Source organism: Canis aureus, chromosome X (assembly GCF_053574225.1).
Source record: "Canis aureus isolate CA01 chromosome X, VMU_Caureus_v.1.0, whole genome shotgun sequence".
NCBI lineage: Eukaryota > Metazoa > Chordata > Mammalia > Carnivora > Canidae > Canis > Canis aureus.
In genome coordinates this window covers 89554435-89686623 of record NC_135649.1, presented here as the reverse complement: position 1 = coordinate 89686623, position 132189 = coordinate 89554435, and the positions used below count along the sequence as shown (strand labels likewise).

The window sequence follows — 132189 nt, the reverse complement described above, 5'->3', positions numbered from 1 at the left end:
AGGGAAAAAATATAGTGCTGTTCAGCCTGCATGTAGAGCCAGCCAAAGGGTTCCCAAGACATATTTGGGGACAGTTAGCCTTTCAGGTATTTTAAAGTAAAAAAGAAAAAAAAAGAAAAAGAAAAAGAAAGAAAAAAAAAAGAAAAAGCCTATTTTGTAAAAACTTCAGATGTAGCTTACAATAGGAATATTTGAAGCAAGATTGCTTTCCCAAAACTCTTGAGTCATAAAACATCTGTCTCAAAATTGGAAGACTGGGGATGCCTGGAGGCGCATCTGGCCCATCCGCCGCTGCCTTCTGCCTGGATTGTCCACAAAGAGACTAGGCCAGCATGTGACCCTCTGAGCAGCTCGACCGACCCACCGTGTGTGTGCACGCGTGTGTGCCTCCTCCCCCCCCCGCCCCGCCCCCCCCCACCCCAACGGACCTCGACCGGGCTCTCCACACTGCACTTGATCCTTCCCCTTCTCTCATTGCCAGAAGCCTCAGGATGGCTAGGGGCGTAGCAGAACAAACTTAGAGACCTATTGGTTCTAGGGCCCGAGACTTGATACCACTAAATCCTGATTTCTTGCTGGAAAGACCAGTGCAGGCTTCGTCTTTGTGAGTTTAGTGTCTGCTCATGGGCTGGAGTCGGGGCTGTGGCTGGACACATCCCAGCCCCCAACTGTAAAGTGGGTCGGAATTTTTGCTTGGTCACAAAGTCTGGTATGCAGAGACTAATGCTCTTTATTTTCTTGAAATTAAAATGACCTTGGCCCTTGAGCTCACATTTCCACTGGTGGTGGAGAATGTCAGCGTGCCAATTCAAACCAGCTCAAGTCCTTCTAAGTTTAAAGGTGGTCCCCTTGCAGGGTGAACCCGGTTCTTCCTCATATCCACCTCCTCCCTCGCTTCTCCCCAGGGGTAATCCTGGGCTGAGTCCTGGTCCTGGCCCCAGGAAGGCTACTGGTACCCACTGACTTCTGCCCTTCGGGTTATCTATCTCCAGCTGCATACCAAACCACCGTAAAACTCAAAACAAACACAGCATTTATTTTCCCCATAAAATCTGTGACTTGAGCAGGGCTCGGCAGGGACAGCTATCTCTGCTCCACTTGGTATCAGCTGCGGTGGTTGAAGGCTGGGGGTTGGGATCACCCCTTGCAAGGCCTCGGGGGAGTTGATGCTGAGTACTGTCTGGGACCTCATCTGGGGCTGTCAGTTGGAAGAGCTGCACCTGGCCTCTGCCTGTGGCCTGGGCTTCCTCGCAGCATGCCAGCTGGATTATGACGGTGAGTGCAGGGGGTCAGGGAGAGACTGAGGTGGGGAGAGAGAGAAAGAGAGAGAAGCCAACCTGCCATTTGTGATCCAATCCTAAGAAATCATACAGCATCACTTTTGTCACATTCTGTTTGTCAAGATGGCCCCAAAGACCTGCCCAACTTCAAGAGGAGAGAGATATAGACTCATTGCTCTTTTTTTTTCATTGCTCTGTTTTTAAACAAAGATTTATTTATTTGAGGGAGGGGAGGGGCAGAGGGAGAGGGAGAGAGAACCTGAAGCAGACTCTGGGCTGAGCATGGGAGACTGACAAGGGGCTCCATCCCACGACCCTGAGATCATGACCTGAGCCAAAACCAAGAGTTGGATGCACCACCCAGGTGCCCCTAAAGTCATCTTTTGATGGGGGATGGCAAGGTGGTTCTGGAAGAGTATGCTAAATCATAAATATCATTGAGGACATTTTCGAAACACAATCTTCTATACCCTCTCTTCTCAATGCATTTACTGGTGACCTTTTTCAAGCTGCTATGGTTGCTGGTTCATTAAATCCACTCTGGCTCCCTCATGCTACCCAGAGGTCTCTTGGTGTTGTAGCCCCCGGCTGCATCTGCCCATCTACCCAGAGGTCTCTTGGTGTTGTAGCCCCCGGCTGCATCTGCCCATCTACACCCAACATGGGGCTCGAACTCACAACCCCAAGAGCAAGACTCGCATGCTCGAACTTACAACCCCGAGATCAAGACTGAGCCGGCCAGGCACCTCTAGCAGGCACTATTGATGCCCATCTCTATATGCCCTCAGCCCGCCCCTGCATTCACTTGCAGCTGCTGTGAGCTGTTTCTGGAATGCCTATAGTGCCCTCCTCTCTTTTCTTCTTGATCTATGGGCTTTCTTTGGCATCAGAGATCTTTCTGTAAGCATGCAACCTGAAAATCCCACGGAGATAGCACCATGGGGGAAATCCTCGACCTGGCTGCCCCTGGCTGGGTGTTTGGAGTTGCAGAGTGTGCTCTGAAGCATATCTCACATGGCCTTTCATGGTGTTTCCAGGGGGATCAAGCCTCAGCTGCTCCCAATGGCAAACTTGCTGGTCAACATCCCTGTGATTTGGCTTCCATCTCTGTCTCACTTCTCCCCTCCCTCACTGTACTTGGAGTCACCTTTTTTTTTTTTTTAAGATTTTATTTATTTGTCAGAGAGAGAGAGAGCAAGTGAGCACAAACAGGGGGAGGGACAGAGGCAGAGGGAGAAGCAGACTCCCCACTGAGCAGGGAGCCCAATGTGGGGCTCAATCCCAGGACTCTGGGATCATGACCTGAGCCAAAGGCAGATGCTTAACCCACTGAGCCACCTAGGTGCCCCCTGTGATCACCTTCTGACTGAGCTACTTGCATTGAAGCCCTCTTCTCAGGCTCTGCTTTTGGGGAAACCCCAACCAACCCCCATTCCCAGCCCCCTCCCCTGATATATAAAGTAGAGAGGCTGAATGCTTACTTGTCTGGATCCCTTCACAGTTATAGGTGGCTCATAAGCTGAAGTCTGCCGGAAGATTCCTTGGAAAGCTTTCACTTCTTTATAAAAGGAATAGATATTTTTGGTGCTGCCTCACCTCCTCCCACTTTCCTGCCTTGACCATGAACATGTTCTTGGAGCTTCAGCGGCCATTTTGAGGCCAGGAGGAAAGACCAAGAGAATCACAGAAATGCTGTCCCTGATGTTTTACGAGGTTGAACTTGTGCCTGTAGACATGAAATTCTAGACTTCTTATGAGAGCAAAATAACCCTTAGGTTTGTTTAGAATGCTGATCATGAAGTTTTTGGTTACTTGCACCCTAATGCAGGCCTAACTGATGCAGTTGCTCAGGGCACTGAAGTCCGTGGAGGCTGCTTCCCAGATATCCCGGTCATGAAGCCAGCCAGTCAGGCTTCTCTGGAGCGGCACAGCATCCCCTTCCCTGCCAACGCCCAAGCAGGAGGGCCAGGTGCCCCTGGGATTCCCACCTCCTGCTTCTCAGACTTATAGCACGAGGAGTGCAGGTGGCTTCAGAGACCACTGGCAAGTCCCTGGCTTCCTTAACTCATTTTCCTTCCTAAACACAATTTCCTCCTTTTTAACTTCAGCTTTGCAGAGAGAGCAAGCTCTGAAGGAAAATGAAAAGAGACTACCCGCGTGTTTGGGACAATTCCCTGATTTCCCTGTGATTTACATCTCTTCATCACTCTGTGGCTTGTTTTGTCTGAGAGTGCAAGCTGGTGAAAAGCAGGCTATGGCTTCTCCGGGCTGAATGGTGTGCAATTGTTAACTGAGGCTTACTGAGCACCTAGGTCGCTCTGGGCTGGGGAAGATAACGGGGAAACAGAAGCCCTGCCCTGTCCTAAAACAAGATGCAGGGCAGCCCAGCTGGCTCAGCAGTTTAGCGCCGCCTTTAGCCCAGGGCCTGATCCTGGAGACCTGGGATCGAGTCCCACGTCGGGCTCCTTGCAGGGAGCCTGCTTCTCCCTCTCCCTGTGTCTCTGCCTCTCTGTCTCTCTGTGTCTCTTGTGAATAAATAAATAAAATATTTAAAAACAAAACAAAACAAGATGCAGTCTGGATGGGAAGGCTCCTGGAGCCACCCGAGACAGCCTGTAGTTAGAGGGACACTGTAGCACAGGGATCGCCAGCAGGTGCTCTACAACGAATGGCCCGTATTGAGCAAAGTACTTAACCTCTCTGTGCCTCAGCCTCTTCCTCTGTGAAATGGACAGAATAATGGTACCTAATCCTTGGGGTCACCCGTGCCTGCACATCCTAAGCTGTGGGAACGGTTCCTTCCTTGCGCACCTATCCCTGAGTACCCAGGGCACACCCGGCACCGTGCTGGGGGTTAGAGGCTGGTAGACAGATGAGGTACCTGCGTTTAGGAGGGACACGGACACGAAAGGGGTTACACGTGTGACAGCTAAGGCTTCCAGGCAGAGGTTCCCGGCCAAGGTTGGGGCCTTGCAAGCGAAAAGGGGCGGGTTCTGGAGCCCAGAGGGGCGGATATAAGCAGAGGCTGGAGCAGGTCCAGATCCTGTGGGCCTGGAGGCACAGGTGTAGACGGATGCTCCATGCCAAATAACAGTGGTTTGGACCAAACTGCCGGGGAAGTCTGTCGCGTAGACACAGGGCAGGGCGGACGAGAGTCGCACCCCACGCCCCCTTTCGACCTCCGCCTCTCCCCTTCCCGGGGGCAGTGTGGAGGGATCGTGGGGGCCCCCCGTGGGAGCCCGGCCGCCGGCTCCGGCTGGCAACCGCTCTGATCCAGCCGCGGAGGAAGATTAGCAATGGAAGATTAATTTCTCCTTGTCATTTCCCCGGGGGCCTTAAGCAATCTCGGGAGCAATTTTCCTCGCCTGGAACACCGCCCTCGGGAAGCTGGCGGTGATCTGCCGCCGCGCGGCGCCCGGCGTGGGACAGCGCCCCGGCCGCTCCGCAGCTGGGTGGCAGCCAGGGACAACTGTGCCTGCCGCACAGTCATCGCCGGCCTGTGATGGATGCCGAACAAAAGACAAGAAAGCAGAAGCATCGTTTTGCTGTGTGAGCTTTGCTTTTGGCTAAAGAGCGTGAAGGACACCTGAAGGGGGTGGGGGTCCCTGCTTTTCCGAGCAGGCGGCCACTCGGGGCCGGGCAGCCTTTGTCCAGAGCGACATTGGTTTTCATAGTCTCCGCTCTGCTTGGAGGGAGGGGTGCTGAGTCCCAGGCACTGTTCATTCCCCCTGTTCAAGACAAGGAAGAGGGCAGGGCTGTCCTGTGCTGGAGTTGGGGGACCCCAAGCTCACCCCGACAGGGGAGTCTGAGGTGAGCCCTTAGGAAGGACGTCCCAGCCGTCGGATTCTCTTCAATCTCGATTTTGATTAGAGGCTTTTCTTTTCTTTTCTTTTCTTTTCTTTTCTTTTCTTTCTTTCTTTCTTTCTTTCTTTCTTTCTTTCTTTCTTTCTTTCCTCTTTTTTTTTTAAGATTTTATTTATTTATTTGAGAGAGAGAGAGCGAGAGGGAGAGCAAGCGCACAAGCAGGGGGAAGGGCAGAGAGGGAGAAGCAGACTCCCCACGGAGTAGGGAGCCCAATGCAGGACTCGATCCCACCACCCGGGGATCATGACCTGAGCGGAAGGCAGACGCTTCACTGACTGAGCCACCCAGGCGCCCCTGATTGGTGGCTTTTCAGTGAAACAGAGAAAGCTGTTGTTTGGGATGAATTTGAAGATGCTTAAGCTGGAGACTCAAGGATGATCCGAAGATTGGGACAGGGTATGTCCCACACAAGGTTGGGTTTCCTGGGCCCCCCAAGATAGGCAGTGACTTTTAGACCCTCAGCAGCACCCCTGCTTGGTCATTCATTCATCCTTTTGTAGCTTTATTGGGCACTGATTGTGTTTGAGAGAGGGCTCCACCTGTGTGACCTTGGACGTGGTATTTTTAAAAAAATTTTTTTTACTTTTTATTTATTTATGATAGTCACACAGAGAGAGAGAGAGAGAGAGGCAGAGACATAGGCAGAGGGAGAAGCAGGCTCCATGCACTGGGAGCCCGACGTGGGATTCGATCCCGGGTCTCCAGGATCACGCCCTGGGCCAAAGGCAGGTGCTAAACCACTGCGCCACCCAGGGATCCCCCCTTGGATGTGGTATTAACCTCTCAGACTCCATTGCTTCATCCCAAAAATGGGCTTAAAATGTCTTGCTCACAGGCAGATGGATGATGGATGATCTAACATTGCGAAAGCAGCCCTTATATATGGCCATTAGATGGGGTACATTCCACTGCGAGGGACCAAAGACCCCACGAAAAGTAGCTCAACAAAAAGGTGAGGTGCCTGAGTGGCTCAGTGGTTAAATGCTTTTGGCTCAGGGCGTGATTCCGGGATCCTAGGATCAAGTCCCTCATCAGGCTCTCCACAGGGGGCCTGCTCCTCCCTCTGCCTATGTCTCTGCCTCTCTCTGGGTTTCTCATGAATAAATAAATAAAATCTTAAAAGGGGGGGTCACATATCTCACAAGACAAGAACTCCTGAGGCAGACTGGTTTCTAGGTGGGTCTAGCAACTGGGGTGTGTTCCATCTCTACACCTTCCTTTCCTTGATTGTCGGAGATGACTCTCCTCATGGCCTCAAGATGACTAACGCAATTCCAGGCATCACATGTTCAGCGTAAAGAAACTGACACTTCCGTCTTTGTGAGTATTTTGGTAATGGATTTTACTTCCAGCCTCACTGTCTAGGACTGGGTCACATGGCCATGCTCAAGCCATCTTTGGAAAAGGGATATGAAACCTCCATGATTGGCTCAGACCAAGCATGATTCACTGCCCCAGGACTGGGGAGGGGTCACCTTCCCTGACCTCACAGAATGGGGAATACTCGAACAAATTTTAGGCTTGGCCATCAAGGAAGATGGAAGGAGGTAGGGGGCATGGAACGGGAGAAGTACCCCTTGGATAAGCAGTGCAGTTTTGGCCACAGTTACCTGCCTTCCTACCTTTTTATTTTTGACTGTATGTCATATCTTCATTAAGAGAGAGTATGGGGGTGCCTGGTTGGTTGGGTCAGTGCAACAGGAGACTCTTGATCTTGAGATCATGAGTTGAAGCCCTACACTGGGTGTGGAGCCTACTTAAAATAAAAAATGTTTCTGGTGGGGGGATCCCTGGGTGGCTCAGTGGTTTAGCGCCTGCCTTCAGCCCAAGGCATGATCCTGGAGTCCCGGGATCAAGTCCCACATTGAGCTCCCTGCATGGAGCCTGCTTCTCCCTTTGCCTGTGTCTCTGCCTCTCTCTCTCTCTCTCTGTGTCTCTCATGAATAAATAAATAAAATCTTTTAAAAAATGTTTCTGGTGGGAGATAAGGTGTATTTTTTTTTTTTTTAACAGAGTACGGCGCCCGGGTGGCTCAGTTGGTTGAGCGTCTGACTCTTGATTTCTGCTCAGGTCATGATCTCAGGGTTGTGGGTTCAAGCCTTGCCTGGGTCTCCATGCTCAGCAAGGAGTCTACTGGACATTCTCACTCTCCCTCTCCCTCTGCCCTTCCCCCTCTCTTTCTCTCTTAAGTAAATAAATACATCTTTAAAAAAGAGTTGGGGAGAGCACCTTAGTGGCTCAGTTGGTTAAGTGTCTGTCTTTGGCTCAGGTCATGATCCTGGAGTCCAGGGATGGAGCCCAGTGTTGGGGGGTCCCTGCTCAGTGGGGAGTCTGCTTCTCCCTCTCCCTCTGCCCCTCCCCCTGCTCCTTCTCTCTCTCTCTCTCTCTCTTTCTCTCTAATAAATAAATAAATACAATCTTAAAAAGAAGAGAGAGCATAAAAACTTGCTGGTAGGAACTTTTGTTGATTCTTCTATTCCCCAACCCTGGTCACATAGTAGGCACTTCATAAACATTTGTAATTGATGATAGCATACATAAATAATTATAAAATCATGGTGCAGGAGAGTTGACTTTCTTTCTTTCTTTCTTTCTTTCTTTCTTTCTTTCTTTCTTTCTTTCTGTAAGAAACTTGAGGAAACATAATTTTTGAAGCAGTTCTTAAAGTGTTACTCTGAAATTCATTATGAGAGAGTGATCAAGGAAGAGATACTACAGATAAAAGTATGTCGTCTGGCGACAGGAAGTCAGGAGGAAAGAAATAACCAACATATATCTAAGGGGATATATATATGCACACGCAGACTTTTTTTTTTTTTTTTTTGGCCCATTTTCCTTTCCTGCTTTACCAAAGTAATCTGCATTGAGAATTTCCCCCCTATGGTAAAGCATTTTTACAGTTTGGTTAGCCGAACAAATCAATAGTGGCACCCAGTGGCTAGAGGGGTTAATCAGGGAACAGCAATTTCTTTTTCTTTTCTGTGGCTCAGTTCTGCCAAGCGAGGCCACCCCTAAAAATTCAGCCATTGAGTAACGCATTTGAAGAAAATGTCTCTTTGGGCAGCATCTTGTTTCCCACGCCTCCATTACCTCTTAGCAGCAGGGACCTCCGAGGCCCATCTTCCACCTTGGAGCACAGAACGGGGGAGCGAGAAAACCTCCTTCGTCTGGCATGGCAATGGGGTTTGTTAAAAGCTTATTTATTCTATGCTCACGCTGGAACTAAGCGAGTGCAATTATGTGCATTGCTGGAGTTCCAGGTCTTTCCCCTCCAGAGGACATTTCCCCCCAAATTTGCTGATGTCTGGTCCTTACTGAATTTCAAGAGACAAGCGATCCAGAGGAAACAAACCTCTGCCAGTTAACAGGATAACCAATTAACTAAACCGGCAAGAGGGAGCATGAAAATGTTCATGTCTAGCTTTGGATTTCATGGTCATTCTTCCAGCAGTTCGCAGGGAGAGCACGTGACTTAGGCTAGGCTGGTAATTACTTAGTCACTAGTTTTTGCAAGGTTTTAAGTCCTATTTATGAAGCTGCATGGACTGTGTTTTTGACTCAGAAGGAAAGATAGGCCCAGGTTACATGCCGACAGAGGGAATGAATTATCTCCTGTTCCAAATAAGCTGGAAGATCTCCATGGCACAGGCCATTAGTTGGCCCTAAGTAGCTCTTTCCTCACTATTTATAAGTAATCGAGTGTTAGCTGGGGCACATAGCCTCCTGGAGGAAAAAAACTCCTCTATTTCCCAGTTTATTTGCAGCTAGGTGTGGCCATGTGACTAAGTTCTGGTCAACGGCATGTAAAGAGAAGTCTTGCATGCAACTTCTGGGAAGTGGGGAGTGTCCTTAAAAGGAGTCATCTTACCCTATTCCTTCTAACATTTGCTTGGAATCTAGTCCTGATGGCTGGAGCTTAGGCAGCCTCATTAGGCTATGAGGTGGCATAGAATGGTCAAGTGTCAAGATAAAAAAAAATCTGGTTCCTAAGTGCCATTTCAGTTCTGGGCACATTATAAACAGGCTTTTGTCCCTAACATTTTATTTTTTCAAAGATTTTATTTATTTATTCATGAGAGACACACACAGAGAGAGGCAGAGACACAGGCAGAGGGAGAAGCAGGCTCCATGCAAGGAGCCCGATGTGGGACTCGATCCTAGGTCTCCAGGATCACGCCCTGGGCTGAAGGTGGCGCTAAACCGCTGAGCCACCCAGGCTGCCCTCCCTAACATTTTGTTACTCAAAATGTGGTCTTGAACCAGCACAATCAGAATCACCTGAGAACTTGTTAGAAATGCAAATTTTCAGGACCTATCCCACACCTACTGAACCAGAACCTCTACGAGTGGGACCAAGCCATCTGCATTTTAATAAGCACATGGGTGATTCTTTTTTTTTTTAATATTTTATTTATTTATTCATGAGAGAATGAAAGAGAGAGAGAGAGAGAGAGAGGCAGAGACACAGGCAGAGGGAGAAGCAGGCTCCACACCGGGAGCCCGACACGGGACTCCATCCCGGGACCCCAGGATCATGCCCTGGGCTGAAGGCAGGTGCCAATCTGCTGAGCCACCCAGAGATCCCCTACATGGGTGATTCTGATGTACTTTATAGTTTAAGAACCATTGCTCTAGACTATTAAACTATTTTCTCATTTTTTCCTATTAAAGTATTTTTCATCGATCTTTCTCCCGAAATCTATTAAGAAAAGTATTTAGAACTAGGACACCCTAATACTCCTTTTGTCTTTTCTTCTACTTATTTCCTTCCACCTAATTAAAGAGGAGATATTATCAACATCAATAAGAAGACGAAAGTACACAAATGATGCGTGGGTGAGGGCAAGACTCCTTAAAGCATAACATTTAGGCCAAGCAAGAGCAAATCTGGTACTACAAGCTAAGAATGTCCAAAGATAAACAAGCTGAGTTCATGAAGGACACTGTGATGGTTAGTTGTAGGTGTCGGTCTGACTGGATCACATGCACCCAGATATTTGGTCAAACATGATTCTGGGTGTGTCTGTGAGAGGATGTGTGGATGAGACTAACATTTGGATTGGTAGACTGAGGAAAGTGGATTGCCTGCCCTAAAGTGGGTGGGCCTTACCCGATAGTCAAAGGCAAAAGGTAGAACAAAAAAGGTGGACCCTCCTGGGAGTAAGAGGGAACTCCCTCTGCTTGACTGCCTTGAGCTAGAATATGGGGGATTTCCTGCCTTGAAACTTGGACTGAAACATTGACTTTTCCTGGATTTTGAGTCTGAAGGTATCCAGACTGGAACTACCACGGGCTCTCCTGCGTCTCAGGCCTTTGGACTCAGGATGGAACTACACTATTGGCTCTCCCACGTGCAGCTTGCTGGCTGCAGCTCTTGGGACTTGTTAGCCTCCATGAACATATGAGCCAATTCCTTATAATGAAACCTCTGTACACACATCCACCCATCACCACTCCTCCACCCTCTGTTGTTCCTGTTTCTCCGGAGAATCTTACTGATACAGACAGGGAGTCAGTGTGACATTGATCAAAGACCCAGAGGCCCCCATATTTGAATTGTGGTTCCATCACCAGCTAGCTATGAAGTTGTTTAAACGTCTCTATTTTTTTAAAGATTTATTTTGTTTATTTGTTTTAGAGACAGAGAGAGTGGGGGGGGGTTGCAGAGGGAGAGAGAGAATCTCAAGCAGACTCCCCGCTGAGTGAGGAGCCTGCAGGGCTTGATCCCACAACCCTGAGATCATGACCTGAGACAAAATCAAAAGCCAAATGCTTAAACAAATGAGCCACCCAGGTGCCCCTTGTTTAACCTTTTGAATCATGCTTTCTACATTTGTAAAATGGGGCTAATCATACATCCTTTTTTAAAGATTTTGACAAGATTAAAGGAGATAATGTTTGTAGAACACCTAACACACAGTGCCTGGCCCATAATTAGATAACTAATAACAGTGACGAAGATGATGATTGTTATGGTTGGAGCACCTGAGTGGCTCAGTTGGTTAAGCATCTGCCTTCAGCTCAGGTCATGATCCTGGGTCCTGGGATGGAGCCCCACATCAGGCTCCCTGCTCAGCGGGTAGTCTGCTTCATCTTCTCCCTCTGTGCCTCCCCCTGCTCATTCTCTCTGTCTCACTCGTTCTCTCTCTCTCAAATGAAGCCTGATGCAGGGCTCAATCTCACAACCCTGAGGTCATGACCTGAGCTGAAATCAAGAGTCAGACACTGAACTGACTGAACCATGTGGGTGCCCCGTAGCTTTCTTGTTTCAAAATCCATTTTTATTGAGATATGAGTAACATATAGCGTTGTGTAAGTTTAAGGCATATGACAGAATAACTTGATACATTTAAATCTTGCACTATGATTGCTAACACTTCTATCATGTCCCAGAATTATTTCTTTTTTGTGATGGTAACAATTAAGATCTAGTCTCTTAGCAACTTTGAAGTTTACATTATGGTTTTGTTGTCTATGATTGCTATGCTGGGCATTGCAGCTTTCAGCTTACTCTCTTGTGTTTCTTGCTCTGGAGGAAGCCAGCTGCCATGTTGCAAGGACATTCAATCAGCCCTATGAAGAGCTCCACATAGAGAGAAACCAAACTGCCAGCAACACCTTGTCGACTATGTGAGTAACCTACCATGGAAGTGTATTTCCCAGGCTCCCAACTTCAAGTCTTCCAGAGCAAGCCCCAGACATCATGGAGACAAGCTGTCCCCACTGTGTCTTTTTTTTTTCTTTTTCCCACTGTGTCTTATCTAAATTCCTGACCCACAGAAATCAAATCATTGTTATTGGCTCTAAACCACTACATTTTGGGGTGACTTGGATAACTAATATGGGAGGTGGTGGTGAGTTCCCTCAGAGCTCAGCCACAGCCAACTGTGCTCATGGAGGTTAATGACGAGCCTACAGGGGATGTGCCTCACAGCCTACAGTCAGACAGGAGGAGGTCACAAAAGGACTGTCTATTCCCCTCAAATAAGTTCCTATTACCATAATGTTTAGTTGTATCTTCTAAAAAAATTAATTACATGAGGTTTTAAGATATTGTTTAAGAAAGAAAACTTGAAGGTACTGGACAACTAATTCATAATTAAATTGTAGCCTCAGTTAGGACAAAGCCCTGCATTGCAGTTTACATCAGTTAAAATTAGGTTTGAATACAAGGGACTGAAAATGTTAAATAATGATGGCTTAAGAAAGAGAGAAGTTTCCTTCTCTCACATATAAAAGAAGTCCAGAGTAGGCAATCCAGAACTGGTACAGTAACCTCAAAAAGTTTTCAGAGACCCAAGATCCCTCAGTCATCTGGCTCTGACATTCTCAGCATGGGTTGTAGCTAATGGCCCAAGATGGCTGCAGAAGCTCCGGTCATTATGTTTGCATTCTGTCCACAGGAAGGAGGAAGGGTTGAAAGGGAGCACACAATTTCTATTTCAGGACATTTTCTGGAAATTGCATCCATAAATTTCTGCTTATAGCCCATTGGCCATGACGTAGTCTCACGGTCACATTCAGCTGCAAGAGAGGCAGGGGTGTATAGACTTTGCTTCAATAGCTATATTTCCAGAATGATTATCGGGGGATTCAGAGTTCATACTCCCATATTGTATCAGTAAGAATTAGTCTCAACTGAGAGTGACTGAAAACCCTAAAAAAACAAAACAAACAAACAAAAAAACCCAACCCAACAGTGGCTTAAGCAAGATAGAAGTCTAGTCACGCCAAAATTTGGAGAAAGGCATCCCAAACCAGTATGGTAGCTCTTCTCTCTGAAATGCTCCTGGATCCAGACTCTTTGCCACCTTCCTCTTATCTGTGGTGTGTATCCTCCATTCTTAAAATCCTCTCATGGTTCAAGCTGGCTTCTCAAGCTCCAGTCAGGATTGCTGCATCATTTGTAGGGCTTGGCGCAAAATGAAAATACAGGGCCCCTTGTTCGAAAGATTATTCAGAGTTTCCATACAGCCTGAAAGAATCATCAAACCCTCCATGGGGCCCCTCTGGGTGCAGGGGTCCCATGTGGCTGCACAGGCCACAAACCCGTGGAGCCAGCCCTGCCTTTACAGCCAGAAAGGAGGCAGGAACCATGATGGCTGTAGCAGCAGGATGTGCTTGCAGGGCCCATGTTGCTGATCTCCTTCTGTAGAAAGAAAGGATGTGGGGCGCCTGGGTGGCTCAGCAATTGAGCATCTGCCTTTGGCTCAGGGTGTGATCCCAGGGTCCTGGGATCAGGTCCCACATCGGGCTTCCCACAGGGAGTCTGCTTCTCCCTCTGCCTGTGTCTCTGCCTCTCTCTGTGTGTCTCATGAATAAATAAATAAAATCTTTAAAAAAGGAAAAAGAAGCAAAGGAAGCTCGGGTTCAGTACTATTGTTTTTGCCTGGCCAGCATCCATTCTCCCTCCCTTTGGTAACAGTATCTCTTCCATTACCTATCACTGTATCACGAACTACCCTAAAACGTAGTGGCATAAACTCACCAGAATGCCAGCGCATAGATCCTGCCAGTCAGGAATCTGGCAAGGGCATGGAGGGGACAGCTTGGCCCTGCTCCTTGATGTCGGGGACCTCGGCTGGGAGGACTCAGACAGCTGGGGCTGCAGGATCCACTTCCAAGATGGCGTCTTCCCTCGCATGGCGGCCACAGGGCCTGGAGAGCTGAAGGTCAGGTTCTGCTGTGACTGCTGATAGACTACCAGGATGGCAGTCTCAGGCTGGAAAGATGTATTAGTTTCCTGGAGCTGTCATAACAGAGTGCCACAAACTTGGTGGCTTAAAACAACAGAAATGTACTGTCTCACGGTTCTGGAGGCCAGAAGGCCAAGATCAAGGTGTGGGCTGGGCCATGCTCCCTCTGAGACCTCTAGTGGGTGAATCCTTTCTTGTCTCTTCCAGCTTCCAGAGATCCCAGGCCTTCCTTGGCTTCTAGGGGCATCATTCCAACCTTTTCTTTTGTCTTTGCGTGGCATTCTCTTTGTGTCTTCACATGTGTTTTCCTTTTTTCCTGCAGGTCTATGTCCAAAATCTTCCTCTTTTAAGGACACCAGTCAGATTCAATTAGGGCCCACCCTGCACCATGATAGCCTCATCTTAACTTTGCTAGCCTTAGTTTCAAGGACCCTATTTCCAAATAAGTTCACTTTCTGAGGTCATGGGGATGACGACTTCAACATATATTTGGGGGGGGGGGCGCACAGTTTAACCCATAGCACAAGACTTCTTACATGATGACTCTTACTCTAAGAGCAAGAGTTGCCATTTACCCTCTAACGCCTAAGCAAGACAAGATCTGCATGGCTTTGTCTTATGTAGCTTTGGAAGTTAAAGAGTGTCACTTCTGCTGTCATTTGAAATAGAAGCCCATCCATCGAGGGCAGGTGTCCAAGTCGGCTCGGGCTGCTGTAACAAAACACCACAGATCAGGTGGCTGAAACAACAGAAATTTATTTTCTCACAGTTCTGGAGGCTGCAAGTCCAAGATCAAGCTGCTGGCAAATTCCATTCCTGGTGAGGCCTCTCTTTCCGATTTATGGATGGCCGCTTTCTTGCTGTGTCTCCACAAAGTCTTTCCCCTGTGTGAGCAGAGAAAGAGCTCTCTGATGTCTCTTCCTCTGCTCGCAAGGACACCAGTCCTATAGGATTAGGGCCCCACCCTTATGATCTCATTTGACCTTAATTATCTCTGAAAAGGCCCTATCTCCAAGCACAGTCACATTGGGGGTTAGAGTTTCAACCTATGAATTTGTGGGGGGTGGAGGGGGGCACAATTCAGTTCATAACAAAGTGCTTCAGTATAGATTATGTGTGTCTTTGCTGTTATTTTATTTTATTTTTTAAAGATTTAATTATTTGAGAAAGAGAGAGAGAACATAAGCAGGGGGAGGGGCAAAGAAAGAGGGAGAGGGAGAGGGACAAGCAGACTCCCCACAGAGTTTGGAGCCTGCCATGGGTCTCAATGTGGCCCTCCACGTGGGCTCGATCCCAGTACCCTGAGATCGTGACCTGAGCTGAAGTCAATGCTTAATGGACTGAGCCACCCAGGAGGTCTACTGTCTTTAATCTCTATGGTAGAAGAGGTAGGTCTACATTTGAAATACACCAATGAAGAGTAGAGTGCACACCTCAGGGATGGTCAGTTAGCATTTGAAAAATTGAATCAGAAATCCACACTGCAAAGGGGTGCCTGGGTGACTCAGGTCCCACTCGATTTCGGCTCAGGTCATGATCTCGGGGTTGTGGGATCAAGTCAAGCCTGGAATCAGGCTCTGTGCTCAGCTTGGAGTCTGCTTGTCCCTCTCCCTCTGCTCCTCCCCTTCCCTGCCGCCCAACTCCCCCAAATACATAAATAAATACAATCTTTATTTTTTTAAGATTGTATTTATTTATTCATGAGAGACACACACAGAGAGAGGCAGAGACACAGGCAGAGGGAGAAGGAGGCTCCATGCAGGGACCCCAACGTGGGACTCGATCCCGGGTCTCCAGGATCACACCCCAGGCTGCAGGCAGTGCTAAACCGCTGCACCACCGGGGCTGCCCTAAATACAATCTTAAAAAAAAAATCCACGCTGCAAAGACAGCTCCCACGAGCACATCAACTATCTAATAAATCTGTATCAGAGGGTTCACCAATCAGCATTTAAAGATGTTGGAAATAAGTTTTCAGTGATAAAACAAGCGATACTCAAGACATGGTCTGGAAATATTACTAGTACCTCTGCTATTGCCCCATGGGGTGAGGGTCTATGAGTCTGACAGACCCAGAGACCAAACACCCTTGGGTACAGCAACACAGGCCACAGACTTTGTTTACTCCTGTGGCCTGCCACCCAACACAGTAGGACATAGTGACTGTTCTAACCAGAGGGTTAGTTGAATCCTGCCACTTACATATTGTCACTTTTTAAAAAAAGGATTTTATTTATTCATGAGAGACAGAAAGAGAGAGAGAGAGAGAGAGACAGGCAGAGACACAGGCAGAGGGAGAAGCAGGCTCCTCGCAAGAAGCCCGATGTGGGATTTGATCCTGGACCCCGGGATCATGCCCTGAGCCGAAGGCAGACGCTCAACCGCTGAGCCACCCAAATATTGTCACTTTTATATTCGGTGTGCCTTTCAGCCAAGGTACTTTTGCTGTGCTCAAGGGCAGAGACTTGGCAGTGCCCTTCATTGGGTTATAAGAGCAGGTTGAGAAACTGTTTTTGTGCCTGTTTGTAATAAACGCTTTTATATGCAATTTCTGATTCAGTCGGAGACTGGCCATGATTTTTTTTTTTTTTTAATGATATTTAACAGAACACCTGGTAGTGAGGCTGTGAGAGACGGGACCTTTACTTTGTTCTGGGCCAGGGCTCTTAACCTGAGGTTCAAGGATAAAATGCACAGGGTCTGTGAATTTGATGTAGGAAGACATGAATCTTCATTTTCACTTGCTTCTAACTGAAATTTCGCATTTCCTCCGAACATAAGCAACAAACTTCAGTAGTATTCGCAGTACCTGAGACTGTCACCAATTAAAATCACGTTCTCGTTGCAGAGATCTCGAAATATTATTTATGTTCATCAGTGCTATGAAATGATGATAGTTATTAGATCTGCCACAGGAACTTGTTACTTAATGATTCACTAAAGAAGCACATAAATATCTATATCACAAATTTGTTTTAATAATTTGATAATGTTGTAAATGCTGTTGGTTTCCTTTGCAATCTGCTGTATTTATTTATGTTTAAGGACCTCTGTTCTGGAGGCTTCTGCTGTTCATCAGATAGTCCCAATATACGATGTACACTCAAGGCCAGGCTTGTCATTAAAACGGCAGTGATTGGAAACTCGTGTTTCAAATTGTCTCTTGATATTTTCAATTTGAGGGCCAACTTCATCTCAGATCTGATTAGATTATAGTTGTTTTGGCCTCATGATGTGGCTGACAAAGAGCTCGTACTAGAAGAAACATCTGCTCTGCCTCCATCTTGTTCGGGCGTGCTTGCATTATTAGTATTATTTTTAACACATGGTTTCTTTGCAGGAATCTTTTTAAGCCCTATGGCTCATTTGGGAGTTAAGTTAAAACTAGGTCATATGATCAGTAAATCCACATCGCTAGGCACCTGTAAGCTGCCATGCGTCACAATATGCTGACAGTGGAGGAGGAAGCCGGCCTCCTGCTCTTCTCCTGGTCACGCAGATGCCACGGGTGACCAACATTTACTGTGGCACTGGCCAGGAAGGACATTTGCAAGTGGCAATCTGCACAGGAAACAAAGACCAGTCACACTGGTTTGAAGCTACAAGTAAAAAAGAAAGTAATCTCCATTAATATTGACATTAGGACTTTACATGTATTTTTTATCCTAAAAAAAATAAGACAGAAACTAAAGTTGTCAGCGCACTGCAACGGAGTGTTGAAGACCACAACTCAACAGCATAAGCCTTTGGTATTAGCATTTTTTGGCAGTCACATGACACAGTAAATTCATGTGGCATTTACTAAAGCCTCTAAGTCGTATTTATCCACGCATTTATTTTGTTCATTCACTCATTTATTCATTCATTCAACGAGTATTTATTAAGTACTGCTTCATGCAGATTCTTCTAGGTGCTCAGATTCAAAGATGAATTATCTACATTCTCCACCCTCCCTTGGCACAATCCAAGGGGGGACGGGCAGTGAACAGTCCTGGGATACTGAAGGAAGATGGCCTGTGTAAGGTGGATAGAGGGTAGGGGGCTCAGTCTGGAAGCGACCCCCGGTCTGGTTGGAGGAGATGTGTTGGAGATGGGGTAGGGATTGGAGAGAGTCTGCCGGACTCCCAAAAGAGCTCACAGCGGGGGTTGGGGCAATTCGTTTATCAGAGCTGGCAGGTGTGTGAATGAGTGACAGGCAGCAGGGTGAGGCCAAAGCCTGGGCCTCAGGGACTTGTCCTCCTTTGAAAGACTCTTAATTAAATCACGGGGTCATGGAATGGATTTTGTTAGTTTTTTTTTTTTTTTCTGATGGGGTGCCTAGACAAGGCTTGTTATTTATTTCAACCTGTTGAGAGACTTCCCCATCCTAATTAGTCCTACATTTTATACCATGAAAATTGTAGAACAGGGTGTGCCTGGATGCCTCAGTCAATTAAGCATCTGCTTTCGGCTCAGGGTCCTGGGATCAAGCCCCATGTCTGGCTCCCTGCTCATTGGGGAACTTGCTTTTCCCTCTCCCCTGCCTCTCCCCTCTGCCCATTCTCTTCTCTCTCAAATAAATAAATAAATATCTTTTAAAATCCTGTAGAATGGGACCATGGTACCTCATCAAATCACTAAAGGTAGCCAATTGCACTGAGGGGAAATGTGTAAGATGAAAGACGCTTACCTTCACTGCAGCTCTGGGTGGGACTGGGGAGAGAACAGGTAAACCATTTGTTCTCCATGTTGGTGTCATTTTGACTTTAAATCAACCACTGAAAGAGATACCATCCGAGTGAAAAATCCCTGGCTGTAAAACATATCATGCTATACTCCGATGTAACGGAGAGATACTTCCCTATAAAAAAAAAAAAAAAAGGAATTTGTGTCATCTAATTATACCCTCGCAAGTTCTTGTTCAATAAAACAATGACCATTGCCAATCACCAGTTTCTCGTCTACCCATAACAGCACGTGAACCCAGACATTTGGAATTTCACACTGGGGAGACTGAGATCATTTGATGATGGGGAGTTTGAACTTTGATGATTCTTTTCCCTTTTTAGTATGATAAAATTGGCCTAGATATTTTTGCCTTTCCAAATGTGCATGGGGATGTGGCTGCTGGTGGAGGAAGGCAGAGGCGGGAGCCAGGCCTTTTCATCTTTGCATGGAAAATCAAAATTCAGGCCAGGCTGTAGTCACTGAGCTGTCTTACCATCTTCTGGCTGCCTTGGTTTATGGAGGTCCCTGCAGCCCAAACTCTCCCCATTTACTAGGTGTCTCACTGTGTCCAAGCACCTCAATGCCCTCTTGTTGGTCCTGGCTTAGTGAGAGGCTTCTGAGCAGTACCTGTCTAGGGTGGTCACTCCTTGTGATTAGGGCTCTCCTCTTCTCTCTTTGGAGAATCTGTCTGCCTCTCTCCCCAGCTCCCTGGATTCCACATTTCCTCTTTCATAATTTTCCCCAAAATTTTGGTGGCTCATCTCCTCCAGCAGCTTTCTGGGAAAGGATGCATGGGCAGCAATGTTTTGAGACCTTGCACGTCAGAGAAGTATTTTCTATGCTCACACTTAACTGATAGTTTGGCTGGATATAGAATTCTAAGTTGGATCATTTCCCCTGAGAATTTTGAGAAGTGTTTTTCTCTTTTCTCCCTAGTTGCAGGGTTGCTATGGAGAAGTCCAGGGCCATTCTGACTCTCAATATTTGTGTATAATACATATTTTCTCTTTAGAAGCCTTTTAAAAATATTTTATTTATTTATTCATGAGAGACACAGAGAGAGAGGCAGAGACACAGGCAGAGAGAGAAGCAGACTCCATGCAGGGACCCCAACATGGGACTCGATCCCAGGACCCCAGGATCATACCCCAGGTCGAAGGCAGATGCCCAACCGTTGAGCCACCCAGGAGTCCCTAGAAGCCTTTAGGGTCTTTGTCTCCAGTGCCTGAAACTTCATCACAGTGTGTATTTATGTGGGTCTCTTGCCATCCACTATAATAGGTATTCCAATGGTCCTTTCTTTTTTTAAAAAAAGATTTTATTTATTTATTCATGAGATACACAGAGAGAGGGAGAGAGAGTCACAGACACAGGCAGAGGGAGAAGCAAGCTCCATGCAGGGAGCCTGACATGGGACTCGATCCCGGGACTCCAGGATCACACCCTGGGCCGAAGGCAGGCACCAAACTGCTGAGCCACCCAGGGATCCCCTCAATGGTCCTTTCAATCTATAAACTCATGTCCTTTAGGTAGGGGGACATTTTCTTAAATTATTTCTTTGATGTTGTCATGCCCGCCCCCCATTCTCTTTCTAAATCTCCTTCTATTTGAAATTTCAGACTAATCATTTAGAAATTTGTTTTCTATTTCTCATCCCTTTTTTCTTTTTTTAAAAAATATTTTATTCATTTATTTGAGTGAGAGAGTGGGGGGGGGGAGGGAGAAGCAGACTCCCTGCTGAGTGAGGAGCCTGATGTAGGGCTTGAGCCCAGGGACTCTGGGATCATGACCTGAGCCAAAGGCAGATGCTTCACAGACTGAGCCACCCAGATGCCCTCTCATCTCTTTCTTTCATCAAATTTGTTTTTTTTTTTAAAGATTTTATTTATTTATTCATGAGAGACACAGAGACACAGGCAAAGGAAGAAGCAGGTTTCATGCAGGGAGCCTGATGTGGTACTCAATCTTGGGTCTCCAGGATCATGCCCTGGGTTGAAGGCAATGCTAAACCACTGAGCCACCCGGGCTGCCCATTCTTTCATCAAATTTGATTCTCTAGAAGTTTCTTTCTATTCCCTGAATGCTAATTTTTAATGCTATTAAAATATGTCTCTTCTGGATCATTATCTGTAGGTAAACATGTGTGTATGCATACATACGTGTGGTGTGATTATGTGTGTGGGGGTGGGTTTACATTTCACAGCATAGTCTGTTTTCTTCAGGTTGTTTCCTCTGTTCCTTTTTTTCCCCCTTAACATGTATTTATTTATTTTTAGAGAGAGAGAGAGAGAGAGCAGGGGCAGAGGCAGAGGCAGAGGGAGAGGGAGAGGGAGAGAGAGAATCTTCAGCATACTCCCCACTGAGTGCAGAGCCTGACACTGGGCTTGGCTCGGGGATCAATCCCACAACCCTGAAATCATGACCTGAGCCAAAACTAAGAGTCAGACACTCAACCGACTGAGCCACCCAGGTGCCCCTCATCTGTTCCTTTTGGTCTTGGTCATTCACGTTAGAGGTTTTCCTTAGATGTCTGATGATCACCAGTTATGTGTCCACATTTACAGCAGGACACTAAAAAGCTGCTAGGGCCCTCTGTGTGTGTGCACATGGCCTGCCAATTGCAGACTTCACTCCGGAGCAGCAGTTCTCAAAGTATGGTCCCCAGGCCAACAGTGACAGCATCACCTAGGAACTTCTAAGTAACACACATTCTTAGACCTTGATCTAGATTTACTGGATTCAAAACCCGGGCTGTCTGAGTTTTAATAAACCCTCTAGGGCATTCTGTTGCCAACTAAAGTTTGAGCACCACTGTGGTGTGATGATCTGGCTAGGCTTTTTAAGTGGGAAATCTCTAGTGACAGTATTCAATCTTCTTCCTAGAGCCTGAATGTCAAGTTTCCAGGAGTTGAGTGGGCAGGAGAGCTTGGCTGGGAGCACGATAATCATAAGAAAACTTACACCTAATCTCTCCATTTTTGTTTGACCATCCTACTTTCAGCTGTGCCAGTATCTCTGTCCAAAGACCCTTTCACTGAGCCCTGTCCAGATAATAAAAGTATAGTCTTCCACCTGCAGGGGTCGGTGGTGAAGGGGGACAGTCACATAGGTGTACAGAGCCAGGGAAGGCAACTGCAGACCTCACTGCTTCTAGAAAAGACTTTCAATTGATCGGTTTCACCTCCACTTCCAGAAGCACCTGGCATAGCCCCTTCTGGGTCTTTGGAGGGGAAAGAAATTCTGATAGCTTCTCAGCTTCTCTTCCGGCCAGCTGACAGTTCGGCTCTCTCGGTCTTGCTATATAAGTCAGTCACTAAACAACCCTCCGCTTTCCAGCTTCCAAGCTCTTGGCTATTTTCTCCTTTTCTGTTCCCTTTATGCTTGCAGGCAAATGCCTTTTCAAAAAATCCCTCTACTATCATCTTCATGAAGTATTGGAAGGAGGCAAAGGAATGAATGCATGTGTTCAATCCTCCATCTTTACCCATGATTTTCAAGTGTGTTCCCTTTGGGGATGGGAAACTATCCACCCTCAATGAGACACTAGGTTTTCCAAGACTGCTCCCTGCTATTGCTACTGTGATCTGCGGCAGGGCTGGGGCTCTGGCTGTGGTTTGGCCTCTCTGGGTCCCCTGGGTAAAAGGGAAAGGGGATCCAGGGCCTACCGTTATTTTGGCAGAGAAACTTTCAGAAAATATGGTTTCCATCCCTCGCTCTGGAGCCAGCCATGGCTCCTCACTGCCTACTGCCTGTAGTGTTTATGCTTCCAGGGAGGCAGTCAGAGCTTGCCTTGACGGTGCTTCATTTAGCTTGTCTGGCTCACCCTTCTGCTCTCCCCCTCCCTTCTCCTGGCCAAAGACATCGGCACTCCTGTCCTGTCTGTCCTCTCACACCTAAGTGGACTCCATTCTCCCCTTTGCCTTCGAAAATCCCCCCCCTCCCAGGGTGCTGGGTGGCTCAGCAGTTGAGCAGCTGCCTTCAGCTCAGGTCATGATCCTGGGGTCCTGGGATCGAGTCCCGCATTGGGCTCCCCGCAGGGGGCCTGCTACTCCTTCTGCCTATGTCTATGCCTCTCTCTGTGTCTCTCATGAATAAATAAATAAATTATATCTTAAAAAAAAAAGAAAATCCCCCCTCCAACTCCAGCTGAGATGCCCTCCCTCCCTCTAGACACTCCCTCTATGTGCTTCACTTTCTCTCCCCTTCTCTGACCTCACACTCTTGATGTCAGCATCATGCAACTTAGCTTGACAGCATCAAGGTTTATCTCCAATTCACCTTCTGGGCCCAACATCAGGTTGGAAACACTGGGTTTTAAATATCATGTCTGATTGATTGGTGAGGACCTACTGTACTCATTTCTTATATTCCTTATTACTAATACATAATATATATTGATGCATATTTAAAAGTGACAAGTGATATCTTAGCTGGGTCCCTAATTTGTTTTTCCTTCTGGTGTTTCTTTCTGTATAATCTTGCCCCTTAAGTCTTTTTTTTTAATTAAGATTTTATTTAGTTATTTATTCATGAGAGATGCAGAGAGAGGCAAAGACATAGGCAGAGGGAAAAGCAGGCTTCAGGCAGGGAGCCCGATGTGGGACTCGATCCCGGGACTCCAGGATCATGCCCTAAGCCGAAGGCAGGGGCTCAACTGCTGAGCCACCCAGGCGTCCCCCACCCCTTAAGTCTTAAGAAACATTTTGCTATAGTTGATCAACAGTCTGTTTTTTAATAATAGAATTTCTGCCTGACAGATTTCTCTTAAACACATAAAAAATACATTGCACAAACTGTTTTAACAACTTTTTTTCAGAAATCAAAATGCATCCACCCATAGTCCTATGATCGTAATGCATTAAACAGTTCTCATTTTTCCATGTTCTCTTTCAAGCTCCTCCTAATGCATTCTTTAAAAACTTGAGGAGAAATTCATATGACATGCAATTAACCATTTTATTTATTTATTTTTAATAAAATATCATCAGATCTTTTTTTAAATTTTAAGTAGACTTCACACCCAATATGGGACTTGAACCCACAACTCTGAGATTGAGTCTCATGTTCTATGACTGAGCCAGCTAGGTGCCTCTAAAAATTAACCTTTTTTTTTAAGGGGGAGGGGCAGACGGAGAGGGAGAGAGAGAGAGAGAGAGAGAATCTTAAGTAGGTTTTACGCCCAGTGCGGAGCCTGACTCTGGGCTCCATCTCAAGATCTTGAGATCATGACCTGAGCTAAAATCAAGAGTCTGATGCTTAAATGACGGAGCCACCCAGCCACCTCACAGTTAACCATTTTTAAATGAACAATTCAGTTGCATCTAGCACATTCACAATCTTGTACAACCATTACCTCTATTGATTCCAACACATTTTTATCATCCCCAAATAAAATTCTGTATACCTGCCAGTTGGTCTCTATTCCCTCCTCTTCCTCCTCCCAGCCCTTGACAATCACCAATCTGCCTAATCCAACTTTTCAGAAAATGAACTCATTTTTTCGTTGTAAAATATACATAATGTAATATTTATCATTTTAACCATTTTGAGGTGTACAGTGCAGTGGTATCAAGCCCATTCACACTGTCACGCAACCATCACCATCACCCATCTCCAGAACTTTCACATCTTCCCAGACAGAAATTCTGTGTCCATTAAACACTAACCCCCCCATTCCCCCTCCCGCCAGCAACCACCTTTCTTTCTGCGTCCACTAATCTGAGTACTCTGGGAACTTCATGGAAATGGAATTATACAGTGTTTGTCCTTTTGCGACTGGCTTGTTTTGTATTATTTGCATCATATCCTCAAGGCTCAGGCATGTAGCATATAACAGAATTTCATTCCTTTTCAAGGTCAAAGAGAGCGTATCCAGTTTGTTTATCCGTTCCTCGGTCTGTGGACACTTGGGTTGTTTGCACCTTTTGGCGATTGTGAATAGCGCTGTAATGAACACGGGTGTACTGGTATCTGTTTGAGCCGCCGCCCCCAATTCACTTTTAACATAGTTGCAACGGCCCCGGGCGCAGTTTGGGGGTCCGATCCTTCGTTGAACGAGATATCACGCCTGCCTTTTTCCATGTTGGCACATGGTCTTTATAATCCTCCTTCTCAAGAGCTGCGTATGGCCCATCTAAGTAACTCCATTTTCGCAGAGAAACGCAGCGCCAGCTTAGGCAAGTTTTTACAGGCCTCCCTCAGCCGTGTCTTTGGAAGGTTTGGAGCCGGACACGTTTGCAAAATGCTCCCTGGGAGATCAGCCTCAGCCCGGAGCACCGACACCCTTCGCCCCCCACCCCCTCCCCCGCCCCGCCCCCCATCAAAGCTTCAGGAAACAAAAGGAGACATCCAGTTCCTGAAAACAGAAAACAACAAGCTGAAAGGCACGGAGAGGAGTCTCTGATGTTCTATACTGAAGATGGCCCCCCCCCCCCCCCCCCCGAAAGAGGGGAGAGGCAAAGCCGACCAGCATTCCGGCACGTTTGCTTTCAGCGTCAGTGCGCAGCTGCGAGCCCAGCCAGTGCCCGCGGCGCGCCGGGCCCGCCACCTCCGCCTTCACCTGCATCCTTCAGCTTCGCGCGCATCCTTTGGTGACCCTCACGATGTACCCAGACGCCGCCTCCCCTACCTGCCTTGGCCCCTGTCAAATGCCATAAGCAGCACTCCTGCTCCGGAGCGGGGGATCCGCAGAGAAGAAAACAGCTTTTGATGACCCGGGGACCCGCCGCCGGCAGCCCTGGGTGCCTGGCAGGGAAAGAAAGTGTTTTGTTTGGCTTTGTTTTGCTCACAGAGCCTCCTCTCCCAGCCCGGTTCACCTTTGCAGCATCACTTGAAGCAACAAAGCCGCTTAATTACGCTGCCTTTTAAAACTTTGAACTAGACAGGCTGGATTCCTTGTGTTAAAAATCCTTTCCCTCCTGTAAGGGCTGAAAGGAGCTTCCCTCCTCAGCCTGGTTTTAAAACCCTCACACCAAGCATGGAAAATTCTATAAATACCAAATGCGTACCTCGAGTTTAACCTTTAATTATTCTAGCCTCCAGCTCAACCTCCCGATTCCACCATTTTCTTTCTGTACATATGTCCTCTTTAAACTCTGTCTGGAGCTTGATCAACATTAATAAAACAAAAAAATCTCCTTGGGAAGACTTTCAGAGCCATTTGAAAATGAATAGGAATCATAAAAGTGGGTGTGATCTTTTTTTTTTTTATTATTATAGTCACAGAGAGAGAGAGAGAGAGGCAGAGACACAGGCAGAGGGAGAAGCAGGCTCCATGCACTGGGAGCCTGACGTGGGACTCGATCCCGGGTCTCCAGGATCGCGCCCTGGGCCAAAGGCAGGCGCCAAACCGCTGCGCCACCCAGGGATCCCCAATATTCTTTTTTTAAAAGATTTTATTTATTTATTTATGAGAGGCACACACAGAGAGAGAGGCAGAGACACAGGCAGAGGGAGAAGCAGGCTCCATGCACCGGGAGCCCAACGTGGGATTCTATCCCGGGTCTCCAGGATCGCGCCCTGGGCCAAAGGCAGGCGCTAAACCGCTGCGCCACCCAGGGATCCCCAAGTGGGTGTGATCTTTGGAGAAACACTCATCTGGCAGCCTGTGTTGTTGCATTGGTGCCAGAGGTTTGTATCAGTTTGATTGTCTGAAATCACGGCCATACTCCCCCCGCGCCCCCCCCCCCCCGAAAAGGCAGGTAAAGCCTATGTATATACTGACTTGGCTTCATTTTCTCCCAGGTTGGTGTCCTCGATGCATTTGTTCAGCAGACTTCTGCTCTGGTAGTCTGCTTAATAAGCCACCTCCAAATTAGTGGCTCAAAACAACAATCAGTTATTCATTTTGCTTACAAATCTGCAGCCTGGGCAAGGCCAGTGGGGGACAGCTTGTCTCTGCTCTGCACAGTGTCCCTGGGGTGGCTTGACTGCTGGGGACTAGTCATCGGAAGGCTCTTGCTCACAGATCTAGTGCTGGTGCTGGCTGTCTGCTGGGACCTCAGCCGGGGTTGTCCATGTGGCCTCAGCATGTGGCTTCCTGGTTTCCTTGGAGCATGGTGGCTAGGTTCGGAGGGCGAGTGTCCCCAGGAAACAAGGTAGCCGCGCATAGCAATTTTAAGACCTAGCCTCAGATGTCCCAATAGCTTCGCTTCTACTATCTTGTACTAGATGAGGCGGTCACAACTGCTTGATCTGGTTCAAGGGAAGGGGCATAGGCTCCATCACGGGAAGCGACATCATCATTGGAATGTCATTATCACCTTGAAGAAGACCCTGTGAGCTGGGAGATACCGCAGTGGCTGTATTCATCTGCTGGGGCTGCCAGAACAGAATCTCGCAGGCCGGAGATGTGGGGCTTAAACAATAGAAATTTACTGTTCTCGAAGTTCTGGAGGCTAAAAGTCTCAGAGCAAGGTGTCGGCAGGTTTGGTTTCTCCTGAGGCCTGTCTCCTTGGCTTGACGGCTCCCAGTATCCTCACATGACCTCTCCTCTGTGGGCGGATCCTTGGAGTGGCTTTCTCTTTTTATATGGATACTAGTCTGAATGGATTAGGGCCCCAACCCTGTGATTTAATTTAACCTTAATTACCTCCTTATAGGCTCTATCTCCAAATACAGCCCCACTGTGGATTAGGGCTTCACCCCATGACTTTCAGGGTGGGGGGACACTGCTCAGTCCTTAGCAGTGGCCATCTTTGGAAAATACAATCTGCCACAGGCCCTTAGCTATTCCTCTCTCTGAGTCTCTCAGCCTGAAATCATCCTTCTCAAGTCATGAGTGGCTTAAAAGGATGGCATTGGGCTTGGAAGACACTACCCGGTGAAGGCTTTCCCTTTCATGAACCGAGTCCACCAGACAATCTTGTGGTCCAAAATGTTTGCAGCATAATCTTCACTTCGAAACTAGCTGGGCCAAAGAGTGACCACAGAGCTTCTGGCAATCTGTTCAAATCTGGACCCCTTGGTGATTTCGTATTGTGGTCACCTTGGCCAGGCAGGAGCAATGTTCCCACCCCTCCCCCCCGCCCCACTTCTTTTCCTTTTACCGTTCCTGATGAGAGCGGAGTCAGAAGAGAAATGTGTACAACATTTGGAAGGTGGAGGAGAAGCTGCTACTGCTCCTGTCTGGTCATCGTGGTTTGCTGCAGTGAACGACAGAAGGTGCTAGAAGGTGCCAGCTTGCCCTTATTCCCCCTTGCCCTGCACGCAATTGTTTCTTTTTTTTTTTTAATTTTTATTTATTACTTATGATAGTCAGAGAGAGAGAGAGAGAGAGAGGCAGAGACATAGGCAGAGGGAGAAGCAGGCTCCATGCACCGGGAGCCCGACGTGGGATTCGATCCTGGGTCTCCAGGATCGCGCCCTGGCCCAAAGGCAGGCACCAAACCGCTGCGCCACCCAGGGATCCCCGCAATTCTGTATCTTGACTGCTGGTCCTGCTGAGCCACAGCTGTGCCATGCCAGGCCCGCCGCCAGATGTAGAGACGCATCTTCCATGGGCTTCTTCCCAAGCTCTCTTTCATGCCTCACCCTGGCACCCTAGAGACTCTCCCTTAAGCTTCCCACCTTCCCCTTTGGACCCTTTCTTTCCCAGACTCCCCCATGGTCAGGAGGTCTCGCTCCATTACAAAGCCTTCACCCCAGCAGCCCAGGGACTACGCTCAGGGCAAGGTTTACATGATGGAGCGCGAGGGACCTAATGGGTTCAGAGCAGTTTCCAGTTCAGAGCAGAGTTTCCGGCTGTCCAAGTTATGGGACCTTGTCTCCACATCTTAAATGGTGCTGTTGGAGTTGGGTCAGGCCAACAGAGGGGTTCCTTTTGGGACTTCGCAAAGCTAGGAGGAGCCTCTGGGCTGGGAGCAGGGCCTTTGATCTGTGAAGGCCCCAGGCACCCTGGCTACCACAGACACTTCGGCTTCTAGTTCTGGATGGTGCTCCTCAGGCCTGGCACGGAGGTGTGTCATCACTTTTTCCATGACATCATCATCTCTGCCCCAGGCTTCAGAGACAGAGTGAACACACTGCAACACTGGAGAGAGCCCATGGCTCCGCACTCTGTTCTTTGAGGGGACAGGCCTTTCCTGTGCTCAATGATAGCACCATCATAATTCCACAACATTAAACACAATGAACTCACCCAACAAGTTAATAAATCAGTTCGATAGGGTAAGCTGACTTCCTTTTCTCTTCTTAAAAGATTTTATTTTTAAGTGATCTCTACATCCAACATGGGCCTCAAACTCATAACCCTGAGATCAAGAGTTGGCCACTTTACTGACTAAGCCAGCGAAGCATCTCTTTTCTTTCTCCTCTCCTCTCCTCTCCTCTTCTCCTCTCCTCTCCTCTCCTCTCCTCTCCTCTCCTCTCCTCTCCTCTCCTCTCCTCTCCTCTCCTCTTCCTTTCCCTTCCCTTCCCTTCCCTTCCCTTCCCTTCCCTTCCCTTCCCTTCCCTTCCCTTCCCTTCCCTTCCCTTCTTTCTCTTCCTCTCCTCCTCTCCCCTCCACTTCCCTCCTCTCTCCTCTTCTGTCTTTTCCTTTCCTTTCATTTTGGTGAACTGACTTTCAAGTGACTTTCCAGTGGTCTCAACCCCAACAGTGAAACACTTTTAGCAACCCCCCCCTCCACTCTATGTATATTTATTCACTCATAACTTACACTCATGTGCTAATGCTTTTTGCTAAGATCCTGAGGCCATATGCCTGTGTGTGTGGTCCATTATTAACAATAGGAGTCAAAAAGCCATATTTCAAATTGTCTTCTAAAGTGTGAACACTTTAAAATGAACTAGCTCTCAAAGTAGGAGAACTGTGAGCTCTGCCGGGTTCTTAGCCTAAGCTTTCTTCTATGGGACTATCTTCAAGCCACGGTTTCGTTTAGAGGAACCGTTTCAAGCCCCTTGCCCATTTTGTGATGATTAGTTTGGTTAGAGGAACATAATATAATCCGTAAATTCACACAATGTGGCACTCATAATAGGCCATTTGCTGAAAGTGAAAAATCATTTGAGGCAGATGATGTCCAAGTTATGAAACTGCCACTCTTGCCTTAGCACTCCTCAGCTGTCACACTGGATGCTGAGTGGTGACATACAGCCCAAACGAGGCCCCAGGGTCAATCTGCATGTTGCACATTGGTCATTGTAATAGTCAGCTCTTGCTACAATAATGCTGCAGAACAAACACTCTGAAACTCAGTGGCTTACAATAATGGGCATTTATTTTTCTTGTTCATCCTGCAAGGTTTTGGGGGTTTGATTAATCCTGCCTGGGCTTGGCTATTTCAGACTGTGGGTTGGCCAGGCATGGTTCCAGGTCACGAATTTTTTGTTTTTGTTTGTTTGTTTGAGGTGGTTGACATCTTTATTGCTTTGGAGGTGGGGGAGAGTAAGTGCTCAGGAGCTCTTGGTGGGGTGGGCCGGCTTCCTCTTCACCATTTCTGGCTTCTGGCCGCACAGGATGGCACCAGCTCTGCAAATGTCAGCCACGCACAGATCTGGGCAGTAGTTGTTCTTTTGGATCATGGGCCTGGTGCTGCTGAGAGTGGCGGGCATTCTGGTTCATGGTGGTCCACAAGTAGGAGGTGATGGGTTTTCACTGGCAGGAACTCTGCTTCATGAGCACCACTACACCTCTGTTGTCGGGCCCTGGCTATATGCCCACAGTCTAGTGGTGAGTCAGCACATTGTAGTGAAAGGAGTTGCTTTCCTTCAGATTATGGAGATCGGTGCTGTATGTCTTCTTCATCAGGAAGCTGGAGCAGTCCTGCCTGACCATCCACTGCAGGTGGGCAGACGTGGTGGCAGCTGCTCTCACTATGGCAGTTGGAGATGGAGGGAGCTCCAGGTCATAGATTCTGCACAGGTCTGGAGCCCTGGCCCATGTGACTATAGCCTCCTAGGACCTGTTCTTCTCCTAACGATGGCAGAAGCTCAAAAGGGCAAACCGTACCATGCAACACATTTAAAATGCCTGCTCATGGGCCACGTCTGGTAGCAGTCTTGCTCAAGCCCAACTTCCCTGAGGTGGGAGTAGTATATTCCACCCACAAAGGGAGGCACCGCAAAGTCACATGTAAGTGGTGTTGTTTCTATTCCAGGTGAGCAATGAATCAGGATCAGTAAGCCAAACTCCTGGGGCACCTGAGTGGCTCAGTCAGTTAAGCATCTAACTCTTGATTTCCCCTCAGGTCATGATAATCAGGGTCTTGGGATCGAGTCCTACATCAGGCTCCATGCTCAGTGGGGAGCCTGCTTCTCTCTTTCTGCCCCTCATGAGCTCACTCTCCTTCTCTCTCTCAAATAAATAAAAACCTTAAAAAAAATAAGCCAAACTACCATCGTGATATAAATGAAAGTTCTAAAGGTCTGGTATTTTCTTCCTACCTATGTTAGTTTGCTAGGGATATCAGAACAAAGAAGCACACGTTCTTTGCATGGCTTAACAATAGAAATGTGCTGTCTCACCGTTCTGGAGGCCAGACGTCCAGGATGAAGGTGTTGGCAGGGCTGATTCCTTTTGAGGGCTGTAAGAAGGGCATTGGTTCCAGGCCTCTCTCCCTGGCTTGTCTTTTTCCTGTGTCTCTTCACATTGTCTTCCCTCTATGTCTGTGTTTAAATATTCCCTTTTTATAAGGACATTAGTCATATTTTTTAGGTCCACCCCAATGACCTCATTTTAACTTCATTACCTCTATAAATATCTTATCTTCAAATAAGGTCATATTCAGAGGTACTGGGGCTTCAACATACGAATTTTGGTGGGACACAATTCAACCCATTACCACTACCCCTCAAAGGTAATGGTAACACTTAGGGTGTGTGTTATCCCACTTTGGAGACTTTCTGGCATGGGGACCAGTGGAGAAAGTCTTCTTGCACTTGGCCTTAACTGACGCCTCTTGGCCCAGTGGCAAGCACAGGACAAAGGGTTCAGACTTTAAGACCCCACCCTCAGCCCCATAACGGTCAGAAATAAGCGGACCTGTTCAACCACGCCATAGCCAAGCCACTGCATCTCAGTTTGCTGGAGGGAGGTGGGGCGGGGCATGGGAGGCGGTAAAAAAAATCCATGCCATTGGCCATAAGGTGTCACGGGGGGCAAAATCTTCATATCAGTCTTAGCACCTGTGAAATGAGTCCTCACCTTCCTCTAATGGGATGTTGCCATGTTTAATGTTTGCCAGAAGAGCCCCAGAGGAAAGGGCAGAGTCAATCCTACCGATGATTCTCTAGAACAGCCCTGCCTTTTTTATTAAGGCTCAGGAAGGAGTCTGGGACAAGTGATGGAACTCACACAAGTGTGTGTTCCAACGAACACGGCCGAATGGGCCGTCCATGTGCGCACGCCGTAAATAACCTTAACACTTTATAGGAGCACGCGAGGAGGCAATTCTCTCAGCCGGCTGCCCTGTGAGGCCGGTCTGATTCATTCCTGAGTGATGGGGCCCACACGTCCTCCTGCAACCGCAGGAACAAGTGTCCTTTCTGCCAGGTCAGCATTTTCCGTTCTGGCGTAAATTACGAACACTCCAGTCATTTCATTAAGAAATTACGTCTCCGATGTGACGCGTCGAGTTTCCAGAGCCGGACAGAAAAGCCTGCATGTGGCCCAGGACGGCCGTTCCCCCTACACCACCACCTCCCCAAACACAACGATACTCCTGTGACACCTGGACCTTAGGTTGAGGAGGAGGAGGGATGAGCAGCCACACTAGACATGTCACCGCAGACGACGGCGAGGCTCTGACAATGATCAGCAGCTTCCTTTCTTCCTCCCCAGCCCCATGCCTGGTGTTGGAATATTCCAGACATCTGGAATTATGACTGGTTAAATGCAGGCGAACACAGATTTCTTTTTGTGGAAATATTCTGATCTAAGACCCAGGAGGGCAGGGATATTGGGTAATTGCCATCCTTGCAATAAACATATTATGGAAGTTTATAAACTCGGCCTATCTCTTGGCTGCTTTAGGCTTCTGGTGCGCCTGGGATGGCTTTGATTTTGAAATCACTTAGACGATAGGCAGACTTTTCCTCTCCGAGCATTCGCAGAGCAATCTGATAAACACATCTGTGGCAAGTCCTGTTTGGGCTAGTTGGGGGCCGACCAGAGGATAGAGCACTTTCCCTGAAATAAATACACACATACAAAGCGTGTATGTGACCCAACTGGAATCGGGAAGAATGGAAACTATCACAAGATATTCTGTGCACACGATATCTAATCTCCCTTCTAGACAGAAGAAATTCAAATGAGCCTCTGCCATTAAAACTTTGATTATCAGAAACTTCATTTTAATCAGAGCTTGCCATAAACTCTGTGTGCTCAGCCGACTTGTGTATTTAACATTCTCGATATTATATGCTGTTCCAATTATCCAAATTTTTCTTAAATTCAATTTCCCAGGGCCTTGTGGTGTTCAGCTAATCAAGCTTTACGTTTTTTTTTTTTTAATTTTTTTTTAAGTGTTTATCTCTCGTCTCTGTATACACGCTGTGGCTATACACACAAGGGGACCAGATCTGGGAAGCCGTCGGGGTGCCACGGTGCGGGCACTTGGCTGATGAGGGGGCCCCTCTGGCGCTGTCTGGAATGTAAATGCCCCCGGCTTTGTGCCGGATCCTTCAGTGCCCGGGGCGAACGTTGCCACGCTGCCGCCCCTGGCTCCCCCGCCGGCCCGGGCCGGGCTGCCCTCGGAGGCCGAGACGTGCTCTGCGCCCGGCTCCGTCGCCGGCCGCCTGTTTCCCGCTGCCCCCAGCGCGGGCGCTCACAGAGATTAGCCTCCAGGAATGCGGTCAGCACACACTGCGCTCATAACTCAGCCCCGTATATCACGGCACACAATCGCAGGAAATACCACATGTCATTACAACGTGCGCGCTCACGCGTCGATCCCCACACGGGCCGCACGTAGCAGCACGCACATGCACGCACATGCACGCCGCCGTGCGCCGTCCCTCCTGCACCCACCGCTCGCTGCGTGGGCCCTGCATGCCCTTGGGCCCCAGCGGTGAAGGGAAAGGATCCACTTTTTTTTTTTTTTTTTTTAATCGCTGCGGCTACTTGGCTTCCCATTCTAGGCTCAGCCCACAAGGGTCAAGAATCGTAAAGAAAGTCCCTCCTGGCCCCCTTCCGGGTACCGGAAGGGCTGGGACCAGAGATTGTGCTGTTGCAGTTGAGGGAGGGGAGGCCAGCTCGGCTGCGTCGGATCGGGCAGGGTTGTCTCCTGCAGACCCTGGGGAGCCGGGCAAATGTCCCCTCGGCGCCACCTGCGCATGCCTACCGAGTCCTTTGCCCTTTGCACCAAGCTCTTTTCTGCCATTGGAATGTTCTTTCCCCCTTTCTCTGCCTATTGAAATCTTGCCTCTTCCTCAATGCCTCACACGAGCCCCACCTCCCCTGAAGAGGCCAGCTGGAAATGATCTCTCTCTCATTTCAACTTCTTAAAGGCTTTATTTTCTATAGCACTCATTGGACCCAAAGTAAACACTGCCATTGGGCGTTTGGGGGTTTTTGTGCATGTAAGAGCAGGGACTTTGTTTTGTACTTCCCTGCCTCCCTATGGAGCCTGAATATGATGGCTTGCACATAATAGACACTCAACAAATGTTTGTGGATGAGGACAATAATGGCAACAGCTACCATTAATTGAGCACCTACTGTGTGCCCGGTGCCTTATCTAGATGATTCTATTTGGCCTGTTTGGTTTTGATGAAATACAAACACATTTTCTATCTGAAGTACTTTATATTTTTAAGGATTTTATTCATTTGAGACAGAGAGAGAGAGAGCACGAGCTTGCTAGCATGAACAGGGTAGTGGGGCAGAGAGCAGGAGAAACAGGCTCCCTGCTGAGCAGGGAGCTGGACTGCAGGTTAGATCTCAGGACCCTGAGATCATGACCTGAGCCAAAGGCAGATGTTTAACCAAATAACCCACCCAGGCGCTGCTATATGCAGTACTTTAATATCTTCTCTTTGTGAAAACTTAACATTTGGGGCACCTGGGTGGTTCAGTGGGTTAAGTGTCTGACTCTTGATTTCTGCTCATGTCAGGATCTCAGGGTCTTGAGATGGAGCCCAGTGTAGGGCTCCATGCTAGGCATGGATTGCCTTCAGATTGTCTCTCTCTTTGTCTCTCCCTCTTCAGATTGTCTCTCTCTCTGTCTCTCCCTCTCCCTCCTGCTCATAGTCTCTTTCCCTCCAAAAATAAAATAAAATATAAAATAAAAATCTAATACATAGAGTAACAAGTGAACACTTCTTTCAGTCCATTCTCTACCCACTTTACTCCACCTTCTTACTTCCCTCCCTACGGAAAACCACCCTTAATAATTCAGCCTACCTGATCTTTGTCTAATATATATGTCTTATGTAATATGCAATATATATGTAAGATATACATATAGTTTGAAAATACACATAATTATGCTCTATGTGCAGTAACTCACAGTTGAAACCTCATAAAACCTTAAGAGGAACATTATTATTATTTTTATTTTAGATTTGAGAAAATTTGAGGCTGAGAGGTTAATTAACTTTTCCAAGGTCACACAGGTAGAAAGTGCAAGAACTAGGACTTGAGCCTGGCCTTTGCTTTTCATCTGAATAATTGTGAGGTTTCAGAGTTGCCTCCAGACTGCCAGCATCAGAATACCCGGGGAACTTCTTAAATGTATGGATTGTCACCTGCCTCTCAGCCCTGGGTCCTGATTCAGGATGAGGCCCTAGATGCTGTCATGTAGCAGTCAACCATGGCTGACTCTGATGTATGCCAAGATTTATAAAACATGCTCATCTGATGGCATCTAGGTTGGTCTTCTGGTTTCTAGCACTCATCTACCCAAGCTAGAGGGACAGCCAAGGCCAACAGAGTGGTGGTGTAGCCCTCATAAGTCAGGATACCTGGGTTCAAATCCTGTCTCCCCCACTTCCTACTGCTCACTTGGGCAAATTAATTAACCTCTCTTGGCCACAGTCTCCTTATCTGTAAAATGGGAATGGTAAATAATAATGTCTTATTCACAGGGTTGTGCTGAGGTTTAAATTAAGTTAACAGACATAAAGTGCTTGCAACAGCACCTGGCAGGGGCATCTGGGTGGCTCAGGCAGTTAAGCGTCTGCCTTCAGATCCTGTCAGATCCTGGGGTCATGGGATCGAGCCCTGCATTGAGCTCCCTGCACGGGGCGGGGGGGGAGGGGAGCTGCTTCTCCCTTTCCCTCTGCCCCTTCCCCCCTTGCTCATGTTCTCTCATTCTCGCTCTCTCAAATAAATAAATAAAGATCCAGTTGGGTTAAGGCCATTCTCTGTCCATTGGCTCTAGTGATTAGCGGCTACAAGGAGCTCCGGAGCATCCAGTTTCCCCAAGAGGCTTTTCTTGGTGTCTATCCTACTCTTTCATTGTGGTATTAGTGGGCCATTGTTTGTGGATGCTGTGGTGTCCAGCCAGGTCAGCCCTGCACTGACCACGGGGCTCATCCCCAGTTGAAAGGCTCACTATTTCAGTGCTCTCTCGAGAACTGGCCTTGGCCTACAGGACAGCCTTGCCCAGAGCTGATGACTCGAGGTTTATGCACCCCTGTGCCCCCAGTGGGGTGACTTGTAGCCAGTGACTAACTGACGCAGGGGATATAAAGGCCTGGCCCCCTGTGTCATGTATGTTGCTGAATGACTCCATGATCCCCAGCCCCTTCTGCCAGGGAGTCAGGCTGAGGCTAAATCTCCATCTTCATTTTGCTTTTTCCCCTGCCCTACACTGCTTCCCTCCTGTCTCTCCCTTTTTCTTCCAAGAGCCTTCCCTCAATAATTCACTTGCACAGGAATCTGTGTCTATCTGGGGCTCTGCTTCCAGGGAGCCTGACCTGAGACCCTTCTGGTCACCATGGCCCGCGGTAATAACACTCACAATGCAGAGACTGTTACCAAGCCATCCTGTGTCCTCTCTGTCCCCCACTTAAGTAATGAGCTCCCTCCCAGGGCCTGTTTTCTACCTTCTCATCAGAAGCTGGCATGAGAGTGAAAGAATGATAAATGAGAGAGGGAGCTGTGGTGCGATGTGAAGCTGAGAAACGCAGTCACCTGGGAGCTAGGAACCGTGGGAAGGTCCCACTCAAAACCGAGTATCACGACCACCAGCTAGAGGTGCTAATTTGCCTCTCCTTCCCACACCTTTGTACCCTGAGGTCAGGAGCCCCAAATGCCTACAAAATAATGTTAGTTAATGCCCCTTGCTACAGGTGCAGTGAGCTCAATATAGTGAGAGCTGGACACTTGGACATACAGAAGAATTTTCAACCTGTTTATGTGTTGCATTTCAGGTTTGGATGGGTAGGGAAGACAGTGGAAGTTCACACGGGCTACTGATGTAGACCTGCTCTGGTCTATTATAGACAGAAATGGCCACCAGGAACGGTCATCCTGCCCACCGCCTGTTGGCTGAGCACTTTCTTGACAAATTTCTATTGACATCAGAGCCTTTGTATTTCTCTCTGCAGTGCAGTGCCCTGAATACTGTCTTTCTAGAAACTGTATGGTAGGCAAGTATAACTGCTGTAATGTTGGACATTTATTAATTTTGTTTTTGTTTTTGTTTTTTAAGCAAGTTCCATGCCCAGTGTGGGGCTTGAACTCACAGCCCTGAGATCAGGAGTGACATACTCTACTGACTGAGCTAGCCAGGTGCCCTGGACATTTGGTTTTTAACTCCTTTTCTTAGTTCTATGAATGAAGTCGTATGTGGCCTGTTCCTTTCCTTTAGCAGTCAGGGCTGGAGAAGGCTTCGAAAGGGGATTTCAGATATAATTAAGGACGCTTTGGTTCTCTGTAAATTACTTGTGATTTCAAAACAAAGTATAATATACTGATTAGGACGAAAGGTAATGAAACACAACTTCCTGCATAAATTGTAGTTCACAAATAAATGCTTACTCTTCTTCCAATTTTTCTTCTTTGACTTCAAAGAGAAACTTTAATTTACTCCCAACTATGTTTCACTGCATTTTGGAAAACGTCAGGTCTGTACCCAAAGCAATCTATAGATGCAATGCGATCCCTATCAAAATTCTAGTGGCATTTTTTTTTTTACAGAAATAGAACAATCCATCTTAAAATTTGTATGGAACAACAAAAAACTCTGAATAGCCAAAGGATTTTGAGAAAGAAGAACAAAGCTGGAGGCATGATGTGTCCTGATTTCAAACTACACTACAAAGCCATAGTAATCAAAACAGTAGGATACTGTCATAAAAACAGACACTTAGATCAATGGAACAGAATGGAGAGCCCAGAAATAAACCCACATACACATGGTTAATTAATTTACAACAAGAGAAGCAAGAATATGCAATGGGGAAAGGATGCTGTCTTCAACAAATAGTGTTGGGAAAACTAGACAGCCACATACAAAAGAATGAGACTGGACCACTATATGACACCGGACCACTATATGACACTATACACAAAAATCAACTAAAAAAAATGGACTAGGAAACTGAATATAAGACCGGAAACCATAAAATCCCTAAAAAAACATATGCAGTAAGCTCCTTGACATTAGTCTCAGAGATATTTTTTGGATCTTACTCCCAACTGCAAGGGCAACCCAGGCGAAAATAAACAAGTGAGACTACATGGAACTAAAAAACTTCTGCACAGTGAAGGAAACCATTGACAAAACACAAAGGCAAGCTACAGAATGGGAGAAAATATTTGTAAATCATACATCCAATAAGGTACTAATATCCAAAATATACAAAGAACTCATACAACTCAAGAGCAAAAACCGGTTCAATTAAAAAAAGGGCAGAGGATCTGAATAGATGATATTTTTCCAAAGAAGACATGCAAATGGCCAACACTCATATGAAAAAGTGCTCAACATCACTCATCATTGGGGAAATGCAAATCAAAACCACAATGAGATATCATTTCACACCTGTCAGAATGTCTAGTATCAAAAAGACAAGAAATAACAAGTATTGGCAAGGACGTGCAGAAAAGGGAACTTTCACTCACTCTTGGTGGGGATGTAAATTGGTGCAGCCACTGTGGGAAATAGTGTGGGGTTCCTTAAAAAAAAAAAAAAAACTAAAAATAGAACAAGCTAGTAACTCACTGCTAGTTATTTATCCAAAGAAAATGAAAACACTAATTTGAAAAGATATATGCACCCATATGTTCATTATTTACAATAGCCAAGATATGGAGGCAACCAATTCATTGATGGATGAATGGATAAAAAAGATATGGTATATATATGTACAATGAAATACAGCTTGGTCATAAAAAAGAATGAGATCTTGCCATTTGCAACAACATGGACCCAGAGGGTATGACGCCAAGTGAAATAAGTCAAACGGAGAAAGACAAATACCATATGATTTCACTTATATGTGGAATCTAAAAAACAAAACAAACGAGCAAACAAAACTCACAGATGCAGAGAACAGATTGGTGGTTGCTGGAGGGGAGTGAGGTTGGGGTGGGTGAAATGGGAGAAGGGGTTAAGAGGTACAAACTTCCAGCCATAAAATAAACATGTCATGGAGCTGTAACACACAGCATGGCGACTCTGGTCAACAACATCGGATCGCATCTTATGTAACTTTATATGGCGACAGGGCGGTTGGGGGGGAAGGTAAGCTAGACTTATTGCGGTGAGCATTTCACGGAGTATACAGATATCGAATCCGTATGTTGCGCACCTGTAACTAATATAATGTTATATGTCAATTATACCTCAATTAAAAAAAAATGTCAGGCCTGGATAAACCTTTCCAGCTCCCTCATAAGTGAGGGAGGATGTGGATGTGGTTTATGGGAAAATTGGGCAGACGGTATTGAGCTCCCATATACCCGTTTCCCCCATTAGAAGACTGGTTCAATATTGGTATGTTATTATTAACCAATCTCCACAGTTTCCAGTAGGGTTCACACTTTGTGTTTACATTCTATGGGTTTTGATACATGCATAATGTCATGTATCCACCATTATAGTGTCACACAGAGTAGTTTCACTGCCCTAAATGTCCTCTGTGTTCCATCTATTTGTTCCTCCCTCCCTGCTCCACGCCCCACCCACCCCCAAACCTCTGGCACCCCCCAATCTTTTTACTGTCTCCATAGTTTTGATTTTCCAGAATGTCATGTAGTTGGACCCATGCAGTATGTAGCTTTCCAGACTGGCTTCTTTCACTTAATAACATGCATTTAAGGTTCCTCCTTGTCTTTTCATGGCTTGATAGCTCATTTCTTTTGAGTGTGTAATGGTATTCCATTGTCTGGATGTACCTGCCCCTTTCTATACACTAGACATTGATGCAAGTGCTAAAGAGATCCGAAAGGGGCAAAGAAATCAAAGTCTATCTTCGAGGAACTTCTAGTCTAGTTGGGGAGAGAAGACACACACAGCCATACAAAGTCAGCTAATAATTCAGCAGTAAGTCAGACGAGCCGAAAGACACATGTGGAACGAGTAATTGCTGCTGCAGCTATGGTGCAGGAGGAGCTCTTGAAGGTTCTACGACGAAGTGCAGTGGGACCAGGGCAGGGAGAGACAAAGAGGATGGAGAGAGCATTCAGAAAGGCTCCGTATGTCTCAGCCTTTGACCCGTATCCTCTCACCTAGGCTGTGTACAGAGAAGAGAGAAAGAGAGAAAAGGGAAATGATGTGCCCACAGTGTGTCCATTTTTCTGATGGGAGACGGTCCCCCGCGGGGAATTTGGCAATTAGCTCACAGGTGGATGAGCTCATTCCCTCTCTTAATATGTGAGCAACTGGCGCCAGGGAGCTGGTATCTTTATTAAGTTCCATCTCTAGGCAGCAAAGCCTCTCAAATCTTTAGCTAAACTGTGTGTGTGTGTGTGTGTGTGTGTGTGTGTGTGTGTGTAGTATAAAGTTTATTTTAGAAGACATCATTTTTTATACTTTTTTTTGGCGAGATAGGTTGTAGGATACTAGGACATTTTTATTCCAGTCTTCGTATCTTTTATGCATTTAAAAAAAAACACAGAATGCTTCCTGAATTTGCATGTCATTGTTGTACATGGGCCATGCTGATCTCAGTACCAGCCTGATTTTACCGCATGCACAGCCAAAGTGAGCACTATACCACTTTCTACTACTGCAAAGGACACATAACATAAAGTTGGCCATCTTAAGCATTTTTAAAGAGATTTATTTATTTATTTTTGAGGTGGGAGGGGCAGAGGGAGAGAGAGAGTGAGAGAATCTCAAGCAGGCTGCCTGCTGAGTTCAGAGCCTGATGCGAGACTCGATCTCAGGACTCTGAGAACATGACCTGAGCCCAAATCAAGAGTCGGATGCTTAACTGGGGAGCCACTCAGGCTCTTCCGTGTTAAGCATTTTTTTTCCTATGTTAAGCATTTTTAAGTGTATAGTGGAGCGGCATCACCACCATCCATCTCCAGAACTTTTCTGTCTTCCCAAACGGAAACTCTATATCCCTTGGATACTAACTTCACATTCCCCCCAGTCTCCTGGCCCCTGGCAGCCTCCATGCTACTCTCTGTTTCTATGAGCTCCACTACTCCAGGGACCTCATATAAGTGGAATCATGCAGTATTTGTCCTTTTGTGACTGGCTTGGTGTTCTCCAGAATGCCTGACCCATTTTATGTTCCTGCCAGCAGGATGCCAGGATTCCGATTTCTCCATGTCCTTGTCAACACTTTTTATTCTCTGATGTTTATTTGCTTGTAATAATGGTCAGCCTACTGGATGTGAGGTGCTTTTATTGTGGTGTTGATTCTGTAGCCAAACTTATTTGTTGAGGAAACAGTGGAGAGTAATGATTCCTGTGTGGGATGTTCACTGTGAGTGGACTCAGCTTTGGACTTCGGAAGGCCAGCCTTCCCACTCTTGGCAGTTCACTGGCTCTCTGGGGCCTGTTGTATAAAATATATATAAAATGTTCCAATCTCCTCCATGTACTTCATCTTCTTTCCTCAAGGATTATTAGTATGATCAGTTCACATGTGAAAGTTTAAAAGATTCTTCTAAATATTCATTTTTAAAAACATTTTATTTATTTATTCATGAGAAACACAGAGAGAGAGGCAGAGACATAGGCAGAGGGAGAAGCAGGCTCCCTGTGGGGATCCTGATGTGGGACTCAATCCCAAAACCTCCGGATCACGACCTGAGCTGAAGGCAGATGCTCAACCACTGAGCCACCCAGATGCCTCCCCGCCAAATATTTAAATGCTCGCAGATAGGCACATATAATTGTGTTTTCTCTTTTGTTAATTCATTTCTTAAATTTTATTTTAATGTCTTTTTTTAAGATTTTATTTATTTATTCATGAGAGAGAAAGAGAGAAAGAGGCAGAGATACAGGTAGAGGGAGAAGCAGGCTCCATTCAGGGAGCCCGATGTGGGACTTGATCCCAGGACTCCAGGATCATGCCCTGGGCCGAAGGCAGGCACTAAACCACTGAGCCACCCAGGGATCCCCTATTTTAATGTATTTTTTAAGCTTTATTTCTTTTAGGAATCTCTACCCCCAACGTGGGGCTAAAACTCATGACCCCGAGATCAAGTGTCACTTGCTCCTCGGACTGAGCCAGCTGGGTGCTCCTACTTTGTGAACATCAAGGAAGTTCAAATACGGGGGACCTACAGGCTGGGTGCTGGATGCAGGGGAGAAAAAGAGCATGGAATTGGAAGCTGCCCTTCGTGTCCCCTTTCTCCCACCTCTGTAAGCAGGACTGGTGTTTTTGTTTTTACAACGCATTCCAGTGTCTGTTGACAAGCACACACAAAGACTTTCCAGGAAAGCCAAGGCCAAGGCCGGGCTAATTTGGCTGGTAAATATGCAGTGTGCCACTTTTAGACTTGGACACTGTATTACTTACAAAAACAGTGAAAGGAAGATCAGCCGAAAGTGCCGGCTCCCTGGGTCGTCGTCCCATAGCAGAAAGGATGCCACTAAAGTACATGGGCCCAGACGGTCTAATTCCAGGCTGGCAGTACCTAGCTAGGTGGTTTTGTGGTCTGTGGCCCTGTCCTGTGGCAGGTGGTATGAAGAAGCTCTCATACCTCATCAGAACCCAGGAATGTCTTCTGAAAGCGTCCCAGAGGAGATAAGGAGGTGTTAGGCTGTATTATGTACCCCCTGCTGCAATTCGTATGTTGAGGCCCTGGCTGGCACCTTCATCTGGGGTTCTAGCTCTGGACCTGGGAGAAATCAGATTTCTGTTGTTTAAGCCCCTCCCCCCGTCCCCCCATGACCCTCCCCCATCCCGCCAGTCTCTGGTACGGGAGGCAAATGGAAGAGAGCCTCAGAGCCATTCCCCACACTCCTCTGTCTTCTGTTGTGCCAGGACGCAGAGCAGCTGCCGTTCAAGCCCTGCCTGCCTGGACACGTGGCTCGTCACTAGGATGTGGTGGTGAAGGGTTCCTCAGAGAACACCTGCCTGTAACCCGCTTGCTGGATAATGAGATGGCTTTCAATGATTTTAACGCACCTACATAGGTTCACTTGTAAAGTATTGTTTGAACTTTAAAATTTTTATTTTAAGGGGCACCTGGGTGGCTCAGTCAGTTAGCCATCTGACTCTTGGTTTCTGCTCAGGTCATGATCTCAGGGTGGTGAGATCCAGCCCGGTGTCGAGCTCCATGCTGAGGATGGAACCTGCTTGAGATTCTCTCTCCCTCTGTCCCTGCCCCTCCCCCCGCTTTCCTTTTCTCCCTCTAAAAAAAAGTATTTTGAAAATCAGCCTATTTTCTGCCTAACGTTTTGCAAGACACTTTTTTCACTTGATGGGCAATACTATGGGTAGTACCACCATCAGTCTTACAGTGGCCTCCTGGGCCTGTATTGCTGCTACAGCAGCATACTCTTGAGGCCAACACTTCCACGGGCAGTCTCCTGAGCCCCCACCTTCCTGATGGTGACAGAGATGACTTGAGAGGTGAACCAATAAGAGGACCGTTGTGTTTGGGGCACCTGAGTGGCTCAGTTGGTTAAACATCTAATTCGATTTCAGCTCAGGTCATGATCTCAGGGTTGTGGGATCGAGGCCCATGTCAGGCTCCTTGCTCAGCGGGGAGTTTGCTTGAGATTCTCTCTCCCTCTGCCCTACCCTGTGCTTATTCTCTCTCTCTCTCTCTCTCTCTCTCTCAAAAGTAAAATAAATAAATATTTAAAAAAGAAAAAAAAAAGAGGACTGTTGTGTTTTCAACACCAAAAGTCATGGGGCTTAGTATAGGACAGCGGTAATGAAGAAGGAGGAAAGTAGTTACATTTGAGATATATAGAGTGTATGAAAAATCTCATCCTGTTCTATTTTATCTTTTGTTTGCTTAAAAAGTGGAATCACACCAGGGCTCTTGGGTGACTCAGTGATTGAGCATCTGCGTTTGACTCAGGTCATGATCTTGGGATCCTGGGATTGAGTCCTGCATCAGGCTCCCTGTAGGGAGCCTGCTTCTCTCTCTGCCTGTGATTCTGCCCATGTCTCTGTATCTCTCATGAATAAATAAATAAAATCTTAAAAAGAGTGGAATCACACAATATCTACCTATTTTAATATCTATATTTTTGCAGAATGCTTTTTTTTCACTTGACAGTATGTGGGCAGCCTTACATTATCAGAACCAATATATCTCATTCTCCTTTTTTACTGGCTACATACTATTTCAAGTCAGGATTAAGCATTAGGTAATATATATAGTTTAATTAGGCTCCATGCCCCACATGGAGCCCAATGTGGGCTTCAAACTCATGACTCCGAGATCAAGATCTGAGCTGAGATCAAGGGTCACTTAACTGCCTGCCAATCCAGGCACTCCTAGATAATATTTTTTTAACCATGTTGTTATTAGTAAACACTGAGGTTGACTCCACTATTTTTTTTAAAGATTTTATTTGTTTGTTTTAGAAAGAAAGAGAGAGAAAGAGCATGAGCAGAGGGAGGGGCAAAGGGAGAGGGAGAGATTCTCAAGCAGACTCCGGATTGAGTGCAGAGACTCCACAATGAGTGTAGAACCCAACAAGGGGCTCAATCCCATGACCCTGAGATCATGACCTGAGCCAAACCAAGGACCAAATGCTTAATGACTGATCCACCCAAGAACCCTTGACCCCACTATTTTTTAATGTTACAATGAACACTTTTGGAGTGTTCAGGCTTATTCTCTTGGGGGTTTCTATAAGCTAGATTCCAGAGGGAAAATGCTGTCGAGAGGGATATACCCAACAGAAACGTGTTGCTATGTGCACCCAAAGTCACATACAAGAATGTTCATAGCCATACTATTTACAATAGCCCCAAACTGGAAACAACCGAAATGTTCTTCAACAGTACAACAGAACAATCAAGTATGGTCTGGTCCTGCAATGGAATTCTATACAGCAACAAAAATGAATGTTCTGCTTCACAGAGCAATATAGATGAAGCTTAAAAATATAGTATTTGGTGAAAAAAGCCAGACACAAAAGAATATATACTTCATAATCCCATTCATGGAATGTTCAGAAACAGGCAGATCCTGTTAGGGGTGAGGATAGTGGTTACCTAGGGGATTTACTGAGTAAGAGAGAGCACAGGGTCTTCTGGGCACTGATAATGCCCTCTTTCTTGATCTAGGCAATAGTTACATGGACGCGCTGAGTGTCTGAGCCACATAGGATCTCTGTCCTTTTCTATATGTGTGTTCTACTTCAATAAAAAGCTTCTGTACATTTCTTTAAAGGTATATAGATTTTTTAAAAAAGATTTTATTTATTCCTTAGAGAGAGAGAGAGTGGAGAGCACAAGCAGGGGGAGGAGCAAAGGGAGAGGGGGAGGCAGATCCTCAACCCCCAAGCAGGGAGCCTAACATGGGCTCAACCCCAGGACCCTGAGATCATGATCTTAGCTGAAGGCAGACGCTTAACCGACTGGCCCACCCAGGCACTCCAAGGTATATGCATTTAAAATAATAATTGGAACTGCAAATCGCCCTCCAAAAAGGTTGCACCAATTTACATGCACACCAGCAATGCACACAAGTTCTCCTTCCCCCACACACTCTCCAACAGCCATGTTAGGAAGCAGTTTGATTTTTTGCCAATTTGATGGCTTTTGAAAAAAAAGTATCTTTTCATTTTCCTTTGCATTTGCCTAACTACCAGTAGGTTGAGTATCTTTCAGGCTTCTTTTCCACTTGCATTCCTTTTTCTATGAATTAGCTGTTTATACTTTTCCCCATTTTCCACTCAAACTGTTTGTCTGATTCTTATTTCTATATAATGGATATTAACTTTTTGTTGGATGTGTTGCAAACCTGGTCTCCGAGAGCATCTTATGTCTTTATCTTGCATTTATGGCACATCTCAGGGACCTGCTGAGGCTAGGCAAGCTGTGCAAGTAAGCGAGTCTGTGGCGGGCCAGGAAGCACACCCCTCTTTGCTGGGCTCCGACCAAGTATTGCCCGGTGGGAAGGTGGGAACCAGTGTGTCAGATCTTCTGATTCTTCAGAAGATGCTGGAAATATAGATTTTTATGGGGAAACTTCTAATTTTAAAGTGCTGGCAACTTGTTCAAAAAATTTTGAGCACTAAAAGAAACAACACATGGGGATCCCTGGGTGGCGCAGCGGTTTAGCGCCTGCCTTTGGCCCAGGGCGTGATCCTGGAGACCCGGGATCGAATCCCACGTCGGGCTCCCGGTGCATGGAGCCTGCTTCTCCCTCTGCCTGTGTCTCTGCCTCTCTCTCTCTCTCTCTGTGTGACTATCATAAATAAATAAAAATTAAAAAAAAAAAAAAAAAGAAACAACACATGTTTGGGTTGGGAACATGTGGATGTGTGGGACACTGGTTTGCAATCTCAGGGCGATGCTGTAGTCCACTGCAAAGGAGGTTTGTGTTGTCACATCTGTCCATTTTTTCCCTATGACTCCTGAGGTCTGTCTCTTTTTCCCCTTTTAGCCAGTTTAACATTGTTTTTACTCTCTAAATCCTTCTCTTTTAAGAGAAGCCTTTGGTGCTTTTATTTTAGTCTCCTTAATGAAAGAAATAAAGGCAAATATACACATTACTGGACTCAGAGAGTAGGGAGGGTCTGGCCCTTGGGAATGTGAGTGGCTGGGCCCACAATGGTTAAAACATAAAAATTAGAACTCCTTATTTTCTCAGTTAAGGCCAAGGGCCTTCCTATACAGTGAGATTTCAAGGGACGAGAGGCCGTTAGGCACACTGAAATTCACACTAACATGTAAATAAATGACTTCAAAGCCCCTTCCTGGGATCAGGTGTGCAAGTCAGAGCAGGGAGTGAGGAGCTGGGCACTGCAAGCCTGAAAGTGCAGGAGGAGGAACTTATCTTGAGTCCCACTTCCCTATGGGAGAGAACTTTGTCATTCCCAATTGCGTCTGCTTTCCTCAGACCCTCCCTGCCCCACTTGGGTCCCACTCTGGCTGGGGTTACTGGCATTGCTCCAAGCAGAGTTGACGGGGAGCAAAACAAACATTCCCCAATCATCTGGGCTACTTTAATGGACTTTCGTGGTATCGTCTGCACATTTTTCACCCGTGCTAATGAGCGGCTGGCATTGCTGTTGCAATGTTGCATTAACAGAGCACACCTAAAAACTGCTCTGGGGGTAGAAAAAAATTTCTCTGGCTTCATGGACAGAAGGACCCAACAAGGGACAAAACAGGGGATCACTGGCTGAAGGTATGGCATAGCTTATTCCTTTTCTGGTACCAGATGACTGAGATGCTGAGCTCACCCAGAGGGTTGGTGCTGGTGGGCATATATTTATTCCCAATAATCATAACTGCATTTAGTGAGTGCCTAGTGTGTGTTAGGACCTGTGCTGGGCACTGTATGTGCACCACCTCATCTCTCTATAATCCACACTCAGCCTGCAAGATAGGGCTGTTAGTCTAAGTGATGGGGTCCAATGTGAACCAGGTGGCATGCATGAACAGCCTCAGAATTCTACTTCCAGCCCAGGGCTTCCTGTCCTCCCAGCCTCAGGCCAGGCAGAGTGGCCCTCCATTCCAGCAACTTCTCCAGCCCAGCCTTGCACTATGATTGGACTCTGGTCTCTATGGTAAGGATGGGCAGGCTCACTGCCCCCGCCGCCTTCTGCTTTGCCTCAGTGGCCCTGCCCCTTTTGCCATAGGGGTTGGTGAGGCTCTCCCCTTTCTCTTCTCACCCCCAGCCCCCTCCACCCCCACTCCCCTAGTTGAATATTATTATGTCCTGAGACACCAGCTAATAATCCAGGTGTGAACAGATAATGAAGGTGCTGGATGGGAAGAGTTTTAAGGTGTGAGTTTTCTAGGCCACTCACATTCATAAAAAGCAGCACAGACCATAGAGTTTATTTTCTGATGCTAAGAGCAATCATGCCCTTTGTAGAGAAGTCAAAGATGCAAGAAGATATAAAGAAAAAAAAGTCACCTTACCACGTGAGACAATCATTGTCAACATTTTCAGATGGCTCTCACCACTCATTTTCATGTATCTTTCATATATATACACACATATATATATAAATTTTAAATATATGTAATTTTTAAGCAAAGTTGAGATCACCCTGGCAATATACTTTCAGACCAGCTCTTTCCACATATGGTGTCATGGATGAGCACTTTCATTGTTAAAAAATTATTTATTCATTTGAGAAGGAATGTGTGTGTGTGTGTATGTGTATGTGTGTGTGGTCATGCGTGCAAGTTGGGGGGTTGCAGGGATGAGGGGCAGAGGGAGAGGGAGAGAGAATCTCAGGCAGGCTCCACATCCAGTGAGGAGCCCAACTAGGACTCGATCTCACGACCCTGAGACCATGACCTGATCTGAAATCAAGAGTCGGCTGTCTATCCGACTGAGCCATGGGTGAGCCTCTTCTGAAAGGGACGCGGTGAGGGCAAAGGCTTTCTGAGTACCATGGGTGGAATCAAGGAACTGGGGAGGTAGGTTGTGGATTTTATTTTCAGCCAGGGGGGTTCCTTAGCCCACCTACGACACGGTTGCTCCTCGGCCTCAGGAGTGGAGAGGGTTGCTCTCAGCTTCGGTGAGGACAAGGAGAGACTCCTCCACTACCCCCTTCAATGTCACTCACTAGTTCTTGGGAGGGGAGGGAGAGTGTCTGCCTCTGGCCCACTCCCCACCTCACTGTGGGTTGGGTCCCCACAGCCATCCCTTCCCACATGGTTTAGTGTGTGTGTGAGTATCTCTAGGGGACTGGTGGAGGGTGGGGGGGACACATGGGCTGGCTGGCTTATGGCTTCATGAGGCTCTCCAGTGGTGGGGGCAGGTACCCATGGCCCTGGCACTTCCTGTCTCTTGAGAAACAAGCCGCCTTTTGGCTGTGACTGGATCTGCTGACCTCCATTAGCTGCTTCCCTAGAAGTGAAAATGGATTTGCTCTGAGCCCTGACATCCCCTGTGACCCAGGGCTCACAGAAGCCACACCAGGAACACAGGACTGGCACCAAAAGGAATCATGCTAACTTGCCCTCAAGGAGATGTGAGCTTGCTTGATGCCAGCCTTGTGAGCATGCTCCCTGCCTCCCTCCTCCAATTACCTGACAGAGCTCTTGAAATACAGGAAGAGGGGCACCTAGGTGGCTCAGTGGTTGAACGTCTGCCTTCAGCTCAGGTCGTGATCCAGAGGTCTTGGGATCGAGTCCTGCATCAGGCTTCTCATGGGAAGCCTGCTTCTCCCTCTGCCTGTGTCTCTGCCTCTATTCATGTTTCTCATGAATAAATAAATAAATAAAATCTTAAAAAAAAAGAAAAGAATTATGGGAAGGTTTGGCACTTCCCCGGAAGGCTGTCCCTTCATTGGTGACAGTGGAGGAGGCCTGGCTGGGCCATCGTGGTTAGAACCAAAGGGACCTGGGGTAAGGGCCCAGCTCTGCCCTTAGCTGTGCCACCATAGGCAAGTTACTGAACCTCTAAGTTCAGGGTCCTTACCAGTAAGGTGGGCCAAACAGTAGGTACTGCCCAGAGGTGCTCTGCAGATTAGATGCTTTAAATTCCATGTATAAATCATCTACAGCAGTCCCTGAAACACAGCAGATGCTCAGGAAATGATCTTACGGTGTCTTACATTTACTCCTCATAACTTCTGGCAACAAATATCATCACCCCGTTTTCTGGAATCATGCTCGGGGTGGTCATGGCTCAGAAATGTTAAATGTTGTTTCATTTATTACTTAGTGGCTTCAAACAATGCTAAGTCATCATGAATGAATGAAAATTTCTCATGATTCTATGGATTAATTGGGTGGTTCTTGGACTCCAGGTGGCTTTGGCTGGGGTCTCTTGTGTGGATACAGTCAGCTGGCAGCGAGATTGGGCTGAAAGGTCAAACAGGGCTTCTCACGTGCCTGGGGTGTTGGTGCTGGCCGTTGGCTGGGCTGCCTTGGTCCTTTGCCTCCTGACCTTTTTTACCAGGCTAGCTTGGGCTTCCCTAAGCATGGCAACTGGATTCCAGGACAGAAGCGTCCCAAGAGGACAAACCTTAGCGTGTAGGTACACACCAAGCCTCTGTTAATGTCCTATTGGCCAAAGAAAGTCACACAGCCAAACCCAGAGCCAACACGAGAGGGGGCTACATCGTGGCACACATACTGGAAGCACAGCTCATCGGGGGCTGTCCACCTAACAGTCTGCAAAAAAAGGCTTGCCTAAAATCCCACGTCTCTTGAATGGCATAGCTGGGATTTGAACCTAGGGCTGTCTGACTCTAAAATCCATGCTCCTCCTTCCAGGCACGGCTGAGGCTGATGTTTGCGACCCCATCACAGTCTGATGGCAAGCTCATTTCCCATCTTGTCTCCAGCCCACCCCTGCTGTCAGCGCCCCATCATGATCTTGAACCTCTCCTGCTCACCTGACGGAGGGGAGAAAAATACTCCTTCTTTGCTGGTCCCCAGTCTGCCTTTCTGTCTTCCACGTTGCCTACAGAAAGCTACTCCTGCTTCTTCCAGAGTCCTGGCCAGGACAGCGGTGGCCCTATCGATCCTGCCGGCAGCATTCTGGCTCTGCGGGCCTCGGGGCACACCCAGCTCTGTTTTCAGGACTCCTAACTAGGAAAACGATGATCACGAGGACAAAGACAGTATCTCGGAGATAAATCCAAGTTTACAGCATTTTGTGGTAATCCCAGTGGACTTCCAGACTGCTCACGGCTGGGGCCGGCACCTGACACAGGCCCCCTCTCCTGACCCCTGTCGACATTTAGCCAGAGGCTGCTTTGAGCTGGCCCCACGGTGCTGACTGTGGGAAGCCAGCCCCTTCCTGTTCCTGCCTGCCTCTGACTGAGGCTCCCGTCAGTTCCACCGCTGCTCTGACCCCTCCACCCCACACCTTAGGTGGGGAATGCCCTTCTCTCGGTCTTCCTTTGTTCCCGGGGCCGCTGTCAGCAGGCAGCATCACTCACTTTCCTATGGCTGGACTCTCCCTCTGCCCTATCATGAGCAAGTAGTGGAACTGAGGCCTCGAACCTGGGTTCTCACCTCCAGCCAGTACTCTCCCAGGAGCCCCTGTGCCCCAGCCCACATTGTTTGATTCTGAGCGGGGCCCGCAGCTGTTCCGTGGCAGCTCAGAACAAAGGCTAACAAAGAAGCAAAGCCTCTGGAAAAAAAGAGAAAATGTTCTCTGGATGCTGAATTGGTGACCTTGGGGAGGTATGTGCGAGTGGTGTGTGTGGGAGGCCTCCGACTTGTGCCCAAGCAAAGGTCACGGTCAGGGAGAAAGCCTTTTGATGGGGGTCTGAAATTGAGCCCAGGAATGTCATCATGCGGTTGCTGGGGACAGAGATAGGACCCTCCGTCAGACCAGGCCAGTTCTCCTGATGTAAGGTCAACATGCCGAGGTCTTGGGAGAGGGAGCTCCCAGGGAGCCGACTGGGTGGGATACATGAGGTGTCTAGGAATTGGTGGTGTCCTGTGTGGTCTCACTGAGGGAAGCCAGGCAAAATCTGGCAGCTGGGCCCAGGTTCTTGGCTTCGAGTAACAGGAAGTCATTCTGGTTTATTTAAGCAGAAAAGGACTTTATCGAAAGGAACTTGGGGAGTTCACAAAATAATCAGGAGGGCTGGAGAACTGGGTTTGGAAAGCAGGCCAACCAAAGGAGACTGCGTGGTGGTCAGGACCATGGCCAAGGTCAGGTCAATCCAGGGACAGCCCCGCTGCCAAGTCCAGGACGCCCAGCTTACACTGCCACCTGTGGATATGGTTATGGTCCCTGCCATCCCAGAAATGGAATGTCATTGCCGTGGTGACTGCCACCCTCCACCAGAATGGACCTCTGGGCTTCCTGCATCCTTGCATCACCAGCTCCCGCATCCCAGTCTTTCACGGGGGCATCTGATTGGTTGGGTCTAAGTCAGGAGCCCGCGCTAGGCACACCAGTAAGAGGGAAAGTGACTCTCTGGCGTTTTTAGCTTCTCTGGTGAAAGGCAACTAGGAGGATGGAGAATTTCTCAAACGTGATTGTGGGGCTTGGACACGGGTCAGCCATGTACTACCTCACCTGGGAAAATGTAGGGCAGCTGTCCTCAGTGAGTGTTAGAGAATTGCATGCCTCCAGGGACGGCCTGAGTTTATCTCTTATCTTCTCGTCCTCCAGATGGTGATGGAAGTGTGTGTGATTGTGTGTGCTTAAGGATAGGAACATGTTATGCAATGTGTGGCTAGGAACCCTAGGTTCGATTCTGAGTCCCCTCTGCCTGTCAACCTTAGACAAGCTGTTCTCTATCTTGGGGCCTTGATTCCACTTCACTGCATGCTGTCCAGCCCTTGAGCATGCAGACGGTGTGCGATAGCTTCTGCTGTCGTCTGCCCTCTCTGGCTGAGAGATGCCCCGAGACTACCAAAACCCCAAATGGAATGGAACCGTTGGTTCCGTGTAACAGATGAGAGTGCAGAGAGATGGTGGTTAATGGCCATTGACCCTGCACCCGTTCCTTAACCTCTGTGAACCTTAGTTCCTTATCTGCAAAATGAAGAAGAGGTAATAGGCACCCAGCCTCCGTTCCAACCTGGTCCTGTGGTGCCTTCATGTCCTGCAGAGGCTGGAAAGGCTGGAAAGGCTGGAAACCATGGTTTCCAGACACCTCTGCAGCTAGAGCTGTGGATGGGAATTAAGTTTCACTGGGGCGCCTGGGTGGTGCAGTTGGTTGAGCCCCATTCGTGGTTGAGCACCAATTCTTGGTTTCTGCTCAGGTTGTGATCTCAGGGTAGTGAGATCAAGCCCCATGTTGGGCTCTTCACTCAACCAGAGTCCGCTTGAGATTCTCTCTCCCCCTCTCCCTCTGCCCCTCCCCACTCTTTCTCAAATAAGTAAATAAATCTTAAAAAATTTTTCACTGATTAGATTCACTTGGGTAAGGTCAGGAGGGCAGCAGCGAGGCAGAGACTACTTGCTTGCTACTCTGGCTGTTGCTGCTGGAGACACTGTGTTGTGTGTGTGTGTGTGCACTATGGGACAACATTCTTTTTTTTAAAGATTTTATTTATTTATTCATGAGAGACAGAGAGAGAGAGAAAGAGAGAAAGAGAGAGAGAGGGAGAAACAGGCTCCATGCAGGAAGCCCGACATGGGACTTGATCCTGGGTCTCCAGGATCATGCCCTGGGCTGAAGGCGGTGCTAAACCACTGAGCCACCCGGGCTGCCCTATGGGACAACATTCTAATGTTTGTTGGTCACCAGCTTTGGGGGTACTGAGAGATATTGTGGTGGCAGTGGCAGTGGCTTCCTGACCCTGGGATGGCAGCTACCATAGTGTCCTCTTGAAAATGAACATCTCTGTGGGTGGCCCCCACCCTCCCTACCTTCTGGGTGGTGGCAGGAATGGCAGCAATCTTGGTGGCACAGCTCAGTGGTGTTATGGGAGTCTAGAGCCTGCTCTTCTGGCTCTGCCAGTGATTTTGTAAGCACCTAATTTCCTGTATTAAATCTCTTCTTGCTTAAAATAGCTGGAGAGGTTTTCTGTTTCCGGCAACCGAATTCTAACTGCTATAAAGGTGACACCCCATTGCTCACGCAGTTGTTGGAATGAGATGAGTCGGTGGATGCTACTGGCTTTGTAAACTGTAAAGCCCGTTAGGTATATTAGGTGTTTTTTGGGGAAGGGTATCCCTTTTGTCAGGGGAGACTAGATGTGATAGGCAGCCTCGTGACCAGCCACTGGAAGTTTATATGCTCTCAGTGGGTTCTCTTACCTAGAGTTGCTGGGGCTGAAGCCAGCCTGAAAGAATTCAGGTAATTTGGGTGGATTGCCTGCTTTGGGAGGCTGCAAGCATTCTCCTGTGTATTGAGGGGGGTCCTGTCCCCTGTTATAGCAACGACTGGCCCCAAAGCAGCTGGGAAAGGTGGCAGGCTTTCTGGTGTGAGCCTGCAAGGTCAACTCCCCCGAGGTTCTCCCCTACAGGTAGGTGCCTGGGCTTCCCAATGAATTCCACTGGTTTGTGTTAAAGCGCACTTTAATTCCTTACCCTTTCCCAGTTAAACCTTTCGTGTTTATAAAACCATCCCCCGGCCTCCCATCAGGTTTGAAGGATCTTCCTCTCTGTGTTGTGTAACATTCCCATGGCCGTGGCCTTGGCCCCATTAGTGTAAGAGTTTCCAGAGAAAATAACTGACAGAGGGATGCCCGGGTGGCTCAGTGGTTTAGCGCCTGCCTTCAGCCCAGGGCGTGATCCCGAGTCCCGGGATCGAGTCCCACGTCGGGCTCCCTGCATGGAGCCTGCTTCTCCCTCTGCTTCTCCCTCTGCCTATGTCTCTGCCTCTCTCTGTGTGTGTCTTGGGAAGAAGTTCGAAAGGCAGGGGGCCCAGAGGCTGACGTTGAGGACACTGGGCAACCACAGCCCAAGGGTGCTGGGTCCTGAGGGCAGAGAGGAAGACAGAAAGGGCACAAAAGTAAAGGGGGTTCTTGTGGGGCCCCCTACTCTGTTCAATGAACAGATTGCCTTTCCCCCCTCAGAGGTCCAAGCCCCTCACTCTCCCTCATCCTATCTCCTGCCATAAAATGGGGAGCGCCTGTGGGGTCAGGGTGGGGGGCGGTGGGGGCAGGCAGGTGGCCCTGGTGGCTATGGAGCTGGGTGGAGGCTGGGCTGGGTTTGGCCGCCAGAAGAATCCAGGCCCCTCTCCAGCCCATCAGGGGGCTTGAGGCTGAGTGGGTGAGATAAACTCTTTCAGTGGTTTCCAGGAGCCCTAATCAATTGCGAGGCAGGGCGAAGCCCTCTGGGGACCGATAAAGCCCGCCGGGCGCTCCAAGCCCCGTTGCAGCCAACGTCTGTGTGGTTTGAACTTTTGTGTGGTTTGGACGAGTTCGCTGGACTTTGCTGGAGTGGTTTCCTCTGCTTCCTAACTGCAGTACAGAAAGGCAAGTCACCCCCGAGAGGAGAGAGGGGGCCCGTCCTCTTTCCCCATTCGGGTCCTAAGGCTCCGGGGAAGAGAGGCTGGGCATGTGCAGGCGAGCCGGATCCCTGGACTCCCACCAGGGATGCCGCGTGTAGACGGTTTGCAAAGCGCTCCGTCACGTAGGGCGCGCGAGCCCTTTGCGTTGCAGAGTTGGGCTGCGGCCGGTCGCAGTCTCTGCTCCTGCTTACGAACTCGAACTCGAAAGCCCGATGGCCACTTTCGGATTCCAGGTTCAGCGGCAGACACCTCCGGGCCGCGCAGTGACCCCGCGCAGAGGAAGCCCGGGACGCTGGGGACACCGCCTGGAGCTTCCGCGCATAGCACCGGGGCGCCCTTCCTTCCAGCTTGAGGTTCCTGGCTTAACCTCTAACGTGCCGGAAGACCCCGAAGGCTCCCGGGCAGGCCTTGGCCGGCTCCAGGCGGGGCTGGGCCCCCTGATCTGATCGCCGGCGGCTGGTACTCCGCGTGCCCAGGTCTGTTGCACTTGCCTGCGAGAGAGCAAAGGCTGCCCAGCGAGGTGCACCGACTCCGGGCGGGCGGGGACCCATCTGACAGTGTCCTGTCCCCTGGGAAGCCTGTGCCAGCCAGCAGGGGCCACAGGCGAATAGAACGAGGCACATGTGCTGCTTGCGAAGGAAACTTGGGCACCTGGCATATCGCAGCGATGCTCACACCCTCCAGGGACCTTCCTGCCTCCACAGAAGGTGGGGACAAAGAGAGAGGCGCGCATGGAGAGAGAGAAAGGGAAGTGGGAAGAAACTGGTCACGGAGGAGGCTATTTTTATTCTTTGCTACAGCTGCGTGCATTTCTCTGACCAACTAGGCAGCGAAAATTAGACCAGCTCCTGCTGAAAACAGGCCTTAAACCATGGGGGCGGGGGTGGCTGGGCCAGGGAGTGGGTGCATGCAGAAGAGGGGTGGAGAGGGGGAAATCCCTGAGAACTCAGCAAACCAGTCTCCAGAAGCCCTCACTGTGCAGGGCTAGCCCTCTGCTGTCCCTCTGCCCCAGATGCCTCAGCCCCAAGCTCGGTGCTCAGAGGTGGGGCATCCTTTCCCTTCTGTCTGACATCTTGGGCATGACGCAGTCAAGACAGGGGATTCAGTTCATCAGTGTCTTCCGCCGTTAGGCCACAGAGGACAGCTTTATCCCTTCCGGCAGGTGACAAGTCTGCCTGGGTGGTATCAATTACCATGGTCACCCCAGAGCCCGGAGAAACTGGCAGATGTCCTAAACAGGAAACCAAGGTTGAGGGTGAGGGCCGTAGAGTTAGAATCTTTTTAAGCCATGATTGTCTGGGTCAGCAGTTCCCAAAGTAGGTTCCAAGGAGTCATGCAGCTCCCGAGACCCTTTCAGACTGTCTTTTCCAACTGCAAGACTCCACAAGGCTGGATTTCCTTCCTCTACTGCAACCAGAACAACGTATCACAACAGATAAAATGCCGAGGCAGCTATGAGAAAGCAGCTGTCTTCTATTAAGCCAGATATTAAAGAAGTTTGCAAAAATGTAAGATGATGCCACTTTTCTCTGTAAATTTCCTTCTATTTCAGAAGAGAGTTGTTTTTTCATTCAGTGGTCCTATTGATGTTCAAGTGTGTATTAGTTATCTATTGCCATATAACAAATTACTCCAAAACGTAGTGGCTGAAAACATTTATTATCTCTCAGTTTTTGCAGGTTGGGAATCCGGGAGCAGCTAGCTTAGTTGGAGGTTCTGGTTTGGGGTGTTTCGTGAGGCCGCGATAGAGCTGTGGTCCAGGGCTGTGATCAGCTCAAAGCTCACCCAGGGAGGAGAGGAATCCACCTTCAAGCTCACTCGTGTGACTGTTGGCAGACCTCAGTTTCTCGCCACGGGGGGATCTCCAGAGGGCTGCCTCGTGACATGGCAGCTGGCTTCCCCCAGACAGAGAGTGAGTACCCAAGACAGAAGGCACAGTCTTTTTATTAACTGCTTTTGGAAGTGATCACATTCAAGGGGAGGAGATTGCTCCAGGGCATGGATGAGAGAGGGCGGGGATCATTTGGCACCATCCTAGAGGCTGCTCACCACACCCATACAAAGTTCATTATTGCTATTTTTATATAAAGTAATAAATACAGTTTAAACTTCTCAGTTTTCATTTTTAATATGGGAAATGTTGACAGATACGGTCAATATAAACAAAAGCTTTTGGGAGTCCTCAATAATAAATAAAAAAGAGATCCCAAGAACTAGAGGCTTGAGAACTGTTGGTGCAGGTGTTATGATATCTACAGGAGAAGTACCTTGGTAACGTGAAAGTCAGTCCACCCTCCTATCCATCCAACCATACACTCATCCATTCATCCATCCATCCATCCATCCATCCTCCATCCTTCCTCTACCTACCCATTCATCCACCCATCTTTCTTTCCATCCATCCCTCCATCCTTCCATTCATCCACCCTTGCATCCATTTTCTGATCCATCCATCCATCCATCTACCTACCCACCCACCCATCCTTGCATCTATCTACCCACTCATCTATCCACGCATACATCCAATTAAGATATTCCAACCACTGGGCTAGGGCTGGTGCTTTAACAGTGAATAAGACTGCCAGCGACTGCCCTATGGGACTTATAACATTTAAACAGATGACACAATTAACAAATAAATAAGATGAATTTTTAAATAATAGCTTTAGGTTGTGATAATTTGAAACCCTGAAGCCTGGAGCCCAGGGAAGCAAAAACTCTCAAACTGGCACCATTTTGGGAGATGACATCAGAGGTGGCCCAGACGGGGGGTGCGGTGGGCCCAGGCTGTAGGGTCCTGGGAGCAGGGAATGTGTCCCAGCTCTGGTCAGATGCACATGAGGCCCCAGTGTATCTGTTGTGTATCTCAGGTTCTTAGTGCCTAATCAGTGATCAGAGGCCCGCGGGTGAGAGATGTCAAGTGAAAGATGTAACCCATATGGGCAGAGTTTCAATTTCTTGGTTCAATTTCCCTTTTCTTGTTGGAAGGTCTCCTTCTGGAGCTGACCTGATATGGATACTGGAGACTCCTCTGTAGCCCCGGAGCATCCCTGTGCCACAAATTCCACCACTTGTGAGTCCCCATAGAAAATGCTAAGAATCAGGGGTAGTGCCTCAAACTACCAACCCCAAACATGTAAAAACTTGGGTTCCTTATCTTCTTGTCTAGGACACCTTAGGGATTTGAATTGGTGACCTGCAGACTGGAGGAAGTAGGGAAAGTCTGGGGCAGAAAGAGGCAGCAGGCCCAGGCTGGAGACAAAAGGAGACTGGGCTCTGGGACAAGAAAAGCAGGGGTGGGGTGGATGACCGGAATGGAAGGTGATGATCTTTCAGACATCAAAGCCTGACCTTGGCCAGCCCTGCTCTGAGGGTCAGCTAAGGTAGGAGCCCCCAGTCCCTCCCCCAGCCTCTGAAAACCATTGAACATTTTAAGGAGGAAATGTGCCCCCCACCCCGCACTCCCCAGGGGTTTCATGGTGTGGCTTGTGCTCCAGAAGGGGAGGAGGTTCATGTCCTTGGGGAGCATGAGGCTTGCATCAGTTAGTTATACCTGCTTTTGGTGACTGTGCCCCAACCCAGTGGGCTCCAGAAAGACTGGGCCAGGCCTCTTTGGGATGACTTATGGCAAGGATTTTTTTTTTTTTTTTGAGGGGAGGGTTAGAAGTGGCCTATCTGTGGCCTTGCACAGTTCTTCCAGAGAAGTCTTTTCCATGATGGGCCACTGGTGGCTTTAGGCCTCAGGTTTGAATGTGAGCTGTTTTTTAACAAAATGCTAAAACAGTGAGAATATTTGCGTGCAATTCAACTCCTATGTGGCTCTTGAGCCCTTTCAGGAGAGATTGGGGGTGTTGCCTTTGGTTTCAAGCCTAGTCATGGACTACTTTTGTGAATTAATAATTGCCAGCTGGGTTACCTATGATATCTGTGAATCTCAAAGCATGGTCCAGAACCAGTAGCACCAGCATCTTCTGGGAACTTATTAGAAATGTGAATTCTTAGGGCACCTGAGTGGCATATCGGTTGAGTATATGACCCTTGGTTTGGGTTCAGGTCGTGGTCTCAGGGTCATGAGATCGAGCCCTGCATTGGGCTCAGCTCTCAGTGGGGAGTCTGCTTGAGATGCTCGCTCTCTCCCTCTTTGCTTGCCCCTCCCCTGATTCCCTCTCTCAAATAAATTTTATTTATTTTTATTTATTTTTAATTTTTATTTATTTATGATAGTCACAGAGAGAGAGAGAGAGAGAGGCAGAGACATAGGCAGAGGGAGAAGCAGGCTCCATGCACCGGGAGCCCGACGTGGGATTTGATTCCGGGTCTCCAGGATCATGCCCCGGGCAAAAGGCAGGCACTAAACCACTGCGCCACCCAGGGATCCCTCAAATAAATTTTAGAGGAAAGAAAGAAAGGAAGGAAGGAAGGAAAGAAGGAAGGAAGGAAGGAAGAAAGTTAAAGAAGAAAAAAAGAAATGTGAATTCTCAGGGTTCACCCTGGACCTACTAAGTCATAATCTTTGGGGTGGGGGCAGCAGGGAATCTGTGTTTTAGTAAGCCCTCCAGCTGATTCTGATGCCCTTCCAGGTCCAAGTTTGAGAGCCACTGATTTATTAAGTTTATTGTCCCCACTTAACAGACAAAGAAAATGAAGTTCAGAGGGTTTAAGTAACTACCAGGAGCATGTAGCCAGCAAGTGAGGTGTTGGGAACTCTAGCTCAGGTCTTCCGTTAGAGGGACTATGTTTTTTTCTTCTGTGTCTTTCACTCCCTCCCTCTCTGTCCTCACCCCTCTTCAGTCTGGATCTTCTACCCTGGAGGTTTTCAACTTGGCTCCTCATCACCCGGGGAGCTTGAAGAACTAATATTGCTGTTAGGGTTCCACGCTAGGAAATACAATCCCTGGGGTGTGACTCCAGCATGTGTATTTCTCCCCTATTCACTGGAAGCTTTACCCAAATTCCTTTGCTCCTCAAAGTGGTTCTTTTTTCTTTCTTTCTTTCTTTCTTTCTTTCTTTCTTTCTTTCTTTCTTTCTTTTTTGTTGAAGATTTATTTATTTATTTGAGAGAGAAAGAGAGAGAGCAGGGGAGGAAGCAGAGGGAGAGGGAGGAAGAGAATCTACAAGCACACCTCCCATTGAGCGCAGAGCCTGATGCAGGGCCTGATCCCAGGACCCGATCTCAAGACCCTGGGATCATGACCTGAGCAGAAACTGAGAGTTGGATGTTCAACCAACTGAGCCACCCAGGTGCTCTCAAAATGTTTCTGATGGATGCATTTGCACTAAGGTGTTAGTAACTGGATGTATTACCTTTCTCAGGGTATCTGCATTTGAGAAAAAAAGAACCAAGGACATAAAATAATGAATTGCATAAGCGTCCTAGCAAGTGGGAGAGGCCAGCTTTTGATCTCATTTCTCCCACTTACCCCAGATTTATTGCCATCACACACCCTGCTAAGAATCTACCCAGCAGTCTTGGCTGAGATTTCTGAATATACTGTGTCTTTTTGAGGGGATCCTTGGGCTAGAAGAATTTGAGCTAATCCTATTTCAATGCCCTTAAGCCATCAACTTTGTCCACAGAGGGCTGAGTTTCCAAAACTAGTAACAGCCAGTCAGTTCTATTTTAGCTAGCTAGCAAAACCAAAATTAAAAAACAATTTTTTAAGGCATTTGGGAATGAATGTTAAGGCCCTGTCAGGCCTTCCCCTAGGTCCATCCAAACATACTCATCCACAGAAATCGAGGTAGTCCCTAAACCATAAATTAGATTGAGAACTGCTAGTTTCCAAGATCTATAAAGAACTTATTAAACTCAACACCAAAGAAACAAACAATCCAATCATGAAATGGGCAAAAGACATGAACAGAAATCTCACAGAGGAAGACATAGACATGGCCAACATACATATGAGAAAATGCTCTGCATCACTTGCCATCAGGGAAATACAAATCAAAACCACAATGAGATACCACCTCACACCAGTGAGAATGGGGAAAATTAACAAGGCAGGAAACAACAAATGTTGGAGAGGATGCGGAGAAAAGGGAACCCTCTTACACTGTTGGTGGGAATGTGAACTGGTGCAGCCACTCTGGAAAACTGTGTGGAGGTTCCTCAAACAGTTAAAAATATACCTGCCCTACGACCCAGCAATTGCACTGTTGGGGATTTACCCCAAAGATACAAATGCAATGAAACGCCGGGACACCTGCACCCCGATGTTTCTAGCAGCAATGGCCACGATAGCCAAACTGTGGAAGGAGCCTCGGTGTCCAACGAAAGATGAATGGATAAAGAAGATGTGGTTTATGTATACAATGGAATATTACTCAGCTATTAGAAATGACAAATACCCACCATTTGCTTCAACGTGGATGGAACTGGAGGGTATTATGCTGAGTGAAGTAAGTCAGTCGGAGAAGGACAAACATTATATGTTCTCATTCATTTGGGGAATATAAATAATAGTGAAAGGGAAAATAAGGGAAGGTAGAAGAAATGTGTGGGAAATATCAGAAAGGGAGACAGAACATAAAGACTGCTAACTCTGGGAAACGAACTAGGGGTGGTAGAAGGGGAGGAGGGCGGGGGGTGGGAGTGAATGGGTGACGGGCACTGGGTGTTATTCTGTATGTTAGTAAATTGAACACCAATAAAAAAAAAAAAAAAAAAAAGAGAACTGCTTACATGAGACCCCTAGCATGGCTATTTCTAGAACAGGGCAAGATTGAAATGTTGACCTAGGCTACAGCTACCGCCTCTTAGAATGGCCATAAACTTTTGATTTTTAAAAGTGAAGAAAAAGAAAAGCCCACCCTAAAATGATTTTTTTTAATGGCAGCTATGTCTCTACCCTGCTTCCTGCACCTGGTGGGGGACACAGCGCATCTCCACCCTTCAGGAAACAGCCCACTTGTCAGCAGCTGGGCTCCCAGGAACAAAGGCCTGGGTTCATTACCACAGTATCAACCCTGACACGTTCTACCCGGGCCACCTCCCCCAGACTCCTCAATTCACACCCCAAATGAAGTGTAATTGGACCCGGACACCTTTGAAGTCCCCGAGCAGATTGCCAGCAGTTTGAAATGTCCTTGATTTGCATGGTGAGGACCTGGTTGGAGGTGACTTTTTCCCACAGTTTCAAAGACAGAATTATTTTCAGTGACATTCCCCAGCCAGGAAGAGTTACCATGGAAGAAATAAAAATTCTCCGAGCCGAAAAAAGAAAAAGTAAAATAAGTCTGCAGATCTGATTAATCTCTAAATTGCCCTTTTGGCCAGTTTTTGTTGGGTGAGGGCCACATCTGAGGCCATCGTTTCCTCTCAAACTTCTCCTCCGGTCTGCAACCTGGGGGATCGCAAGGTTGCGGGGGACTCAGCCAGGAGGTTCTGAGGGCCTGCAGGCTGCTGTCAGACCTGAAGCAAGAAAACAAGCCCCACCGCAGGCTGGTGAGTTGATGAGGGAGGCCATGTGTTGATTGGAGATCATCTATTTTCCTTCCCAGCTGAGCTGGGGCTGCTCTGCAGAAATCATGCACAGTTCCAGAAATCAGTGTGTGTGTGTGTGTGTGTGTGTGTGTGTGTGTGTACGTACTGTGGGCCTAAGCCTTGATGATATCCTGCAGCCCACAGCAGGGCCAGCCTGGTGGAGTTATGCCTGTGGCCAATGTGGGCATTTGTCGGGCCCATGACAAGCCAGCTTGGCAGTCTGCTTTGCCCTGAGAGGTGACCTGCCCCTGGTTTGCTGCCACCACCTACCCCCCCCCCCCCAACTCATCTGCTTCTGTGAGCTTTCTCAGGGGTACCAATCCTCTGAAGCAAATGATCCACTTTTGGAGCTGTTCTGGCCCTGGAGCTGTCTCGTCCTGGAGAACGTCCTTTGAAGATGGAAATATTCTAGATCTGTGCTGTCTATGTGGCTCTTAAGCACTTGAGATGTGACCAGTGTGATCGAGGAAGTACATTTTATTATATTATATTGTATTTTTTAAAAAAGATTTTATTTATTTATTCATGATTGACAAAGAGAGAGAGGCAGAGACACAGGCAGAGGGAGAAGCAGTTTCCCTGCGGGGGGGCCCAATGTGGGACTTGATCCCAGGACCCTGAGATCATGCCCTGAGCCAAAGGCTCAACCACTGAGCCACCCCAGTGCCCCCAGGAAGTACATTTTAAATTTTGCTTCAGTTTATGTAATTCAAATAGCCACATGCAGTTAGCGGCTACCATATTGGAAGTTCAGGGACAGATGACCCAACAAAACCCAAGAGCGATACCCCAGTTTGGCCGTGTACAGTACTGATTACCAACTCCCTGAAAAGACCATCAGAATAGCTTCTCAATCAGGTGAAGCTAAGTTTATTAGACCGACTTCAGGAAAGGATGGTACCCCTTGACAGAATGTTAGTCATGTCTCCAAGCGGGCGTCTGGGGAAGGATATTTACAGCATTATAGAGACTGGACTGGGCGATTTCTTTCTTTTTCTTTTTTTTTTTTTTGGACTGGGTGATTTTGAAGTTAGATCTTCAAGATGAGAAACGGGGTTCGGGGTTCGGGAGACTTGGTGGCAAAATAGTTTTGGATTGTACGCAAGGTGAGGATCTTGTAGTGAATCTTAAAGAGGCAGCTACTGCTCTCAATAATAAGCTATTTTAAGTTGGTTCAGTCTTATCTTCTAGGAGCAAGGATTTCTTAGGGAAAATAGCTAAGTCATTTTTGCTTGTTCTCAGTATTATTTGAACACAGGGACAGGAAAGTATGCCCGGTCCCAGTATTGTTTAACATAGGGACAGAGAATAAGTTACCCCCAAATGTAGTGACTTTGAACAATAAACATTATTTCACAGTTGCTGAAGGTCAGGGATGTGGGAGCAGCTGAGCTGAATGGTCCCGTCTTGGGGTATCTCCTGAGGTTGCAGCTGAGATGTTGGCTAGGGTTACAGCTGTCATCTGAAAGCTCAGCTGGGGCTTCCACTTCCAAGGTGGCTTGCTCACAGGGCTGGTGAAATGGTGTTGGCTGTTGCTAGAAGTACTCAGTTTGTTTGTCATGTGAGCCCCTCCAAAGGGGCTGCTTGAGAATCCTCATGGCATGGTAGCTGGCTTTCCCCAGAGAGAATAATTCAAAAGAGAACCACGCAGAACCCACGATGTCTTTTATGACCTACCCTGGGAAATCTCACTTCATTATTTCCACCATCCCCTACTGGTTATCCAGGCCAGCCTCATTCTGTGTGGGCAGTGACGATGCAAGGGAGTTCATAACAGGGGGCAGGAATCACAGGAAGAGGGAACGATGTGGTTTCAGTTCTCAGTGGTAAGGGGGGGCAGTGGGTATAAGAGGGGTGCAGAGATTCCTCGGTTTTAGAGCTGAGATGCAACTGTGGCAGTTCTGTTCACGTTGGGGATGGGGGAACCTGCCCACTGACCCAGCCTCTCAGCCACCTTTTATTTATGGCACATTGTTTCAGTTGCCTTCACGATGAGACAAATTGCTCCAAAATTTTGTGACTTCTCACAACCGTCTTATTATGCTCACAGACCTTGATGAGTTGAGAATTGAGACAGGGCGCAGTAGGAGCTGGCCTGTCCATGCTCTGCAATGTCTGGGACCTCAGCCGGAAAGATTCAAAGACTGACAACCGGGGAGCAGGGGCCATCTGCAGGTCTGGTCACTGTAATGTTTGGTGCTGGGCTGGGAGGACTCCAAAGTCTTGGGCTGCGGACTGGAACACCTACAGGTGGCTTCTCCAGATAGCTTGGGCTTACTCACAGCCTGGTGGCCTCAGTGTAATGAGACTTCTTACCTGGTGGCTCAGGGCTTCAAGTGTGATTGTTTTAGCAAACAAGGTGGAAAATGGGCTTTTAACACTCAGCCTTGGGAGACACCCGCCATCGCTGCCTCTGTACTTTATTGACGGGAGCAGTGATAGGCCTGCCTAGATTCGAGGGAAGGGGACACAGACCCAGTCTCTCCGTGGGGAGTGTCAATATCACATTGTAGAAGAGCATGTGGCATGGATGGTACTGGTACAGCCCTTCTTGGAATATACTATCTGCTCTGCACGCCAGTTTCCCAAGGCTTTTGCCTGTGATGGACACAAGCAGTGGGAGCTAGAGGACTTTGGGCCCAGAGCACCCCACAGAGGCATCTCTGTTAGAAGCTGTTTGTTCCCTTCTAAGCATAGCTCGTTGGCCCAAGTCCATGCTGAGCAGGACACACGAGGAGAAAGAGATGAACCCGAGAGAGGGAGTCCTAGAGGGTGGAGCCCAGACACTACCACACTGTGTGGTGGACAAGTAGTTAACATTTGTGCGCCTTGCCTCTACATGGGGAATAGTAAGTCCTGCCTCGGGCTCAGCGTGGGGAGTGGGTTAGGTAGGGTGTGCAGAGTCATAGCAGGGTGCCCTGGCACATAGTGGGTATTCTGCAGATGGTAGCCGCTGTCATCGTGCCGTATTTATTTCTCTACCCCTTACCCAACCGGAGCTCAATCATCTATGGCACAGTATGTTATACATTGCTGGGTAACAAATCACCCCAAAACCTAGTGGCTCAGAATGAGCGATTTCTTTCACTCTCCTGGTTTCTCTGGCTCAGAAATCTGGAGCTTGGCGGGGTGGTGGTGGCTCAGGATCCGAGAGCCTGAGAGTTCACAGGCGTGGGTGGGGCTGGAGAACCCATCTCCAAGGTGGGTCACACACGTGGCTGGCAAGTTGGTGCTGGCTGCTGGAGTAGGGCCTCACACTTCTCTGTGCGAGCCCTCCTCAGGGCTCCCCAAGTGTCCTGGCATCCCCAAGAGCAGGTTTCTCTGGGAGGGCACAATCTGGGTCTGCCTTGGTCACTGCTGTATCTCCAGAGACCAGCCCGATGCTAACGCCTGGCACAGAGCATTCTTTTTCTTTTCTTTTTTTTTTTTTTTTTTTAAGATTTTATTTATTCATGAGAGACACAGAGACAGAGGCAGAGGGAGAAGCAGGCTCCATGCAGAGAGCCCGATGCAGGACTCGATCCCAGGGCCCTGGGATCATGACCTGAGCCAAAGGCAGACACTCAACCACTGAGCCCCCCAGTCACCCCTGGCACAGAGCATTCTGTGACAGGTTGAAAGACTGAGAGCCCTCCTGGCTATGCTGCCCTAGTTCCTTTACATTCTTCTGCAAGGTCTTTCGCCTTCTGCACCTATGTTGACAGTGTGCTCAAGGTTTTAAAGATCCCAAAGGCAGTGGAAAGAGGAGCCTCAGCGAGAGGCAGCTGCTAAGGTCAGGACCCAGCTGTTCCTCCTTACTGGAAACTCTCCTTCCAGACCTTGACCTTGGGCTTCTGAGTTCATACTAAGGGAGTTCACATTCAGAGAAGCCCAAATCAGCATCTCGCAAGGCCAAGAGCCATGCAGGCCTGGAGAAGGAAGATAGCTCGTGGGAGGGAGGAGCTCACATCCGGCTGAGGGGCTGAGGGGTCCAGTGCTCCAGCTGGGCCCGAGAGGACAAGTCAACAGTGCTGTTCTGGCTAAGTAGCTAAGTGCAAAGGCCCTGAGGCGGGAAGGTGTGGCGTGAGTTCTGGGGCCTCCGAGCAGGGGGCTGGGCTGTGATCGCAGGACCGGATGAGGCAGGATGAGGCTGGGACACAGGGTTAAAGCCAAACTGCAGGGCAGGGGGTTTGCTGAGGCAGCAGTGAGGGGAAGAGGGAGCTGGCTAGAGAGAAAGAAGCAGAAGCAGGAAGACTACAGACGATGATGTGAAGCAAGGCCACAGCCCTGGGAAGTGGATGGAAGGGAAGGAGATCGGGCCAGTTTGAGAAAAGATTCAGATAGAAATTTGACCCGATTAGATGACCAGATTAGATTAGCCGGGAGCAGGGGGCGGGGAGCGGGCATGCAGATGAGTGGTTTTCTCTTGGAACGTTCTTTCGCTCTCAGTGTCGGGAGGCAGCAGTGCAGTAAGGAGGCTTAAGGTGTTTGCTCAGTGTCCCGAGGCCAGAGAAAGAACCCAGAAAGCCCAGGGCCTGGCAGAGCTTGGGCCATGATGTCATTCACACAGGGGGTCTGGCTGCAGCCCGTCTGGGGTGAGGGCCCCACTGTGGCTTGTCTCCCAGGCAACCTCCTCTGCTGAGAAACATGCCCTAATGACTGTCTCGATTTGCAGGTTACCCAGCACTCGCACGAATCTCTTTGCTTCATTTAATTGTCCCCGTGGGAACTGTTATTCCCATTCTACAGAGGAAGCAACCGAGGTGTCAAGGCTCAGAGAGGCGGGGTGGCTTTGTTGGGGGCCAGGAGGCAGCAGAGCTGGGCCTGGGACCCCATTGTCCTCACTCCGCTGGCAAGTCTTTTCTCCAGGACGCTTCCTTTCCTGCAGTCTCTATCTCTCAGCTCCCCTAACTGCCACTTACATTGGGTCAAGTTCACAAAACAGCAGCCTTCCCCTAGGTTCTCTGGGGGGTGGGCATGTGTGTGTGTGTGTGTCGGGTTTGGGTGAGGCTGCAAGTGGCTCTGGCTTTTGAAGGTGGGGTATCTTGATAAAAGTGGGTGCCTGGCGGCATGGATGTAGGGGGGCGAGGGACTAAACGATCAGGGCCATCAATCAGGAAGGGGTCCTCGAGGCAAGGTGACATGGCTATTCAGGAAACCTATCAGGATGACAGTGATCTAGGACAAAGGTGCCTGCTCCTAGGCAGGTGTCAAGTTCACAGAGATCTTGATAACAGGGCCTTTTGCTCTCTCTCCCTGTTCTGGTGCCAAATATTCAGAACCTTGACCGCCTTTTCTGGTTCTGCCTCGTTTGCTGTCCCCTCCCTGCCCCCACCTGCTGCCATGCCTCTCTTGGCTGGGTCCCTCTTCCTGGAACTGGTGGCCAGGGTGGTACCAAGACCCAGAAGGAAGCTGCGAATTCCGTCCCCTTAATTCCTTTCCCAGCTCCCCTTGCAGCTGGAACACCTAAACGCTTTCTGAGACAGGCTCTCTAAATAATTGGAACTTTCTCCCAAATCAGCACTTTTTCATGCTACATTAGCATTTATTGGTTTGATATTTACATTTGGCAAAGGAGCACCCAGTCTCTGGGTCCCTGGGAGCACACACTGTCAACTGAAACAGACTATAATTGCCACTTGCAAGCTTCCCCCTCCCCCCATCTGCCACCTGCCTTGTCCTTCCCTGCTCCCAGTCCATTAAAAAAAAAAAAAAAAAAAAGCTCAGAAGGGTTATCTTCACAGACCACAAGGTCTGCTGATAAACATGGGCCCTGCCCAGAGAAGCCAGGAGCTCGGAGCGGGGGGTGGGGGTGGGGGGGGTTGGGGGGGGGAAGCAAGGACAATTTAAATTTGTTTGGCAGTGATGTCTATGCAGGGTCACTCCTCCATTGGATTGTAACCTCCTTGAAGGCAGGGATCTGCTGTAGTTCCTTGAATTTCTCCATATTCCCCTTTGGGGCCAAGAACCCTGCTACACAAACCTCAGGTTCTCAAGGAACATTTGTCCACTCTGGAATTTGGAGAAAATCTTGCTCTGGCTTTCTCTGACAGCTGCAGAGGGAGAGGCTGGAAGGATTATCCAGGGAATGCCAGGGAGATGGAGTGGTGGGTGCGGTGGGGTGGTACATGGTAGGGAGGAAAGTTGTCTCTTTTCCCTTTCAGACACTGCAGCAGAGCTGGCCAAGGAGCCCAGCCCTGCAAGACTGTGGTGGACTGTATGTACTTAGAGCTCATCAGACACAGCTCCAAAAGTCAGTGCTGACTGGTGTGGGCCTCAATTTCCTCTTTGGTAAAATCCAGACTATAGTGGTTCCTTTCCTCCCAGGTTGGTTGTGGGGATTAAGGAAGATTGGGTGTGTGATGCGTTTAGGGGATCATGTAGAGCAGGCCGTGTGCTTAAGAGGTGGTGGGTCCTGGGATTTGCTCAGGCCCGTGGCCCCTTGTCTTGTGGGAATGGAGCCCTGGGTATAAATCATAACTCCTCCAATGCCTCTTGGCATATTTACGCAGGGCCCTGTGGTTTCCAAAGGGCAGGCTCTCACATCAGCTCCAGAGCCTGGCTACTTAAAGTGGGGCCTGCGGACTGGCAACAGCAACATCACCCGAGAGGCTGTTAGGAAGGCAGACCCTCAGCGCCCCCAGATCTGCCCTCTCTGTATTTTTTAAAAAGATTTATGTGTTTATTTGAGGGGGGTAGGAGCAGAAGGAGAGAATGTCTTAGGCAGACTCCGCGCTGAGCTGGAGCCCCGCGTGGGACTGGATCTCCAGACCTGGACCTGAGCTGAAACCCAGAGTCAGACACTTAACCGACTGTGCCACCCAGGTGCCCCTGTCCACTCTGTATTTTAAGAAGGCCCCCAGGTTGACTTGTATGTGCATTAAAATTTAAGAAGTACTCTAGTAACCCGCTGTGAAATATGCAATGCAGAAATGACTTCCCTAGGGGCGTCTGGGTGGCTCAGTCAGTTGGGCGTTGGCTCGGGTCATGATCTTGGGGTCCTGGGATTGAGCCTGCAGTTGAGGTCCCTGCTTCTTCTCCTTCTGACCTCTACCTCCCTCCCCCGCTCATTCTCTCTCTCTCTCTCTAAAATAAATAAACAAAATCTTAAAAAAAAATGACTTCCCTTTTCGTGGATGAGCAAACTTCCTAAAAAAAATTGATGATTTCTTTTTGCCCAAGCTCATGAGCCATCTAGAAGGCTCGTGACTCCTGTTTGTCCTGGATCCTTTTCCCTGCCCGCAGCTGTTCCTTAAAGGATCAGTATACCCCAGTGCAGGGTGGAGTGAGCGGAGCCAGGCGCCAGGGGCTCATCTATAGCCCTGACTCCATAAAGGGGCCCTGGATGGCCACCTGCTGTCGAGGTGCTTTGTGGAGCCCACCCTGAGGAGCATGGGGTATTGGCCCACAGGCTTGAGTTGGGATGACAAGGTGGCCAAAGAAAAATGTCCCGTCCACAGATGCCAGCATTCCTTTGTCAAAACGGAGTTTCAGAATTAGACCACTCGATTGTTCGTGCCAGTAGAAAATGACCCTGTGGCAAATATTTTATTTAACTCCTTCATTAATGAGGGAACTTCTAAGATGTTAAAACCAGTTCTTTTTTTTTTTAATTTTTATTTATTTATGATAGTCACAGAGAGAGAGAGAGAGAGGCAGAGACACAGGCAGAGGGAGAAGCAGGCTCCATGCACCGAGAGCCCGACGTGGGATTCGATCCTGGGTCTCCAGGATCGCGCCCTGGGCCAAAGGCAGGCGCCAAACCGCTGCACCACCCAGGGATCCCTTAAAACCAGTTCTAATGAGAAAGTAAGGAGCTAGGTGTTTAGAGGCAATTAAATGGAAAAAATTTAGGGTGAGGTAGCTAGTTTAGAAATTATTTGCATCTCTACCAGACAGAAATCTGCAAGTTAACCAGCCTCTGCCCCCAACCCCCACGGGATTGGCCAATTGCCTGGTCAATAGGAAATCAATCAGAGGTGCCAGCCCAGCACCAAGCTGAAAGAACACCCAATAATCTCTTTTGCCCATTTCCCATTTTGGATAGTTTTTTCTGACACTACCCTCGGTTAGTCCTTGAGAATCCGGAAATAGCTGTTGCCTGAGAATTACCCTCAGAATGGAATGTGGGTCTTGGAAGGAAAGGAGGAAAAAAAGATGAGCAAGTCCATCTTCTACCAGATGGGGAGTGTGCTTTCCTGTGCACCTTCCCTCCATTGTGTGGGGTGCAATGGCTCCGAGAGGGCGAGAGTTGGCATTGCACAAGGGAAGGTGACTCTTCCTAGGGAGGGGACTGCGAGGCCTGGGCCTGCTCTTTAACCTTGGCCACTGCGCAGAGAGGGATGATGTATCTGCAAACATATGCAGCCTCGTCCAAAATATTTTCCCCTCCTGTATAGTTCTTGCCAATATTGTTAATCTGTGGGTTGACTTCAGACCAAAATAAATCTCCCAGCCCTGGCCACCAGCTAGCTAATTTTACTTTGTAACCAGGGAATAGAAAGTGGGGGCCTTCAGCCGACCGTTCTGTGTTTATTTTGCTTGCTCTCTGCTGCAGTTTAAAAATCACACTTGGAAAAGTGGACCCTCTGTGCATGGGAGCAGCCACCCAGAGAAACAACAACAGAAACAGAGGGATTGGAAAAGTCGAGTTCTGCTATTGCCCACCACGCTTCTCTCTCTTCTCGGGTTCTGATCGTCCCCACTGGCCTCTCCCGTGATGTCTAGTCTTGTCAAATGTGCCAAAAAGCAGAAGGCTACATGGCCATTTGGGGAGGATTTTCCGGTTGCATTCTGTCATTCTTGTCGGTCACTCGCTAAGAGAATTAAACTCTGGGTTCCTCTTGACCAAGCCTAGAAGAAGCAAGCGAGTAGAACCTTCACGTGTCAGCTGGAAGGGACCTCGGAGGCCGTCTAGTCCAGCCCTGCCGGCTAAGAGGCAGGATTACCTAGTGGTGGAGAGCACAGCGTGGCAGCCAGCTGGCCCCAGTTTGAACCTGACTCCACCACTTGCCAGCCGTGTGACCTTGGATGAGTTATTAACCTCTACCTCAGTTTCCTAATCTGTAAAATGTGGATACTAATAGTCATACCTCCCTCGGAGGATTGTAGTGGGGACAAAATGAATTAGCAAAAAGAATGCATCGGGAACAAGAAAGCCTACAGTAAGTGCTTGATAAGATAAGGCAATGAGGCTCAGAGAGGAGAAGCAACCTCTCTAAGGTCACTCAGGGAGTTGCCAAACTGAGTTGGACTCAATGAAAAAAGAGGAGAGGTTATTGCTTCTTGGAAATTCTGAGTAATAACTGTTTTCTTTACTCGTGTTACATCATCCTCGCTCAACACTTGGAGGGAACCCTAACATGGAAGTCAGGGCGGCACATTCTAGTCCAGGAGCACCTCTAACTGACAGTGGCCCTACTGGTGCTTGGTCTGGGGCTGGATGGTCTCTGGAGTTCCTGTTGGTACTAACATCTTATAATTCAAAATTAGGGTCTCTGCCCTCCATTCAAGCCAAATCTGTTTTTCCTGCGACGCTCTTCGCTGTTTTTCTTTTTTTCTTCCTATTTTCCTCTGACATTTTGCCTGACTGTATCCTGTGGACATCAGCAACCAGGATTTTTTACTCTCCTACCTTGTCCCTTCCCCTCATTGCTTCCTCTCCTCCTCCCCCCAGTACAGCAATCAAGGGCTTCAACTGCCCCACGCCTGAGCCCTGTGGATGCCATGTTTAAGTTGATTCGACACTTGACAGTCTTATAGATGTCTTGAAAGTTACCAGGTAGTGACTTGAGTTCTTCCTTATTATGACCCACTTTGAAGGTCTCATAGAGTGCCCTTGGCAGAGTGACTTATCCATTATGGTTTGTTGACTGGTTCCCAACAGAGTTGGGATATTGGATTGGATGAAATCTTTTATTATCAAGGCTCCCGCTGGTATATTCAGTACAGCTGCCATAGATGTCCTTTGTTTGAGAAGAAGCCAGAATTATCCGACTTCGAAGCCTGCTAAAAAGGGTATTTTAGAACAATCAAGATTTCAAGCCTGAAAATTACAGGCTGGGATACAGGAATATGTTAAGATACTTCCTCTGCTGCCTTTCATTCTTCCCACCCTCAGCCTGCAACCCCTCTCCCTGAAATTCAGGCCTGAGTCCAATGTTAGATTGCCACCCGTGGGTGAAAGGTGCCATTGCAGCCTCACTCTACAAGACATTGTAAACGCCCGGAGTGAAGTAAATGGAGATTGAGGTGCTGAGAGATGAGACTGTCAAGTCAGGTGTGTCCCAATATCTTTTGGATTAGGTTGATCCTGAAGGAAAGGTTGAGAGCTAATATCAAAGGTGAGTCCTCGAGTGAGAGAGATACTTCTAAGTGCTCTCAGGGCTGCGAAGGAACAGTAAACAGTTATCTGGGGACACAAACATCCTTAATGCCAAATACTGCTGAGTATATATATATATATATATATATATATATATATATATATATTAAGGCCCCACGTACCAGTGGGCTGATCACCAATGAAATCCTGCTTTGCTCAAACCTTCGTCCTTACTCAAAATTGTTGGAATCCAATTTAAAAGTCTATATTGGAGTGATGCTGGGTGGCTCAGTGGTTGAGCATCTGCTTTTGGCTCAGGTCATGATCCTGGGGTCCTGGGATTGAGTCCTGCATCAGATTCCTGCAGGGAGCCTACTTCTCTCTCTGCCTGTGTCTCTGCCTCTTTCTGTGTGTCTCTCGTGGATAAATAAATAAAATCTTTAAAAAAAAAAGTCTACATTAGAGAGGTGCCTGGGTGGCTCAGTTGGTTAAGCATCTGATTTGGCCTATTAGAACACTCACTTTGGGGATACTCCCTCCTGGAACCCAGCCATCATGCTGTGAGAAGCCCGAACTACATGGAAAGGCCACGTTAAGTTCCCAGCCAGCAGCCGACATTAATTGCCAGCTCTGTGCCTGTGCCATCTTGGATGCCTGGCTCGGTTAAGCCTTCAGAGGACTCCAGCCCTAGCTGACACCTGACTGCAACTGCGTGAGAGATCTGGAGTAAATATGCCCCCAGCTGAGTCCAGTCAACTCACAGATCTGTAAAAAAAAAAAAAAAAAAAACAAATTGTACTATGCCATTGGGTTTGGAGGCACCACGTGGCAATATGTGACCAGGACAACAGCGACTTTCGTTAGACACATGAACCATAGGATGACATATAATTAGGTATAGTTTTTAAATCTTGGATTCACCCTTAGAACAATGAGTCCCTGGGGTGCCCCTGTGGGTCAGTCAGCGTCCATCTTTGGCTTAAGTCATGATCCCAAGATCCTGGGATTGAGCCCTGCATTGGGCTCTCTACTCATCGGGGAACCTGCTTTTCCCTCTCCCTCTGCTGCTCCCCCTGCTTGTGCTCTCTCTCCCTCTCTTGTGCTGTCTCTCTCAAATAAATAAATAAAATCTTAAAAAAAAAGAATGAGTCTCTAGCATCATAGTGCAGTACTATTTCAGTGCACATCTGCTGCTTCTGATCGAAACACTATCTTGTACTTCCTGAGAGACGGAGGGCACTTCCTGACAGGTGTCCCCTTGCATCCTCATCTATGTGGCTGTGGAGCTCACAGTCTCTCACACATGCTAGCACAGCACTTTGTGCCCTATTTGCAGGCCATGAGGGAAGAACCTGTGCTGTTGTCTCTAGAATGTCCCGTGGATGGGATTGTGCTATGTACAGCAAGAATCCACCCATACATTTTCCTTTAGTTAACCTTATTGATGTATAATGTACATATAATAAAATAGGCCCATGGAGTGCCTGGGTGGCTCAGTCGGTTAAGTGCTCCACTGTTGGTTTCAGCTCAGGTCATGATCTCAGGGTCCTGGGACTGAGCCCTGCATCGGGCATCAGGCTCCATGCTCAGTGGGATGTCTTCCTCCCCTTCTGCTCCTCCCCCTCTAAAATAAATAAATAAAATCAAAAGAAGATCGCAAAGCTGTCACACTGTGGACTTTGAAAGCAAATTTGTTGCCTTTGGGAAAAAAATAGACCCATTTTAAGTCTATAAATTGATGAGTTTTGACAAATGTAATCACCACCACAGTCCAAGCATGGAACATTTCCATGACTTCAGAGTTTCCCTCTGACTCCTTTGCAGTCAATCCCCCGCCCCCTGCCCCCAGGCAGAAACTGATTGGCTTGGCCACTACAGATCAGCTGTTGTCTTTTCTGATATTTCATATAAATGGGATTGTATAGGATGCATTCTTATGTGACTGCAGAGTATCTTATCGAACATAATATTTTGAGGTTTATCCATGTTATTGTGTGTATCTATCCTTTTTTTCCCCCTGGGTAGTACACCATCGTACAGATAGTTCACAATTCGTCTATTCCTTCTCCTGTTGATGGACATTTGGGTTGTTCACAGTTTAGTAATAACACTAATAACACTGCTATGAATGCTCACATACAAGATTTTATGATCATATGTTGTTCTTCGTCTGGGGTGAATATCTGAGAGTGCTCTTACAGGGTTATACAATCAGCGTATGGTTAACTTTATAGGAAACTGACTAATGGTTTTGCATGCCTACCAACAAAATATGAGAGTTCTGGGTGCTCCGTATTCTTACCAGCACTTGACATCATCAATCTTTTTTTTGTAGCTTCCCTGGTGAGGGTAATGGCACCTCATTTGCCCACAGGATTCTAAGTGTTTGTCTCCTTGGTGCTGCTCTCAGAGAATAATGTTACTGTGCCCTATTAGTGATCTCTTGCTGCAGAGTGAGTTACACCAAAACTTAGTGGTTTATTTTTTATTTTTTTTTTAAATTTTTATTTATTTGTGATAGTCATACACAGAGAGAGAGAGAGAGAGAGAGGCAGAGACACCGGCAGAGGGAGAAGCAGGCTCCATGCACCGGGAGCCCGACGTGGGATTCGATCCCGGGTCTCCAGGATCGTGCCCTGGGCCAAAGGCAGGCGCCAAACCGCAGCGCCACCCAGGGATCCCAAACTTAGTGGTTTAAAACAACAACAAACCTCTATTACCTCACAGTTTCTGTGGGTCAAGAATTCAGGAGCAGCTTAGCTGAGTAGTTCTGGCTCAGAGTTTTTTCTTAAGATTGTAGTCAAGAGAGACGCCTGGGTGGCTCAGCGGTTGAGCCCCTGTCTTCGGCCCAGGGCATGGTCCTAGAGTCCCAGGATCGAGTCCCACATCGGACTTCTTGAATAGAGCCTGCATCTGTCTCTGCCTCTCTCTCTCTCTCGAACAAACAAATAAAATCTTTTTTTTTTTTTTTTTTTTTTTAAAGATTGTAGTCAAGATGTTGTCTGAGGCCACAGTTGTCTGAAGACTGGAGCCAAAGGATCCACTTCCAGGATGGCCTGATGGCATGACTATTGGCAATAGGCACCAGTTCATCATTGGCTGTTGTCAGAAGGCCTCAATTCTTCACCATATGGATCTCTCCATAGGGCTCTCCATTGAGAGTCCTCCCAGCATAGCAGCTGGCTTCCCCCCAGATCGGCTGAGACAGAGCAGGGCAGAAGCCAGAATGTCTTTGATAATCAAGCCTCAGAAGTCATACTTTGTCATTCTCACAATGTCCTGTTGGTCAGGGAGGGGATATGCAAGGGCACGAATAACAGGAGGTAGATGCCATTGGGGGCCATCTTGGAGGTATGCTACTGCATGCCTTGTCTGGACAACGTTCTTGGCTTGTGGTTCCTGGCCCTCTGGGGGAGGGTCCTGTGGATCCAAAGTACACTCAAGAAAGCAAAGAGCTATCAAAGTCAGACAGCTATTCTACATGTCTGAAAAGGAAACTGGAAATTCTGGCTATGAACCTATGGACCCCAAAGACTCTTTTAATTTTGCTCTTTTGGAATCCGAAAGAAAGACAAACTTTTCAAAGTGAATCCAACTGATGATGAAAACAAGACGTGATCCTAGGGTTCCTTACGCCAACTCCATGACCTTCTATGCTGTCCTGTGAGCTCTCCCTGGTTCCCTGCTAGTTATATTAGTCAAAGTCCAGTTGAGAAAATAGGAAATACTCTAAGGGTTTCGAGCAGAAGGAACTCTATGCACAAAATTGTTGACACATGCAATGAAGAAACTGAGAAGCCAAACAGGAGAAGGTAGAACAATCCAGAGAGAAGCAAGTGCAGGACTAGCTCTAAGGCTGGAGGGATGTAGGGCAGAGCCGGGTCAGGGACCTGGAAGGGGGCTTGGCGGGCTGAAGCTGGAGCTGTGGTGGTCCTTTCCTCTGGGATCTGCAGGCACAGGGGAGCTCCAGCTACTGAGGCAGACAGCAAGAAGGAGAAATTCTCTGATGTCTCCCTTCCTCTTGTCCTCCAGTCTTCTTCCAGTGCCTTCCATGGACACCAGGGAACACACAGATGAAGCAGAGAAGAGGAAGAGGAAGGAGGAGGGATCTGAGGGCACCAGGCCCAGGACTGGCTCACTGGTGGTGGGTGGGCAGCAGATTTTGTTTTCCAAAAAGACAAAAGACCCTGATAATATTTCTGGCCCTACTTGTTCTTCTAGAACCATGATACTCTCCCATCAGATGGAGTCTGAGTCCCCCTCCTTCATCCTGCGTGGGACTTTGTGATTGCCTCCATGAATAGAAATGAGACAGAAATGATGCTAAGTGACTTCTGAGAACCAGCCACAGAAGCCAATACAGCTTCCATCTGGTTTTTGCTCTTGGGATGCTCTCCCTTAGAACTCAGCAACCATACTATGAGCAAGTCCAAACCAGCCCAAACAGAGAGTCCACATGGAGAGGCCCAGGAGGAGAGAAACTGAGATCTCAGATATCATGGAGCAGAGACAAGCTGTCCCTCATGTTCCTTGTCTGCACTTCTGACCTGTGAGCATAATTCTTTTCTTTTCTTGCCACTCCATCTCAGAAAACTTTGTTTCCATGGCTGTTGTAACCAGGAGATGGGGTGAGGGGCAGGAGGATTTCACGTGTCTCTTTGGGACCCAGAGCAATGCCAGCCTCCTCCTGGATCTTCTCTTTTGGGGTGGAATCTCAACCAATAACTGGAATTGGTTTGAAAGCACGTGGAAGTTGGCCTTACTCTTCTGCAAAGTCATAAAACCTTGTTTTTGGACCCGTTCCCTCGAAAAACTCACTAATTCAATTTATGCATATTTATTGAGTGCCTAAACTGTGCTAGTCAGAGTATGCCCTTGAAAATAAAACAGGCATGGTCCCTAACTTCAGACAGAAAACAAATGACCTTATGAGAAAGTATATAATTACAAAGCGAGAGAAATGCTCTGAAGGAAAAATGTTAGATGCCAAGAGAGTATAACAGAGGATCTGGATTTTGTTTGGGGTGTTGGCAAAACTTGTCTCAGGAAGTGATATTTCTTTCTTTTGCTTTCCTAAACTTATTTCTTCAAAGCCATGAAATGTTTTACAATACACTTTTTAAAAGTTAGCAAAACGAGATTATTCCCTGAAAATGATCATCGGACACACATATGCTAAAAAGCATTTACTCAGGGACGCCTGGGTGGCTCAGTCGGTTGAGCATCAGACTCTTGATTTCGGCTCAGGTGGTGATCTCAAGGTCATGGGATTAAGCCCCAAGTCTGGGCTCCTCACTCTGGGGAGTCTACTTGAGATTCTCTCTCTTTCCTTTCCCCCACCCCCACTCATGCTCTCTTTCAAATCAATCAATCTTAAAAAAAAAAAAAAAAGACTGACTCATTCACGAGAAACCAGGAACCATGGAGGGTTTTGCTGGGAGACGTATGAAAATCAGAGACTCCCTCCCCCCAAAGAGTGCCTGAAGTTTTAGGGGAGTGATTCGGTCCCCAGGAGCTAGGGACCCCGGGCTGGCTGGAATGTGTGGCTGGTCTCGGCTATGACTGTTGCCTCTAGGAGCCCAGCACAGAGGAGTTGGCTCTGGAGACAGAGAAGGGAGGTGAGCTGCAGGGAGACGGGTGGTGGTGGTGGGGGGGGCTGCACCTGGAAAGCCTAGACAGCAGGGACTGGGCTGCGGGCTGGGGGCAAGTGCTGTGCCCTGAATCTGCCAGTCACTGCATGGACAGATGGCCTCAAATGGCTCCTTCTGGCAAGGCCTGTAAGGAAAGGGGCAGGAGGGATCCCTGGGTGGCGCAGCGGTTTGGCGCCTGCCTTTGGCCCAGGGCGCGATCCTGGAGACCCGGGATCGAATCCCACGTCGGGCTCCCGGTGCATGGAGCCTGCTTCTCTCTCTGCCTGTGTCTCTGCCTCTCTCTCTCTCTCTCTCTGTGATGACTATCATAAATAAATAAAAATTAAAAAAAAAAAAAAAAAAAAAGGAAAGGGGCAGGAATGAGACCATTCCCACGGTTCCTGATTTCCCTTCCACCAGAGCAGGGATCTTCCTCCGGAGATGGAGCTGGGGTCTTTCCATCTGCTGTCCCCACAGAGCCGCCCTACCTTGTGTGTCCAGTGGCATCTGTCTGGTCTGTTGGCACCAGCCTCACACACAGCCTTTTCTAGCTGTGCTTCCCCAGGAGCTTGAGTGGACATTGATGGGTCACTCTGCCTCCTCCACGGTGAGCGGCACCTCGTCACCGCTGCTTGCCTGCATCCGCATAATCTGCCCGCCCCCCCAAAGATGCTCACCAAATATGCCTTGCAGGGATGGTCGCCAAACACAGTCAAACCTCAGAGCCGCAGCCTTGCTTCAAAATACTGCAGGGAAACTCCAGGGCTCCCACAGCAGATGGGGAGATAGGGCTGACGGGCCTAGGGCCCTGGCTGCCTTGATGCTGCTGCTGTGGTCCACCTCTTGGGCCTCGCAGCCAGCCCTCTCCATCCAGGTGTGCTCCCTGCTCCGATTATTCATCCTCCCCGCAGACAGGGAGACCAGATTCACTAGCAGGTGCTCATCACGGACACACCTGTCCCCAACTTTGCTGGGGTCCAGAACAAGAGCACACACAGAGGCCCACATGCTGTATCTCTAAATATTTCAAAATCAAAATCAAGCTTAGCAGCCCTTACCTGGAGTCTGTTGACAAATGTAACCTCACAGTGGTGTGAGAGGCTAGGAGTGGATTTAGAATTCTGGATTCTTCAGTGTTGCGCCAGCTGGCGCCTGCCCTCATCTGCCCCTCCTCTTCCCACCTGTGGGGCTCAGTCCCGCACCCGGATGGGCATACTGCTCACCCTCCAGCCCCCACGGTCCAACTCCATCCATTCATTGCCTTCCCACCACCACCACACCCCCGCAAGCAGTCACTCCTTGGCTACTTAAGGGGGTTAACAGGTAGTGATATGTGCTTTTGGAAGGACAGACAAGGGAAAGAAGCCTAGGAAGTCTCTTAGGGTTAAGGAGGGGAATTCTGGGGTCCCAGGACTCCAGATCCTGTCCAGAAGGGGAGAACAGGCTCCAGGTGGGTGTTCCTCTGGTCCTGTGTAGTCTTCACCTCAAGAGCAGGGGCGTGGCCAGAGCAGGACCCTTTAGAGCATGGGACCCAGACCAGGCGCCTTTACTGCCCAGTTCTTTTTATTTTATTTTTTTAAGATTTTATTTATTTATTCATGAGAGACACAGAGAGACAAGCAGGGACATAGGCAGAGAGAGAAGCATGGAGAGCCCAATGTGGGACTCGATCCCAGGACCCCGGGATAACGACCTGAGCCAATGGCAGACACTCAACCACTGAGCCACCCAGGCACCCTTCATTGCCCAGTTCTAAGGGTACTTTCTTATCCTCAAAACCAGACCGAGTCTTGTGGAGTAGACATGCTCTGTGTCCTTTGAGCTGTTACTCATGTACAGCCACTAGGAACCTTCATTGAGGCTATTTGCCCACCTGGCACCCCTTCTGCCAAGGGCAATGTTCAAAATATTTTGCCTCCGTGTGGTATAGGTAATCACCAATACTAGCCGGGGTTAGGCCAGTGCTGAGCTGGGGTTCTGGAGGCCGTCTACAGGGCCAAGCATTGACCCTTCTGTTGTTGGATCAGGGGGAGACAGGGGATGGTTCTGGGCCACAAAGAAGAGCACTGGGGGCAAGGCTTGGGGAGGAGGCCATTTGTCACCACTACGGAGATATTTAAATATGTTTTTTAAAGATTGTATTTATTTATTCATGAAAGACACACACAGAAGCAGAGACACAGGCAGAGGGAGAAGCAGGCTCCTCACAGGGAGCCCGATGTGGGACTCGATCCCGGGACTCTGGGATCACGCCTTGGGCCGAAGGCAGCACTAAACCACTGAGCCATCCAGGTATCCCAATATTTCAATATTTTAACAACAGTGCTGCTGTACCCACGAATATCAACTCTATATTCTTCCCTTCTTCCTTGGATTTTAATAGGGCCAGCATTGTGCCCAGCCAAAAGACGACATCCCCAGCTTTGCTAGACGCTTAGAAGAGGCGGATAATATATAAGGACAAATCTTCAGAAAAGCTTCTTCGGCTGGGAGGAGTCCCCTTTGCCCCTGCCCTTCCCCTTCTTCCTAGACCTGTCCTGCCTGGAATGACGGTGGGTGGAGCTCCAGCAGCCTTCTTGTGACCTTGAGGATGGAAGCCCCGCGAAGGAAAGCAAAGCTGAAATATTGAAGGAGCCTGGGGTCCTGATGACTGCAGAGCTGCCTGACCACCCCCAGACTGCCTACTGCTAGACTCTTTTTTTATAAGAGAGAATAAACTTCAAATCTGTGTAAGCTGCTTTAGTTAGGTTTCTGTTATTAGCACTTGAATTTTTTTTTTTTAAGATTTTATTTATTCATCCGTGAGAGACAGAGAGGCAGAGACAGAGGCAGAGGGAGAAGCAGGCTCCCTGTGGGGAGCCCAATGCAGGACCCGATCCCAGGACCCGGGGATCATGCCCTGAGCCAAGGCAGATGCTCAGCCACTGAGCCACCCAGGTGCCTCTTAGCACTTGAATATTATTGCCAATTCATTTCAGCTCCAGTCCTCGCTGCCCACGTCTCCTCAGGGCTGGTCCAGGGGTCAGGGAGGCAGACGGGAGAGGGATCTTCATTCGGCATGTGTCTTCCACGAGTAGGATGTGTCCTGCCAGCTAATCCTTAAGACCATTCTGGCCACTAGTGTGAATTTCCTCACTTTGACCACTGATAAAACTGGTCTCGGAGGTTATTCGGCTTCACTGGTGGCAGAGCTGGGGACAAGGCTTGAGTCTTGCAGGCTCCAGAGCCCACATCTGCTCCACCACACTTCCCAGTCTGTGCAGGCAGGACTGGGAGCCCCTTCTTATTCACTCCCGGGGTGGGGGGCAGGTGCCTGGAACATCCCCAGAGAGGGGGCATCGTTGGCTTGGACTTTGGGCTTTACAGATCCCACTGCACTTCACTGGCAACTGGGCAGGGATCTGCCTCCAGAAAATTGGGGTGTGTGTCAGTCAGAAAGAGTCTTTAAAAATCACCTGTCTCCATTGTTACTCTTGAGAGAAAAACCCAGAACAGTAGGCAGTGGGGCTATGGGTCAGAGGGGGAGAGGGGAGGGGAGCTGTGAAGCAGGCAGCAGGTAGCCTTCTGCCCTCCAAGCTCAGAGAATGAAAATGAAAATCCCTAGGTTGGGGGTGGGGGGTGGGGGGGAGGGCAAGCAGGACCCATCTCTGAGGCGGGGGTCCTCCAAGAGACCTGAAAAGGTGCTCAGTTTCCCCAGGCTTCGAGGCTGCTGCGTCCTCCAGGCAGCGCACTTGTTCTCCCGAAGCCTGAAAGCCCAGCTGACCTCTGAGGGCGGCTGCAGCAGGAGAAACATTTTCTGAGGCAGTTTTATGGTCCCGAAGGTCTCTAGTGGACACCGGTGCAGGCCCGGCACGTAGAGGCTGGCGGTCATCCCTCCTCGGCCCTCCCTGCCAGACTCCCTTCCATTCCTAGTACATCTGGAAGCGAGGGGGGGGGGAGAACTGTCCAGAAGCCCGAAGCCCTCGCCTTCCTGAGGATCTCCCAGAATCCTCCACTCCCTGCTTTGCTCTTCAGGGGCCAGGGCCTCTCATTCCCTCTCCCCTCCATCTGTCCAGGGACTTTGCGGAGGTGAAGAGCAGCCTCTGAGAGCCCCAGGGGGAGCCTGCCCTCGGCCGAATGGCTTCCTGGGCGCCGGAGGGAGAGCGAGGCCGAGCGGAGGCTGCGGGCTCAGGCCACGGCCGCGCCAGGGCCTCCGCGTCCCTCACTCCCCTCGGGCAAGCGTGACCCCCAGGCCCTCCTGAGGAGCACCCCGCGCCTCCCCCTTCGTGGGCTCCCAGGCGGAAGAGATGGAAAGCAGACCCTCCTGAATGTTTAACTTCAGCGGAGATGATAATAACTTTCCCATGGACGCAACTGTATCCTTTCCCTGTGTTCCTTCGGGGCTCCCGAAGCTCCATAAGGTTCTCATTTGCAGCTCGTTCTTGAGGAGGCCTCATTTCCTTGCCACACACCCCTGATGTGGTCAGGGTCTCCCTCCCACAGCCCGGGCGGGGGGCGATGGGGCCGAGGGGGGCTTCCCTGAGCTTTTCTCTGATGGCTGCCCCCCTTTGGCCTGGCCTCACCAGACCCCTCCCTTGGCCTCTGCCCTTTCCCTAACCCTTGCCCACCCCCGCCCTCCCCCAAGCCTCAGACCTTTCAGCTTCTGCTCCCCAAGCACCCTGGGAAAGGGAGTGGCTGGTCCGTGCTAGGCTGTTCCCCAGGCAGAAGGGCCCTTTCTGGAAGCTTCTCCCTCTCAGCCTGACAGGCCTGTCGAATGACCCCAGGGGTCATCGTGGGCACTGTATCCTATGTGAGTGGCGCCCCCTGCAGCTATCAGGCACAGCCTCTGCTGGTAGGTCCTAAGGGGAGAGCAGTTCCAGAGCCCTTCCCAGCCTGGAAAAGACCCCAAACCCCCGTTGCCAGAAAGCTCTGCTACCCAAACTCTTTCTACCGCACACCTCTTATCACTTTGGTCTCATTAGGAAGCCCAGAGGAGCCGAGAAGAGGAAAGGGAAGAATAATACATCTCATGTTGGCAGAGCGCTGCTGTTTTGTTGTTGTTTTTTAGATTTATTAATTTATTCATGAGAGACACACAGAGAGAGCGAGAGAGAGAGAGAGAGAGAGAGAGAGAGGCAGACACAGGCAGAGGGAGAAGCAGGCGACTCGCAGGGAGCCTGATGTGGGACTCGATCCCGGTACCCAGGATCACACCCTGAGCCAAAGGCAGACGCTCAACCACTGAGCCCCACCCCCACCCAGGTGCCCCTTATTGTTGTTAATATGTTCACGTTCCTGGCATCGCTCAAACTTCAACTCACCACCCGCCCCGGGGGGTACCAGGGCAGGGGATTGTCAGGGGCCTCTGACAAAATGGGTGAGGAGGCTGGGCCCTAGGTCAGGGCCACTTGGGTCCCGGTTGGGCCCCAGCAGCAGATTTTCAGGGCTCCAAGGGCAGGGCGGAGGCAGAGTGGGGGAGAACAGGCCCCGGCTCCCAGGGTCCCGCTCTGCCGCCTGCGCGGCCAAGAGCCTCGTGTGGGTCACGCCCCCTCCAGGTGCCACTGCGTCCTCAGCTGTAAAATGGGCGTTCGGGGCGGAGAGCTCTAAAGCGCCCTCCTCACCTGCGCTGTAGTTGGTGCCTAGGGCAGGTCCCCGAGACCCTGCTTCTCCCGCGCCCCGGGCCCAGCTGCACTCTCACAATGAGAAATCTCTGAGGACAGGACCCCCCCCCCCCCACATGTGCCTGCTCTGGATCTGGCTGCCACTTCCCATTTGCCCCTCTGCCAGGTTCTGAGGTCGTGTTCCAGTGGTTTCCACGCCCCCCGTCCCCGTTGGCAGCACAGGCTGGACCCCGGTTAGCCCTGGCTTGGGCTGGGCTCGGGGAGCCCAGGAACCACCTGGCCCTCCAAGGCTGGTCCTTCGGGGCAGGTTCTTTTGTGTCGGGCTGGACCCGGGATAAATAGGTGCGATTAGGAGATCAAAGCGCTATACCACGGGTTTGGCCGGAGGGGGCGCTTTGATCTGCCCATCCCTTCGCTTCCCCCCCCCCCCCACCCCCCACCAGCCCTTGAGTCCTGGCAACTCCAAATCTCCCTGCTTTCATTCTTGTCTTATCAAGCTGCTGCCTCAGCTCCCCGCACCGGGCGCGTCTTGCCTGTTGATGAGGAGCTGGGTTTTCCCTCCAGGTTGTTTACTAAATCACCAGTTCGAAGCCGAAGCCAGCGCGCTGCAGCAGGTCTGCAAAACCCCAACGGTTTCATTTTGAGCCTCGGTTGCAAAACCTGAAATCTTGATCTGCTTGTAAATGATGGGCGGGTGAATCACGCCTGCCTCTCGGGGTATCTAATTAGATGCAGGTCCTGCCTGGTCTCCCAGAACTTGGCCTAGTGAAGGGGGGGCGGGGGAGGATCGTTATGAGTCTTCTTTCTTTTTCCTTTGAAAGGGATTGGAATTCCTGTAACTGCTTATGGCTGTGAACCTGTAGAATTTTCCTCCAAACTTGAGTGATGGCTTCTACCGATTGTGCCGTAAGGGCTCAGAATGCACCCTCTGCCACTCCCCGGCAGCTTGTCAGGCTACTCAGGCTGCTAAGGACCCCAAACTAGAAGAGAGATGTGTGGTGAGGAGGTGAGGTCTCATCCAGCCTTCCGGGCCACATTCCAGGACCCGCCACCAATGCTGGCAGGCAATCGGGGCCTCTGCTGGCCTGCTCCCGCGGGGCTCTAGTCTTGCCTCTGGGACTTAAGCCCTGCTTACAGCTGATGATGCGCAGGGCGACTGGATGTCTGTGCGGGGAGAACTTCTGGTGAAGCAGAAGCAGCTGCAGGGGACATGGGGGAGGATTTCTAGGACACCCTCTCTGGGAGAAGAGAGATCACTATCCTAAGCTTCCCTGGGAGACTACAAATGGGTGGCTCTGGCTGCTTTTATGCTTTCACCTGCAGGAGGACCAGCCATGGGGAAGCCTGCTTTTCCTAATCCTAGTGGAATTGACAACCTAGGTTTATGTATTCAGCAAATATTTAGCAAGTGCCTGCCCTGCGCTCACTAGGAGCTGGTCTAGGCGCTGGGGACGTATCAGTGAGCCAAATGGACGGGAGGTTCCACCTCTCATGGAGTTTGTGTTCCAGGAATGGAGGAAGGCAAACAAAAAATATAACAACCGAGAACATAATCTTCTCTCTTAAAAAGGTGAGGAGCACAATGGGAAGATGTTCAAGGAAAGAAGAAAGTAGATTGGCAGTAAGAGTTGGGGTGAGGGCTAAACTCGACAGAGTGGGGAAGGGGGAACAGAAGAGGTCACCCCCAAAATCCATCTCTCTGGTGTTAAGGATTATGGTGAGCTGATTATTTTTAGGAAACAGCAGAGACGGAAGCTCTGAAAAGCTACTCTCCTGAAAGACACATTTCCAGGTAGGAGGGAAATCTCCATTTGCAAGGGTGGCTCCCTTGCTGGACACGGGAAGAGAAGGGGGGAAGAGAAGGATGAACAAATCTCTAGAAACTCTGATCAATGGAGGAGACACTGACCTAAATCTGCATAATAGCCTGCATAAACTGAATGACGTCCCCAACCTCCCCAGATGTCCACATCCTCATTCCAGGAACTGTGAATGTGTTTGTCACCTTACTTGGCAAAAGGGACTTTGCAGATGTGATTAACCTAAGGATCTTCAGGGGCACCTGGGTGGCTCAGTGGTTGAGTGCCTGCTTTTGGCTCGGGTCATGATTCCAGGATCCTGGGATCGAGTGCCGCATTGGGCTCCCCACAGGGAGCCTGCTTCTCCCTCTGCCTGTGTCTCTGTGTCTCTCATGAATAAATAAATAAATAAATCTTTAATAAAATTAATAAATAAATAAACTAAGGATCTTCAGCCAGGGAGATTATCCTAGATTATCTAGGTGGGCCCAGTGTAATCACCAGGGGCCTTAAAACAGGGGCAAGGAGGATCAGTCACAGAAAAAGATGTGACAAGGGAAGCCGAGGTCAGGGTGATGTGGCTGCTGGCTCTGAATATGGAGGTAGGGGCCAAGAGCCAAGGAATAGCCAAGGAAGAGCCAAGGAATGCTGCATGCTAGAAAAAAAACAAGCAAACAGATTCTCCTCTGAATTCTCCAGAAGGAATGCAGTCCTGCCAACACCTTGATTTGCAATATCTGACCTCCAGAGCTATAAGAGAATAAACCTGTGGTGTTGGAAGGCAGTAAGGCTGTGGTCATTTCCTCCAGCAGCGATGGGAAATAATACTCCTCTGAAGGTGAGTCCAGATCCAGAGCTCCCTGGGGAGTGGGGGCAGGGCCACAGAGGCTGCAGCCTGCGTCTCCTTCTGCCCCATCCTGCTCTGCCCCATCCTGCTCCCCGCTTCCCTCCTGCAGACATCGGAGCCATGAGCCCCCTAATGAACACCGTGCACCGTGAGCTCCACCTCAGAGTTTGCCTCCTGGGGAACACGACCTGCTACACAGCCAGCATATATTTATTATAAGGCTTTGTTATGAGCAATTTCAAACAGACACAGAGGTAGTAAGAATAATATAATGATCTCCCACGATCCCACCGCCCAGCCTGGGCACTGGCCAACTCATGGCCAATCTTATTTGATCTCTATGGGAACGGTACCTGAAAGGGAGATGCAGAGCTCCTGCCCTGCAGACCTTCCCAGTCTAGGCAAGGAGTTCAGATGGTGTTGACATCTCTGAGGTCAAGAGAACGCCAGGCAGCAGACCCCACGTCAGCGAGTGTGGGACCAAGGACACAGAGAAGCAGGGTTAGAGAAAGACAGGAAAGGGGGCAACTAACCAGAACCGATGGGGCCAACCATGTCACCAAAGGGTGGGTCCTACAATCATGGGCAAACTCATCTAGAGTCCAGAGTCCAAGGCAGGAGGCAGGTGACATGAAAAGGGACATAGCTGAATAGAATAAGCGACCATTTGCCTGTCTTTCTTTCTTTCTTTCTTTCTTTCTTTCTTTCTTTCTTTCTTTCTTCCTTCCTTCCTTCCTTCTTTCTTTCTTTCTTTCTTTCTTTCTTTCTTTCTTTCTTTCTTTCTTTCTTTCTTTCTTTCTTTCTTTCTTTCTTTCTCTATTTTTTTTAAAAGCAGGCTCATATGCCCATCATGGGGCTCAAACTCATGACCCAGAGATCAAAGAGTCCCCTGCTCTACTGATTGAGCCAGCCAGGTGCCCCCACTCAGGTGCCCCCACCTGCCTTTGGTTTATTCCATTGTCTTTCTAATGTTTGTTTGTTTGTTTAAATAGGCTCCCACTTGCTTCTACATGACTATTAATAATAGTGATGCTAGAATAGTGCCAGCTGCTGAGCTAAGCACTTCCTGCAGGTTATCTCACCCATCCACCCGGCACCCCAGAGGCAGATACTATTTTTATCTCCATCGCACTGAGACTCAGTGAAGTAAGGCCATTTGGCCAAGGTCCCATGGATGGTGTATTTGCTTCCTGGGGCCGCTGTAACAAACGATCACATACTGGGGGGGGGGCGGTTATAATGACAGAAATAGATGGTCTCTCAGTTCCGGAGGCCAGCTGTCTGAAATCAAGGTGTCAGGCAGGGTGGTGCTCCCTTGGAAGGTTCTAGGGGAGGATCCTTCCTGGCGTCGTCCAGTTTCTGGTGGCTCTGGGTGTTCCTTGGCTTGTGGCCGCATCCCTCCAAGTCTCTGACTTCACATGGCCTTTTCTCTCCACCTGTGTCCTCCCTGTGTCTCTTATAAAGACACTTGTCATTGGATCCAGGGGCCACTTGGAAAATCTAGGATGATCTTTTCTCAAGATTTTTTAAAAAGATTTTATTTATCTATTCTTTTTAAAAATTTATTATTATTATTATTATTATTATTATTATTATTATTATTATTAACCTATTCATGAGAGACACAGGCAGAGGGAGAAGCAGGCTCCATGCAGGGAGCCCGACATGGGACTCAATCCCGGGTCTCCAGGATCAGGCCCTGGGCCAAAGGCGGCGCTAAACCGCTGAGCCACCCGGGCTGCTCTCAAGATTCTTAATTATATCTGCAAAGACCTGTTTTCCAAATAAGCTCACATTTCCAGGTTCCAGGGTTTAGGACACAGATATAGCTTTTTGGAGGCCACCACCCACTCTGCTACAGGTGAGAAGAGGCGGACCAGGGGTCTGAACCTAAGAAAGATGATCTGTTGTCTGTGGAACGTGATGCAACTTTACCGAGAAGAGCTGGAAACTCCTTGTACTGGTTTTACAATATGCCACAAGCTCTTTGACACTCCTCCCTTTGAAAGGTGGCATCAATGAACCCCACCCCCCTCAAATCTGGGCAGGCTTGTGACTCATTTGTCACCAAAAGAGTGTGACGAAGTGGTGCTGCGTGACTTCCAGTAGTGCATCAGAAAAGGCAATGCAACATTTGCTTAAAAAAAAAAAAAAAGATTAATTAATTAATTAATTAATTTATTTGAGAGAGAGCATGCACTCAAGAGAGCATGAGCAGGGGGAAGGGGCAGAGTGAGAAGCAGACTCCCCGCTGAGCAGGGAGCCCAAGGAGGGGCTCAAACCCAGGACCCCAGGATCTGACCACCTGAAGGCAGATGCTTCACCTACTGAGCCACCCAGGCACCTCAGCCATCTGCCCTTTTTCCAGAAACATTCACTTTGGGAGCTCTGAGCTGCCCTGTGAGCCATCTGACTGCCCCGAGGCTGCCCTGCTGGGAGGAGGCCCAGGCCAGTGGAGAAGTCCCATGGAGGTGTTCTGATCACTAGCTGGAGCTGAGACAGCCTCACCTACCTCCAGATGGTTCCAGCCCCCGGCTGTCCAGTCACTCCCAGCCATGGAGCCTCCCCAGCTGAGGCCTCAGAGCTCCTGGAGCAGAGACAAGCTGTCCCCACTGCCCCCTGTGAATTCCTGACTCACAGAATCTGAGCATAAGAAAACTGGCTGTTTTATGGCACTATGTTTTGGGGAGGTTTGTCACACAGCAGTAGTGATCAGGGCACCCCTCCGTGTCTAGAAAAAGCCCCAAATCGGGGGGGGGGGGGGTTAGTAGTTCCTGAGAAGTAGATCTGACTCAGAGAGAGACAAAGAAAACATGTCCTGTCTGAACAAGCACACCCCCCACCCCCAATTCCCGGTGATTTCCTGAGAGGTGAGGGGTGGGGTGGGGTGGGTTAGGCAGAAAATTGAACCAGCTCATCCGGGCACCAGAAACCATCCCTCCCAAAGCCCACGTGCAGAGCTCTGCGGCCTGAGGCTGCAGCCAGGCCTGGGCAGCCACCAAGTTCTGCAGCTCCCCCCGCCAGAGCAGGGCTCCCCAACCCGCTGCAGCCACTACAGCTTCCCATGCAGCTGCTGCAGACCGCAGGCCCCGGGGCCCCATCCCTCCCTAGGTCCTGGCCACCTAACTGAGTGCCCCCCTACCCCGGGGTGGGGAGTGGGGGCGTCTGGGGTCGGGGCCTAGCCTGCCCTACACTGGAGGGAATAGCAATGCCCCCCGCCCCCCGGGGTCCGCCTGCAGCCCTGGCTGCCAGTCACCAGAGCAGGCCCATTCATTTGCTGGATTGGATTTTGGGATTTTGTCATTTGCTATGCGGGGTTTTCTTTCTGACTAATTTGTTTACCAGGTTTAATTCTTCAATCATGTTTTCATTTTAAGAGATTTCAGGGTAATTATGAACTTTGAATAAATCCATCTGAGGCACCAAAGTGCTCTCAGCTCAGCTCTGCTAGGGTCTCTGCTGTTCCACTGCTACACTTGAGATCTGGTGTGAATAGGACCTCTCCTGTCTGCCCACCGCCCCCCACCCCCAACTCCTGCGATTGAAAACAGCTGGGCCTCTGGGAGCCAAGGTCAGGATTTGAGAAAAAGCCACAATTGAAAACCACACCAGGGTGGGGGTGGAATCAGGCCGGTGGGAGACCGAGGCTCCACAACCTGCCAGGATCCGGCCCCTCCCCACTCACCTCACCCCACGCTGCCCCCCGCCCCAGGCCGAGGCAGGGCTGCCCCGGCATTGCCAGCTGAGCATTTGCCAAAGTGAGGTGCAGGAGTGCCTGAGAGAGGACCAGACACAGGCCAGAGGCTGGGGATCTAGTTCCAGTCTCATAGCCCCTGAGCAGTGGGGCCATGTGCAAAGTTTCTGAGCCCTCTGGAGAAAAGTAGAAATATATCGAGGATGAAGGGGAACCTGGGGGGTGCAGTTGGTCCATCTGCCTTTGGCTCAGGTCATGATCCTCGGGTCCTGGGATGGAGCCCCACATTGGGCTCCCTGCTCAGTGGGGAGACTGCTTCGCCCTCTGCCTCTGCCCTCTCCCCTGCTCCTGCCTCTCCCCCTCCTTGTGCTCTCTTTCAATCTCTCAAATAAATAAATAAAATCTTTTAAAAAATATTGAGGATGATGAGAACAGTGCCTATTCCCTCCACTTTGCAAGCTTGTCACAAAGGAGCTGATGTGTGGGGGTGGGGGTGGGGAGGGGGTGCATTTTCTAAGCTAGATCACATGACACAGTTGAGAAGTGGCAGTGTTGTGGAACAAAGTCTTTTGGTTGTATCAGTGGGGTCACACTGGCAGGCTGGGGCGATGCGACACCCGAGCAACTGATATAAAGGCAGGAAATGCCACCAGGCTCCTAGATGTCTTGACTCCCTCACCATTTCTCAGCCAACACGTCCTGGCTCCTGGGTGTGCTGAGATGGTCATCTCTATGGAGTGTGTGAGCCTATGAACTGTGACTCCAAATCCCAGTTCCAGGCCCCAGTACCTTATCAACGCCACACAGGGAGGCTGCTGTGTCCTGCATCTTATCAGCATCAACAAATTAGGGTTGCCGAATTTGCATATCCGTATCAAACCTGCAGCCAGCCTGGGGTGGGTGGGTAGTGCAGTGTGCACGCTAATCATAACTAGGATCAATGGATTAGGCTTAGCTAATTTATATGCGGCCAATCACAGCCGAGGTATGAACAGCAAAGCTTCTAGGGGAACCAATCCCACTAAGGGAATTCTCTACCGCACAGTGTATGTAAGACGCTGAGCTTCATGAGCTTGATGGCACTTGCTCCCACCTCCAGGGAGAGGCTGTGTGGGGACCCCAGACTTGCCCTGACAAGAATCCAGCGCAGGATCCTGTCTCCGGGGACGGCATAGGCAGCTGAGGGTAAGAGGGAGGGAGTGGTGGTACTGTCTTTAGTTTGGGTTCTCCTAGAAGCAAGTCTACACGAAGATTCGAGAGCAGGAGGGACTCGGGTTATGCCAGAAGGCAGCCAATAAAGGCTGAGTGATCAGACCAGGTAGTTGTGGGGAACTGTTCGGAGTGAATTGTGTTCCCTGCAAATTCATACATTGAAGTCCTAACCCCTAGAACCTCTGAATGTGACTATATTTGGAGATGTGGTCTTGAAAGAGGTGATGAAGTTAAAACGAGGCCATCAGGGTGGCCCCTAACCCAATCTGACTGGTGTCCCCATAAGGAGAGGAGGTTAGGACACAGAGGCACCCAGAAGGAAGACCATGCAGGGACACAGTGAGAAGGTGGCTGCCTGCAAACCAAGGAGAGAGCCCCCAGGAGAAACCAACCCTGCTGACCCCTTGGTCTGGGGACTTCCCAACCTCCAGAACCATGGGAAAGTAAGTTTTCTTGTTTAAATACCCCTGTCTGTGGTCCTTGGTTATGGCAGCCCCAGCCACGAAGTCATTTCCATCCAGGAGACCATGTGGAACATGGCTCCTAAGTTATCCCATCTGAGAGATGAGGCTGGGGTATTTATCTACCAACTGTGTCAGGCCTTAACTAGGAGCTGTTCCCAGGGGAGGGCATTAATTCCCACACCCCCAGGCTGCCACAGGGCCAGGCAGAGCAGCTTCAGTGACCAGTGGAAGCCCCCAGGTGATGAGGTTGCCACTTGAAAGTTGGGCATAAGAGTGAAAAGTTGTCATAAGAGTGAAGGGACCTGTGGGTGGCAACAACAGTGGCATGTGCCTGTGAGAACAATATTGGATTTTCTTAGGTACCCCCTTAGAGGCTAAAGTACCATGGCTTCTACCCCAAAGGAATGTGCGTGTGTGCACACACGCGTGTGTGTTGTGTGTGCATTACTAGGAAGGTTGAATCTAGATAGAATGCACACTTTTATATTGGATAATCCTGTGTAATGATGTATGACCCTCTAATGAATATAATTTGCAAAGGTTACCTCTGGTTAGTTTCTATGCCAAAGCCAGTGGGGTGAACAGAATGTGTAGCATGGCTCACCGTCTTCTCAGACCCCAGTGGCTTTGGTGGCCTCTCTAATGGGGGCCTGGATGAATTCAGTGCCTCTTGCTAATTTTAGACTCACATTCTGGGCGCAGCTAGGGTGAGGGTGCTTTGAGTTAGGCTTCTTGGTTTTAAGCAACTGAGACTAATGATAGCCAACTTCAAGAGGCAACAGATTTCTAGAAGGTATGAGATAGTCCAGACTTGTGGGAAGGTGGCAGGACTCATAACTAAGAACACTCTTGGGGAGCAGAGGGGACTGACTTGCTAGCAACCCCCTCACACACAGCCTCCATAGGACACTTCCACTGCTGGACCCTTGCCACCATGAATGGTGTCATTGTCCCTGCCTCTTTATTTTATTTCCTTGAGATTCAAAGTCTCCGGCCCCTTGGCTGCTGGGGTTGGGGGAGATTTCAGGGAGGGGAACTAGGCTATGAGCTTCTCTAAATGGGAGGTGGGGGGCAGGCCATTTGTTTCCTCAGTATTACCCAAACCAGGGGATGCCTCCCAAATGGGTGAGACACTTGCCCTTTTTTCTTTTTTAAAGATTTTATTTATTTATTCATGAGAGACACAGAGAGAGGCAGAGACATAGAGAGAGAATCAGAACCCCTGTGGGGAGCCCGATGCGGGACTTGATCCCAGGACCTGGGGATCATGACAAGAGCTGAAGGCAGATGCTCAACCACTGAGCCACCCTGGTGCCCCGAGACACCTGTCCTTGCCGCGTAACACATGGTTAGGTGAAAATCCCAGAAAGGGGGGTGGGATTTATTTTTGTGAGTCTTGGCTCATTTGGGCCAGGCTAATGGAGATGGTGGGTAGACTGAATGTCAAGCCAGGTGTGGGGTGGTTGCCCCTGACCAGGGACCCCTGCGGAGATCAAGAGGAGCCATTGGGGTCAGAAGCAGGAAGACTGAGGATGCTGGGAGTTCTGCTGAGCTATTACTGCATAATAAGCCACTCCAGAACAGTGGTTTAAAACCATAGCAATCATTTACACTGCTCACACATCTGGGGCTTGACTGGGCTCAGCCAGGTTTTTCTTGATTAGGGGTCTCTTAGGGTACAGTGACATGGTGACCAGGCCTGGAGTCATCAAAGACTTCTTCACTCACAGGTCTGATTCTTGGGCTGGGGGCGTCCCATAGTGAGGGGTGGACCAGCTAGGGTTCCCCAGGCCTCCCTCTCCATGATCTTTCCAAGATGGCAGCTCAGGACAGCAGGATTTCTTATGCATCAGCTCAGGGCTTCCAAGAAAGAGAATCTGACAGAAACTGTATTGCTTTTTTTTTTTTTTTTTAAGATTTTATTTATTTATTCATGAGAGACACACAGAGAGAGGCAGAGACACAGGTAGAGGGAGAAGCAGGCTCCATGCAGGGAGCCCGATGCTCTGGGATCGTGTCCTGGGCTGAAGGCAGACCCTCAACCGCCGAGCCACCCAGGCGTCCCTGTCCCTGTATTGCCTTTTTAAAACCTAGTCTCGGATATCATGTAGTATCACTTCTGCCGCATTCTATGCATTCCATGCAAGTCTGGAAGGCCAAGCCCATCTTCCAGAGGAAGGGGCTAAATTCCTCTACATTTTGATGGGAAGGCTGTCAAAGACTTTGGGGACATATTTTGAACCCACCACAGTGGGCAAGGAGATGGCAAGCAGACCCTTGGCTTGACTGTCGGACTGGACGAACACATTTCTTTCTTGATTTTCTAATTTGGCTGCTCGTTTCCCACGATGCAGAAAGGCCTTGGCTCAGATTCCCAGCAGCATGTTCACAACTAACTTGCTTCCACCTGGTGGGCTGGACCTACCGACTCCAGTTAATCCCGCTTCATCATTATGCCAAGAGAGCTCATTCCAACTGAAATTTGACTATTGGTTTTTAATTTTGGTGCCATTTTTCATGCTGATGGCTCTTCTGGCTGACAGTGAATTACCCTGGGTGCAAATTAAATACAATAGAATTGCTAATCAGGCCATTAGAATACGCTGACAGGAGGAAATCTACAAGTTGTCAGGACTGGGTGGGCTCTCCCCTGGCCTTTGGGGCAGAATTCGCTTGCCTTCGAATGGACCCGGACCTGGGACCCCTCAGAATATTGGAAGTGGACACCTGTAGTCTGCCGGAGGCACAGAGCAAGGCCTGAGATCCTACTCTGGTTCAGCTGGTTGTCTCTGCAGGAAAAATCTTGCCCTGGAAGTGCACATGCCCCTAGGGATTACTATCTAACGTTCGATACACTCTTCTCAGGCAAGGAAGTGTCTCGATTCAATTCTCAACTTCCAGACCCACGAGGAAGGCACCAAATATCTGGCATAATGAATAATGTTTTCAGATTTCTAAATTTAGGGGGAAGGTGAGAAGACAGCCAGCGGTTTTCCTCTTGTGTCTAATTCCGAGCAAAGATAGAAAGAGTTTATCTGTTGAAGACTTCAGGCTGCACATTCAGTCACAGTTTCTTTGTATTTTTGTGTTTTGTTTTGTTTTGCAATCCCTACAAAAATGACTGAGAGGAAATAGATTCAGAAGCCACTTCCTACAGGTGCCAATAGCAATGCCAAGAAGCGGTTTCTGTAAATCAGGAGGCGTGGGGCCCTCGGAGAAGGCTAGAATGTGGTCTTCAAGGGTGAAGAGGCAAGCCTGGACTCCCAGCAGTGATTGTGCTTGGGATGAGGAGGAGGAGGGGGGGGATTTACAAGTGAGAGGCAAAACCCACTGAATCAACACTAGCTCACACTTGCTGAAAGCCACCAGCCCTATCTGGCCACTCAAAATGCTTGCAACATTTCACCTTCACAACGGTCTCCTGTGGAATGGGTTATTATCACCATTCCCATTGAATGGACAGTAATCTTGAGGTTAGGTAACTTTCCTAGGGGCAGCCGACAAGTTAGTGGTAGGGCCAGTGTTATTAGATTGGGTTCAGCTGCCAGAGGCTGGGGGCGGGGGGTGGAATACTGGCTTAGAGAAGATAGATATTCTTTCTTTCTTTTTAAGTAAGCTCTACACCCAATAGGGGACTCGAACTCATGACTCCGAGACCAAGTGTCACATCTTTTTTTTTTTTAAGATCTTATTTTATTTATTCATCACACACACACACACACACACACACACACACAGAATGAGAGAGAAAGAGAGAGACAGAGAGAGAGGCTGAGAGGCAGAGACACAGGCAGAGGGAGAAGCAGCTCCATGCAGGGAGCCCGATATGGGACTCGATCCCCAGACTCCAGGATCAAGCCCTGGGCCGAAGGCAGATGCTCAACCGCTGGGCCACCCAGGGGTCCCAAGCTATGCAACTGCTGATCCTAGGGTCCTGAGTTCAAGCCCCACAATGCGCATCGAGCCTACTTAAAAAAGAAAAGGTCAAAGAAGGGCTTCTCTCTATTTAAAGACACTTCGTGGAAGTCAAACCCCAAACTACTGCTCACTTCATATTGACCACACATGGCTTTTTGGGAGGCTGGACAATCTGGCTTTTATTCTGGGCAGCCATGGCCTAGCTGACAATCAGAACTTTTGTACTAAAAAAGAATGGATATCGGGGGTGGGGGTCAACTCAGCATCTGCCACGGCTGGGATTGAAACTCAAGTTAGAATAGCTCCTGAGGCCTGAGGCTTAATCACTCTGCTGTCTTGACTTTTCTTCATCTCGTGAAAGAAAGGGCAAGGCAGACACCGTGGGTTTTCCCCACAGCCCTTTTTAGATCATTTTTACAGTTTCTAGGCACCTCTTCTCTGACTTAAGTGCTTTTTGCTGCTAACAGCTGGCCCGTGAGACATGCCTCAGAGGCCGGCCCTGAGACTGCTGGGGGTGCTCTGCCCACATCTGGGAATTTGGATGGCGCCTACCAGTGACTGGCTGGGTGGGAGGGTGCCAGCCCAGCTCCCTGGCCTGGAGCCAGGACGACCACCAAAGTGTCATTTCCAGGTCGGCAAGCGGGCAGGGCCAGGCCAGGCCAGGTGTGCTCCCCTGCTTGGCTGCTTCCCGTTTTGCATCCTGCTTTCCCCACTCCCTTAACTGGTCTCTCCTGGAAGCACTGCCTTCATAAATCACGTGCACACAAATTCTCGTCATGGTGTCTTAGTGGCCTAAGGGTTTACCCTGGAAAGTATAAATAGGAAGTGGGCCAGCACTTTTGAAGACAAAGCGGTTCTGTTGTCACATGCCCCTCCGCAACGAAGAGGCCAAAGTGACTGGCAAAGCCCTTGAGTTTGAATTAGGTCACACCCAGCCTTCCTGGCAAATCCCTAGCTGTGACAACTTGCACGAAGCTGGGCATTTAATATGTAGTCCAATCTTCCTCCAAGCTGTAGGTTTTTAAAGAGAATGTGTATTATTAGTCAGGGTTGGGCCGGGAAAGCAGACGGCACTCTCTGCTTCAAATGGAAGCGGATTTCATTCCGGAGATTAGGCACTCATAACACAGCTGGAAGAGCTGGAAGAGCAAAGGTTTAGGAAAGCCGATGCCAGCTCTCAGATTTCCTCCAAACTTCCAGAAAGTTCGGAGGAAAGTGTGGTGAGCTGCACACTGCCCCATAAGACCCAGAGGTCGGTGGTTTTCAGGGAAGTGCCTGTGAGTTGCTGCGAAAATTTCTGCATGCTGTCCCCTTCGTGTCTGCCTGCTGGTTTTGGACAAGTGATAATAATTATGGTTTTTTGCCTCCCTCTGTCTTTCCAAGTCTTGTGCAAGAACGGGAGATGCTCTTTATCCACGAATTCCAGATTAGCAGATTTGCCCACTCGCTAAAATGTATTCATCACTCCCAAAGCAATGCTTATGGGTATGTTCACAGTTATTCACGAACTTGGACAGACCAGCACATCTCTCCTAGCGGAGGATGAACAAGGTGATGATGCTCTGAGTCACCCAGCACGTCTTCTCCTAGCTGAGGATGAACAAGGTGATGATGCTCTGACTTCTTGTTTTTGCTCTCCGACTGTAAACAAGGGCCCTTTTTCGGGACCTACACTTGTATCTTCACTGGGAGCAATGGGTCAGTATCCACTAACTCGGGTCACAGCGACTTGGCATAACATCGCTACCATGAGTAATGATAGACTATTGGTAGAATCTAATTGGTGACCCATTTGGCTTAGAATGATGGAAAATGTAGTTCCCAAGCCTCCAGATGCTGCCATACTTGGGAGACCATAGAAGGGGGAATAATGTTAGGTTGCTGACAGACAATCCAGGACAGCATATTAAGCCATTTAATGCTGTAAAAAAAAAAATTTTTTTTTACAATTGCCTTAGAGTGTTTACAGTAATTAATTAGCATCTCCTTCAAATAATATTATACTATTTCACATGTGAAGACTTTATAAGAGAATATACTACCGATTCCTTGGGCCCATTCTACATTTTATTTTTTTAAACGTTTTATTTATTTGAGAGAGAGAGAGAGAGTGAGCATGAGTTGGGGGAAGGGCAGAGGGAGAGAGACAAGCAGACTTCCCTCTCAGTGGGGAGCCCAACTTGGGCTGATCCCAGGACCCCAAGATCATGACCTGAGCCAAAGCCAGATGCTTAATCAACTGAGCCACCCAGGTGCCCCCATTTTACTTTTCTATATGCTCTAAGCTCACAACGCATTGCCATCAGCATGGCAGCCAGGCTGATTTAGACAGTTATCTTTTAGAGCAACTCCTCAAAATTATATGAATTTTTATTTACCTTCATTTGTTCCATTTCTAGCTCTCTTCATTTATTTGTGTAGATCCAAGCGTCTGCCCAATACCATATTCCTTCTTTCTATCACATTTCTTATAGTACACTTCTGCTGGCAATGAATTCTCTCATTGTTGTCTTTGAGAAAGGACTCATATATGTATGTATGTGGTTTCTTTTTTAAAAAATTTTAGTTATTTATTCATGACAGACACACAGAGAGGCAGAGACATAGGCAGAGGGAGAAGCAGGCTCCCTGTAGGAAACCTGATGTGGGACTAGATCCCAGGACCCTGGGATCACAGCCTGGGATCACTCAACCACTAAGCCACCCAGGCATCCCTGTATGTATGTATTTAAATGGCAGTATGTTTATTGCATTTCATTTTCTCCCAGCTTTATTGAGGCATATTTGATAAGTAGAACAGTAAGATAAAGTATACAATATGATGATTGAATATACATATACATCGTGAACGGATTCCCCCCATCAAGTTTATTAACACCTCCATCACTTCGCATATTCACTTTTATTGCATTTTTTAAAAGTCAAAATTTCAAAACTGAAACAAGTGATTTTTTAAAAAAGATTTTATCTATTTATTCATGAGAGACACGCAGAGACACTGGCTGAGGGAGAAGCAGGCTCCATGCAGAGAGCCTGACGCGGGACTCGATCCTGGGTTTCCAGGATCACACACTGGGCTGAAGGCAGTGCTGAACCGCTGAGCTGCCCAGGGTTCCCTGAAACAATTTTTAGAGATCCTTTTGCTAATTCTCTTTAACTTAAAAAAATATATATATACATATATATTTAAGTGATCTCTACACCCAATGTGGAGCTTGAACTCATCACCTCAAGCTCAAGAGTCAGATGCTCTACTGACTGAGCCAGCTAGGTGCCTCATTTTGAAAAAATATTTTTGCTGCAGGGGCACCTGGCTGGCTCAGTTGGTTAAGCATCTGCCTTTGGCTCAGGTCATGATCCTGGAGTCCTAGGATCGAGCCCTGGTCATCAGGAAGTCTGCTTCTCCCTCTCCCTCTGCCCCTCCTTCCCACCCATTCTCTTTCACTCTCTCTCTCAAAAACATAAAATCTTTAAAATATTTTTACTGGGTATAAAATTTTGAGTAAACATGTTCGGTGTTTTTTTTTTTAATAAAATAATTTTTATTGGTGTTCAATTTACCAACATACAGAATAATACCCAGTGCTCATCCCGTCAAGTATCCCCCTCAGTGCCCATCACCCACTCACTCCCACCCCCCGCCCTCCTCCCCTTCCACCACTCCTAGTTCGTTTCCCAGAGTTAGAAGTCTTTATGTTCTGTCTCCCTTTCTGATATTTCCCACACATTTCTTCTCCCTTCCCTTATATTCCCTTTCACTATTATTTATATTCCCCAAATGAATGAGAACATACACTGTTTGTCCTTCTCCGATTGACTTACTTCACTCAGCATAATACCCTCCAGGTCCATCCACGTTGAAGCAAATGGTGGCTATTTGTCGTTTCTAATGGCTGAGTAATATTCCATTGTATACATAAACCACATCTTTTTTATCCATTCATCTTTCGATGGACACCCAGGCTCCTTCCACAGGTTGGCTATTGTGGACATTGCTGCTATAAACATCAGGGTGCAGGTGTCCCGGCGTTTCATTGCATCTGAATCATTGGGGTAAATCCCCAACAGTGCAATTGCTGGATCGTAGGGCAGGTCTATTTTTAACTCTTGAGGAACCTCCACACAGTTTTCCAGAGTGGCTGCACCAGTTCACATTCCCACCAACAGTGTAAGAGGGTTCCCTTTTCTCCCCATCCTCTCCAACATGTGTTGTTTCCTGTCTTGTTAATTTTCCCCATTCTCACCGGTGTGAGGTGGTATCTCATTGTGGTTTTGATTTGTATTTCCCTGATGGCAAGTGATGCAGAGCATTTTCTCATGTGCATGTTGGCCATGTCTATGTCTTCCTCTGTGAGATTTCTCTTCATGTCTTTTGCCCATTTCATGATTGGATTGTTTGTTTCTTTGGTGTTGAGTTTAATAAGTTCTTTATAGATCTTGGAAACTAGCCCTTTCTCTGATACATCATTTGCAAATATCTTCTCCCATTCTGTAGGTTGTCTTTTAGTTTTGTTGACTGTATCCTTTGCTGTGCAAAAGCTTCTTATCTTGATGAAGTCCCAATAGTTCATTTTTGCTTTTGTTTCTTTTGCTTTCGTGGATGTATCTTGCAAGAAGTTACTGTGGCCAAATTCAAAAAGGGTGTTGCCTGTGTTCTCCTCTAGGATTTTGATGGAATCTTGTCTCACATTTAGATCTTTCATCCATTTTGAGTTTATCTTTGTGTATGGTGAAAGAGAGTGGTCTAGTTTCATTCTTCTGCATGTGGATGTCCAATTTTCCCAGCACCATTTATTGAAGAGACTGTCTTTCTTCCAATGGATAGTCTTTCCTCCTTTATTGAATATTAGTTGGCCATAAAGTTCAGGGTCCACTTCTGGGTTCTCTATTCTGTTCCATTGATCTATGTGTCTGTTTTTGTGCCAGTACCACACTGTCTTGATGACCACAGCTTTGTAGTACAACCTGAAATCTGGCATTGTGATGCCTCCAGATATGGTTTTCTTTTTTAAAATTCCCCTGGCTAATCGGGGTCTTTTCTGATTCCACACAAATCTTAAAATAATTTGTTCTAACTCTCTGAAGAAAGTCCATGGTATTTTGATAGGGATTGCATTAAACGTGTAAATTGCCCTGGGTAACATTGACATTTTCACAATATTAATTCTGCCAATCCATGAGCATGGAATATTTTTCCATCTCTTTGTGTCTTCCTCAATTTCTTTCAGAAGTGTTCTATAGTGTTTAGGGTATAGATCCTTTACCTCTTTGGTGAGGTTTATTCCTAGGTATCTTATGCTTTTGGGTGCAATTGTAAATGGGATTGACTCCTTAATTTCTCTTTCTTCAGTCTCATTGTTAGTGTATAGAAATGCCATTGATTTTGTATCCTGCCATGCTACCAAATTGCTGTATGAGTTCTAGCAATCTTGGGGTGGAGGCTTTTGGGTTTTCTATGTAGAGTATCATGTCGTCGGTGAAGAGGGAGAGTTTGACTTCTTCTTTGCCAATTTGAATGCCTTTGATGTCTTTTTGTTGTCTGATTGCTGAGGCTAGGACTTCCAATACTATGTTGAATAGCAGTGGTGAGAGTGGACATCCCTGTCTTCTTCCTGATCTTAGGGGAAAGGCTCCCAGTGCTTCCCCATTGAGAATGATATTTGCTGTGGGCTTTTCGTAGATGGCTTTTAAGATGTCGAGGAAAGTTCCCTCTATCCCTACACTCTGAAGAGTTTTGATCAGGAATGGATGCTGTATTTTGTCAAATGCTTCTCTGCATCTAATGAGAGGATCATATGGTTCTTGGTTTTTCTCTTGCTGATATGATGAATCACATTGATTGTTTTACGAGTGTTGAACCAGCCTTGTGTCCCGGGGATAACTCCTACTTGGTCATGGTGAATAATTTTCTTAATGTGTTGTTGGATCCTATTGGCTAGTATCTTGTTGAGAATGTTTGCATCCATGTTCATCAGGGATATTGGTCTGTAATTCTCCTTTTTGGTGGCGTCTTTGTCTGGTTTTGGAATTAAGGTGATGCTGGTCTCATAGAACGAATTTGGAAGTACTCCATCTCTTTCTATCTTTCCAAACAGCTTTAGTAGTATAGGTATGGTTTCTTCTTTAAACGTTTGATAGAATTCCCCTGGGAAGCCATCTGGCCCTGGACTCTTGTGTCTTGGGAGGTTTTTGATGACTGCTTCAATTTCCTCCCTGGTTATTGGCCTGTTTAGGTTTTCTATTTCTTCCTGTTCCAGTTTTGGTAGTTTGTGGCTTTCCAGGAATGCGTCCATTTCTTCTAGATTGCCTAATTTATTGGCGTATAGCTGCTCATAATACGTTTTTAAAATCGTTTGTATTTCCTTGGTGTTGGTAGTGATCTCTCCTTTCTCATTCATGATTTTATTAATTTGAGTCTCCTCTCTCTTCTTTTTAATAAGGTTGGCTAATGGTTTATCTATCTTATTAATTCTTTCAAAGAACCAACTCTTGGTTCTGTTGATCTGTTCCACAGTTCTTCTGGTCTCGATTTCGTTGAGTTCTGCTCGAATTTTAATTAACTCTTTTCTTCTGCTGGGCGTGGGGTCAATCTGCTGTTTATTCTCTAGCTCCTTTATGTCTAAGATTAGCTTTTGTATTTGAGTTCTTTCCAGTTTTTGAATGGATGCTTGTATTGCGATGTATTTCCTCCTTAGGACTGCTTTTGCTGCATCCCAAAGATTTTGAACGGTTGTATCTTCATTCTCATTAGTTTCCATGAATCTTTTTAATTCTTCCTTAATTTCCTGGTTGACCCTTTCATCTTTTAGCAGGATGGTCCTTAACCTCCACGTGTTTGAGGTCCTTCCAAACTTCTTGTTCTGATTTAGTTCTAATTTCAAGGCATTATGGTCTGAGAATATGCAGGGGACGATCCCAATCTTTTGGTATCGGTTCAGACCCGATTTGTGACCCAGTATGTGGTCTATTCTGGAGAAAGTTCCATGTGCACTTGAGAAGAATGTGTATTCAGTTGAGTTTGGATGTAAAGTTCTGTAGATATCTGTGAAATCCATCTGGTCCAGTGTATCATTTAAAGCTCTCGTTTCTTTGGAGATGTCGTGCTTAGAAGACCTATCGAGGGTAGAAAGAGCTAGATTGAAGTCACCAAGTATAAGTGTATTATTATCTAAGTATTTCTTCACTTTGGTTATTAATTGGTTTATATATTTGGCAGCTCCCCCATTCGGGGCATATATATTCAGGATTGTTAAGTCCTCTTGTTGGATAGATCCTTTTAGCATGAAATAGCATCCCTCTTCATCTCTCACTATAGTCTTCGGGGTAAATTTTAGTTTATCTGATATAAGGATGGCTACCCCTGCTTTCTTTTGAGGACCATTTGAATGGTAAATGGTTCTCCAACCTTTTATTTTCAGGCTGTAGGTGTCCTTCTGTCTAAAATGAGTCTCTTGTAGACAGCAAATAGATGGGTCCTGCTTTTTTATCCAGTCTGAAACCCTGCGCCTTTTGATGGGGTCATTAAGCCCGTTCACGTTCAGAGTTATTATTGACAGATATGAGTTTAGTGTCATCATGATATCTATTCAGTCCTTGTTTTTGTGGATTGTTCCACTGAACTTCTTCTTAAAGGGGAATTTTAAGAGTCCCCCTTAAAATTTCTTGCAGAGCTGGTTTGTAGGTCACATATTCTTTCAGTTCCTGCCTGTCTTGGAAGCTCTTTATCTCTCCTTCCATTTTGAATGAGAGCCTTGCTGGATAAAGTATTCTTGGTTGCATGTTCTTCTCATTTAGGACCCTGAATATATCCTGCCAGCCCTTTCTGGCCTGCCAGGTCTCTGTGGAGAGGTCTGCTGTTACCCTAATACTCCTCCCCATAAAAGTCAGGGATTTCTTGTCTCTTGCTGCTTTAAGGATCTCTTTATCTTTGGAATTTGCAAGCTTCACTATTAGATGTCGAGGTGTTGAACGGTTTTTATTGATTTTAGGGGGGATCTCTCTATTTCCTGGATCTGAATGCCTGTTTCCCTTCCCAGATTAGGAAAGTTTTCAGCTATGATTTGTTCAAATACATATTCTGGCCCTCTGTCCCTTTCGGCGCCCTCGGGAACCCCAATTAAACATAGGTTTTTCTTCCTCAGGCCGTCGTTTATTTCCCTTAATCTGTCTTCATGGTCTTTTAATTGTCTGTCTCTTTTTTCCTCAGTTTCCCTCTTTGCCATCAACTTGTCTTCTATGTCACTCACTCGTTCTTCCACCTCGTTAACCCTCGTCGTTAGGACTTCTAGTTTGGATTGCATCTCATTCAATTGATTTTTAATTTCTGCCTGATTGGATCTAAATTCTGCAGTCATGAAGTCTCTTGAGTCCTTTATGCTTTTTTCTAGAGCCACCAGTAGCTGTATGATAGTGCTTCTGAATTGGCTTTCTGACATTGAATTGTAATCCAGATTTTGTAACTGTATGGGAGAGAGGACTGTTTCTGATTCTTTCTTTTGAGGTGAGGTTTTCCTTCTAGTCATTTTGCTCAGTGCAGAATGGCCAAAAACAAGTTGTACTGGGAAAAGGAGAAAAAGAGAAAGAAGGAAAGAAAAGAGAAAAAGAAAAAAGAAAAAAGGAAGAAAAAAAGAAAAAAAGAGAAGAAAAAGAGAAAGAGAAAGAAAAAGAATGAAAGGGAAAAAAGGGTGGGGGAAGCAAACAGAAATCAAAAAGAAAAACAGAGAAAAAAAAAAAACCACGGGGGAGTATCTTCTGATTCTGTATACTTTAAGTCCCTTGACTTCCCCTGGAACTTGTCCGTCTAGCTGGTCTTCTGGGGGAGGGGCCTGTTGTGCTGATTTTCAGGTGTGAGCACTTGGGGGAGCTGCTCTGCCCCCTGCCTGGTGCAGGGCTCAGTGGGGGTTGTTTACCCCGTGAGGCCCCAGGAGGAACAACCCCAGTGGCGGGGCCAGCTCTGGAGCCCTGGAGTCAGCTCCCGCAGTAACTCCGGAGCTCTCCGTCCGCAGGGCCTGGATGCTCCGGGGGCGGGGCCGCTGCTCTGCTCAGCTCAGGGCAGGAGCGTCCTCGCTGTCCTGGGCCTTCCCGGCCTCTGCCTGTCCCGGGGGAGGCCGGATCCCGGGCTGTGTCCCCGGCGCCCCGTGCTCCGGGACCTGCACTGTTGGATTCGCGCTCCCGGCCGCGCAGCCCCCTCTGGCGGAGCCTCTTCCTCTGCCCGAGCCCCTCCGAGCTGCTCCCGCCCCGCAGCCCCCTCCGCGGAGCCGCCTCCCGAGCCCCCCAGAGCTGCTCCCGGGTCCTGCCATGCACGCTGCAGCCTTCAGGGAGCTCAGCTCAGTGCACTCTCCTGCATGCGCCGCAGGTGCTGTTAGTGTCCCCGGGAGCCCGAGGGCACCCCCGCCCTCCTGGGGTCCTGCTCCAACTCCCTGCGAGCCCCTTTCCGCCCGGGAAGGTTGGTGCAGCTCCTGCTTCTCCGGGACGGGGCTCTCCTGTCCTGGGGACACTCGCCCCGGCCTCAGCCCGGCTCCTCGCGGGGCCCCTCCCCGTTGGAGGCCTTTTGTTTCTTTATTTCTTTTTCCCCGTCTTCCTACCTTGATAGAAGCGCGAACTCTTCTCACTGTAGCGTTCCAGCTGGTCTCTCTTTAAATCTCAGGCCGAATTCATAGATTTTCAGGATGATTTGAAGGTTATCTAGGTAATTTGGTGGGGACAGGTGATTTGGGAACCCTACTCTTACGCCATCTTGCCCCTCCTCCGGTGTTTTTTTTTAAGCACTTGAAAGATGTCACTGTCGTCTGACTTGCATAGTTTCTGATGAGAAGTCAGCCATAATTCCTACCTTTGTTCTACTGCACATGATAAGTCTTTTTTCTCTGGCTGCCTTTATAATTTTCTCTTTGTCTTAAGTTTCCAGCAGCTTAAATATGCTATGCCTATTTTGTTTGTTTGTGTTTTAATCTTTCTTCTATTTTCTGAACTTCTTGGATCTGTGGTTTGGTTTCTGTCATTAATTTTGGAAAATTCATGGCCATTATTTCTTCGAATACTTCTCCTTCCCCATTCTCTCTCTCTTGGGAATTCTATGACATATATGTTAGATTGATGTCCCACAGCTCTTTGATGGTCTATTCTGGTTTTCTCCCCACTCTTGTTTTCTCTTAGTGTTTGAGTAATTTCCATTGACTTATCTTCAAATTTATTTATTTATTTATTCATTTGAGAGAGACAGAGAGTGAGTACCAGTTGAGGGGGAGGACAAAGGGAGAGGGAGAGAGAGCCTCTCAAGCAGACTCTATGCTGTGTGTGTAGCCTGACTCCGGGCTTGATTCCACACCCCTGAGATTGTGACCTGAATCCAAATCAAGAGTTGGATGCTTAACTGATTGTGCCACCCAGGTGCCCCTGATTTATCTTCAAACTTGCTGACTCTTTTTTCAGCTGTGTCAGGTCTCCTGATGAGCCACTGAAAGTGCATCAGTGTTTTTCATTTCTAGCATTTCCATTTGATTCTTATAGTTTTATTCTCTCTGATGAAATTACCCATCAGATCTTGCACATTGTCTACCCTGTCCACCTTTTCCAGTGTCCGGTGGCATCTGCCCCAGGCAAACAAGTGCTCACTCTTATCTCACCTTGGAGGCACTGGTCTTTCTTTAGAGTTCAGGTCATTTGGATGCCCTGTGATCTCAGAGCTCTGATGAGTTCAAGAAAAGTTGTGATTTTCAGATTATCCAGATTTTTTGTTGTTGTTATAAGGATGCTCTTGGGCAGGCCGGGTGGCTCAGCATTTTAGTGCTGCCTTCAGCCCAGGGCATGATCCTGGAGACTCAGGATCGAGTCCCATGTTGGGCGCCCTGCATGGAGCCTGCTTCTACCTCTGCCTGTGTCTCTGCCTCTGTGTGTGTGTGTCTCTCATGAATAAATAAATAAAAATCTTTAAAAAAATAATTTTTGGTTTCTTTTGGATCCTTTAAATGTACATATATAACCAAACCAAGGCACTGGTATTTACTTGATAGAATTTAAGAGGGAATCCTCAATCTCCCTAAGACTAACCTAAAAGCCGTGGTAAGTAGTGTAAATAACTGATCAAATGTAATATATACCTTCATTATCAACTGAATTGTGTCCTCCCAAAATTCATATGTTGAAACCCTAACCCCCAATGTGACTGTATTTGGAGATAGGGACTTTAATTTTTTTTTATTTATTTATGATAGTCACAGAGAGAGAGAGAGAGAGAGAGAGAGAGGCAGAGACACAGGCAGAGGGAGAAGCAGGCTCCATGCACCAGGAGCCCGATGTGGGATTCGATCCCGGGTCTCCAGGATCACTCCCTGGGCCAAAGGCAGGCGCTAAACCGCTGGGCCACCCAGGGATCCCGGAGATAGGGACTTTAAAGAGGTAATTAAGTTTAAATGAGATGAAAGGATGGAGACAATCTAATCTTACTGGTGTTCTTTTTTTTTTTTTTTTTTGAAGATTTTATTCATTTATTCATGAGAGACACAGAGAGAGAGAGAGAGACAGAGAGAGACAGAGACACAGGCAGAGGGAGAAGCAGGCTCCTCGCAGGGAGCCCAATGTGAGACTCCATCCCAGGTCTTCAAGGTCACGCCCTGGGCCAAAGTCGGCGTTAAACCGCTGAGCTACCTGGTCTTCCCTGACTGGTGTTCTTCTAAGAGGAAGAGACACAAAGGATCCCTAAGCACAGAGGTAAGGATTCTGGTTACCAATGACAGTGTATGGGATTTCCTCCATACTACCAAGCAATTCTTGGAACCCAGCTAGGTGTCCTACAGTTCAACTTTATTCTGACACTATTTGGAGACAGCATCAGATCCCATAGGGTTAACCCATGAGGTTAAGTCCCCCCAAACTGCCCCCACCCAACTTCAGATGCTGCTCACAAGCCCAGGTGTCACCTACACTTCTGGCCAAGTGGCCGTAGGTTGGAGGTTCCAACATCCCCTCCTTGGGTTCAATTACTTTGCTAGAGCAGCTCACAGACTTCAGACATTTTACTTACTAGATTGCTGGTTCATTACAAAGGATACGAAGTATGCAAATCAACACCCAGATGAGATCCCAAACAAAGGAGCTTCTGCCTTTGTGGAGTTTGAGGCCCAAACAGTGGCAGGTGATATATTCTGATTCACCAACCTGGAAGCTCTCCAAACCTTGTCCGTTTGGTTTTTTATGGAGGCTTCATTACATAGGCAAGATTGATTAAATTTGAGGCCATTCACAATTGATTGAGCCTCCAACCCTCTCCCTCCTACAGTGGTTGGGGCTGAAGGGAAACAGAAAGTTCCAACCCTCCAATCACATAATCAGGTGCCCTGGCAACTAGCCCCTACCCTTAAATGGAGTCCCAAAGGTACCTCATTAACATAAAAACCCACACCATTATGGCGCTCATGACTTAGGAAACTCCAATAGTTTTAGGAGCTCTGTATCAGAAATGGGGATGGAGATCAAATATATATTTCTTATAAACTTATTATATTATACTTATTATATATTTTATACTTATACTTATTATGTTATAAACTTATTATATAAATATATTATAAATATATATAAAATATATATTTCTTATTATATCACAAGAGGAGAGGCCAAGTGTGGATGCCTGAGAGGGTGGCCATCTGCAAGTCAGAGGGGCCTCAGGGGAAAGAACGCTGCCAGCATCTTGATTTGGGACTTCCAGCCCCCACAACTATGAGAAAATAAATTTCTGTTGTGTAAGCACCCCCATTCTGTACTATTTTCTTATGGCCACCCAACTAGACTAATATACCCTCAATGCACATGTGGTAGATTTTTACCACCCCCTGCCCGGCTGCTTTACTACCCTATCCTCTGCCCCCTCCACATGCCACCTGCCCTGCCCCCCTCCCCTACTACCCCACTCCCCTGCCCTATCCCCCCCTTGTCCGATGCCCGCCCTCCCCCCACCCCAGCAGCTGCCCCCTACCTCCTAGGCCAACTCTTGCCTTCCCCCCACCCTCACTGCCTCCCCCTGCGCATTCTGCCAACACCACTCCCCCACCGTCCCCTCCACCCTCGTCTGATCCTTCCCCTCCCCCCCTTTTTTTTTTACCGACAGCATATATTTAATTAGACAATTGTAGGCTCTTTTTTAATGAGATAAAGCCCAATGCTTTATCCACGGTACTTGCACGTTCAAGAGAGTTGTGGGGGTGGGGGGCAGAGGGGAAGAAATCACAACGAAAACCGCAGATGTATGGGACAGATGTACTATAAAGCACCGTTTACTTTTTTTGGGTTAAAGGTAAATAACAGTCCATGCCCACTCACAACTAAAAGTGGGAGAGAAAAAAAAACTCGACTTCTTAATCTGGCGCTTTGGTTTCTGCTCATTTCATACATCTAATTTATTGGGTGCTAGTAGTCACTAGCAGACAATTAAAAGGAAAACGAACACAAGCAAGTTGGGAGTATGAGAAGGAAAAGCCGGCTTCCTGAGTGTGGGCGGGGCGCCCCACGCCAGTCCGGGCTCATCAGTAGAAGCAGACAGTGTGCAGAAAGGCTCTGCCGCTCTTTTCCTCGAACTCCTGTAGCAGTTCATCGATATCGTTCTCCATGTCGTCGGTGTGCTGGATGCACTGGCATAGCTCGCAGATGAGGAACGCTCCCAGAGTGGCCTCTTCAAGGTTGTCTTGGATGTCAACGTTGATCACATGCACCGGCTGGCAGGTCTCCTGCTCTCTCAAAGTCAGATCTTCCACCACTTGATCGTACACTCTCTCTTCACAGGTAACGATCAGATCAAATACGTCTCTGCAGTTCTGGAACCTTTCTGGGTGAGGCTTGATCCTCTTGTTTCTGTCTAGCATATGTAATATGCCGTTCTGTGTGTAGAGATCTTTGTCCTTCCGAAGGAGGTCATTGTACATCTGATCATACGTGGTCTTGAAATCGTAAACATTTGGTTTGTCAGGCGCTGGCCCCGGGAGCTTCACATGGGTCCCCGTTCCAAAAGACCGGACGCTGAATCCCCGCTTGTTGAGGATGTTGTGTGCCTCCATGCTTCTGTTCTGGTTGCTGGAGCACACCACCGCCACTTTCAGCGGCACCGAAGGCATAGCGGCAGCCGCCCCAAGGGCTAAACGAGACTACCCTGGACTCGTGCTTCACAGCTGCACTTCTTCATGACTAAGACATGGTGATTGTGGCGTCCAGAAGTCGCGGTGCAAAGGCGGGGCTTCCGCGACCTATTGCATCAGGACGCACGTGGGTGTGACGTGAGCATGTGTACGCACGTGGCTCCCACTGTTCACAGCGCCGCGCAAAGTGTCTTTGCAGTGTCCCTTTTATCAAGAGGTAGAATTATTTTTCTACTCTTTAAGTCTAAGCTGGCCTTGGTGACATGGGTGCGGGGGAGGGGTCTCAGTCTCAGACTCAGGAGGCCTTGCGTCTCCCGGTTTTGTTAGAGGGAATTTCCAGCTACCATGTAAGGAAGCCCAACCTATCCTGCGGCAGAGAGAGACCACTTTGAGGAGAACCAAGCCCCCCAGACACATTAGTGAATCTTGCCAACACCGTGAGGAGACAGAGATCCAAACATCCTACTGATCCCCCAGCTAATTTGAACCACTGTAAGTCATCTGTGTGGATATTTGGGTTCTTTAGCCTTAGGCAACACCATGTGGAGCAGAGATGATTCATACACCCACCACACCTCCCCTTGCCCCAAATTCTTGACCCATAGAGTTGTGAGAAATAAAACGATAGCTGTTTCAGACTCCTGAATTTGGGGATGTTTTTGTTAGGCAGCAAGAGCAAACTGAGATAGCCGAGACTTCCACTTGCTCCAGGGCATCCCTTCTCTGTTTTGTCCTCTATGAATGGCTCATTTCTCTGCCAGATACATGGGCACCTAAATCAAAATAACATTTCTCAACTTTCCTTGCAGTTAGATACAGCCATATAATTATATGATCAAGTTTTGGCCAATGGAATATAAATAGAAAGGGTACCTCCAAGGTCCAGGGTAGCATTTTTTTTTTTGAGGCCTTGATCTTAACAATATATCAGAGTTTATTAGAGACTCTATTGTAATTGGAGAGACAAAAACACTTTGTAGGACAACCGTCTTCACTTCTCCCTCACCTTTATGAGATAAGGGTTATTTTAGCACATGGTAGGAAAAAATAAGAGCAACAGCAACCAAAACAGTGTACTTCAGGCAAGGCTTCAGGATCAAAAAAAAGTTAAAGTAGAAAAAGGATCTCAAAACGATATAGCATGAGAATCAGAGTAAAGGTAACCCTCAGGCAGTGTTGGTGGGAATGCAAACTGGTGTGCCCACTGTGTAAAACAGTATGCAGGAGCCTCAAAAAATTTAAAATAGAAATGCTGTGTGATCCAGTAATCCTACTTCTGGGTATTTATCTGAAGAAGGTAAAAACACTAATTCAAAAAGATATCTTCGGCCCCATGTTCATTGCAACATCATTTACAATAGGCAAGATATGGAAGCAACATAAGTGTCCCCTGATGGATGAATGGATAAAGATGTGATGTGTATATATATCGTACATACGCACACATATATACCTACACACACACACAATAGAGTATCATTCGACCATAAACAAGAATTAAATCTTGTCATTTGTAACAACATGGATGGACCTCAGGACCTTGGGGGCATGAGGCTAAGTGAAATAACTCCGAGAAAGACAAACACCATATGATCTCACTTGCCCATATAATCTAAAAACAAAAACACCAGGGGCGCCTGGCTAGCTTGGTCAGAAGAGCATGTGACTCTCCATCTCAGAGTTGTGAGTTCAAGCCCCATGTTGGGTGTAGATATTACTTAAAAATAAAATCTTTAAAACAAACAACACCGCGAAATTCATAGTACAGATTGGTGGTTGCCAGAGGTAGGGAATGGGGATGTGTGAAATGAGTGAGGGGGGTCAAGAGGTACAAACCCAGTTACAAAATGAATAAGTCCTAGGGATGTAGTGTACAACACAGTGATTATACTTAATAATACTGTGCTGTATATTTGAAAGTTGTTAAGAAAGTAGGTCTTAAAAGTTCCCATCACAAGAAGAAAATTCTAATTATGTCTGGTGATGGAAGTTGATTAGACATATTGTGGTGATCATTTCTCAATATATGCAAATACTGAACCATGTTGTACACCTGAAACTAGCATGTCAGTTACACCTCAGTAAAACTAAGGTATTTTTTTTGGTTTTGTTTTTTTCGTTTTTTTTTTATGATACAGGGAGCTCCAGTTGGAAAGACTGCCTTTATTTAACCTGCTAGTAATCTAACATTTTGAGTGCCTCGGCAAATATGTTGTGGTGAATCTTCTCACTGAAAGTTGATTTATTTATTTTAAAATTTGTTTTTATTCATGAGAGACACAAAGAGAAGGCAGAGACATAGGGAGAGGGAGAAGCAGGCTCCAAGTAGGGACCCCGATGTGAGACTCGATCCAGATCCCGGGATCATACCCTGAGCCAAAGGCGGACGCTCAACCCCTGAGCCCCCCAGGAGTCCCTGAAAGTTGATTTAAATCAAGACTTGGGCCCTTTGACTTTGGGCATGGAATGCTCTCAGTGTAATAACAGGTTTGGTACTTGCATCTCCATTGCCTACTTGCAAGTTATGGTTGTGATCTTGCTATAGTAGAAACTACTAAGATCTTTTTGCTGAATTCTGGCTTCAAATAAACAATCCTTCCAAGTATGGTAGAAAGTTGAGAGGTATGCTTAAAAGTCTGGATGAGAATGGTTGGCATAGATGCCTGCCTAGGGCTCCTCATCCTGTTGGCCAACTAAGCCTGTCCATGCTTTATCTCTTAATCCTGTCACCTTCTCTTTCCCCATGACTACTTCCCTGTGTTCAGCCTTTATCATTTCTCTCCAGGGCTCCCTGACCCTGCCCTCAGTCCTGTCCCTCGAATCCATTCTCTGCTTTGCAGCCATAATGATTTCTCTAGAAAGTGTATCAGATTCATAACATTCCTGTGCTTAGAATCTTAGCAATAAAACCCTAGCAAGTCTCCCCAGTCCTTTCATAGGAAGTAGAAACCTCCTTCAGACTCTGTGTGATCTAGCACCACTTCTTTTCCCTGACTCATCCTGGTTCCTCTTCACATGCCTGCTGTGCTCCAGCCACCCTGGATGACTAGAAAACTCCTGAAGCAGTCCAGCTGTCAAAGCCTCAGGGGCTCTTGCCTCGCCTGCCTTCTAGGTAGGCCAACGCTTTGCTGCCTTTGTAAGACTCAGTTTATGCATAGGACTATCTCCTTGAGGAGGCCTCTCAGATTAAGGCCTTCTTTGTGTTCCAAGCATGCCAGTCATTATACTTGTCAGGCTGTTTTCTTATGGTCAGTCTTCCTCGAAGAACTGTAAAATGCTTGATTTAAGTGTAGCACCCGAAGCCGGTGCCCCGCCCCCCATACCCTATCAGCACTTTTCATTTCCAGCCATTTACAGATCTCCAGAAAGCTGCTCCAGGAGCCCTAAGGCAAGCCCTCTAAAAAACAGACAGGTACTGGTATTGGCAACAAAAGCTCACTGAGGCCAGGGGGTATTAAAAAACAGTACAGAGGTATCAGGGAAGCCAAGAGACAGCACCAACATTGGCAACAATGATTCTTAGTAAAGAACAGGAAATTTGGGGATCCCTGGGTGGCTCAGCGGTTCAGCGCTTGCCTTTGGCCCCTGGGGCATGATCCTGGAGTCCCGGGATCGAGTCCCGCGTCGGGCTCTCCTCATGGAGCCTGCTTCTCCCTCTGCCTGTGTCTCTGTCTCTCTCTCTTTCTCTCTATGTCTATCATGAATAAATAATAAATAAAATCTTAAAAAAAAAAAGAACAGGAAATTTCCTTGACCTCCTCACCCCTTCCAGAGCATCATGGATGCTCCCCTTCCATGGCTTCTCTCCATCTTTGTTCTTGCTGTAAGTTCTGTGGGGACAGAGATTGTGCAACTTTGTCCCTCCAGCAATCACCCAAGGCCCTGTACGTAGTCTGCCTGGATCATTGTTGCCCAAGGGACAGAAGATTGAATGTTTTGTCCAACAAGAGTATAAGCTGCAAATGCAAGGGCCAAGGTTGAAACAGCTCTCTGGGTATAAAGCAAAGGTCAGGACAGGGACTAGGGCCTCAGCTGGCTCCGGAATGATTGTTTCAAACCTGGAGCCAGTTTGGTAACCTCTCCATTAGCCACCAACTCAGCTCGAATGAGTGATGCCTTCTGAGGGTGTGAAATATTGGTAGCTATTATTAACTTTGTGTGTATGAGGATAGGGTGGGGGCTTAGGGAGCAAAGGTGCTTCTCAGCTTCCCCCCAGGAGAGCCCAGATGGTTCTAAGCTTGGAGGAGAATGGGGGCCAGAGGGAAGGGGACTTTCAGGTTAGGGAAGAAATTTCCAGTACAGAGCTGATATGATTCTGAAAGTAGCCAGAGGAAGATTGTGGTGAGTGGATTCACCCCTGCTGTGGCGGCTGTTTGGGTACTTGATATCTTTTTAAATCTTTTGTATTTGTTTTTGAAGATTTTATTTATTTATGAGAGACACAGGACAGCCCGGGTGGCTCAGCGGTTTAGCGCGACCTTCAGCCCAGGATGTGATCCTGGAGACTCAGGATCGAGTCCCACATCGGGATCCCTGCATGGAGCCTGCTTCTCCCTCTGCCTGTGTCTCTGCCTCTCTCTCTCTCTCTCTCTCTGTGTCTCTCATGAATAAATAAATAGAATCTTTTAAAAAAAAAGATATTTATGAGAGACACAGAGACACAGGCAGAGGGAGAAGCAGGCTCCCTGCAAGAAGCCCAATGCAGAACTCAATCCCAGGACCCTGTGAACATGCCCTGAGCCAAAGGCAGATGCTCAACTGCTGAGCCACCCAGGTGCCCCTCTTTTTCTTTCTTTCTTTTTTTTTCTTTTTAGGTCTGTTACTTTCCTGAAGCAAGAGGGCCCTGGGGACTGACTCTCGGTAATTAAAATCACATGAGATTGGTCTAAAATACCTGGAAAGTCATTATTAGTTTACAGTGAAAATGCAGTCATTTATTCATTTATTTATTCCATGCATATTTATTAAGTGCTGACCTAAGTCAGGCTGGTCGTGTATAACCCTAAAGTTTTTTCTGGCAGTTATCGTAGAGTCTTCAGGCAGGAGACAAAGACTACACCGTTATTTTAACAGAGAGAATTTATTTTATTGATTTATTTTTAAAGAGTTTATTTATTTGAGAGAGAGAGTGAGAGATCATGAGCAAGGGGGTAGGGCAGAGGGAGAAACTGACTCCCCACAGAGCAGGGAGCCCGATGCAGGCTCCATCCCAGGACTGTGGGATCATGACCTGAGCTGAAGGCAGATGCTTAATCAACTGAGCCACTCAGGCGCCCCCTACAGAGAGAATTTAATTAGAGAATATTTAGCTAGGTATAATCGCTGAAGAACCCAAAAAGCAAAACAGGAACTCTAAGGCATCATGGAGGTAGTAATCTCAGACAGCAGCTACCACTGGTGGGGGGAAAAGGGAGAAAACTGTAGTTACTGAAACCTAGAAGCTTGGTGGGGGGAATCACATGGGGCTGAAAATCAGATGCCCCAGGAAGGGGCACCTGCCAGTGTCTGAGCTCAAAGCAGGAGAGTCTCATTGAGGTGGGACTCAGATCCCCAAAGAAGGGATGCTGGCTGGTTCTGCGGAAGTCAGAAAAAGTGCACAGTAGATTTCAGTTGCTGTTACAGGAAGGAAATGCTGTAAGAAACGGGGAGGATGCCATTCACAGGATCAGGAAGCCAACAGAAAGCCCCAGGAAGCCAACAGGAAGCCAGCAAACGCTTAGAGGAAGAAATAAGTCCCTAGTTCTTCCTCTAGCTTTGAATCTTCCTCTAACCCCCCCCCCCCACCCCGCCCCGTGGGCAGAGCCTAGCAGGGAGCCGCTGGCTGAGCAGAAATGTGTGTAGTCCCAGCCCCAGCACCACAAAGACAGGGGTGGGGGGACACAGTATCTCAATAACTGACATCTCCAAGGAAGTTTGAGGTGAGTGAGGGTGAGCTAACCCCTTCCCCCAACCTCTCTACTAGTTCACACAAAAGCAAGTCGCTGCCCAAATTCTGTTACACGCAGAGACGTTTATTAGGCATGTATTCATTAGCAACCAGGCACAAAAAAGTCCTTACAACCTGTTCTGTAGGCTTGAGGGAGTCCCAGCTCTCAGCCTACCACTTGCGTAGCAGGTCCACTCAAGGCAGATGCAACATTCTAGAAGTATCAGGGAACCAGAAATTCTCCAAAACTAAAGGTCGGATCAGACCTCAGGTGCCACCTCTGAGGTGCAGGCTGGAAGCGTTGCTAGAGTCTAATAACCTCTTCATGTAAAGGCAGGGAGCATCTCGAACATATTTAAGCAAAACCATAGATCTTGAATACCTTGAATTTCACCAAGAGCCTATTTCTTGTTTTCTTTTTTTAAGATTTTGTTTATTTGAGCGAGAGCGAAAGAGATCACAGAGGGAGCAGGAGAAGGAGAAGCCGACTCCCGGCTGAGCGAGGAGCCCTTCTTGGGGCTTGATCCCAGGACCCTGGGATCATGACCAAGCAGAAGGCAGATGCTTAACCGACTGAGCTACCCGGGTGCCCCACCAAGAGCCCATTTCTAACTTTCGTCATGCTAATTAACAAGCCACCAATTTCATCAATGAAAACCCACTTCTGACTTTCATTTTGCTAATTAGCAAAACCTCAGGTATTGATGAAGCCCTTGTGATCTTCCATTTGGATTCGGCCTTTCAGAGGCAAAGCTAGCTGACTAGCTGCGGAGGGGATTTTTGATGAGGGGCAAAAGGTTGCCCCTGGAATGGAAGCATTAGCTAACACTGACATAATAGCACAATGTTCAGGTACAAGTATTTCAAATACTCTTAGAAGACATCATAATAAGTTTAGTTTTTTAAAAATGTTATCTATCTATTAATTATTTGTAAAGTAGGCTCCATACCCAATGTAGGGCTTGAACTCGTGACCCTGAGATCAAGAGTACATGCTTTACTGTTTGTGCCAGCCAGGTGCCCCATAAAAAGCTCCATTTGTACCATGTGCTGCCAGGATTTGGTAGTGGGCCAGCCACAGTCCTCACTCTGAAGAAACTCACAGCCTGGAGACAAAGAATAAAGCAGTGATTGCAGTGCATGCCAAGAGCGCCACTGGGGGTCTGCCTGCCTGGGCTGTGCACTCTATTGTCAGCAAACCTCCCCTGTAGGTTGAGTTTCCACATAAAATACAGGCTGGGGGCACCTGGGTGGCTCAGTCGGTTAAGCAGCTGCCTTCAACTCGGGTCAGAATCCTGGGGTCCCGGGATGGAGCTCTGCATCAGGGAGCCTGCTTCTCCCTCTCCTTCTGCCCCAACGCCTGCTCATGTTCTCTTTCTCTCTTCCTCTATCTCTCTCAAATAAATACAATCTTAAAAAAAAAATACAGGATGCCCAGTTCTGTTTGCATCTCAGATCAACAATGAGTAATTTTTTAGCATAAGTACTCATATTTTATTTGCTAAATCTGGCAACCCTACTTCTCGGCAAAGCGAGGACAGCCGCAGAGGGCAGAGTTTGGCTTGGTGAGCGTGAATCAGTCAAGACAGGAGGTGGTTTTAGGTTCTGTGCTAGAATTATCCATTTCCCTTGACCCCTGGACAAGCCCAAGCGTTTTGGAGGTCAGAGGGTTTGTTTCTCCAAGCAGTGCTCGTCCCAAGCCACATGTGGTCTCTCTGAGCTCCCTTTTCATCGCAGAGTACAACCCTTCTGCCAGGACGGTCTTTCTCAAACAGACCCCCAAGGAGCTGGCTACTTTTTTTTTTTTTTTAAGATTTTATTTACTTATTCATGAGAGACACACGGAGAGAGACAGAGACACAGGCAGAGGGAGAAGCAGGCTCCCTGCAGGGAGCCCGATGTGGGACTCGATCCCAGGACCCCGGGATCACGCCCAGGGCCGAAGGCAGGTGCTCAACCACTGAGCCACCCAGGTGCCCGAGCTGGTTATGTTTAAGTTCCCATAATGGCAACGCCATTTTGCTTCCCTCTTCCAAATAGGTCCCCCGAATGGTGTTGGTTTGCTCTCGGCCTTCATTTCCTTTTTCCACTGGTGGATGATCTCATTTTCCTCTTAACACTCAGAGAGGTAAAGAAATTTGCACAAGGCTGGCCAGCTGGAACTTAATCTCACCTCTGGCTTCAAGGCCTGTGCCTTTTCTACTGTCTGGTGTGGGTCTGTGTCCTGGAAATTCCCCATCACAGGGAAGTAGCTGTTGGGTGAAGTGGAGGACACAGGGCTTGGAGTTACAGGACTTGGGCCTGGTTCAGAAATGGCAACATCAGGGAAGCCTGGGTGTCTCAGAGCCTGCTTCTCTCTGCCTATGTCTCTGTTTCTCTGTATCTATTATGAATAAATAAATAAAATCTAAAAAAAAAAAAGGAAATGGCAATATCAGAGACAAAGTCAGGAGTGTGGGGAGGGCTGGGCTGTTCAAGCCTATGGTCATCTGGAAGATTCAGCGGTGGGAGGGCAGGTTCATGATCCATCTGAGACATCACGATTTTCAAGTCTACCAGGCTGGGGCCAGATACCAATGGCAGGGCAGGGGGCAGAGGTTCAACAAACATAGGCTCTATGGCCAGCCAGGTAGGAACCTGAAACTTTGTTTCCTAGCTGTGTTCTAGGGTGACTAGATAATCTCTCTGATTAGCAATTTTCCCTTATCAAGATGAAAATTGAGGCACCTGGGTAGCTCAGTGGTTGAGCATCTGCCTTTGGCTCTGGTCATGATCCTGGGGTCTTGGGATCGAGTCCTGCATCCAGCTCCCTGCAGGGAGCCTGCTTCTCCCTCTGCCTGTGTCTTTGCCTCTCTCTGTGTGTCTCTCATAAATAAATCAATAAAATCTTTTAAAAAAGAAAATTATGCTATCTACCTGTTGGGGTTGTTTTAAGAATTAAAGATAATATATGTAAACATCTATTACGTAATTGTTATTCCATATGAAATAGTGCTGCTGGTAATAGTGATGGCGGTGGTGATAATAGTGGAGGTGATGGAGGTGATGATGATGTGATGGGGTGATGATGATGGAGGTGATAGAGGTGGTGATGATGATGGAAGTGATGGTGGTGGTGATGATGGTGATGGGGGTGATGATGATGGTGATAGGAATGATGGAGGTGATGATGATTGATAGAGGTGATAGAGATGATGGTGATGGGGTGATACTGATGATAGGTGTTAGTAGTGATGGTGGAGGTGATGTTGATGGTGGCAACAGTGACAGTAGCGGTGGCAGCAGAGCTTGCAGCTGTTCACATTACCTTGATTAGTTCAAGATAGTGAACTCTTATAATTTATTCTGAGGAGGGACTCAGGGACTGAGGGACTGGACCAAGTATTTATGTTACTATTGTTTTTAATTTATCTATTCCTTTTTAAAAACTATTTTACTTATTTATTCATGAGAGAGACAGAGACAGAGAGAGAGGCAGAGACACAGGCAGGCTCCATGCAGGGAGCCCGATGTTGGACTCGATCCTGGGTCTCCAGGATCACAACCCAGGCTGAAGGCAGCGCTAAACCACTGAGCCACCTGGGCTGCCCTTTTCTATTCCTTTTAATTTGCATACCCCACTCTTGTGATTTACCCTTTTCTATGGTCAGTTATTCTTTCAGTTTAGTGTGTATATTTAATTTGTATTTTCTCTTAGAGAATGTATATTTCTTTATGTATGTTTCTTTTACTTTAAAATTTTTTTAAAGATTTTATTTTTTTATAATATTTTATTTATTTATTTGAGAGAAAGAGAGAGCATGAGTGTGTGTGTGTGTGGGGGGGGGAGGAGGCGGAGGGGAGGGAGAGGGAGAGGGAGAAGCAGACTCCCTGATGAGCACAGAGCCTGACGCAGGGCTCAATCCCAGGACCCTGAGCTCATGACCTGAGCCGAAGTTGACACTTTACTGACTGAGCCACCTGGACACCCCTAAGGATTTTATTTTTAAGTAATCTTTACACCCAATAGGGGACTTGAACTCGCAACCCAGAGGTCAAGAGTTGTATGCTCCACCAACTGAGCCAGCCAGGTGCCCCTCTGTTTCTTTAACTTTTAAAATCAGCTTTATTGAGGTAGAATTCACATGCAAAAATGTTCCTATTTTAAGTGAACATTTCGCTGAATTTTGACAAATGTGTATACTCATGCAACTACACCAAAATCAACATATTATTGATCACTTCCATCACCATGAAAAGTTCCCTATTTGCAGTCAGCCCCCTCCCTCAGTGCCAGCCCAAAGCAACACGACTGCTTTTTCTTTTTTTTTCCTTAAATATTTAATTTATTTATTCATAAAAGACACACAGAGAGAGGCAAAGACATAGCAGAGGGAGAAGCAGGCTCCCTGCAGGGGGCCTGATGCGGGATCCCAGGATCCGGCCTTGAGCCCAAGGCAGATGCTCAACCACTGAGCCACCCAGACGTCCCAGTTCACCCCTTTTTTAATGACCATCTAGAGATTTCCACCTGCTGGGACAAGTCTCATAATTCTCCCCTTCCTATTTTCTCTTTATTTCCCTTCTATCGCTATTGGCTTTATTCACCTTATTTTTTAATAACTGTTTAAAACTTTCCACCTTTTTGGGAAGCATCACAGGACTGTTCCTGACCTTTCCCCATTAGCTTGTTAATTAACCTAAGGTTTCTATTAGCATCTGTAAGACCCCTGAGGGGAAGCTGAGGCAGCAAATTCGATGAGGCTTCCCGAGCTGTTGTTTGGTTCTGCAGCAATGAGGTTCGGTGGGGCGCTCCTGTGAAAGGGGCCCCCTCAACCATGGCATTTACCATGACTCGGGTAATGGGCCTTTTGGGCGGGTTAATATCTCGCTTGTCATAAAGCCAGTCCCCACGCCTTGCATAGGAAGCTTATCAGCTGCTCCATCGGGGTGTTGCACTTGGCATTCATGTGGGGGTTAAGTACAGTCCCCTTTCCAAGGATTAACAAGGCTTAGGGTGGCTTTTATCCAGTCCACCGGGCTGGCTGTTCCCTGGGGAATGTCTGGATCACATACAGCCACCTGCGAGTGTTCCAGAGCGATCTGTGGGTCCCGCCTCAACCCGAACCTGCTGTTCCACCGGCGGCATTCAGACCAAACACACCGCCCCCAATCAGTTACTCCCCCAATCCGGCTCAGGAAGGCTTCCTCAGGAAGCTGAGGATACTGATTAGACAAAATGAAAACAACGCTTTCACACTTCTCCTTCTTGGTTTTGTCCTCCCCCAACGCTGGCTACGTTCTTGGTGATCAGAGGTCTTAGAAGTACTTTCGGTTGTGCCTGCGCAATTTCCTCTCGGGGGAAGCTGCGAAGCTAGTGGCTGAAGCTCAGACCCACCGCAATCTGGGTTTGGATTAGCGTCAAAGTCTGACCCGGCCTTCTCTTGTGCTCCAGCTGTTACAGATCACGATGACCACAGGATCGAAATGTTGCCTTTATCTTATTCGTATGCATTTCCTTCTGCATCCTGTGCACCAACTCCCTGGACTTGGAGCCATCCCTAAATTCCACTGGTGGCTTCGACCCTGCTCCACACCATTGGTGAGCACGGAGCCATCCAGGAATCAAAGGTTCCTTATCGTTTACCCTTCCCTCCTTTCTCTTGCCAAACCACATGTTTCCGTGAGCCAGGGCCATTCTAGCAAATACCATGTCACTGACACCAACTAAAGAGAAAAGACTTCCCCTATCCAGCTTGTAGGGATAACCCCAGTTGTGTGTTTCTTCCCTGTTACCAGACGACACTTCACTTCTGACACTTCTGGTTACCAAATGTGTGGAGGTCCCCTCCCTGCCCCCGCACCAAGCGATTATCTGTGGCGCCAGCTCGGTGTCCTACAAATTGAACTCACCTGTGACACGGTCTACGCAGAGCCACCTTAAGATCCCACAGGGTAAGGGATCAGTCCTACAAGACTGCTTCCCCTCCCCGCCAACTTCAGACCCCAGTCCAGGTCTAGGCTGTCATCTGTGCTTCTGACCTACTGGCTATATAGATTGACTTCCTCCTCGGGTTGGATTAATTCACCAGAACGGCTCACAGAACTCAAGAGAAACATTTTACGATCTAGATCACTAGTCTACTACAAAAGGGGAGAACTCGGGAACAACCAGATGGAAGGGATGCACAGGGCGAGGTAGGGGGAGAGGATGAGGAGCTTCCCCGCCCTCTCCAGGCCCACCACTCCCCCCACATCTCCACGTGTTCGCCAACCCGGATATTCTCCCAACCCCAACTTTTTGGGTTTTTACAGAGGTTTCATTACAGAGGCGCGACTGCGTAAATCATTGGCCATTGGCCACTGACCTCAAACTCCAGCTTCCCCCCCTTGCCAGAAATCAGGGGGTGGGGCTGAAAGTCCCAACCTTCTAATCTTGGTTGGTTCCCCTGGCAACTAGCCCCCATCCTTAGGTTACCTGTGGACTTTGCAAAGTCACTTCATTAACATAACTAAAGACACCTCTATGGCTCTCATCACAGGAAATTCCAAGGGTTTTAGGAGCTGGGAACGAGAAACTCAGGAAGATCAAATATATATGAGAAATATTTTGGTCCTCTGAATGACCAAATACATATTTCTCATAAATCACAATATCACCAGTTCTTAAGCCTCATTCACAAGTAGTCTTTGATTGAGACATTTTTTTTAAGGTTTTATTTTTAAGTAATCTCTACACCTAGTGTAGGGTTTATAACCCTGAGATCAACGGATCAAGAGTCACACGCTCTACCAACTGAGCCAGCCAGGTGCCAGGATTGGGAGCCAGTTTTAATTTTTCACACGTGGCTTGCCATCTTTCCCCCTCACCTCCACACAGGTGAGCTCCAAAGCCTTGGCTGTAACATGAGCACAGGTGGTTTGAAAAAAGAAATAACTTCGTTAGAATTTGTTTGAACTTTTTATTTAAGTATGGCATACATACATAAAAGTTCTCAAAATCATAAATTTGATGAATTCATTCATGGCCTATCATCGATTAATTCTGCTTTTGTGTGTGTGCGCGCTTCATATAAATGGAATCATGCTTAATGTACTTTCTTATGTCTCCCGTTTTTCACTATCATGTTTATCAGATTTATCCACACTGTTGTGTCTAATTCTAGCTTGTTCATTCCTGTTGCTGTATGTATTCCATTGCATAATTATACTACTAGTACTATACTAGGTGTACAGTATAGTGATTCAACACTTCCATACAGCACCCTGTGCTCATCATGACAAGTGGCCTCCTAAACCCCCATCACCTATTTAACCCATCCTCCCTTGCACCTCCCCCTGGTGGTCATCAGTTTGTTCTCTATAATTAGGAGTCTGGTTCTTGATTTGTCTCTCTCTCTTATTTTTTCACTTTGCTTATATTTCTGTTTGTTTCTTAAATTCCATGTATGAGTGTAATAATATAATATTTGTCTTTCTTTGGCTGACTTATTTCACCTAGCTTTATGCTGTCTACTTCCATCCACATCTTTGCAAATGGCAAGATTTCATTCTTTTTTAATGGCTGAATAATATTCCAGTGTGTGTGTGTGTGTGTGTGTGTGTGTGTGTACACATCTTTTTTTTTTTTTTTTTTTTTTGTGTACACATCTTTATCCATTCATCAATCAATGGACATTTGGGCTACTTCCATCATTTGGCTACTGTAAATAATGCTGCTATAAACATAGGGGTGCATGTATCCCTTTGAATTAGTGTTCTTGTATTCTTTGGATAAATACACAGTTTTTTTCACCAGCAAAAATGAGTTTATTCAGGAATAGTAGACATGCAAGTTATGGCAAAACGAAATATATTTTTTGTACATTTTGATACATAACCTTTATCAAGTTAAGAAAGTTTCTTTACATTCCTAATTTGCTAAATTTACTCATACTAAGCCATAATTGAATTTCTGGGATAAAAACTTTATCATGATGGATTTTTAAAAAGATTTTATTTATTTATTCATGAGAGAGTCAGAGACCTAGGCAGAGGGAAAAGCAAGCTCCCTATGGGGAGCCTGATGTGGGACTTGATCCCAGGACCCCGGGATCCCGACCTGAACCAAAGGCAGATGCTCAACCACTGAGCACCCAGGTGCCCCTATCATGATGGATTTTTAAAACAAACCTATTGAATTCAGTTCCTAATATTTTGTTTGGCATTTGTACATCTGTGTTCATCAATGGAAAAGCCTTATAAGTATTTTATTATTTATTTATTTATTTATTTATTTATTTATTTATTTATTTATTTATCTGAGAGAGCAAGCTAACAGAGGCAGAGGCAAGAAGAGAGGGAGAATCTCAAGCAGACTCCTCGCTGAGTGTGGAGCCTGATGCAGGGCTCAATCTCATGACACTGAGATCATGACCTGAGCAAAACTGAGCTGGGCGCTTAACCAACTGAACCACCCAGGCACCCCAAGCATTTTAAGTATTTAAAAAAATTTTTGTCACTAACTAGTTCTTGAACTAAGATAGACTGGCCTCAAAAAATGGGCTGGACAGCTTTCACTCTTTTTCTAATCCCTGAAACAATTTGTGTAAAATAGGAATTAAGCATTGCTTGAAAATTTCATAGAACTCACCTATAAACCCACCAGCGTTGGGCAGCCTGGGTAGCTCAGCGGTTTAGCACTGCCTTCAGGGCCTGATCCTGGAGACCCAGGATCGAGTCCCACATCGAGTCCCACATCGGGCTCCCTGCATGGAGCCTGCTTCTCCCTCTGCCTGTGTCTCTGCCTCTCTCTCTGTGTCTCTCATGAATAAATAAATAAAATCTTAAAAAAAAAATAAAAAAACCCCACCAGGGTCTGAAGTTCAGGGGGAAATGATGTCTCTAACTACCACTTCAATCTCTTCAGACTTGGTGGCTTGGAATTAGTCATCTCCTTCTTGATGAGATTTTGACATTTTATATATTTCTAGGGCATATTTCATTTTTGTTCTTAATTTTATTAGTGCAGTTACAACGCACTTGTAAAGAAGTGTAAAGAAGAAAAATTCTTTTGTAATTATCACTTTTGTGTCTGGAGTTACTTCTTCCTTATCTTCGTATATTTTATTTATTCACATTGTATCTCTTTTGTTCTTGATAATGCTTGCCAGAGGCCTGTTTTTTTTTTTTTTTTTTTTTTTAAATTTTTATTTATTTATGATAGTCACACAGAGAGAGAGAGAGGCAGAGACATAGGCAGAGGGAGAAGCAGGCTCCATGCACCGGGAGCCTGACGTGGGATTCGATCCCGGGTCTCCAGGATCGCGCCCTGGGCCAAAGGCAGGCGCCAAACCGCTGCGCCACCCAGGGATCCCCAGAGGCCTGTTTTTAAAAAAATTTTCATAGAACCAGCTTTTGACTTTTAAAATAATGTCCATGGTTTTTGTTGCTGTTCTTTATTTTACAGAGTTCTTCCAGGATCAAGCCAAACATTTGCATTTGCTTTCAATAAGAGCTTAACGTGCAAACTGAAGGTCAACTCCAGTTTCGATGTATCAATAATTGGTGACTACATCTGTCACAATATGGTCTCACCAGAGCTGCAATTATTCCAGAAAGATGGTCAAATTGTTACCTTGGCCATCATCATTGGCCAATCCATCAGGGAATAGTTCACAGGAAAACTTGAGAATAGAGTCTAATATTGAAATGACAGCAATATTGTTGATACATGCCAGGACTCAGGAGGATTTGCAGTTTATTCAGCAAATGCACCTCCTCCTCCTTGGGAAGGGCCATGACATCCTGGCCAAAAATTCTGCAGGACCAGTCCAGAGATAGGACTTTCTGACTGTGATAGACTCCTTTTCAGAATCACTTGATATGCTCAGACCTGTGCTGTCACATGCTCAGATCCTCAACAGGCGATTCCTAGCCTGGGCATTGCAAGTCACTTATCTTTGGTAATAGATCCAGCTTTGCCAGAGTTGAGTATAGAGGATTTACGGACAGGAACCTCATCCCATTGTCACCACCCTCCCCCAGGTCCCCAGATAAGTGGACAGATGATAAAGCTGGTAATGTGTGCTAAGGATGCTGTGAAGTAGATTACAGGAAAGATGAGCCATAAGACATGCCAGGTTCCTCACTGCCCAAAATGTCACACACTGTTCGACTTTTACAGCCAATCCTGCTGAATGACCAGGGGGAATGTCCTTGAAGAATAGCCTCAGTTGGGCAGCCGGGTGGCTCAGTGGTTTAGCACCGCATTCGGCCCAGGGCGTGACCCTGGAGACCCGGGATCGAGTCCTACATCGGGCTCCCTGTGTGGAGCCTGCTTCTCCCTCTGCCTGTGTCTCTGCCTCTCTCTGTGTCTCTCATGAATAAAATAAAATCTTAAAAAAAAAAGAATAGTCTCAGTTGCCTCCACATGGATAAATAAGTGTGATGTCTGAGTGCCACTCTGTCTGTAACTATATTTCACTTGTTTTTACCCTATGAGTTAGCTTGTGGGGTTAGGTCAAGGGTGGGGTCTGCGGCTAGAATAATTAATGCCGAGACCCTCAGAGTGCAGGTGGGTCAGTGTGGCATCGTCCAAATGATTTGTGGTCAAATCTCCCTCTCAGGGTAATCTGACGAAGACAAACCAATAAGAATGTCTTCTTGAGAGTCATCGATGTTGCTTTTTCAGAGACTCACGTGGAACTGCTCAAAGCTGTAAAGATGGGGGCACCTGAGTGGCTCCGTCGGTTGAGAGTCTGACTCTTCATTTCAGCTCAGATTGTGAGTTTGGGGTTGTGAGATCAAGCCCCATGTCGGGCTCTGTGCTGGGTGTGGAGTCTACTTGAGACTCTCTCTCCCTCTGCCCCTCCCACCCTCACCCGACCCCTGCTTGTGTGCGTTCTTTCTCTCAAAATAAATAAATAAAATCTTTTAATTGATTTTTTTTAAAGCAATGAGGATAGAAGCAGTAACTCCCCGGTCATTGCAACTATACCCAGTATTTCACTTGCGAAGTGCCTAAGAGGACTACTATAAAAAGATTGTAACGGGCCAGGTTTCCTGGGATGACAATATGTTTTGTGTTTTTTTTTTTTAATTTTTGTTTTTTTAGATTATATTTATTTATCTATCCCAGGACCCCGGGATCACACCCTGTGCTCAGTCACTGAGCCACCTACGTGCCACTGTTGTTTTTAAGTAGGCTCCGTTCCCAGAGTGAAGCCCAACACGGGGCCTGAACTCACGACCGTGAGATCAAGACCTGAGCCAAGATCAAGAGCAGGATGCCTCCCCCATCCCAGGCTCCCCCAGGAAAGTACTGTCAATCAGTCCATTTTACAACTGAGAAAATGGAGGCTCAGAAGATTGAAACCCTGCTCTGTGGGGGGATGGCAGAATCTGAAACCTTCAATGCTGCCTCCCCTGGCGGGCCATCTGGAGTTGAGCCAGATCCAGGCCCTGACCTCCAGCGTGTAAACAAGTAGGTGTAGAACTTATATTATTTCTCTCAGGTTCCCCCAGGCCTCCTCTCCTGGGAAGCCCAGACCCTACCCCCTCTTCCGTCCCCAACAGCTAGGGTAACCCAAGTCCAGGGTTGCCCGGGACCCAGAGTTTTCCGGGCTTACGGACTTTCAGTGCAAAGCTCAGGACAGTCTGGGGCTTGCCAGGACTGTTTGGTCACGCATCCGCTCGCTGTTCCTCTAGCCTCCCCCCCCCCCCCTTTCTCCTTCAATGGCTTTGCTCATTTTGTGCATGGCATTTGTTTGACCTCATTGTCTCCTTGGGGGCCATGAGTACTTCTCGAGCACCCTCTGGGAGCCCAGCACCAGGGCAGGGGGAGATTAGAGGCTGCAGTGAAGGTTTGGAATGTGCATTTTTGGATAAATGCCCTCTGGATGCCCATAGTCGACCAGAACATCACCCCCAAACAGACACATCATTCACATCTACAGGCTAGAACATTCTGGGCTCGGCTAACACCTGGGGAGAAAGAAAAAGGCAATCTCTCAGGCAGGTTCCCCATTCAATTCATTCATTCATTCATCAAATACTCGTTGAGCACCTATGTGCCTGGTTCTGCTCTAGGCAGCAATGAACAAACCAGATCGAATCCCCAGCTTGTGTTCCCTGGTCTCCTAGAGCATTTGTCTCCCTGTCTCCCTGGTTTAAAAAAAAAAAAAAAGGCAGTGTTGAAAGTTTTCCATATACTTCAACCCCCAACACCCAGCATGGGATATGCTACACAGAAGATGTCTGATAAACTTCAAATCAATCAATTGGAATGATCTCGGGTTCTGATTGGTAATGCCATAAGTTCCATCTTGAAAGGTCCGCTAACTTAAATAAGATCTCCCCATTTGAAGTCAGGTGCACCCCAAAGGGACAGGACCCAAGTGAAGGTGACTGCAGTTGGACGATGCAGGTCTGTGATGGGGTGGGGTGCCATGTCAAAGCGAAGGGGACCTCAGGGAAACCTAGAGGAGCGGGGCCTGCACATGGTCCCAAAGAATCAGGGTCCGAGCAGCTGGTTAAGGGACCTTGGAGGACGGTGAGCACGTAAAGAAAAAATGATGGCAGTTGTTAAAGATGGTGGAAGACTTTATTCAGGACCATTCCCATGTGCAAGGGGGTTTTGCACTGGGGGAGAGAGATCGCTTTGCTTTCAGATACAGCAGGACAGGTGGAGAGTTCTGGCCAAGGAGTAGGGTGGGAGTCACTGGAATGACCAAGAGGAAATATCAGCGGTAAAGGGGATTCTGGCAAAACCAAATTGATGGGATTTTTGCTGAAGGCAGGCCAGGGTGATGGGATTTGACGGTGGGGGGTGAGAAATTTGACCAGATAGCAAGGGTGGGGGATTTTGGCTGGACTGATCGGGCTTCTTGCTAAAACTGGATTAAGTGGGCAGAGCCACTGGGCCAAGGACAGAGCCCAAGGTTGAGGCCTAGTCAGAGAGAGTTCTTGGAGGAGCCTGACTCAAGTTTGGTCAAAGGAGAGAGTCTTTTTTGGTCACAGAGAAAGGCATCTACCGCTGCCACTCTCTGCTGGCCCTGAAGCGGGGGACTAGGAGGAAGATGCTGGCAGGGGAAAGAGCTCAGGATTTTCTTCAGAACAAATCCTGGTCCCACGCTGAACACGTCATCAGGAAGGACCGTGAGTCCTGGGATTGACACGCTGGTTTCATATTCAGTTCCATCATGTGACCTTGGGTGAGTCATTCGGCTGCCCCATGCCTCACTTTCCCCATTTGGCAAATGAGTGTAATGTTGCTGACCTTGGAGGGTTGTTCTTAGGATCATCTAGGGCAGTGGTTCTCAGCAGCATTACCCCGGAACTGGTTAGAAATGCAAATTCTCCGTGTACCCTAGATCTGCTAAATCAGAAACCCAGCCGCTTTAACAAGCCTCTAGGGGATTCCAATGCGTTCAAGTTCCAGAAACACAGTGCTAGGTCAGGTCAGCACAGGAACAAACCTCTTGTAGGTGAGCAGTTCTTTTTCTCTGCCCTGATCACAGAACCAAGGGAGCAGATTTCAGGCCTACCCTCTGGGTGCACAGTAGAATCACCTGGCCTCTTCCCAGACCAATTACTTCAGACTCCTTGGGGGTGGGGGATGCCAGCCATCAGCCACTTTTAAAGCTCTCCAGATGATGCCACGTGCAGCCAGCTAGCTGGTATCAGAGCCCCCCTGGAGGGCTTGTTAAAGCACGGCCAGCCAGCCCCACCCCCAGAGTACCTGATTCCCTAGGTCTGGAGTGGGGCCTGAGAATTTACATTATTGTCTTTTTAAAAAATTATTTATTTATTTGAGAGGGTGTGGGGTGGGGAGGGGCAGAGGGAGAGAGAGAATCTCAGACTCCCCGCTGAGCCCAGAGCCTGTCTCAAGGCTCCATCCCACCACCCTGAGCTGAAACCAAGAGTTGGACATTCAACCAACTGAGCCAATCTGGCACCCCAAGAATTTGCATTTCTGGCAAGGTGCCAGGTGATGTTGGTGCTGCTGCACTTGGACAGTACCTTGAGATCCACTGCCCAGGGGTTTAGATGAGAATGGAGACAAGCAGGACTTGAGGGGGCTTGGGGAGAAATCCCAGCTTCCTCCTTGCTCCGCCCGGCCCCCCATGCTGATTTCAGCTGAACTTTGCTGGCACATCCATTGTTTTCATTACACTCTGCACCAGAGCGATGAGGTAGGCTGACGTGTGTGGAGCAGTTGAGCTGTGGGCTGGGCCTGCCTCGCAGCAGGAATTATTCCCACCATCTCGGCAGATCCCCAGGAAAATCAATCAAGAGGAGCCGATAGTACTAGGGTCCCTTGGGTGGTGCATGGAACCTCCCAGATGACCCACCACTGCCCCGGCCCTGGCCGCGGCCTCCTTGCCTGCATTTTCTCAGAAGCAGGTGCGTTCTTTTACTTTTTCATTTCCCTGGCTCCCAAGCACCCCTAGTGGGGAGGGGAACAGGGAGCCAGGAGGCCGAGATGTTTTCTATGGGGTTTTCCATGGATCTGAATTTATTCATTCATCCGACCATCATTTTATTCAACAAGTATATGTGGCAGTGTTAGGTGGGCAGGGAGTCAGTCTTGTTTTGTCACTGCTGCATGTCCAGAGTCTGGCACATAGGAGGTGCTGAAGAAAAATTTGTTCGGGGATGGGGGACCAACTGTAGGCTAGGCGCTTCTACCAGGAAACGAAGGCACAGTCCCTGCCCTCAGTGCCCAGAGCTGCGTGTGTAGGGCAGAAAGATGCTAAACCAGTAACTACAAGCTGTGATGGGTATGGTGACAGCCCAGGGTCTTTGAGCATTTGTCCGAGGCCCCGTACCTGGTTCTGGAGGTCCAGGAAAGGGCTTCCAGGGGGGAGGTGTGTGTCAGCTGAAATCTGAAAGATGGACAAACCAGGGAAGAAAGACAAATGAAGGGAGAGGACTCTCTCTCCTAGGATGTCTGAGGACGGCAGAAAAGTGGTGCAACCACTTAGGAAAACTGATGGAATTGTACTCTTTATTGTACTCTTTACACGTGAATGACACGGACACCTGGCTGGCTCAGGCAGTAGAGTGTGTGACTCTTAATCTCTGGAATCATGAGTTTGAGCCCCACATTGGGTGTAGAGCTTACATTTAAAAAAAAAATGTGAATCATACCTTTTAAAATGGTTTGAATGGTGAATTTTATGTGATACGAATTTTACCTCAGTAAAAATCTTTTTTTTTTAAAGATTTTATTTATTCACGAGAGACACACAGAAAGAGGCAGAGACACAGGCAGAGGGAGAAGCAGGCTCATGGCAAGGAGCCTAATGTGGGACTCAATCCTAGGACCCTGGGATCACAACCTGAGCTGAAGGTAGATGGTCAACCGCTGAGCCACCCAGGGGTCCCTCAGTTGCCAGATCTTAATCCCATGCTGCTTCCAGTCCTGCTGCTTTCCAAAGCCCATCTACTCGCAGGCGGGGAGCCTGTGGCCAGTAGGGGGAGGCCAGGGCTCTGCGGGGAGCAGGAAGGCTGTCCCTGGGGGACCTCCCCCTCTTCCTCCAGCTACGTGACCTTGGGCAAGTCATGTCGTCTCTTGACCCTGAATTTCTCACCTGAAAAATGGGGCCTCGGCTTTCATGTCTGAGGTACATGTGTCACATCCCTTCCTCTAAAAATCCTTTGCATCTTGAGCTGCTGCCACGATGGGAAGGGAGTTTCTGGCTCCACTCACAGGGCTTGGAGATGAGGGGCTCCTACTGGGTGGGCTTTGCTGTCCTGTTGCTAAAGTGACCAAACGATTCTTCGTGAAAGGAAGACAATCCCTTGTCTTTCTGGATCGTCGTCTGCCAGGAGAGGCCCAGGACAGGGAATCCATGAACCAGGGGGTCCAGCCTTGCTGCATAACTTGGAACTACTTGTACTTGTGTCTGGATGAATCAAGGGAACTCGGTGCTTTAATCACAATGAGAGGAGACAGCCCCAAGAACACGGACACCCAGACGGACAGATGGGGCCAGCAGCAGAGGCAGATGAGGCCCAGGCCTGTTCCAGGCACCTCGGATGGGAGTGGAGGGAGCAGTGGAAGAAGGGAGCTGGTTCCTGCCCCTCTGGGCGCAGCAGGAGCTGTTTGCCTTACGAGGGGACCTGGTGGGAAGCCCACCCTCCAAGTGTCCCCCGAGGGACTGGCTGGTGGCTCCCATGGGTGTGCCTCGGGCAGGGCTGGAGCTCAGCTGTCTGGCCTCTCCCTTGGAGAATTTCTCTCTCTCAGCCCTCCATCTCCCAAAGTGGGCTTTCTGAGGCCTGGCTGTG

The 132189-nt window shown here is 48.0% G+C and overlaps 1 long non-coding RNA gene, 1 other non-coding gene and 2 pseudogenes across 2 annotated transcripts; all 4 read right to left on the bottom strand.

Moving 5' to 3' along the window:
* Nucleotides 1–16458: 16458 nt before the first annotated feature.
* LOC144307848 (uncharacterized) lies at nucleotides 16459–25470 on the bottom strand. The gene is made up of 3 exons (XR_013374541.1): nucleotides 25176–25470; nucleotides 18510–18680; nucleotides 16459–17439 (listed from the first exon to the last, which is right to left on the bottom strand). It is a non-coding gene; the product is annotated as an uncharacterized LOC144307848 (long non-coding RNA).
* A 4343-nt stretch (nucleotides 25471–29813) lies between these two features.
* LOC144308935 (large ribosomal subunit protein eL28 pseudogene) lies at nucleotides 29814–82223 on the bottom strand (annotated as a pseudogene).
* On the bottom strand, nucleotides 40546–40647 carry LOC144309300 (U6 spliceosomal RNA). Its single transcript, XR_013375348.1, has one exon. It is a non-coding gene; the product is annotated as a U6 spliceosomal RNA (small nuclear RNA).
* A 26905-nt stretch (nucleotides 82224–109128) lies between the features above and the next one.
* On the bottom strand, nucleotides 109129–110085 carry LOC144307847 (RNA polymerase II subunit A C-terminal domain phosphatase SSU72 pseudogene; annotated as a pseudogene).
* Nucleotides 110086–132189: the final 22104 nt, after the last annotated feature.